Source organism: Natator depressus, chromosome 12, assembly GCF_965152275.1.
Source record: "Natator depressus isolate rNatDep1 chromosome 12, rNatDep2.hap1, whole genome shotgun sequence".
Taxonomy (NCBI): Eukaryota; Metazoa; Chordata; order Testudines; family Cheloniidae; genus Natator; species Natator depressus.
Window position 1 is genome coordinate 32,462,597 of NC_134245.1, and position 144,179 is coordinate 32,606,775.

Consider the following 144,179-nt stretch of genomic DNA (forward strand, 5'->3'; position numbering starts at 1 on the left):
CAAATAGAATATTCTACCCCTGCCAGTTCAATATGCCATACATAAAATAATGGTAAAACCTGAGGGCATAAGTACCTCCTCATACCAGAATATTCATTTTCTCTGAAATCTCAATGAGAAGACTTGCTTCTTAATGGAGAAAAAGAAGAGGGAACATATCCCCAACACATTTTTCAAGCTCAACTCATTCCGAAAAAAAATAAAGTCTTTAAAAAAAAACAAAAAACAAAAACCCATGGTTTCCTACCAAGAAACTCCTACTTTCCAGCTAAAATTGGTATTCAGTCATGACAATTTTATCCTAGTCCTCAAGGATGGAGCAAGCCCATATAACAACTAATCACGGACTATCCTTTATTCATGAAGTCTGGTTTCCCATTACTGCTATTTTCCAACAATGGTGGTTTAAAAAACACAATATTGAACATTTTACTTAACTTTTCTGCTATAGAAATAATGAAAAATAGGTCTGTCAGTTACAATAAGAACAATCTATGGAAAGCTGAGTTTCTGTCAGATGCTGCCACACTCCACTCTGTTACATTGGTGCAAACCCAATGACTTCAAGAGGTGGCTTTATTGGCAACAAAAAATGGAACTGCAGCTGCAGTTTCACCATAGACAATTTTTGAATGAAAAGGCAGAATTTATTTGACTATAAGCAACAGTATGAGGAACATGTAATTACATTTTAAAGCTGAGCTATAACTCAAAATACTTATTAATATAACTCTTGAATATATTAACATCACTAAAGAGGCATTAAACCATCTTGCAAGTTCTGTTAACATAAAGATCACTCTATTAGCAGCATAAAGTACCCTACTGCACTTTGGAGTACTTCAGTGTTTGTAACGGATGCTAGAAGACAGGCCAGCTTTCTTTTAACACTTTTTACCAAAAATTAAATTAGAATATCATTCAAGTAAAAACATTCCAAGCACATTTAGCTTTCTCCGTATAAGAAATGCTGGTAAGCGTGTGTAATGACGGTCTCATTGCTATTCTCTTTAAAAAATGGTTTATAACTGACAGCTGACACTGAAACATTGCACTGAGCAATTATGAAAGCCTAGAGAGTAAAAAAGGAGTTTTTACCATGCTCATTGCAGCTGTGTGGACTCAACCTCTAACAGGTGAGGTCTACCTGTCTGAAAAGGCCAACTTTAGTGAACAGAGCTGGTGGCAAAGTAATATTTTTCTCCTGTGAAAAATGTTAATGAAAATGTTTCTGTCAAAAACCAAAAAAAAAGTTGGTTGCCAAAAATTGTTACATTTTCATTTTTTGGATGAAAACCCTGATATTGTTGACAAAAAAATCAAATTTTTTGGCCACGAAAATTTCTCTTTATTCAAAAAGCCATTTTTTGTCAAACTAAAGTTTTGGCAGAAAATTTCTGAGCAACTGTATGAGGGAGTTTTACTTTTCTAATTAAGGACCTAGGAGCTACTGACCTTGGTAAGTTCACCAGAAGTAGTGGTATAGTGCTGTCAGCTTCCTGCTAATTCCACTCCATTGAGAGGGCCCAGAAGCAGCCTAGTCAGCCCCAAAGTGGATGGTATTGGCTCAGGAGGAACATGACCTACCCAGGTGGAAGAGGCACTGATTAAGCATTTGTCATTAAAATCACCACTGAAACACACACACCCCATCCCCCAAACCATGATAAGGGGTTGAAGGGGTTCTTTCACTCTAGTCCCTATGGTCCTGGCTCTGCAGCTTCTGTGTCCCAACCCTCCAGCCAGCTCACATTTCACATTCAGTCCCCTTCCAGGGCAGGGGAAAAAGTCAGACAGAAAAACTCCAAAGTCTAATAACCTTTATGACAGGCCTTCAGGTCCCATACAGTACTCATCAATCTTGGCCTCTTAGTCCTGAGACTTGCACTTCCTCTCTGGCTGGGGGAAAGGGATGAGAACCCAGGTCTACCCTCTCCTTTCCTCTGGGTTCCAGCCCAGGGTCCCTGTGTGTTAGGCAGCTAAGGGATGTTCCTTACAATCCTTTGCCACTTCTCTGGGCTGCTCCTACCTTTTCCCATTTACTGGCATCTCTCAAAGGGACTGCAACCACCACTACGCCTACTGTTCTTGTGCAGCTTCTTCCCGACTCTCTGTTGAAGAGAGTTCTCAAGGCTACTCCCAGCCTCTCTAGCAGTCCCCACCTCCAGAGTCTCTTCTGCTAGTTCACTTCAGATCTGCCTGTATAGTGCCCCATCCTCCTCCTCAGCTGGCCCTAATACTAAATTGGGCCTGCCCTTCTTCCCTCCCTCAGGTGTAGCCTGATGGGCTACCTAGGTACTAATTCTCCTATTAACCCTTTATTTACCAGTGTGGGACACACAACCGGTCACAGCATCTCTCAGGCAACCTTCACTGAAGGGCTCCTAAAGAACCTCTGCTGGACTTCAGTACTGCCCATTCCTGTAGTACTACCACCTGCACTAGGGGAATCCCCCATTCAGCACGCTTGCCACCACAGGAACAAGGAGATGCAATTTGCATTCTCCTGTGTCTGCAGAGAAAAATACAACCCAAAGCAATAAATAGGATAGTTCCTAGAGAGAGCTGGGGGGAAGGGGGAACTAAACGGTTTTGCATTCAAACGTGACTCTAATTCAATGTATACTGTATCTTTCCCCAGTTTTGGTATCCTTTTTCCAGGGGGAATTCTGCAAGTTTTTGCATCAATAAAAGGTTTATGTGTCAGTAGAGAACCTCTCTCCGTGCAGTAGAGCAGGAAAATTCAGTTCAGTGCATCACCACTCTGGATCTGAAAAATCATAAAATGTACCTTTTTATATATTGCACCCTTTATCTTAAAGGCTCACAAAGCACTCCTCAAATAAATTGATGAACAAACATCTCCTATTTCTTAGGAGTTAAACAACTGCACTGTGCTTGTGAACTGTGAATTTAATTGCTACAGAACAGACTTGGATCAACAGTCATTCACATTAGCCAGCTCATGATTCATTTTCATGTATGTGGCTTACCCAAATCTTTGCTCATCAGAACCCCCTGAAAGTCAGAACATAAATATTTTTCTCCCTGGTTTATCCTTTCAAAGTCTGGAATTATTTTTAAAACTTTAACATTATTGCCTTTAGTGACCTCTATATTTACATTGCCTACCGTTTTCCATTATAGAAGATTCTGCAAATAGTTTTGTTTGTTATAAACCTCACAAATCTCCATAGTTTGCAGCAGGCCCTTGAAATTCAGTAGGGAGAAAGCACTCTGGCTAGAGAAGTGCCTTTTCTTTTGCATTCAGGTTTCGCTGATTTATAGACTGTTAAAAATGACTGTTTCCCCTGTCTTGCTTGCATTGCTCAGGAAAAATTTAGGATCATGCCAAAATAAGAGTTGAACATGAACTCTCGAAAAAGCCAGCTGCATACTGCTACCCAAGCAGCAGCAGTAGCGCAAGCTATATTGGGAAGGACTATGAGCTGTTGGAGCAGTGGTGGGTACGGAGCTGAGCCAAGCCCAGGCTCTTCCATTCCAAATGATATCCCCCAGACGTGGCACATAGCTTCAGCACCCCTTCCCCTACCACATGGATCAAGAGTTCCTTCTACTGCTGGAAGTGTGGGGGAGAGAGAGATTAGGAAGAATAGTGAGAGACATTGTGGGAGGGAAAGTGGTAATAAAGGGGATGGAGAGAGGGGAGGATTTCCACACAATCTAAGAAAGAGAAAGAAGAAATGTTGCAGATACACTCATCTATGGAATGATGAGCAGCATGAAACCAGCACTGTTAGGGACAGTGCAAGACCCAAATCTTTTCATAGGTATTCAAAGCAGACAGGCCCTGAGGTATTTGGTGTAGGAGTAAAACCAGCAATCTGATCTCACAAAGATGGTTTCTTAAAGGCCTGATCCTAATCCCACTGAAATTAATGGGAGCTTTCCTATTGATCTCAAAGGTCTTTAGATCCTAAAGGGGAGGGGAGTGGAGAGTTTAGTTCCAAATCCTAGCAAAATATTACATATCTCTTATGTTTGGCACTGGAACACAGTCCCTGGATAACACAGCAATGAACACAATAGAAATATATGTAGGGAGAGAAATGGGCAAAAATGAAGAACCAGTCAAAAAAGAGAAAATGCCTAGGAGGGGATGTCATCACTTTGAGTGGGCAAATAACATGTAAATAAGGATAATGGCATGAAATGGGACCATTGTCTGAGCATCAGGAAAGGCTTCTTAATGGTGAGATCTAGTAGAGTGTGGAACTGATGAAGACCTCCTTCCTTGGGACAACTGAAAGTAGATGGACCAAGCATTGGAAGAACAATTGCATACTGGCCAGGGAGAGATATCTACAGTAATAAATCTTTTCCATCTCTTATTTCTTGGAATATTTTTATATATTCACCCCAATATGGTCCTTGAACTTTCCTGAGAGAGATTTGGAGCAAGACGTCTGACAGCAGTAACATCTCCTCCTGCTCATTTCATTCCTTGGGGGCAGGGAGGAGAGGCTCAGCTCTGTCCCACCTCTTCTCTTCTAGTTCCTCTGCTGAGAAGTGTGTGAAAGAAAAGCAAAGGTGTGAAAAGGGGCAGCAGTGTTTCCTCCCTGGAAGGTGAACATTGAACAGTGGCATTTATAAATGATTTAGTATTCAGGGTGTACTTGACACTGTTCTTCAATCATCTATCACAGACACACAAAGACACGGAAGTTCGAAAATTAGCACCTTAAAAATAAATTTACCAATTGTAATGTGGTATTCTTGTTCAGTCTGGCTTCATGAACTACATCACTCAGATACCACTACACAATACCAGAGCAGAAGCTTATTATTATTAAGGTTGTTGAGCCCTCAGGCTAGAGAAGTACCTTTTTCTTTATCCTGTGAAATCACACATTCAGGCATATCTGAGTGATGAACTGTTAAAAATTACCATTTCCCCTGTAAGCTGGCATTTTACAACCCCTTGGAACAGACCCAGACATCAGAGTGATACTGCCTCTCCAGAGATGACACTGCCCCCTTCACATGCATATTCTGTCCCTCATGTCCTAACACAGGATCAGGCTCTTCCCTGGATGGCTGAATAAGCGTCCGCTAAGGAAAGATTTGAACATGGCCATAGCCAGACATTTGGAGCTCTCCCATTCTGATAGCTCCCTGCCTGTAGTCAGTAATAAAAAAGAAGGACAGAAGTAGCTGTGTGGCCCATACAGGCCTGAAGGTAGGAAGCCCCTCAGAATTCTCCTATATTAGCAAAGACCCCCAAACACAACAATTAGAGTAGTGAGGCTGGACTTGTTCATCACTGAAGGAACAGAATCCCCATTAGAAAGAGGGGGCCCTCAGGAGCCTAATCTCATTCGCATTGATTTTGTTGTTGTTATTGTTTACATTCAGCATATAAACTGGACCCAATCATCCGCTGTCCCTAAAATGAGGCTACGCAGAGAAGTTAATCCCAAAGGTTGCTAAGCAGCAAGTGGGCATATAGACTGTGCTGAGGGGGTGATGTTATCTTACCACTCATTGGTACAATCTCTCTTTCTCTTGGGCAGCTCTGTAATTTCATAGATTCATAGATATTAAGATCAGAAGGGAACATTATGATCATCTAGTCTGACCTCCTGCACAAGGCAGGCCACAGAATCTCACCCACCCACTCCTGCCACCAAGAAACTGGCTTATTATGTGGGGGAAAAGTAAGACTTCTACTGCAGAATAAACTGTGCCCCGATAGAGTGACCCATGAAGCTTTTGGAGCTTACACAGACCTGGGGTGATAAAGAAGTTCTGTTTCTATGTCCATTCAATCCCTGGCCTGTCTTCTAACACTGCCTCCAAAAGATTTACTCGTTTTTGTGAACTGGAAAACATCCAGTACAAATGGAACTGAGGCCCCCAAACTCACTTCATGTAGGTCACCAAACAGCTATCTTTGGGTCACTATTGACCTGAAATGGATTTGAACTGCTGATCTTTCAGAAAATTTCAAGAAGTGGATTTAGGAATAGCTTTACACCTAAAAAGTAAGGTATAGATGTGAACAGCACCTTGATTGATCAGCCTTCACAGAGTGCTGATCACAACACATCGTTCATGTTGTTCTAAACAGTCCTTCAACCACTCGCTGGCCAGGCTGTCAGTGGCACCAGACACCCAATCAGCATAGCACACCACAACCCAGAACCCTTGAACTCAAACAATCCGCTAGCCGCAGCCTCCCAAGTAGCTGGGATTACAGACGCGCGCCACCGCAGATGTGAACATACAGCTGCACAATTCAGAGACTGGCCACTTACAAATTCTGAATGCCCAATTACAGGTTTGCTTTATTAGCAGAGGATCTGCAATCACACATTTTATTAGTCTGTGAGCAACACAGTCGTATCATAATAAACACAGGCAACTCATGCAGAGCACTCTCATGATTATCTGGCAGCTTTACCTACTCCCTTCCTCTTTTCTTTAAAGTTGCACTAGTATGTTGTACAAAATGCAGTGAAGGAAGACAGTAGAACAATGTGGATAGCAGCTGCTCTAGTAAAGGGTACATTCTGCCACCACCCCATTTAATTACTATTTGCTGTTCAAAGCTGTGTAGATTATCTCCACCCACACAAGATAATTTGATCGCTGTATTTCGTATACCCGTGTACTAACATTACATTAAAAATTTCAAAAAGTAAAAACCTTATGACTGCAGTTAAGGATCCTGCAAAAAATCTCAGAGCCTTTCCTAATTATTTTATCTCCTGTAACACAACATGCAGACCTAACGCAGTGTTTTGCAGACAGAAGGATTAAACCTTGTCTCTAAGAAGCATATTGACAACTGGGGTGAAATCCTGGCCCCACTCAAGTCAATTGGAAAACTCCCATTGACTTCAATGGTGGAGAGCAGAAGGGCAGGATTTCACCTCAGGTGTTCGCCTTCATGACAGATGTTAAAGGTGAAATCCAGACAAAGGAAAAGAGGAGGTAGGGAGTCGGTGTCAAAGATTGTTCCATCATGGAGGAAGAGATAGTATAAAAAACAATAGCGGAATTGGAAGCCATTTACATTGCGACTTTGAGTTGGTACATAGATGCTCTTTAAGTCAATGTGCTCAGAGTGTGGAGTAAGACTTGGTGATGGAAACTCAGCTGGTAAAAGCTCTCTCCTTGATGCCTGCCAGCACACATGATTATCTCCAGATGAAGACTCTGAGCCAGATTCTCAGATGATGTAAATAGGTGTAGCTTGACTGAAGTCACCAATTTACAACCTTTTGAGAATCATAGAATATCACGGTTGGAAGGGACCTCAGGAGGTCATATAGTCCAACCCACTGCTCAAAGCAGGACCAATCCCCAACTAAATCAAGCTGTTAAGCTGTTTCAAGCTGTTAAGATGTCCCAACTTGTATTTAAAGACCTTAGTTGTGTTGGAAGCCTGCTTTCGTGCTTAAAGATTTGGGCCTGATTTTCTTCTTACTCTGGTTTTACACCAATGTAACTTCATTGACTTCTACAGAGTTACTCCTGATTTACACTAGTGGAAATGGGAGGAGAATCAGGATCTCAATTTTAATTAGGCTTATTAGTAAGCTTATTCCTTTTAACTCAGGCTCCAAGAAGTCATTTCATCGTTACCCCAGAAAGCCACCTTATTAAGTGTGTGGGCTAGCCAATATCCATCACAGACAGAGATAGTTGGCCACACTCTCATATAACCTCCATTAAAAACAAGGTAAATTAGATTGGTTTCTATTTGTAAATCACTTTTAACATGGAAAGGGTCAAGTTCTATGGATGAATTTCAAATTTATTGAATTTAAGTCATTCTGGGTGGAAAAATTATAAAAATAAAGGGTGGGATCCACAAGGGAGTTGGCAATGCTGTGTCAGGGCACCTAGCTTTTAAGCACTTAAAACAGTGGTGGGCAACCTGCAGCCTGTCAGAGTAATCCGCTGGCGGGCTGTGAGACAGTTTGTTTACATTGACCGTCCGCAGGCCTGGCTGCCCGCAGCTCCCAGTGGCCGCAGGGACGTGGTTGCCGCCGCTTCCCGCAGCTCCCATTGGCCGGGAATGGTGAACCGCAGCCACTGGAAGCTGTGGGTAGCTGTGCCTGCGGACGGTCAATGTAAACCGTCTCGTGGCCCGCCAGCGGATTACTCTGACAGGCCGCAGGTTGCCCACCACTGACTTAGAAAAATCACAGGAACAACTCCGCCATCCATAAAGCCTGAGTTAGGTGCCTAGGTTTCTATTCAATTAATAGGGAGTAATCAGCACCTCAGAATGTGTTCCACAAGGCTAGCACAATAGGTGAAGAGAGGCCTAAACTAGGCAATGGGAGATAGAGAGGAGAGGGGTGTGTCCTAAGCCCCACCCATCTCACAAAGATAGGCACCTAAATCTGGGCTCCAGGGAGGCACCTATCTCTGCTTGCAATCCATGAGCCAGGGAAGACAGGTGACCGAAGACCTAAGACACATGCAGGCCCTGAAACAAAGCAGTCAGGGGGAAGAGGAGGACACTGTCCCTTATAACCTTTAGTCGAGTGGATAGGCTGCTGTGACAGGGTGGCACTCTGCCCCTGCTCTGTGGTATCACAGAATCCTGCTCAGACCCAAGTGGTGAGATATCCATACCGTGCTGTTTATTTCAGATTCCTCTGCCAACATCTTTACAGCTTAATGCAGCAACACTATGTACAATGTCCCTTGTATCCTCAGACCTTTTCTCAGGGCCAAAGAGGAGAAGACGCCTCCCTTCCTTCAGATCTCTCTGACTCCACGCTCAGCTTGCCATGCTCCTCCCTCTTTCACATTGTTCCTGTGCCTTTTTATCAGTCTTCCACTGATAGGCTAATTAATCCTTTAGTTCACCTAGCCTACTATCATTACTTTTCATCCCCCCAATCAGCCCTCTTTGGGGCAGCCAATTAATGCCAGAGTGATCAGCGTGCACGCTCACCTGTTAATTCCCAGCACTGTCACAGATGCTCAAGGATGTGGGAGACCCCAATTCAAGTCCCTGCTCCTCCTGAGCGGGAGAAGGGCCTGGACAGGGAGCAGCCATCTCAGGTGAATGCCCTAATCACTTGGCTATGAAATATTGCAATGTGGCTCTCCCTCAATCTCTGCCATTGTTGTTGTTCCACTTTAAATATTAACTGGGCCATATAAAGCATTGAATAACTCTACAGCCTAGCGGTTAGAGCACTCACCTGATCTCTATTCAAATCCTGTCTCCCACTCAGGAGTGGGGGATGGGACTTGAACCAGGGGTTTCCCACATCCTGGAAGAGTACCCTATACACCAGGCTAAAGGCAATGAGGGAGCTCTGCCTCTTCCTCCCTACATTTTGTGCGGTGTTACACAGCCTTTAAGCACAGCTACTGGATTGGCCCTGCACAAGCAACTTAGGGCACTGAATGCCTATCTTCCCAAGTTTGTGACTTGCTCTGGGGCTTAGATGGGAGACAGGTGCCCGGGCACCTAGAGGGAGGCAGCAGTGCACATGCTCAGAGTCAGAAACATAGGTTCCTAGGGAGCTTTTATTACAAAAGCTTTGGCACTGGGTGAATTTAGGCACCTGCAGGGTTAGATGGCAGCCAAGCAAGCGTTTTTTGCTTTGCAGTGGTGTATAACAATGGAACTTACATGTCTAGGTACCTTTGTGGAGCCCACCTGAAATTCCCAACATTTTGAAGTTTACAGCTGAATTTAATTTCACAGACTACACATCCCAGTATATAAATAAAGCAGTATCTACCTAATATCTGAGAACAGGACCAACAGGATATCTGCTTTTTTGAAGATTCTCTTTCATAAAAACCACATGAAAATGGTTTTCAGGCTATTTTACTCCATTTTCATGGCCCAGTCTTCTAATCCTTACTCTCAATAATAGACCTGAGGATTGGTCCCATGAACAAGCATACTTAAGTATGCACCATAACAGTGAATAGTCACTTACAGTGGTCACACTTAAATATATAATTCCTGTTGTATGGCTACTATCAATTCCAGCAGTACTCCCTATATATAAATGGAGAGTTCCACTAGCTGGTAATATTTTAGTGCACCCACTCTAATAATAAGTAATTAACATATATAATAAATTACTATTTTTAAAGAACAATATGGGTCTGACTAAAATATAGAGCACCATATACAGTCTACTGTCTAAAAACAGATGGTATATTCAATAAAATAAAAGGGACAAGCACTTATTTCTGCCTTTGGTAATCTCCAATCTCCCAAACAAACTTCTCATAAATACACACAAGGCCAACAAGGTAGCTGAAGCCTCCATCTACATAACTAATCACAGGATAAATCTCAGAATAGACTTCATATAAACTCAAGGCTCTCCATTTCCTCTTGCCTAGCCTAAAGAATCTTTTTTTTACTGTTTGGGAATATCCAACAGACCTTTGCTTCATGCTCCTAGATAAGAGGAGATTATTCCTGTCCAGTTCACAAGTAACAGTAATATTTTGAGCCACTATTGTGATCCTTACCAACCACTCTTTTTTCCCCATGTATTTTGAGGATCCAATGCACGTGTTTTTCCTAAAAGCAATCAAAGTGAAATCCATGGTAATTCTCCAATGTCCAGGACCTCTTTAACTGCAAAAGAGGTTTCTTCAAAATAAAAATAAAATAAAATAATCATCTTAAATAGTTATCCAGGAAGCACAATTAATTCAGAGTTAGGAGACCTGGGTTCCATTCCTGTCTTTGCAACTCTTCATGAGCTTGGGAAAATCATTTAGCTTTGCTGTGCTTGAACTTTCCCATCAGTAAGTTGGGGATAATACATCCATACATTTGGAAAGTACTTTGAGATTCTCAGATGAAAGAAACTGCACATGTGCAAATAGTTAATATTAAATATAGTAATGAATACAACAAAATAATTTTTTGCATTATTTTTTGTGTGTACTGCCCATTAGTAATGAAATTGCATCAATATGTCTTTAGCAGTTCTTTTTTCTGAAATGATGTGTCCTGGCCTGGCTTCAGAGCCACTGGCATATTTAAACACACAGATTTCTTACTATTCTGCCACTGTAACAAATACTATGTGTGCAGCGGAATTTTTGTGGGTTGCAATTAAAAACACAGAGCCCTAATTTGAATCCATGACTGAAAAATGAACAAAGAAGAAACATACTCTGGGTTAACATATAAAATGTTATTATCCCTGAAATATGAACATAATTTGAAATATCTACATATTAGTAGATATTGGCAGCTTGTTGGTACTATATTGTTTTAGAACCAAATGTCAGGGGGAGGGGGAAGCTATCAACGTATTTCTGTGCTTTATTATATCAAGAGCTATTGGTACCTAGGGTGAAGATGGCAGATGTTTTCTCAGGAAGTGACTCTTATTTAGTTCAGGTAGTTCTACTGGTGTTTTCCAACTTGTCTGTTTACAGATGTCTCCTTCTTAATGATACTAATATATCTCGCTGTGGGTGACCCTAAATCTCTGACTGCCAGAAGCTGGGTCTGAACTACAGGGGATGGATTGATCACTCAGTAAATTGCCCTGTTCTGTTCATTCCTTCTGAAGCATCTGGCACTGGTCACTGTTGGAAGGATGCAGTGCTAAATGAGCCATTGGTCTGACCCAGTATGGCTGTTCTTATGTCCAGACAGCATGTTAACTCTTAACATTTTCTCTATTTGGCATGGCGTAAGTTACAATTTCTTTATTCCATTATAACTTCTGCAATTCTAAGCTGTTTATATTATTTCATGCACCACTTACTAGCACACTTACTAGCAGACACGACCTGTGCGTGCCGAGAGTGTGGGTGCAGAGTGAGGGCAGCTGGCTTCAGCAGTGTTACTGAGCAAGCTCACTCCATGTGACCATGCTCAGTACAAGATAAGCAGCAAATCAGGGTGGGGGAGGAACGTGACTCCCCATGCCCCCCCCCACATATGCGTCGCTTCTGCTTGATAGAATAGACCACCATAGCCATCCATTTCAGACTAGCAAATTTCTACTCCTATAAAAGTTAGGCAGTTAACAGTTGTCTCTGACCATGGTCTCTCGTTATATGTTTAGGACATACTATAGAATTAAAAAAGAATGCTTCTCATCTGCCCCTTCTTTGTGTCATCTGAGCATTTCCTTACTCTTGCAAAAATTCAGACATTGAACTGTCATTTTTAAAAGCTTTTTGTAGTATAGTACAGTAATTTTCCATATGACACTGACATCCACCTGATCTAGGTGTTTTACTGTTTTCTCTCTTTATTAGGTATTTTGTCTATGGAGCAAGCCTCCTGTCTGCTTAAACAAGAATGTTTTGGCATCTGTCTATTATCTATCATGACATGTGAGTAAATACAACTGCACTTGCAAACAAGATGGAGCAGAATCTGAAAAGATGTATTCTTGGTGTCACAGGGAGCAACCTGAAAAAGAACATATGCGTTCAGGTGAAAAGCAAGGTAAGAGATCTCTCAATAGCGGAGAAGACACTAAAGTGGTTATTTTCTGGCATTAGTTCAAGAAGGTGGCCTACACTTCTAAAGTAAGATTGTAGGTGGTACAATGAATGGTAAATACAGCTAAGGGAATCAAAAAAGAAGAGGGATTAACTAGATTAACTAGTAACCTGGGTAGAATCCATTCTTGAATCCAAAGCCCACAGAACTCAGAGGAAAAAATCCCATTAGTTTCAATGGGGTTTGGATAGGTCCTTCATGATCATACTTGTCCTAGACAAAGGATACCTGCTGGTAACGCATCTTCTGCAGTGGCTGTAATGTTGTTGTGATGATAATGAATCAGCAATGTACTTTCCACTGACTCACATCAGAAACTAATCATGAGTTATAGTCCTACCCACTACCATGTTTTCTTCTTATTCTTTTCAGTGACTGCCGTTACAGAATGGTACTTTCATTTGTTCCGGAAAACACTGTTTTGACAGTGATGTCTCTTTCTCTAGTGATGTCTCTAGGGTAATTTCTGTCCTTTCTTTTTCTATATGGCATAGCAATGGCATATAGTATCTCTGCTTTATTTTCTTATGGTCCATCACTCCATGCCCTATTTTTTTTAAATCACTGCAGCCTTCTCTGAGTCTTTTCCTGATTTTTCCTATACAGTTCCAGTCCATCAAACTGATCCATATAGTAATACCAGAGAAACTCCATTTTGTGTCCCTGGCTTCCATTTTAAATAAGCAAGCATCACTCCACCATTAAATGGAGGCTAAAGGTCACATAGCACTAAAAACCAAGTTGGCAAGAAAAGGTGATAAACAGATCATAACACTGTGAGCTATTTAGAATATAGGCTAAAGTTTACATAGTAGAATTAGTAGGGAAAAGAAGGTGGTAAACAATTATTGACAAATAGAAATAGTAGTCAAATGGTATTGTGTTGTCTAAAAATATAATTGAAATGGCATAAAGGTCAGGGTGTCAGTTGACTGCTGACAGTTGAGACCTGACAGGCTGAGAAGAGGTTGAGAAAGCAGCTGAGCAGAGAGCTAAGAAGGCAGAGAAAGGTGTGAAGGTGGTGAGGATGAGATGAAGGAGAAGAAGACGCAAGCAGAATGACAAGAGAAGGATGCAGTGGAGGAGTGAAGGAGAGAAATAACAGGAGAAGATATTGTGCAATCAGCTGAGGAAGTTTGTCAAAGTAATAGTTATAGTTATAACATAGTATAGTATGATAATGTATATAAGTGTGGGAGTGATGGTTAATAAAGATGTATGTATGTGTGTTGGTTGTGAAAGGGATTTATATATGCAAAACCTAATGAACATCTCAACTACATGTGAATGACTGATCACCGTAAGCAGGGACCAGCCACTTAGCATCATTTCAAACTATAAGGCAATATAGTTTGAACTACTTTAAATTGTTATAAGGGATTTGTGTTTAGATTGTTATTTTGTCAAGGAATGTTATTTGTATCAATAAAAGGCATCTTATTTTGGAAAGAATGCTGCATGTGTCAATCATTTATCAGAAGGCTGTATCCGTGTTCTCCAAGTATTCCCTTAGCCACCTTGGAGACCCATACCTAATGAAAACAGATTAGTTATAACAAGTAATTATCAATTCTGGGGGTATGCAGATTCTGTTTTTGGGATAACAACTGATAGGTCCTTATGCTGGACAGGGATCCATTAAAGTCAATAGATCAATGGATTAGTCAATGGATTAACTTGCAATATCAGGGCTATGGGCTGTCTCTGACCTGACACATTTGCAAAGTAGATAACTGTCCAATGGGGTCTATCTTCCTCTATAATTCCTTTTGTCTTTCATTTCTATCTTTAACCTCTCAAACTAATCCCAAATTGAATGAAAGTATTAGAAAAAAGTATCTCCAGCATTTCCTTGTCACATATCTAGAATTGTAAACAAATGGATCTCCAGTCTTTGGTAGTCAGGCCTCCTCCCTCTTACATCCTAAGTCTATATGGATGGCAATAAGAATACATAACATTGGCTTATTAGATTCTGATTCAGGGTCTGGCTTGTTATGACAGACATCTCAGTGTGGTTTACTAGATATTTTTCTTAGCATTCTTTTTCTCACACATCCTGGGTCAAAGTATTGAATTATTCCCACAAAACAGAAAGACAAAATAGTATTAAGCCATACCATAATTTTTGAAAAAAGCAGCAAGCATACTCTAATGGAACAGGGTTGTACAAATTAAAGTGGCTCTTAACAACAATTGCAATTAAAGTATACTTTCAATGCTGGAAGAGCTCCATTCAGTTGCATATGAAAATCATTGGATTCACTCTGTCCTTAAGTTCTATACAAAGTTGTTAAGAGTAATAATACCTAAAAAGATAGATGGAATCCTGTCCATTTTCTCAAATGATATTTGTATTACTTATTCTTACCTTATAGTTGCTTTAAATATGCTGTGATATGTTGGGTAACCTTTTAAAATGTTTCTTTATTTATAAAGATTTGCATTGTACACAATTTAGTGAACATCTTTTGAATTTAGAATCAGAACCAAATGATTACAACCATTTGTTTACCTTTGAAATTACGACTCTTCTGCATTTCCTTGAGTACAAAGAAGACTCCTTTTTCCAAATCCATTTTCTCCCTCTACAAAATGTACAAATTAGTGACTCAAAACTTGATCACCTCCTATTTTGCCTTCATACTCACCTACCCGTGCACTTTTAGCTACCATCTCCAAGTTGATGATTCCCATATCTTGCTGTTCAGACTCTTTTTGGTCTCATGCCTTTGACAGTGTTTTTGAAATCTTTCCTCACCAGTTCAAAATCAACATGTGAACACCCACTGCATTTCTCCAGCTGTGTCAAAACTTCCATTGTCCTGCTCATCACCAAGTGCAAAACAGTGGTGTCACAATAAACGTTGCTCTCTCCTACTCTAGACAATTGCCATATCCTGTCAATTCTTCCTTTACAAGATCTCTAAAACTCATTCCTTCCTCTTCACCCCCACTGCTAAGACACCTGTTCATGCTTTGGTCACCTCTAACTTTTCATCCTGAAACCTCCATGTTTATGGACTCCTGTTCCTCACTTCATTCCTCTACTGTATTTCCAAACTGCTGCTGCTGCTAAAACACTCTCACATTCCACTTGGATCACGTCACTCCCTTCTACAGATCCTTTCAAGGGCTTTCCTCCTCCTTTTTGCATCATTATCAAATTTCTCATCTTCAAGGTTTAGCACAGCTCTGTCCTTGCCTACATCTTTGGTCTCTTGTCCCCCTAGTCCCATTCCATTAACTTCTGCTCATCCCAACCCGCCTTCCTGAATGCCCTCTTCTGTATCCTTCTCCCATCTCATCTTCATGCCTTTTTTCCTTCTTGGCCCAGATTATAACTCACTCACTCCCTCTCCTTCTTCACCTAATGTATTTCCTCTTTTCATTCTCATTGGTCTTTAAAACACAATTCAGTCATTTATGGTGCTCTTCTATGATAACCTGACAAATGCCCCACCATCCACCCCATATATCTTATATGTTAAAACTGTATTACCTGTCTCTAATTTAAAGCCTGACCCTGCTAAACTTACTATTTACTGCCAGTTGCAGACACACTGAAGTCTATGGGACTAATCACAGTAGAAAGCATTTTGCTCAATAGTGATTAAATGCATGGTTTAGGCCCTTATGCCTTGATCTTGCACTGGGTTCCAGGATCTTCCACACAGAGTTCATTGCAAGATTGGGGATTAGACTGTAACATCCTTGGGGCAGGAACTATATTGTTGGTTATACGGTATTTACACAGCATTGCGCGTACTATGACAAATCAATAAATCAATATCACAGACATGCTACTATCTTTATTTTTAAACTAAAAATAGTACAATGGTTTCACTTAACAAGTTTCGTCCATTTTGAAAGATTCTGCCAGTTTGAGAGATATTGAATGTACTTAAAATGGAGAGTACTGCTGGAACCCAAAATATCTAATCAAACCAGAAACACTGTGTGATCCCTTTGCGTCATCCTCAGAATCTCTCTGCCTTCCTTCCACTGTCTCTTAGGATGGGGAATGGAAAGGAGTGGGGAATAATTACGAGGATGAATAAGTGCATATTTTGCAATGAATGTTCAGTCTAATGTTTGTAATAGTGTCCAAAAATGTGATTTTTACAACACAACTGTAATTTTGCAGTAACTTCACTTCAGAATAAAAATGTATATTCTTAAATTTAAAAACAATTGTTAAGATTTAAAAAAAATTACTCCCTGTAAAAACTGTCCGCAGAAACTGAAACACAGTTTAATAATAAATTTCCATTGTTGTCAGACATTCTTTCTGGTTTATTCAGAAAGACTCAAATGGATATTACTCATACAAACTGATTTGTTAAAAACAAGTGTGTGTTTCACTAAAGAGATAAACATCTCTTGCATTTTTTTTTTGCCAAACTTACTTATAGGAGGAAAAAAACCACTGAGACCATAATCAACTTTTCATGGGTTAGATATTCATAAAAGTCCTCTTCCTACTCCTTATTATTGACTCACACTTTACTGCATACCCAAGGGACTGCATATTCTAAAAACAAGGAATGAGTAATCAGGAAAAAGATGTTTCCCCTCTTCAAAGTATTCACTAAAGCATTCCTCTTTTTAAAGTATTCAACACGTAATGCTTGCCTGCCTTGTAATCCAACTTGTACTATAACATCTTCTATAGCAATTTTACCGACAATGTTCACTTAACCTAAACATGGTGTAATATTCCTGCAGGCACATTTAAAACATAAACCACCCCCCAGAAGTTTTTCCAAGAGTGACTAGAGGGTGGTTGTTCTAATTCTCATTGGTTTAATAACAATATGACATGGAAGACTAGAGATATCTTTTTTGAGTATCAAGATGTACCATAAGGTATCAATGCATGTTCTTCAACAACTAGAGAAGGGTCATTTTTAAGACATCTTTGAAATTAATTCTTAGAAAAAAATATGAAAAGGAAGCCGTAGGACTCACTTGAGAAGTGACTCACTTGTTTTGACTGCCATTTTGTTTTGTTTTTTTGCTGTGGAAAGGAGCACAATGGCAGGCATGTGTCCTGCAAACTAGAATCTTAAGGGCAATGAATTAAATGTATCTACATCTAAGGAGCATTCTGCTCAGTGAGCATTCTAAAGGGCTGAGTTGCTATTGTAAACTACCAATCTCAGTTTACTTTAGCACAAAATAATGTGTTTGTTTTCTAACAAAGGAGTTCTACAACAACATTAAGGCAAAACCACTGGGTGCGATTATCAAGTAATCCATTTCTTGGGCATAAAGGCATTTCTACTGTGACAATTACTAATTATGCTCCAGTCATGGGTAGTTTATGATATTTCTTAATCCTTTCAACATGTTACTACTTAAATATCAGACCTCAAAAAATTCAAATATTGCTGGCAAATTGATAAGCCTAAAACAGAGCTCCAGTTACTCACTTGTACAAAACTATTAGCTTTTCGGTAAACAATCTAGCTTTGTTCTTAGGAATTTAAAATTGATCATATCATCCAGTAGACCACATGAACCATAAATGGCTTTAAGCTCCAAAATACTATACTATATAGTTTTTATTGACCCATATGTCAATACTAAACTGGTTAGCTGGCAAGTTCATAATCACCAGATGTAATATTCACAATTCAGGATACTGGTAGGTTGAATAGTCAGTCAAGATATACATAAATATTTCCTATCGTCATGGTAAAAGAGAATACAAAATTGAAAAAAAATCAATTGTAAGTACTGAGCATTGGTAAATTTCTGTTACGTACAACAGTATGTAGTTATACTATATTGGTACTTATTCTATTTGAATCCTTCATTGTAAATGAAAATTCAGAAGACAATGCAATGCCCAAAATAACCATATTTACTAGTAACAAAGTAGAATGACTATATAATATTTAATCACTGACTTCCACCTTCTATTCAAAGCTGTCTCTATTAACAAATCTTACATTCATATGTATTACAGAAGCATTCAAAAGGATGAGATCGTACAACCAAAATGATAAATACCAATCAAGTGAGGGCAAATAGAAAACAGGGCCAAAACATAGCCACACCTGACAGCATCCAGTGTCATCTATCAAGGCACTGTGACAAGGATCATGCTATTTACAGGTCAATGGCGCCTTGTAGAGAGGTGAAAACATCAAATCTGAAACCAGGTAACACGGAGCTCGATGACAACAGGGTCTCTATGAAGTCAAGATGCAATGGTTCTACCAAAGCAGAATCTACTTGCTTTCTTCTCCATTGTCAAGAAAGCTGTTATTGAGAAGATGATCACTTTTCACCTGTGGGGATAAGTCCCTCGGGTTGGGTAGATCTGGGGTTGTGAAGTCTGAGGCGAATCATTTATGTTACTGTAATGGCACCCAACTGCAAAAGAGTCTTTTGCCACCTCGAACATTTTAATCAAAATGTTTCTCCAAAATGTAGCCTATTTCCAGATGGTTTCCTTGCACACAAAAAATGCAGCTCCTATCCCATCCTGTGGAAAGCAGAGGCTGCATGTGTGTTCAGGACATTCCTGGGGCATGGTGGCTAAACAGATCTAGGGGAAGAATCCTAGTCTGGGCATTCTGGAGTATGTCCCATCAGGATGCATTCAGCTGGACTCCCCAGTTGCTTTTTTCCTGGACAACCTTGCCCAAGGGCAAAGCTGATCCATCCTAGTCTGCTAGCACCTAATAAAATGGTATCAGGCTGACATTAAGCATGGACCTATAAGACTCCTTCATCCAGTGGACTCCCCTCATCCTCTGCACAGTCTCCAAAGCCTAATGGGTTTCCCAAACATTTCAGATTAGAGGCAAAGCAGAGGTGGAACACAAGGTACCTAGCAAGCTTCCTCTTCTGAGAAATTTCTCTGAACGACACCTCACCTCTGTTGCAGATAAAGGTGGGTGTGAGGTGGGAAGAAGGGGGTAAATGCCTTTCAGGGCAAGTTGGTGAGCCTTCCCATGCTCCAAGAAAGGAGCAAAGTGGAGCAAAGAAACTGTTCCATATTGCACTCTCCATAAAGACATTGTTTCATGAAGTTGACTACCTGTCCATATCTACTGGAGGAGGGTCTTGAAGCCAGTCATGGGCAGCTCCATTGATGGTGGCCACTCCAACTGTGGGATGGCTGAAAGAAGCCATGAGAAACCCTCCATTTTCCTGGTGGTGGCCGTTGATGGAGTGGGACTTGGAGGAAGTCAACAGCCAGTGGAGCAGGAGAAAAGGGGGCAGGGTGTTTGAAGGGTGCCATTGCCTCCTCATCGTTCCCTACGGGTGGCCATTGGGGGTTGTCAGGAAGCACCTCCCACCTCCATGTCCTTGACGGCAGTCCTTGGGTGGATGGGCTTTGAAGTAAGCCCTGGCCACCTTGGGTTCCTTCACGGTGGCCATCCTGTCCCTGAGAGAGATGGCAGGCACCCCCTCCCGCAGGCTCCCAGAAATCCCTGACACTCAACTACCACCCTGTGAGCCCCACAGCCTGCCTCGCCCTTGGGCTGGAGGCCAGCCTGTCACCCGTCTCCCTCCCCTGCCCTGGCTGTGCCACCACAGGTCCGGGCTCCCCCCTTCTTGGCCGTGGAAAGAGTTTGAAGCGCACCCGGCTGTCCGGGGAGGCGGCACGTCGGAGGGCCCGGGGACTTTCCCTGCGGCGTGTGGCGGGGACAGCCCTCGCCCTCCCCTAGGCTGGAGCGGGGACGGGGCGGGCTGAGGCCAGCGCGAGAGAGAAGCCAGAGCGCGCAGCGCCCTGCTCCACAGTGGGTTACGCCAGCCAGCCCCGCCGCCTGCCTGCCTCTCTCGCCGTCTCTCCTCGCCTCTGATTCTGCGCACAGCCGGCCCCAGCGCCTGTCATTCTGCACAGCACAGTTTACTCCACGGCGAGCGGGGGAGACAGAGGGAGAGGTGGCGAGGAGGCAGCCGAGACGCCAAGTCCCGCAGCCCAGCATGGCTTCGGGGGACCTTTACGAGGTACGAGGCGGGGGGCGGGGGGCAGCTGCACGCCGCAGCCGGGCGGGCAGGGAGGGGAGGCGGCAGCGGCGGCAGCAGCGGCGGCGGGGGGTTTGTTTCGGAAACGCTTAGCGGAGCCTGGTTAGTTCCTGAAGAAGGGAGGAAATCGCCCAGGCGGGGGTGGGGGGAGCCGGGCTGGCGTGTGCGCTGGGGCCGGAGGGGTGGCGGGGGTGGACACCGGGATGGAGCGCTCCCCTCCCTTCCCCTGCCTCGCTCCCTCTGTCTCCCTCGCTCCCTACTTTCCGTGGGGCTGGAGCGCAGCAGGCCTCGCAGGAGGGAGAAGGAGGAAGGAGTGAGCGCGGAGCCGGAGTTAGCGGTAGGATGGGAGGTGTCCGCCGCCCGGAGAGTGGAGAAAGTCCAGGTAAAGTCGGCGGCGGCGCTGGACGTGCTGAATCTGCAGATTAGTGCGGAGGAGCGGGGGGGAAATGCGCCGCGGCGCTGCCGGGGAGGAAGGCGCAGGGATGGAGGCGGCTCCGCGCCTGGCCGTGCAAAGTGCAGGAGCAGGCGCCCGGTTGCTTCACCTTGCGCCTGGGGGCGGCTGGAGGTGGAGGCTGCGGGGGGATCAGGGGCTTTGCGGGGCGGGGATCGGGGCAGCAGGGGGTGACTGTCAAAGTTTGGCAGGTCCCCGGTGGCTGGTTGGACCAGAGCGGCCAAGGGAGCAAGGGAAAAGCTGGAGCTCGGTGCATCCTGCCCGTCTTTGGTTCCAGGCTCCCAATTTGTACCATGCACAAGTCGGGCTGCTCCTACTGCGCCAATAAATAAATAAATAAAATGAAGAAGAAGAAGAGGAAGCTGGACCTCCGACTAAATAACCAAATCTGGCCGTAGAGTCTTGCTGGATCCAGCCAAATTTTGACCCTGCGCACCCAATTTTAAAGGTTCAAAGCAAGAACAAGTCTAGTCCCTCCTGCTGGTCCACAAGAGAATTTGGACCCAGGCACTGCAAATAACCGGGTCCAGTGAGTGGATCCAGCTGAATCTTGGCAAAATGTGGTCCAAGTCCCAAATTCTATCAGATATTTTTTTTAAAAAGATCATATCTGGTCCTATATCTGCTACTGGGTCAGGATGCATCAAGGTCCACCTTTTGTCAGGGAAGTTGGAATGGCTAGACTTCTTCTTTGTTTAAACTGTACAATTTGAGACTTGCAACCAAAAATTGTCATGTTCCAGTTCCAGCCAAGTGTCAGGGTTTTTACAGTGCTCATGTACCAGGATGCGCCTGGATCTGGTGCAGTAAGAGTAGCTAGGCGTGTTCTCTATTTTGATCGTAGAATTTGGGGGCTTGTATCCAAAACTCACAGGATCTTTGATCAACTTTTCCCTTTTACCATGGCCATTGCCTTTGAAATCCCCTAACAAAGGGTGTAATTAATGTCTGATATTGATCAGTTGCGTCTTTCTTGTGCTGAATTGGACTTTAAGTTTCCTTGAAGTAAGTAGAACTTGGACTCTCATAGGTGAGCTTAAATGCTCAGAGACATGTGCTGATCTAAATTAATATTGTCAACTTGTTTTCCGTGGTTCTTCATAGATTTTGTAGGGTCAGTTTGTAATTAGTTATTAATGGCATTGTGTCAAGTTTATCTGTGCTCTCCATTGTAATCGATAGGAGATCTGTCAAGGATGACTTTGGTCCATAACTTTCAATGAAGTAAAGGTTTGGTTAGGCCCTTCATTTACTGCCTATTTGTAACTTCTGTGGAGCATGCAGAAGTTTTAGATAATCTTGCACCCTAGAGATATTTCATTACATGTTTAGATTGGTTCTGGAAGGAAACAAACACATACCGCTAACATTGACACTGGCTGTGTTATTACAGCTCCTATTCATTAATTAAAATCTATGCTCTTTTATGAGCCCTGTGTTACTCTAAATGAGCAGATGGCCTGTAGGAATGGGAGGTGGGCTCTGCATTTAATATCGTGTATTGTGTGGAAATTTTGTAAGTAACAACATGCCATGAAAATGCTCTGTGAAATCCAGACTTGTAACCTAGGAAGCGCATTGAAGCATGATCATTTTAAAGGCACTAGTCTAGGCTGTGAAGCCGTCTTTGACTGTACCATGAATTGCACTTAGGCAATGCTAAATGCTCTAGTTTGCAGCCTGTGGATTATTCTTTATCATTCCTTTTGGGCTGTTTTTGCCTATCAATATATAATAAAGATGAGTTGTATCCATCAGGACAGGTAAGTGAAAGAATGGATCTCCACCTCTACTTTGTTGATATGTCTAGAACATGACCTTCTGAGATGGTACATGGTGTTAGATCATTGCATTTCTGTCAAGCTGCTGGGAAAAGTATGTACGGTACTTAAGTTAGCAGTTCAGTCTATGCCATGTAAAAACCTTTCCACTGTGAAGGTGCTTGTGATTGGGGTGAGAGAGAACCACAGGAAAGCTGAATAGTTTATATTCTGATATGCTGCAAGTTGGCAGTTGTTAGGCTCTGGTTAAATGACTGCTAAACCTCCCCACACACGCACACACAAAACTCCCACATCTAAAGATCTTTTTGGGTTTTCTAGAGTTGTTAGAAAGAGGCTTATAACCGTTGTGTAGGTAGTGATGTCAAATATCAGTTAGATAGCATGAGAGATGATGTTATCACCATGAACATGTGGTGTGTTTGGAGTCCATACCTTAATTTCTGGTTGTATGTGGCATTATTTTTTTGCTTTTTTGGACAGGTAAAATGTTCTGATGTCAAGATGCATATTAAATAGCTTATGATAGTCACCTTTAACAGGTTGCACTTCTGAATGATATAGGGCTTAAAGCACCCTGCATAACATTTTTAATTGGAGATACACCTTATGAATCTACTAAGTATATGTAGAACTGCCTTAAGAATATCTTCAGTCCTTCAAAGATTTTTACTGAAGTTCAATGAATCAGGCAAGAGCAGTTACCTCTGTAACAGTAAGCAATTCGTATTGGATAAAAAATGATTTTACTACAGCTGATTACGGTTACAGTAGTCATGACTAAAAAGAGAATATTGCATTATTACCCATCTAACCCATTTTAAAAATTTTCCTTGCTTGTGTAACATATGAGATACGTAATTCAGTTCAAACCCTTAAATTCTGAAAACGAGATATGATATATATATATATATATAACAATTCATCCATTTTGTATTGTTAAATTATTTTTAAAACAGACTTTTTCAACGCAGTGTTGACTTGAAGAGGTTGTGTCGAGGTTAACGGATATGTAAGATTACAGCCAAAACAACTACAATATTTTATGTTGTCCTGCTATACTTTTCAATATCAAATAGCTTCTAGTCATCTCTGCTTGAAATATATTCTAATTCTATAGGATTATAAATTAATTTTAATATATGCTACAAAATGAAGAGCATCCCTAGAGATTTCTATGCTTACTGATAATAGGGTTCTAGGTTTGTGTATCTTAGAACCAAGATTGTTACATTTGAGGATAATATCTTGCAGCAAATATTATTAGACAGTAGGTGCTAATTTTGAAGACAACAGAAACAAATATTCCTTTTTGTGCAGAAATGCAGTTAAGATTTTCCCTTTAAGAAATTTTAGATTAAATTGAAGCGTGGAGGGGCACTCAGACATTACAATGATGAGCACTGCGTAAGAACCGGAATAGAATAGAATATAATCTCAAGCACAGCTATGCATTCACAGGTTGAACAAAAGGCCAGGGTTGGTTTGCTTGTTTTGACGGAATTATGACTCTGAGCTTCTTCAGGTGGGTGAGAAGGTTCTTTATTATGTCTATATTTTCTCAGGAGATGAAATCTTTTAAAATATTTAAGAAATATATAGCACAGTATTTAGAACAATAACAATTTAAATAAAAGCTTTGGCAACATATCCACAGTGACCTTCAGTAGCATAGCACTGTTGAGCTTTCCAATTTAGATAACTTGTTGAATGTATTGATATAATGTCTTTATTAATCTCAGTAACAGAGAATAGGTAAAATAATCAAGAGTAAATTTCAATATTTTTCATTGGTGCTATGAATTTTGCTGTCATTGCCTTGGTATATCCTTTTGTATTCTCCACCTTGAGTTCAGTTCCAACACTTAAGACCCTCTCTTAACAGAATTCGGTCTCTTAAAAAGGCTAGGTTTCAGAGTAACAGCCGTGTTAGTCTGTATTCGCAAAAAGAAAAGGAGTACTTGTGGCACCTTAGAGACTAACCAATTTATTTGAGCATAAGCTTTCGTGAGCTACAGCTCACTTCATCGGATGCATCCGATGAAGTGAGCTGTAGCTCACGAAAGCTTATGCTCAAATAAATTGGTTAGTCTCTAAGGTGCCACAAGTACTCCTTTTCTTTTTTAAAAAGGCTATTGCACTGGTATTAAATATGAGTTGAAAGTATAGGAAACAAAACTTTTACTTCAAACCGCCGCACGCAAGTTTTTTCTAGCAAAGAGAAAGCAATTCAGTGCAATAAAACATAAGCTCTGGTTTATGATGATGAATATCTGATATCATGTATCAATAACATGCAGAAGCTTTTGAAGCTCATTTGGGCATTTTTGTTTTGAAGTGTAGTTTTTGTTTTGAGCTGAAATTTTCTGTATTTTCTCATTATTTATAATAAACCAACATAATCAGAGTTTTTGGAACAACGAGATTAAAATGTAAACATTTTCTCGTAGTTCTTTAAAACTACTGGAAATCCCAATTATGGTATCTTATTTAACAAAATCTTAATTCAGCAATCTAAGGAACTAGCAGATAAGTCTCTTGAGAGGAATGTGGCAGGTAGATATCTCTGGACCACAGTAATTTCATCATTATTTAAAACTATTAGTGGCTAATGGACATTTTTCATTAAAGCGCTGTTTTACTTGGAAAAGTGACTTTTTAAAAATGGAACTGTCTTAATTAAGAGATACAATGCCTATGTGTATTCATGTCTACTTACATCAGTGACAAAAATAAGATTTAACTACATTTTACTCCTGTTAATATGGCTATGTGAGAGTGAGCTGCAGTCTATTCCCGCTCACATCATCAACAGGATTGTTAATTAAGCTCCAACTGAGTTGCAGTGTCAAATTCTTCTCCTCAATTATACCTGTGCTCACTGCACAGCTATCAGTGAGGGCAGAATCTGAAAACAGTGGTGCTGCACAGATGTATATGAGGACAGAATATGGCCCAGAGAATATTTGTAACCTGTCTTGGTGTGTGAATCAGAAAGAATACAACTTGAATTTCACATTCCTGTTTGAGTTTACAGAACTAGGGTTTAGAAATTGACTTTTGGCATGTAAACTGAGCTAATGTGATTACCAGTCCATAATAAAGATGGAAGCACACAATGCTCTTTTCAAGGAGTCACTTTCCAGTATAGAGCCACACTTTAAACTGCTATTATCTTATGGAAAACATTTGGGAAGGGGGAATCTATTTTAAAACTATTTCATGCCCTCCTCTTTCATTACAGAGGCGATTTACTTGAAAACAGACTGTTTGTTTAAGAAGTAAATATATTTATTTCCAAACTGAAGTCACCCTCTTTATTGACATAACAGTTGGTTGTTGTGGGAATATGTGTGATGTCACAAGCAGAGAATGATGACTTCAGGTGGAACATAAGGAGCATATGATTTTATAAATAATGAAAATACTATTGGAGTGAGGGCAGAAAAATATAGTATATCAAGCCAGATTCTCAGCTGGTGTAAATTTGTATACCTCTATTGACTGTAATGTGGATTGCAATAGAAATAAACCTATTTACACTGGCTGCTGATCTGGCCTTATTACATTTAAGCAAAACTGCTGCTAAAGAGAATGCTTTATCAAGTCTCTTTATGAAGAATCAGCTATTTAACTGACCAGAAACTTACTTCTGTATCATTGTGTCACTGAAGGATTATCACAACCAATAGTATTTGGGAGACTTAATTTTACTTAAATTAAGATAACTTGTGCAAATACTACTCTAGTTCAGTTGGTAGAAGTCTCACAGTGGAGTGAAGCTTTCTGGATACAAATCCACATTAAATTTGATCTTGTACCCAGTGGTGACACTGTTATGTAGCTCTAGAGTGGGTAATCTGCTGGATGAGAGGTTAAATTTAGTTCTCAACCTTTCAGTAAGAAGTTAAATTGAGGTTTCTTATGCTCACGCCTTGTAGTTCTGCATATTAAAGAAAAAGTTTCATAATACTCTCAGAAAAGAGTAGGGGATAACTCTGCCAATATTCCCTCTCAAGACATGTCTTCATAATTGCTGCTACAGTGGCACTGCAGCTGTGTCACTATAGTGCTGTAGTGTAGATGCTTCCTACATTAACAGAAGGGGTTTTTCTATCAATGTAGTTCATCCATCTCTCCAAGAGGGGGAAAATGTCAACAGAATTCTTCTGTCGACCAAGCCACATCTACACCAGGGGTTAGGCCAACCTAACTATAGTACAGTATTCAGGGCAGAACATTTTTCACAGCCCTGAGAGATGTTGTTGGGTCGATCTAATTTTTAAGTGTTGACCAGGCTTAGTAAGAGACTCTAGTGTCAAAAGCTATGTAAAACATTACTGTGCACACAACGGCGGTCATGTTTACCTACATTGTCACTATGTTACCGGTATCCAGCTTCCTCATTGCATTGGAAATTTCTTTGGGACATTTTGAGTATGAAAAAACCTATTGTAAACCAAATGATTTTCTATCTCGTTAGTGTTTTATGACCAGTTTGATGAAGTTCTTTCATCCAGAGCATGATATATTTCCTCCAAATGTAGGTTACCTTAGGAATGTGCATGCAATAACCAGGTTCCTAATTGGATAAACTATTGGAAATATGCTTTCTATTATAGTAAAACCACCATTAAATATACAAGATGAAGTACATTTCTCAAAAGAAATTAAACTAAGTATATTTCCCTTCACTGTCTAGGTATATAAGCACATCATAACTTTTCTGATAGCATTTGGTGAACTACAAAAATGTAAAAATAAAAAATGTATTGTACTTAGATTTGTGTTTTATTCAAAATTGTCATGTAATTATGTAATTATTTGTGTTTGTAAGTTAAAATATATTTAGAACAAACCTAATACAAATAATTGTGAAATTCAAATGTGATCTGATATTGAGGAAAATTAGCTGATCTTTTTTTCATCAAAGGCGTAATTGTAATGGTTAACTACTCAGTGAATAATGTTTCTTTGTCCATTCATTTGACTTTTAGCAGTGTTGCATTTTCTTGGCTTTGTATGTTTTCATCAGTGTAGATTATTTGTTGTCCCTCTTACCCATATATTTTGGGAAATAATTTTATAATATATTTTATGCCATAAGCATCTTGGTATTGTCAACAAGCTGGATGAAAGACTTAACTATTCTTTTTATTTAAGTGAGTCTGAATCATGTAAAGTTTGTATCAAACCATTTAAATGTGTCATATTGACAGCGGTAGAAATGATGATTGAACTGTATGAGCCCCAACCTGTTTTACATAAATAAAAATAAGATTATTCTTCTGTTTCATAGAGAAAGAAAACTGGTCTTTTGATTTGTTTAACAATAGTGCCACAATAGCTTTGTTTATTCCAAAGCCCTTATCCTGTAGATTGCTAGTGTTGTAAGGCTGTGCGGGAAATATGGTGTGTCTATTTTCTTTTATCACACACCAATTGTAATGTTGTCATCAATAGATACAGTGTAGAATTCAGTCTTCTGTCGTTATCAGTTATAATTTAAACAGTGGTCTATATATTGCAGGGTATATTTAAGGTTTCTCATGTCCTTCTTGACATTGTTTAGGTTGATACAGATGGACAGTGTAGGAGCCAGTGATTCTTGTTGTAACTTAGCCAAGCAGGGGAAATAGATCACCTGTTAAAGTACATCCTGATACGTGAATAGCATGGGGTTACTTAGTGATAGACAATGACAATGAAAATAGCGCTGAAAAAATCTCTGCCAAAAATACCCTTTTCTTTGCAAACTGCTGTTACGTCACTTAGGATGTGATTTTTGCTGTGCCTCTTGGAAGTCCAGCACAAAACTTTCAGGCCAGAGGGAGTGGGAACTAAAGCTACCTTTGTATGAACCTGTTGCTGGGTTATTCCAGAGGCTAGTGCAACCCCTAGCACAACGTAGGTAGCCCATCCCCCACTGCCTATAGGTGGCAGTGTCACCCAGAATCTCCACATGCTGTGGCATGTGCAAATATGTTATGCTTAATAAACAGTAGTAATAAACTTGACTGACCAGTTCTGGTTGAAAATCATTGCAAAAGAAATGACGATAAGTTAAAAGGCATGTTAGTGATATGTGTAGAATGAGTTAACCTGTAAAATCAATGTTGTTGTAAATATATATTAATGAAAGGTGTTTCTAATGACCTAAAATAGCTTTCTCCTTTTTTATAATTTTGCTTTGAGCAGATATATCATTTCAAGATCTGTGCTGAGAGGATTTATTCCAGGGCTTTCAGTTAATTTAGATTTTGGGGTGCATCTTCAGAGGTATCATGCTCCATAGAATTTTATGTTTTCTTCCCATTAATCTGAAATGGCCTAGTTTGAATACACTACCACTTGCACACAACAGCAAACTTTTATTTTAGTAACATTTCACAGAAACCTAATTAAATGGCTACATAACTTTTTCCTTATTACCCTTCTTATAAATGCTGATTATCAATATATTTTAATGTAAACAGCTACCTCTTGTCCAGCAAATCTGCTCCACTTTCAGTGAGGCCAAAATGCATTTTTTACAGCATCACATTCTGATTCACTGTGATGAACAGTGATGTTATGAGCTATGCTCTGACATCACTGAGTATAACAGGCTGATTGTAAAGGAGATAGCTTCTGTTAACATAGCTTGTTAGTCATCCATGATAGGGGAGGGAGGACAAAAAAGAACATGACTGTATGATAAGGTTTGGTAAAATATTACCTTTTTTAAATGTTTAATGCTGTTTAAATTATAACTGATAACTACAGATGACTGAATTCTATACTGTAGCTATTGAAGATTACCTTTTTTTAATGTTTCATATTGGGAGATGTCAGTGGATCTTCCCCTAAAATGTTGTGTGCTTGGAGTTTCCTAAACTAATAACAGAATTAAATTATTAAAACCTCATTAATTTATAGGATTGATTAAGTAGTAATATGATGTTGTATAAAATCATTACATTTAACAAATGAATATACTGGATTAATTCCTCTTTCAAAAACCTCATTGTGACAGGACAGCAGGTGTTTCAGTGTCAGAAATGTGACAAGAAAGGTGGAGCAGATCCTGAATACTGCTGGGGAATTCCTGCTGAGTGTAGTTCATGTAGAAACAAAGTGCACAAATGGAGTTTTGCTAGAATCAAGAATGACTTCTGGAACTTTTGAAGAGGGAGTCAAGGCAGGTGATCTTCTCAGAAAATTTTCTGATGACAAGTGTGAGTAAAGAGAAAATATTGGAGGTTAACGGATAGAAGCATGGATGGAGGAGAGTTTGGTGTTCATGGATCATCCAAATGCCTTCTGTGATGAGAAGAGACTGTATTTGATGGTTTCCACTTAAGCAAGGATGTAATAAATTCCCAGTTTCAAAAATGGCAGGTATTGTTAAGGCAGCTCTAAATGAAGCAGTCACATGTGAGAACGGATGCTTTAGCATAACTCCAATAATCAAGCATGTACTTTATTACTCTTCTGTCTTATGGTGGATGATGAAAGTCTGCGTCACAAGTGAAGTACTGTAATCAGAATGACAGGAATTCTAGAAAAAGGTGCATTCATATACTAGTGTCTCCACGCAAATACAAGGAGAATGGGAAATAACCCAGAAGTTCCTGAAGTAATACTAAATTATGGAGATTATGACAAAGAGAACAGAACTGAAACTTTGTGGGTTGAGTCCAATAACTGAAAACTGGAGCATAACAATCTCAGTTGTGCCATGATCATTTACTTCCATTTTGGAATGTCAGATGCACGCTGTAGAAAAGGAAGTGGCAATGGGGAGTAGGAAGTACAATATTTACCAAGTCAGTGAAATACACTTCAGTGGCAAAAATGGTAGAGAAATACTTAGAGATACAGGAAGAGAAAGACAAAAGAAAATACAATAGGCATTTGTTGCAAATCCTCAGGATTGGAGAAGAGCAAGAGTGAAAATTTCTTGGCACAAATTTCAGTGAACTCAGTACTGCAGAATACCTTTCACAGGAGACAAGTTAGTTACCCAGATAGCTATTGGGTAGCCAGTATGGCTAAATGTGCATCAACGTTCAAGAGGCCCTTACTCCCAGCTTACATAGGACAGCACTGTGATTCAAGGAGTCAAGAAGTGGAGATTCCAACCCTGTGAAAAACCATCCTGAATCTACATCTTGCTGGTGAGAACAAAAGAAAAGGAACTTTTTGAGAACACAAGGATAACAAGGAAGTTCTTCAAAAATGAGGAGTCCGTTGGCACCTGAAAGACTAACAGATTTGTTTAGGCATAACCTTTCGTGGGTAAAAAAACCCACTTCTTCAGATGAATGGAGTGAAAATTACAGATACGGGCATAAATATATTGACACATGAAGAGAAGGGAGTTACCTTACAAGTGGAGAACCAGTGATGACAAGGCCAATTCAATCACAGTGAATGTGGTCCACTCCCAAAAATTGATGAGGAGGTGTCAATACCAAGACAGGGAAAATTGCTTTTGTAGTGAGCCAGCCACTCCCAGTCCCTATTCAAGCCCAAATTAATGGTGTTAAGTTTGCAAATGAATTGTAGCTCTGCAGTTTCTCTTTTAATCTGTTTTTGAAGTTTTTTTTGTTGAAGAATGGCTACTTTTAAACCTGTTATTGAATGTCCAGGGAGATTGAAGTGTTCTCCCACTGGCTTTTGTGTGTTACCATTCCTGATGTCTGATTTGTGTCCATTTATTCTTTTATGTAGAGACTGTCCAGTTTGACCAATGTACATGGCAGAGGGGCATTGCTGGCACATGATGTCATATCACATTAGTAGATGTGCAGGTGAATGAGCCCCTGATTGTGTGGCTGATGTGGTTGGGTCCTCTGATGGTGTTGCTGGAGTAGATATGGGGACAGAGTAGGCAACAGGGTTTGTTACAGGGTTTGGGTCCTGGGTTAGTGTTTCTGTGGTGTGGTGTGGTGTGTAGTTGCTGGTGAGTATTTGCTTCAGGTTGGGGGGCTGTCTGTAAGTAAGGACTGAGCTGCCTCCCAAAGTCTGTGAGAGTGAGGGATCGTTTTCCAGGATAGGCTGTAGATCGTTGATGATGTGCTGGAGAGGTTTTAGCTGGGGGCTGTACGTGATGGCCAGTGGTGTTCTATTATTTTCCTTGTTGGGCCTGTCCTGTAGTAGGTGACTTCTGGGTACCCGTCTTGCTCTGTCAATCTGTTTCCTCACGTCCCCAGGTGGGTATTGTAGTTTTAAGAATGCTTGATAAAGATCTTGTAGGTGTTTGTCTCTGTCTGAGGGATTGGAGCAAATGCGGATGTATCTTAGGGCTTGGCTGTAGACAATGGATTGTGTGATGTGTCCTGGATGGAAGCTGGAGGCATAGAATCATAGAATATCAGGGTTGGAAGGGACCTCAGGAGGTCATCTAGTCCAACCCCCTGCTCAAAGCAGGACCAATCCCCGACTAAATCATCCCAGCCAGGGCTTTGTCAAGCCTGACCTTAAAAACTTCTAGGGAAGGAGATTCCACCACCTCCCTAGGTAACGCATTCCAGTGTTTCACCACCCTCATAGTGAAAAAGTTTTTCCTAATATCCAACCTAAATCTCCCCCACTGCAACTTGAGACCATTACTCCTTGTTCTGTCATCTGCTACCACTGAGAACAGTCTAGATCCATCCTCTTTAGAACCCCCTTTCAGGTAGTTGAAAGCAGCTATGAAATCCCCCCTCATTCTTCTCTTCTGAAGACTAAACATCCCCAGTTCCCTCAGCCTCTCCTCATGAGTCATGTGTTCCAGTCCCCTAATCATTTTTATTGTCCTCCGCTGGACTCTTTCCAATTTTTCCACATCCTTCTTGTAGTGTGGGGCCCAAAACTGGACACAGTACTCCAGACAAGGCCTCACCAATGTCGAATAGAGGGGAACGATCAGTAGGCAATGCCCCTACTTATACATCCCAAAATGCCATTGGCCTTCTTGGCAACAAGGGCACACTGTTGACTCAGATCCAACTTCTTGTCCACTACAACCGCTAGGTCCTTTTCTGCAGAACTGCTGCCGAGCCATTCGGTCCCTAGTCTGTAGCGGTGCCTTGGATTCTTCCGTCCTAAGTGCAGGACTCTGCACTTGTCCTTGTTGAACCTCATCAGATTTCTTTTGGCCCAATCCTCCAATTTGTCTAGGTCCCTCTGTATCCTATTCCTACCCTCCAGCGTATCTACCACTCCTCCCAGTTTAGTGTCATCTGCAAACTTGCTGAGGGTGCAATCCACACCATCCTCCAGATCATTTATGAAGATATTGAACAAAACCGGCCCCAGGACCGACCCCTGGAGCACTCCACTTGATACCGGCTGCCAACTAGACATGGAGCCATTGATCACTACCCGTTGAGCCCGACAATCTAGCCAGCTTTCTATCCACCTTATAGTCCATTCATCCAGCCCATACTACTTTAACTTGCTGGCAAGAATACTGTGGGAGACCGTGTCAAAAGCTTTGCTAAAGTCAAGGAACAACACGTCCACTGCTTTCCCTTCATCCACAGAGCCAGTTATCTCGTCATAGAAGGCAATTAGATTAGTCAGGCATGACTTGCCTTTGGTGAATCCATGCTGACTGTTCCTGATCACTTTCCTCTCCTCTAAGTGCTTCAGAATTAATTCCTTGAGGACCTGCTCCATGATTTTTCCAGGGACTAAGGTGCCGCTGACTGGCCTGTAGTTCCCAGTATCCTCCTTCTTCCCTTTTTAAAAGATGGGCACTACATTAGCCTTTTTCCAGTCATCTGGGACCTCCCCCGATCGCCATGAGTTTTCAAAGATAATGGCCAATGGCTCTGCAATCACATCCGCCAACTCCTTTAGCACTCTCGGATGCAACGCATCCGGCCCCATGGACTTGTGCTCGTCCAGCTTTTCTAAATAGTCCCGAACCACTTCTTTCTCCACAGAGGGCTGGTCACCTTCTCCCCATGCTGTGCTGCCCAGTGCAGTAGTCTGGGAGCTGACCTTGTTCGTGAAGACAGAGGCAAAAAAAGCATTGAGTACATTAGCTTTTTCCACATCCTCTGTCACTAGGTTGCCTCCCTCATTCAGTAAGGGGCCCACACTTTCCTTGACTTTCTTCTTGTTGCTAACATACCTGAAGAAACCCTTCTTGTTACTCTTAACATCTCTTGCTAGCTGCAACTCCAGGTGTGATTTAGCCTTCCTGATTTCACTCCTGCAAGCCCGAGCAATATTTTTATACTCATCCCTGGTCATTTGTCCAATCTTCCACTTCTTGTAAGCTTCTTTTTTGTGATCAAGATCAGCAAGGATTTCACTGTTAAGCCAAGCTGGTCGCCTGCCATATTTACTGTTCTTTCTACACATCGGGATGGTTTGTCCCTGTAACCTCAATAAGGATTCTTTAAAATACAGCCAGCTCTCCTGGACTCCTTTCCCCCTCATGTTATTCTCCCAGGGAATCCTGCCCATCAGTTCCCTGAGGGAGTCAAAGTCTGCTTTTCTGAAGTCCACGGTCTCTAATCTGCTGCTCTCCTTTCTTCCTTGTGTTAGGATCCTGAACTCGACCATTTCATGGTCACTGCCTCCCAGGTTCCCATCCACTTTTGCTTCCCCTACTAATTCTTCCCGGTTTGTGAGCAGCAGGTCAAGAAGAGCTCTGCCCCTAGTTGGTTCCTCCAGCACTTGCACCAGGAAATTGTCCCCTACATTTTCCAAAAACTTCCTGGATTGCCTGTGCACCGCTGTATTGCTCTCCCAGCAGATATCAGGGTGATTGAAGTCTCCCATGAGAACCAGGGCCTGCGATCTAGTAACTTCTGCAAGTTGCCGGAAGAAAGCCTCGTCCACCTCATCCCCCTGGTCTGGTGGTCTATAGTAGACTCCCACCACGACATCACTCTTGTTGCTCACACTTCTAAACTTAATCCAGAGACTCTCAGGTTTTTCTACAGTTTCATACTTGAGCTCTGAGCAGTCATACTGCTCTCTTACATACAGTGCAACTCACCCACCTTTTCTGCCCTTCCTGAACAGCTTATATCCATCCATGACAGTACTCCAGTCATGTGAGTTATCCCACCAAGTCTCTGTTATTCCAATCACATCATAATTCCTTGACTGTGCCAGGACTTCCAGTTCTCCCTGCTTGTTTCCCAGGCTTCGTGCATTTGTGTATAGGCACTTGAGGTAACCTGCTGATCGCCCCTCTTTCTCAGTATGAGGCAGGAGCCCTCCCCTCTCACGCGTTCCTGCTCGTGCCTCCTCCTGGTATCCCACTTCCCCATTTACCTCAGGGCTTTGGTCTCCTTCCCCTGGTGAACCTAGTTTAAAGCCCTCCTCACTAGGTTAGCCAGCCTGCTTGCGAAGATGCTCTTCCCTCTCTTCGTTAGGTGGAGCCCATCTCTGCCTAGCACTCCTTCTTGGAACACCATCCCATGGTCAAAGAATCCAAAGCCTTCTCTCCAAGACCATCTACATAGCCATTCGTTGACTTCCACGATTCAGTGGTCTCTACCAGGCCTTTTCCTTCCACGGGGAGGATGGACGAGAACACCACTTGCACCTCAAACTCCTTTATCCTTCTTCCCAGAGCCACGTAGTCCGCAGTGATCCGCTCAAGGTCATTCTTGGCAGTATCACTGGTGCCCACGTGAAGAAGCAGGAAGGGGTAGCGATCTGAGGGCTTGATGAGTCTCGGCAGTCTCTCCGTCACATCGCGAATCTAGGTAAGTGTAGTGCTCAGTAGGTTTCTAGTATAGGGTGGTGTGACCATCACTTATTTGCATAGTAGCTGTCAAGGTTCCTCCCCCACTCTGAACTCTAGGGTACAGATGTGGGGACCTGCATGAAAAACCTCCTAAGCTTATCTTTACCAGCTTAGGTCAAAACTTCCCCAAGGTACAAAATATTCCACCCTTTTGTCCTTGGATTGGCTGCTACCACCACCAAACAAATACTGGTTACTGGGGAAGAGCTGTTTGGACACGTCTTTCCCCCCAAAATACTTCCCAAAACCTTGCACCCCACTTCCTGGACAAGGTTTGGTAAAAAGCCTCACCAATTTGCCTAGGTGACTACAGACCCAGACCCTTGGATCTTAAGAACGATGAACAATCCTCCCAACACTTGCACCCCCCCCCTTTCCAGGGAAATGTTGGATAAAAAGCCTCACCAATTTGCATAGGTGACCACAGACCTAAACCCTTGGATCTGAGAACAATGAAAAAGCATTCAGTTTTCTTACAAAAAGACTTTTAATAGAAATAGAAGTAAATAGAAATAAAAAAAATCCCCCCTGTAAAGTCAGGATGGTAGATACTTTACAGGGTAATTAGATTCAAAACATAGAGAACCCCTCTAGGCAAAAACCTTAAGTTACAAAAAAGATACACAGACAGAAATAGTTATTCTATTCAGCACAATTCTTTTCTCAGCCATTCAAAGAAATCATAATCTAACACGTACCTAGCTAGATTACTTACTAAAAGTTCTAAGACTCCATTCCTGGTCTATCCCCGGCAAAGACAAAATATAGACAGACCCACATACCCTTTGTTTCTCTCCCTCGTCCCAGCTTTTGAAAGTATCTTGTCTCCTCATTGGTCATTTTGGTCAGGTGCCAGCGAGGTTACCTTTAGCTTCTTAACCCTTTACAGGTGAGAGGAGATTTCCTCTGGCCAGGAGGGATTTTAAAGGGGTTTACCCTTCCCTTTATATTTATGACAGTAGCGTCCAGGAAGTGGATCTCTTGTGTGGACTGGTCCGGGCTGAGGTTGATGGTGGGATGGAAATTGTTGAAATTCAGGTGGAAGTTCTTGGAGCTATTGTAGGAAGTTCTTGGAGCTATTGATTACAAGCTACTTGAATGCAGCATAGTAAGGAATGCTTTACAGAGTGCACTAGAACTAGAGAATTAGAATTCAAAGCAGCAAATTTGGGAGAACTGAGAAATTTAGTGAGCAGTGGGGAAAAGTTTGAAAATCCCTGAGTGTGGAAAAAGACTGGAGAATCCTAAGAGACACCAGAGAAAAAAAATCCTGTGAAAAAAGAAGAATGCAAGGAACAAAAAGTGATCAATGTAGCTTCATAAGAGACAACTCACAAATGTGAGGGTAACAGCTTTGTTCAGGAAATGAAAAAGAAGGGAGGTAACCAAACAACAGCACACAAAGTCCATTAAGGCTTGCAGAAGGAAGTTAAGGGCAGCAGAAAATAGACTTTGTTAATGTCAGGATTCAGTGGATTAAAATCTTTTTCAAAAATATCAGAGAGTGGGGAATATGAGGAAGAAAGGAAGCCTATTAATGAATGAGAAGGGGGATGAAATCCTTGATGGCTAAAATACAAAATGGTTTTGTTTTAATCTATCTCTACAAGGAAAACTAAAGAAAAGAGGTTGAGGCAACTAGGAGGGGAAGAAAAGCTTGAAAACAATAGTTATGGGGGGTGGGAGAGGCAAAGACACATTTGGGAAAACAATTAAGTCAAAATATTCAAGTTTAAGTGCCGAAAGTAAAGCTCCTAGATCCATATTTAGGAACCTAAATAAGTAGAGATTTTTAGCAGTGTTAAGCACCATGGAGCTCCAACTAAACTACTCTTAGGTACTCAGTGCTTTTGAATATTAGGCTACCTATTTAAGTGCTTAAATATGGATTTAGGAGCCTAACTTTGGGCATCTATTTTTGAAAAATTTGGCCAGAGGCATCAACTCACAGAGCAGGTAGGTGATATTCCTTCTAAGAGTGACTCTACTGAAATCTCACATGAAATATTGCATTTATGCTGGGATTTTCAAAGGCACTCAAGGGAGTTAGGTACCCAACCGTTATTAGATTTCAATAGGGAATGTGCACCTTACTCCCTTAGGCTATTCTGAAAATCCCAGACTAGGTCCTGTGTACTAGAAAGATTTTTACAAACTGAAGGTGTTCCAGGAAAAGTGAAAGTGTTTTGTACCACACAAAGAAGTAGTGGCTGTATTGATTGATTTGTGAGAAAGGAATAAAAGTACTAAATTTGTGGCAAAACAACAAACAGTGGCCACGGCATATGATAATCATCTGCAGATTTCTGAAGGTCACCTGATAGGTGACAAATCAGCATGTTGTCAAAGGGCGTGACTAATATTAATAAAGTAAGCAATGGACAACAAGCTTTTTATTAGGAGAAACCTCCTAACAATGAATTCTGTTAATTATTATTATTATTTATTTTTATCGGACAGTGATGTCTTGTGTGCCATAAAAGGCATAAATAAAGACAGTCCCTGTACTGAGGATAGTATAGTTGAAAACTCAGACACACAAGATTACACATGCTGGATGCCCCGGACAACGTTATGACTTATAACAGTGGTCTCCAACCTTTTTACGCAAAAGATCACTTTTTGAACTTAAAATCAATTCAGGATCTACCTTGCCCCTTCCCCGAGGCCCCGCCCTGCTCACTCCATTCCCCCCTCCCTCCATCGCTCGCTCTCCCCCACCCTCACTCACTTTCACCGGGCTGGGGCAGGAGATTGGGGTGTAGGAGCGGGTGCAGGCTCTGGGAGGGAGTTTGGGTGCAGGTGTCATATGGTCACACTGCACCTAATCTCATAGAATCCACTGGACATTTCATGAGTTTTACTTTTTATTAGTGTCATTTATGGTTTATATATCCAAAATCCTTCAGGGATTGTCACAAATCAGTGTAACATTCTCAACTGTTGGGTGTGCATTGCCTGAGCCTGGGGCAGGGGGTTGGGGTGCAGGAATGAGGGGTGCAAGCTCTGGGAGGGAGTTTGGGTGCAGGAGGGGGCTCCGGGTTGGTGCAGGGGATTGAGGTGCAGAAGAGGGTGACAGGTGCAGGCTCTGGGGTGGAGTTTGGGTGCGGGAGGGGGCTCCAGGCTGGGGCAGAGTGTTGGGGTATGGGAGGGGTGAGGGCTGTGGGTGGGAGTTTGGGTGCAGGAGCGGGCTGGGGCAGGGGGTTGGGGTGGTGGGAGGGGGTGAGGGAAACAGGCTCTGGGAGGGAGTTTGAGTGCAGGAGGGGCTGGGGCAGGGGATTGGGGTGTGGCAGGAGGTGTGGTGGCTGGGAGGGAGCTCTGGGCTGGGGGTTGGGGTGCAGGAGGGTGTGCAAGGTGTAGGCTCTGGCCGGGAGGCACTTACCACAGGCAGTTCCTGGTTGGCGGAGCAGCAGGGCTCAGCCAGGCTGCCTGCCTGCCGTGGCCCCACCCTGCTCCCTGATGCGGCTGGCTGATGACACTTCTCTGCGTGCGGCCCCTAGGAGGGAGGGGGGCAGTGGGTCTCTCTGTGCTGCAAGCGCCGCCCCCACAGCTCCCATTGGCCAGGAACTAGCCAACAGGAGCTGCGGGGATGGTGGAGGGAGCGGGGGCAGCACACGTAGCTGACTCACACCTGCCTGAGCCCCTGCAATGCCAGATTTTTAGCAGCCCGGAGATCGCGATCAACTGGCTGAGGCGCTAGCATCGACCAGTCGATCACGATTGACGGGTTGGTGACCACTGACTTATCATGTTACATTTTTACTTACACTGGGAGTATTCTCTCTTGTATTACACACACAGCCACACTCTCTTGCCATCAAAGTAACAAAGGAATGGTTCTGGCTCAGCTTTTTTGAATACTGTTTGGCACTTCATATCAGGGCATGGTCGTCTGCAGTATATTGTGGAATTCATGGGTCTCCCACAGAAACGTTTGGAGAGTTAGAACAATAGAATCATAGAAGATTAGGGTTGGAAGAGACCTCAGGATGTCATCTAGTCCAACCCCCTGCTCAAAGCAGGACCAACCCCAACTAAATCATCCCAGTGAGGGCTTTGTCAAGCTGGGCCTTAAAAACCTCTAAGGAAGGAGATTCCACTACCTCCCTAGGTAACCCATTCCAGTACTTCACCACCCTCCTAGTGAACTACTTTTTCCTAATATCCAACCTAGACTTCCCCCCCTGCAACTTGAGACTACTGCTTCTTGTTCTGTCATCTGCCACCACTGAGAACAGCCAAACTCCATCCTCTCTGGAACCCCCCCTTCAGGTAGTTGAAGGCTGCTATCAAATCCCCCCTCACTCTTCTTTTCTGCAAACTAAATAAGCTCAGTTCCCTCAGCCTCTCCTCATAAGTCATGTGCCCCCGCGCCCTAATCATTTTCTTTGCCCTCTGCTGGACTCTCTCCAATTTGTCCACATCCTTTCTGTAGCGGGGAGCACAGAACTGGACACAGTACTCCAGATGTGGCCTCACCAGTGCCAAATAGAGGGGAATAATCACTTCCCTCCATCTGCTGGCAATGCTCCTACTAATGCAGCCCAATATGCCGTTAGCCTTCTTGGCAACAAGGGCACATTGCTGACTCATATCCAGCTTCTCATCCACTGTAACCCCCAGGTCCTTTTCTGCAGAACTGCCCCTTAGCCAGTCGGTCCCCAGCCTGTAGCAGTGATTGGGATTCCTCCATCCTAAGTGCAGGACTCTGCACTTGTCCTTGTTGAACCTCTCAGATTTCTTTTGGCCCAATCTTCCAATTTGTCCAGGTCCCTCTGTATCCTATCCCTACCCTCCAGCATATCTACTTCCCCGCCCAGCTTAGTGTCATCTGCGAACTTGCTGAGGGTGCAATCCATCCCATCATCCAGATCATTAATGAGGATGTTGAACAAAACCAGCCCCAGGACTGACCCCTAGGGCACTCTGCTTGATACCGGCTGGCAACTAGACATCGAGCCATTGATCAGTACCCATTGAGCCCAACGATGTAACCAGCTTTCTATCCACCTTATAGTCCATTCATCCAATCCATACTTTTATAACTTGCTGGCAAGAATACTGCGGGAGACCGTATCAAAAACTTTTCTAAAGTCAAGATATATCACGTCCACCGCTTTCCCCATATCTACAGAGCCAGTTATCTCATCATAGAAGGCAATCAGGTTGGTTAGGCATGATTTTCCCTTGGTGAATCCATGTTGACTGTTCCTGATCACCTTCCTCTCCTCCAAGTGCTACAAAATGGATTCCTTGAGGACCTGCTCCATGATTTTTCCAGGGACGGAGGTGAGGCTGACTGGTCTGTAGTTCCCTGGATTCTCCTTCTTCCCTTTTTTAAAGATGGGCACTGTATTTTCCTTTTTCCAGTCTTCTGTGACCTCCCCTGATTGCCATGAGTTTTCAAAGATAATGACCAATGGCTCTGCAATCACATCAGCCAACTCCCTCAGCACCCTCCGATGCATTAGACCTGGACCCATGGACTTGTGTATGTCCAGCTTTTCTAAATAGTCCTTAACCTGTTCTTTCACCACTGAGGGCTGCTCACCTCCTCCCCATACAATGCTGCCCAGTGCAGCAGTCTGGGAGCTGACCTTGTCTGTGACGACCGAGGCAAAAAAAGCATTGAGAACTTCAGCTTTTTCCTCATCATCTGTCACTAGGTTGCCTCCCCCATTCAGTAAGGGTCCCACACTTTCCCTGACCTTCTTCTTGTTGCTAACATACCCAACCCTTCTTGTTACCTTTCACATTCCTTGCCAGCTGCAACTCCAGTTGTGCTTTGGCCTTCCTGATTACACTCCTGCACGCTCGAGCAATATTTTTATACTCCTCCCTAGTCATATGTCCAAATTTCCATTTCTTGTAAGCTTCCTTTTTGTGTTTAAACTCGCTGAAGATTTCTTTGTTAAGCCAAGCTGGTTGCCTGCCGTATTTGCTATTCTTTCTACACATCGGGATGGTTTGTTCCTGCGCTTTTAATAAGGCTTCTTTAAAATACAGCCTGCACTCCTTTTTCCCCTCATATTAGCCTCCGAAGGGATCCTGCCCTTCAGTTCCCTGAGGGAGTCAAAGTCTGCTTTTTTGAAGCCTAGGGTCTGTATTATGCTGCTTTCCTTTCTTCCTTTGGTCAGGATCCTGAACTCTAGTATCTCATGGTCACTGCTGCCCAGGTTGCCACCCACTTCTACTTCCCCTACTAATTCTTCCCTGTTTGTGAGCAGCAGGTCAAGAGGAGCATGGCCCCTAGTTGGTTACTCCAGCACTTGCACCAGGAAGTTGTCCCCAATACTCTCCAAAAACTTTGTGGATTGTCTGTGCCCTGCTGTATTGCTCTCCCAGCAGATGTCCGGATGATTGAAGTACCCCATGAGAACCAGGGCCTGTTTCTCATAGTGGCAAAGACCTCAGTAATTTGCTTAGTATAGGTGCTTTGCACCAGGTTTCTCCCCTTATCAGTTTTTCAAAATTTACTCCAGACCTTATTGAACCCATTAGTGGTCTGTTAGTAATTTGGGGGGGGACTAAGGGAATAAATAATGCCCTCAGATTCAGTACTAGGGATACTGCTTTGTGACCTGACAGTAAGAGGAGGGACAGTAGAAAAATCTGCCCCTCCCATGTCCTCAGTTAGCCCTGGTCTACACTAGGACTTTAGGTCGAATTTAGCAGCGTTAAATCGATGTAAACCTGCACCCGTCCATACGATGAAGCCCTTTATTTCAACTTAAAGGGCTCTTAAAATCGATTTCCTTACTCCACCCCTGACAAGTGGATTAGCGCTTAAATCGGCCTTGCCGGGTCGAATTTGGGGTACTGTGGACACAATTCGACGGTATTGGCCTCCGGGAGCTATCCCAGAGTGCTCCATTGTGACCGCTCTGGACAGCACTCTCAACTCAGATGCACGATTGTTTGCCGTTGCTCTGACACAGGGAGGGGCGACTGACGACACGGCTTACAGGGTTGGCTTACAGGGAGTTAAAATCAACAAAGGGGGTGGCTTTACATCAAGGAGTATTTCAGGCAGGACTTCACGGAGGGTTCCAATAAGAAATGGTGCACCTAAGTTATTGTTCTTATTGCAACAAGGAGGTTAGTCTGGCCTCTGATTGATACATGGCTAGATTTACCTCGCTGCACCTTCTCTGTGAGTGACTGCAGTGTGACCTAGAGGAATGAGTCCTCTAGACGGGGGGCGGGAGGGGGTTGCAAATGAGTACAAAACAAATCTGGTCTATTTCTTGTTTTGATACACTCATCTATCTTTTACATCTTTGGCTGGCAGCAGACGGTGCAGGGACTGCATGCCATCCGCATCTCATGGCTGCTCGGCAGAAAATGGTACAATAGGACTGCTAGCCATCCTCATCTCTTGCCTGCCCGGCAGAAGATGATGCAATAGGACTGCTAGCAATCCGTATCACCTGCCTGCTCACCATAAGATGGTTCAATAGGACAAACTGCAGGACTAAAGAGAATGACCTGATCAAGTCACTCCAAATTTAGTCCCTGCGCCCATGTCTGCCCAGGCGCTCCTGATCGACATCACACAGGCGACCAGGAGCACCTCGGACATGACGATGATGGCTACCAGTCCTATTGCACTGTCTGCTGCCACAAGGCAATGGGTTGCTGCTGTTTTGTAGCAATGCAGTACCGCGTCTGCCAGCACCCAGGAGACATATGGTGACAGTGAGCTGAGCGGGCTCCATGCTTGCCTTGGTATGGCGTCTGCACAGGTAACTCAGGAAAAAAGGCGCGAAACGATTGTCTGCCCTTGCTTTCATGGAGGGAGGGAGGGAACGGGGGCCTGATGATATGTACCCAGAACCACCCGCGACAAAGTTTTAGCCCCATCAGGCACTGGGATCTCAACCCAGAATTCCAATGGGCAGCGGAGACTGCGGGAACTGTGGGATAGCTACCCCCAGTGCAACGCTCCGGAAGTCTACTCTAGCCTCGGTACTGTGGAAGCACTCCGCCGAGTTAATGCACTTAATGCACTTAGAGCATTTTCTGTGGGGACACACACACTCGAATATATAAAACCGATTTCTAAAAAAACGACTTCTATAAATTCGACCTAATTTCGTAGTGTAGACATACCCTTAGTAAAGAATGTTCTGATGTAACTGCAAGAAGACTCATCATTCTCCTCCCTGCCTGTTCTTCTCCTGCCGTGTCCTCTCCAGCAATAAATGACTTCTGGTGTCTTTCCCGTGCACTGGCATGCACTTGCATCAGATGACAGATTAAAGGAGGGGTGCCAACATGGCCTTGCTATCTCTCCTTGCTGACTAAGGCTTTACAAACAGCATGTTGCACCACATTTATCAAGTGGATCACTGTCGAAATTACAAGTTAATAAAGGAGGCAACGTTGTTGTTTTTTTTCACATGTAACAGATGTGAATTTTTGTTCTTGTCAACCTTTTGCTTGAACATCAGCAGGACACACTTCCGTCAATAAACATCACTGCTCACCATATGGATTGGGTCAGTCCTGGTTCACAGTCTTGTATGAACTATGGATTTTGTTGCCCCTTCAAGGAATTCTTAGCAGAAGTGGAGTAAGACAGTCTCTCCTGGATGACAGGTTTCAGAGTAACAGCCGTGTTAGTCTGTATTCGCAAAAAGAAAAGGAGTACTTGTGGCACCTTAGAGACTAACCAATTTATTTGAGCATAAGCTTTCGTGAGCTACAGCTCACTCCTGGATGAGTAACTTGTCTGTGTTTTCCCAGCTTTGTCACAAGCAGGATCCTTTTCCCCATCAATATTCTCTGACCCTGCAACAACATACTCGCTTTCTGACACCAAAGATAAGTATTTGCAGTGATTGTCTATGCTACAATAATGAGAGCTGTACGACGTGGTATCAAATATCGCAGTACGTGTGTAGTTACCAGTTGTTGACAATCCAGTGTGGGCTGTGTTTTAAATTTTTCCACAGCTGTGCCACTGTTATTATCTCTGTAATTTCACTGTTATTTTCATCTATTCTATTCAAATGTCACTGACAACCTGCCATGTTTAGAAAACAAAGGCTTCTTTTGCTTGTGAATTGGACTTGCTGTTTGCACACTTAACTGTGCAAATTTTCTCCAGGGCTGTGAAAAACTGTTCTGGTAGCCTGTGTAGGGCACAGAGAAGAGGGACATTGCATAATGAACAATAAAAATATTTGTGCTACCCAACTGCTTTTGGACTATCCTCTCCTTCAGTGTTAGAATGTTCACACCCCAATTCTTCACAATCCGTTTCAGGATTTGTGACTAAATCACAGTCTACAGGCTAAGGAGAAAATTCTCGGTAGCTGCTTTCATTCTCAGGCTACAACCAAAATTCCTTCAGTAACAGCTACCACTTTTGGCTCAGCATTACATTTTCTGGTGAAATTCTAGATTCCCAAATTAAACTGATTTCTTGTGTATCTCAGTCATTATCTGACAGCATCTATCCACATTCAACCCCATTCTCCCCCAAGTGTGCTTTTCCACTTGCTATTGCTCCTGTTGTCTTCAGCAGATGACCATTCCAAAATTTTGCAACATCTCTGCTATTTATGGGCTGAAATAGGATAGCAGTTGATCTGATGAGATCTTAATCTGCATGTATACCAGAATATCGTACCTGAAAGTTTAAGACCTAGGGTTATTTAAGACCTAAAGCCAGAACTCTAGGGATGTATTGAATGTGTATTTGAACACATGCACCCCTAAATGCAATGGCATTTGATTAAGGATGTGTCCCACCAGATTTGTAATATTTGGTGTATTACCTTCCCAAGATTAGGTACTTATTTGATTGCTAAGCCTCACATCTGTTAGAGGAACTAATAGTAAGGCCTTACTTTTCATTTCCTCTCCAACTGATTCTTCTTTACTAGAATAGTAATAATAATACTCTAACAGGTAGCTTGGAGGGCCGGACGGCCTAATGATTAGAGCATGTGGCTCTCAGTCCCCTGCTTGGTTGAGGAGCCTCAGTCTTTAAGGCATAGATGGACCCAGGCCCTCCCTCTCCACTGGGTCCCAGTCCAGGGACCTGTGTATGTCTACCCCTGAATGGGGGTGGGGGAAGCTCCCTCCTAGCAGAGAGTCAAAATCCACTGCCTTAGGATAACTCCTATCAGTCTGTTCAGTTTGGGATATGACCCCTCTAGTCCAATTTACTGGGTGGCTTGCTTCCCATAGGGTCCCCCTTGGGTCTTGGGCAGCACCTTACCATGGTCCCAGGCTCCTTCAGGCACGGCAGCCGCAAGTTGGTGATGGCGAGCTCCACAATATCTGTGGGGTTCACTCACTCAGTTAGCTCAGGTGCTGGAGGCTCCTAGGTCCCTTTCACAGTTTCCCTTGGCTGGGGAATCAGTCCTTATTCCCTGTTGGCTGCCTTGGCTGCCTAGCACTCCTTCCCCTCAAGTAGGGGGTCAGGTAGCTCCTGCCTCTTTACCAGTCAGCCCCAAACTGAGCCTCTCTCTCTTCTTTTCTCCCCACCTCCAGCCTGGCATTGGCTGCAGGTAGAGTGGGGCAGGGCTAGCTGGGCCCAAAGGCTCTCTTTAATCCCTGGCAGTTTCCCTGCTTCATCACACGCTCATGTCTACTAATATCAAAAGCTGGAAAGCATAGTAAATGGAACAAATAAAAAGCCTTATAGCTAAGTATAGTAAAAATTCCATAAAAAAACCCCTTCAGTTGAACATGGTTGACCTTATATTTCTAGGTGCTAGAGGGATTTGGTTCTGTGTAGTTATGAACTTAGCATAGTTTAAATGATGCATCAAAAGCTAATAATGGTGTAATGTCAATGCTTTTTGACTTCTACTAAGGCATCATCCACGGCCTTCGGCACAGATGATTAGGGAAAGATCTGATATAAAAGATTCTAGTGTTTCTTCGGGGAATATGTCATTTACATATTTTAAAACAGAAACTGCTAATGCTATAGTCTGATCTTTCCTTTTTTCCTCTTTACGAAGGCCCTTTAGAGGGGTTTTCAAACAGACCGCGAAAACAAGACAGTACTACCTCAGGGCCCAACCAAGAGAAAACTTCCTAACCTGTGTAAGCCCCAAAAGGCCATGTGGATACCAGCTGAATGGCAGCCTGATCTATTCAAGAAAAAGGATGCTACTTGCCATAGAACATGTGAAAAAAAAACAAACAGCTCGATAGCAGGGAATTGGAGAATTACTTTGGGGGAGTGAAGAAGAAGAAAAGTGTTCATGTTAATGCGCTCCCGTTTCCCTTCCACTACACAGTTCCTTGTGCCTGATCTGGGCTGCTGCTTTTCCCTTCACTTTAGTGTTCACAAGCCAAGGAAGTAATAACCCTCCAGTGCAGCATAAGGTTGGGAGATAGGTGGATCCCAGCCATCTTCCTGACCAATAGGGACAGGCAATTTAGGGTTTCCTGTTCCTGATCACCAGAGCTGACATGAGGGGGGACTCCTTCCAAGTTATCAAAATCCCTTCCTCCTCCCTTTTGCCGGGAGTTGGGGGAGAGAAATCTTCAACCCAGTGTCTTTGCCTTAAGTGAGTTCTAAAATAGATTTGTCAGCTCAGGACACTTCCACGGGCCCAACTTTACTAAAATTCTTCCCGGGCTGATTGAATGTCAGAAGACAACTTGTGCCTCATTGTGGGTCACACTGAAAATGCTGGTACTCCGCACCCACCTGCAACATCATCCCTATGAGTACAGTGGCCATATTTTGCAATTAGCTGGGGAAGAGTCACATACTTTGTCCATGAGACGGGGATAATAGTAGGCTACTGTATGAAGATTGAGGCATTTGCAATGAGGACGTGTCTTCATGGCTGTAGACCCAGGGAAACTTTTTACAGTCAAGCAGGGAAGCTTTTATAGGCAGGTAGCCTACTTTCTGTTAGATAAGTGTTCAGAATGCCAACAAGTGCTGGTCCAGCTCTGTTGGAACAACATTTGTTGGTCACAGATCTCTTTTACTTTAGTGAAAGTATCAAAGTTGTATTCCTTCATCTTATTCTGCAACCTGTATCATCCTGTCTTTGGAACTTCAATTGGACTTCACAGGAGTTTTGTTTGCAGATCAATGGCAGGACATGCTCTTTGCTTTTAGAGTGTATTTGACAAAAAATACTGATGTTTTAACCAATTAGACAAAAATACTTACTACAAACAGACATATTTTCTCAAAATAGTGACTCAGAGAAAATGGCTAGAAATTGGAAAGGTATGGTATCGACCCATGTTGTAAGTATAGCTAACTGATGAAAATTATATACCCTCTGTGATGTTTACAAACTGTTTTAGTAAGTACAGATATATGCACATTTTTCTTTGTAGATTACCACCGTGAACATTTCCATCAAGCCTTAATTTTAGACTTGGCTTGAAGACATGAAGTCTCTTAAGTATTCATTCAAACAATTAATGTGTAATAACCTAGGACATGCTTTTAAGGACATTAAAATGGTATCAATAAAACTGGCTACATTATTTGCAGCTTCTATAAACTACAAAATTCCTAGGAAGTATTAGAAAACAGTTTTTCAGATAGCCATTTCAAGTCCCTTCTTGGCACTCAGTTTGACAACTACACCTCTGAGGGATTGTTTTAAGTTGTGAACTAAGGTATTTTATCAGACATATAAAGCTGGCCAGGACCAGTGAACTCATGTACCAACAAGGCAAGGCTACTTGAGTTATTTTGCCCTGTGGTGTTCACTGATCTCTGAAATGCAGAGACCTGGCTCGTTTCAGTGGAAACTCACTAGTGGTGAATTTCAGTGGAAAAAATTACTAAATTTTTGTTTCTTCATTCACAATCTGCTCTAGGTGTTAAACAACAATATTTCCAAAGGTGTCTTTACGTGTATCCAAGTGCTATAGTCTCACCAAGACATCTTTTAAAAGTGACCGTGATAAGTCTTTCTAATTCCAGAAGAAAATCTTCCTTCATTCAGCGTAAAACTCAGTGCAGGAAATGATTTCTGCCTTGTGAAAACTTTTCAGGGGTCAGCCTTAACCACGCCTCTCCTATTTTAAGGTATATTGGAGGGATACCGATCTTGATAGTGCTGTAAAGGTGTAAAGACCAACTCAGCTCAAGCTCTTCCAATGAGTTCTGCACCACACTTTGAAAATTTGAATAAAACAGACATCTAGAATACAAAATACATTTGATCTCCTTCCCTACATATTGATTATCACATTATGTGTATCCTTTCAAAACTAGTGCATGTCAAAATATTCTTTACAACCACCTATGTTCTGAACAGATTCCTATATACACCACATGTGTTTTACAAAAATTCAACACATAGAAAACTGTTGATTTTTAAAAAGGCAGATTATTAAACTCTTACAGAATTTGTTACTCAGATACATGACATGTTTTTTTTAGTGACTCAGACATGCATAATGCAGTAAGTTTTTAAATACATTCAAAGAAACAATAAGCACTTGGATTTTTAAATGCAAATGAGGAAGGTGTGTGTTGTCATCCCACTTTAGAAAGAAAGGTTAAAGATTTATGCAGATATAAAGCAGAATGTGGGCAAGTCTATAGGTATGTGCAGTGATCCAATATGGCAGAGGTTCTCAACTTTTTTCTTTCTGAGGCCCCCCCAACATGCTATAAACACTTCATGGCCCAGCTGTGCCACAATAACTGTTTTTCTGCATACAAAAGCCAGTGCCAGCGTTGGGGGGAGCAAGGAGGGCAATTGCCCGGAGCCCCACACCACAGGATGCACTATGAAGATAAGTTGCTCAGGCTTCAGCTTCAGCCCGGGTGGTGGAGCTCGGGGCCCCGGGCTGCAATCCTGCACGGTGAGGCCTCAGCTTTCTACCCTGGGCCCCAGCAAGTCTAATGCCAGCCATGCTTGACAGACCCCCTGAAACCTGCTCGCAGCCCCTCAGGGGGCCTCGAACCTCTGGTTGATATGGGACATGGAGAAACTATTCCTTTAGCCAATAGGACTGAACACATGGTTCCAGATGCAATTGAGATAGCTTCCAGCCAACTGTGTTTTCACAGTATTAAACATCTTCCTTGCAGGGTGGATGAAAATCAGTGATTTAAAAAGAAACTCTATTTTTTAATTTAAAATGTTTTTTTAATTATTTTTTAATTTTAAATACAAGTGTGTGGGTTTTTAAAAAAAATAATTTCAGATTTAATTTTAAATATGTTTATGACAACCTATATTAAGGCCTAAACTCACTATAATCTATTAAAATTATTTAAATTACATTAAATAATATTAAGTGGACATTTGCTGCCAAGTTTTAAAGAAAGTCAAACCACCACACTAGGGGAAGTCACTGACTAAGCTCCTGGAGCCAGAGTTTGCTGAAGGGCTAAACCAGCTTTCAACAGCAATAGCCTCTTCTGCAGGTGCAGAGAGAATATTTTCTTCGTTTCAGTTTATTCAATTAGTGAAGTTCAACAACTAGTTCATTCAAAGTTAAGAAACCAGTAGTAGTTGAAAAAAGCAGGAAAACTTGCTGACCTTTTCCAAAATGTTGAAGGACATAGTGACCAGAAACAACGTTGCATGCACTAACTACAGCTAATACTTCCTTTATTTAATAAATCAGTTAGTTTTAAATGCAAAACATGTTTTGATATACTTCCTGATAAACTTTTTTCTTATGTATCCAGCCTATTGAAAATAGTGTTATTTAACAAATAAAAACACATTTTAAAATACTGTTTATGCATTATTTATTGAATTTCCATCCAAATAGAGTTTGACACAATTCACAAGTAAAAAATTAATTATTTAGTAGATAAGAAATGCATTGTTCACCATTTTCTACATAATTTTCTACATAATTCTACATAAAAATTTAGATTCTGAATAAATGTAAATTAAGCTATATAATTGCTTAAATAAATGTATACAGATATAGTGTATCCTCCTGGTTAGTAAAGAGAAGTACTAAATTTAATGTAAAGGTTATATTTAGTTGCAAATCAACATGCTTTAATGGCTACCAGCCAATGAGAATCAACCTTTAGAAAAATAACTAAAAAGTACAAATGCAAAACAAGATTAAAATCAATTATTTAAATCAAGGTTTCCTGATTGTTGATTTAAATCATGACTAGAAGCGGTGATTGCTTCAATTTAAATCAGTCCACCCTGCTTCCTTATACTCAGAATTTTCTTTTCTCTGTAACTGGAATTCATCACTTTCTAAAAAGAATTTAATATTTTAAAAAATAATAGACGACAGAGACAAAATAAGTAACTTGAACTGAGCTAACTTTTTAAAGAAAATGGTGCAGCCAGTACATTTATTGGAAACGGCTCTTTCTCCTAAAATGATATAAAAAGTATCTGATTTTTTTTAAAATGTACATTGACCCCTCAAACCTGGGATATAGTGTTTTGGAAGTTGGCTGATACAGTTTCATTACAGAAGATACAATATTTTAGACTACACCATCATATTACTTCTGAGATTCTAAGGCATTTACAGAAATATGGAGACCATCTATTTAACTTACTTTAAACGACCTGGATCATCATTACAGGGGAATTTTCATCAAATGTGGGGGTTTTAGAGGCATCCTGTAGGGATCTGTTCTTGGCCTCATAACAATATCTTTCAGAATATCTGTTAAAAAGTCAATACCTTTATCAAGGAGGGGAGCAAAAGGATTTTTGTTTGTTTATGCAAGGTCTTTGAAGAATCATCTCCTGAAAAATGTTGTTGAAAGGTTTCTTCAATAATACATATAAAATAATTGCTTGTAAACTTTGACACATAGACTGATGACACAAAGATTGATGAGGGATAAGATGCTGCGGCTGAGATCGCTAACGTAATTGTTGGATATATAGGGGAATATCGAGTAAGAGTAAGAAAGTGGTGCTCTCTTTATGACATTGATGAGACCATCACTGGATGTCAGCGATCTCTCAGAATTCGAGGATGGTTGTCTTTCATAAAATGGTAGCCAGTTATTGCTGGTGGATCCGCAGGTGGCTAACGAGACCGGTCTGGGATCCACAGATCTTGTCACAATTGGGGCAGACATTTCCCAATGCAAGGGGCAGATCTGGATTGTTGAGTCAGACTGAGTCCTTTCCCATTTCTCCATTTCCAGTTGTTTCCCAAAATACTGGGATCCTTGCCACATGGTTCTTTTTCATTTTGGTCAGTCGAGGGCTTGGTTTTCCAATTAGTTTATGTCAATATTGCACTTTTTCATGTTGGCTTTGAGGGCGTCTTTGAAGTGCTTTTTTTACCCACTCCTTGTCCATGTGCCATGGCTCAGTTGTGAGAACATGACCTGCCTCAGGAGTCGATTTTCTGGCATTTGAAGGACATGACCATCCCAACAGAGTTGGTGGTGGATGATAATAGCTTCAGTCCTGGAGGTTTTGGCTTGGGACAGAACACTGATGTTGGTATATCAGTCATTCCACTTGATTCGGAAGATCTTGCAGATGCACCATTGATGGTATTGTTCAAAAACCTTCAGGTGTCTATTGTACTTGACCCAGGTTTCAACACCATACAAGAGAGCAGGGATAACAATGGCTTGGTACACAAGAAGGTTGGTCTAATTCTTGATGTCACAATCTTCAAAGACATGTTTTCTCAAATGTCCAAAAGCGTCACTGGCGCATTGAAGGTGGTGTTGAATTTCTTCATCAATGTCAGCTTTCTGTAGCAGATGACTGCTGAGGTAAAGGAAGTGCTCAGTATTCTCCAGTGTCTCTTTATTGATCTGAATTATGAGAGCAAGATCCTGATGATCTGGAGTATGTTGTTGGGCTTCTTTAGTTTTCTTGATGTTGAGTGTGAGGCCGAGTTGGTTGTAGGCCTCAGAGAACATGTTGACTATTTTTTGAAGATTTTCTTCCGAGTGGCACACAGGGCACAGTCATCTGCATATTGCAGTTCAATGATTGATTTAGTAATAGTCTTTGTCTGGGATCAGAGGTGAATGAGGTTGAAGAGCTTGCTATCCATTCTGTATTGAATGTCAAGTCAGGAGAAGAGCTTGTCAGAGCTTGGAGTTCCAAAGAGGATGGATCTAGACTGTTCTCAGTGGTAGCAGATGACAGAACAAGGAGTAATGGTCTCAAGTTGCAGTGGGGGAGGTTTAGGTTGGATATTAGGAAAAAAATTTTCACTAGGAGGGTGGTGAAGCACTGGAATGGGTTACCTAAGGAGGTGGTGGAATCTCCTTACTTAGAAGTTTTTAAGGCCTGGCTTGACAAAGCCCTTGCTGGGATGATTTATTTGGGGATTGGTCCTGCTTTGAGCAGGGGGTTGGAGTAGATGACCTCCTGAGGTCCCTTCCAACCCTGATATTCTATGATTCTATGATGAGGATGAACTGAATGCCTTGTTGTCAAGGTTCCTCCCCCACTCTGAACTCTAGGGTACAGATGTGGGGACCTGCATGAAAACCTCCTAAGCTTACTTTTACCAGCTTAGGTTAAAACTTCCCCAAGGTACAAATTAATTTTATCCTTTGTCCTTGGAATATCCACTGCCACCACCAAACTCTAACTGGGTTTACTGGGAAACGTAGTTTGGACACGTCTTTCCCCCCAAAATCCTCCCAACCCTTGCACCCCACTTCCTGGGAAAGGTTTGGTAAAAATCCTCACCAATTTGCATAGGTGACCACAGACCCAAACCCTTGGATCTGAGAACAATGAAAAAGCATTCAGTTTTCTTACAAGAAGACTTTTAATAGAAGTAGAAGTAAATAGAAATAAAGAAATCACCTCTGTAAAATCAGGATGGTAGATACCTTACAGGGTAATTAGATTCAAAACATAGAGAATCCCTCTAGGCAAAACCTTAAGTTACAAAAAAGACACACAGACAGAAATAGTCATTCTATTCAGCACAATTCTTTTCTCAGCCATTTAAAGAAATCATAATCTAACGCATACCTAGCTAGAGAGGTGGTTCCAAAGAGGATGGTTCTAGACTATTCTCAGTGGTAGAAGATGACAGGACAAGGAGTAATGGTCTCAAGTTGCAGTGGGGGAGGTTTAGGTTGGATATTAGGAAAAACTTTTTCACTAGGAGGGTGGTGAAACACTGGAATGCATTACCTAGGGAGGTGGTAGAATCTCCTTCCTTAGAAGTTTTTAAGGTCAGGCTTGACAAAGCCCTGGCTGGGATGATTTAATTGGGGATTGGTCCTGCTTTGAGCAGGGGGTTGGACTAGATGACCTCCTGAGGTCCCTTCCAACCCTGATATTCTATGATTCTATGATTCTAGATTACTTACTAAAGTTCTAAGACTCCATTCCTGGTCTATCCCCGGCAAAAGCAGCTTACCGACAGACACAGACCCTTTGTTTCTCTCCCTCCTCCCAGCTTTTGAAAGTATCTTGTCTCCTCATTGGTCATTTTGGTCAGGTGCTAGCGAGGTTACCTTTAGCTTCTTAACCCTTTACAGGTGAGAGGATTTTTCCTCTGGCCAGGAGGGATTTTAAAGGGGTTTACCCTTCCCTTTATATTTATGACATTGTATTTGCCCCTGCACTGCATATTGTATATTTTGAACATTGCACATGACATTCAACAGCCCCGGGGGAAGGTCTTTGTCAGAGCAGTAAAGAATCTGACATCTTTTGTGCTCACCAGTACTACTACAATCCAAAAGCCAGTTCACTACTGGATTTTGTCATCCGTTTGTCCTGACCGTTCAGCCAAATATACATGTTGGATCCCTGTGGCACACAATATATTACATCATGAAGTGCTCATTGACCCTAGTTACAGCTCTACTATTATTAATATCTATTATTATTCTTCATAGAGTACTATAGTTTTGTATAGTGCTTTACAAGCAATAAAAATTAAGTGTCAAAGATCAATAATTTGGGAACGCTAAGCTTTGTCGTGAAGTTCTCTATTAAAAGACAGTTGTTCAAATGGTCAACCTCACTACAGATCATTTTTTCATGATCTACAAATGTAAAGTGGATTCTTAATTCCTCTTCAAACAGCACAGAAATAACACTCTTAGACATGTGCACATACTCGTAAAATCCTTAGTAAATCCATGTAAAATACATTTTGCCTTATTCTTATCTGGAAGGCTAGCTAATAGTCCTATAAAGATTCCAACTTGATTGAGGTTTAAGTTCTTCATATTAGTCTGCACCTGACAACAATAATATGGGCAATGCTTTCCCCAATATTTACCTTGCTTATTGTAGTAGCTCTGTTGCAGTAATAGCATAGGATATCCCTTCACCTTGTACATTATCACTTATTTCTGCATTATTTTTCCTATATGTGCCTTTGTAACCCATGTACTCTTTGGAGGAGAGGACAAGCTGATATAGGATCATAAATTCTGCACATAATTGCATCATCATCTTATCCTGGATGGTACATTTTTGCTCTCAGCAAAGAAAAACTTGCATTCATCATATGAACCTGCTGTTACCTCCTAGCATCCTTGGATCCTCCTGGTCTTTTCAGGACACTGCATTGCATAAGCTACTCACATAATGCTAAATGCAGGTATCAGCTGGCATAAATGCTAAATACTGAGAGACAACATAAATTAATGATCTTTCTTTTCTTCCATTTTACGCTGTTTCCTAGGCTTCCAAAGAAATAGCTTCACACATTCTCTTCATCATAATTTTCAACTTGCAAATGGATTTAGATAGACATTTATTTAACAGTACCTTCCCAACCTCTGGTAATACCACCTAACTATCATAGTAATTTTCATCTCTAGATCTCAAATAACTTAAAAAGAAGGCAAGTGTCATTTTACAGATGAGGAAACTGAGGCACAGATAGGTGAACTGACTTGTCCAAGGTCACCCAGTAGGTCAGTGGCAGAGCTGGGACTAAAACCTCAGTCTTCTAAGCTCCAGTCCAGTGGTCTATCTACTGGACAAAACTGCTTCTAGGCTAAACATCCAAGCAAACACTAAAAATAGACTACTCCTTCTGTTTCCTTTAATGAGAGACTTTAGCACCAATAACTACTTCACAGTGTAGCCCATTTAATATCACAAATTGCCCATTTAGTGATTAAGAATGCACCCTATATAAGACCCTGCAACAAACCAGCCCAGTCCTATCTTGCCCTAAAATGTCTGAGAGAATAGATGATTCTCGCAGTGTGACCTGAAAGTCAACAAATCAAGGAAGGAAGGAAGTTCCAGAGTTGCTCATGGGAGATCCCCTGCCAGCAGCTTCCTAAGCCTGGCATCTGTTAGCTCAATCACATTAACTAATTACAAATACCATAGAAAACTTGGCCAAACTTTATATTAAAGTTCCATTGATAAATAGTTTATACAGCGTTAGTAAATGATGATATTATAAACATGTTACAAACATGAGTAATATATGTTATAGAGGATTATAAGCTCATCAGTAGAAAGTAGGATAGATGGTTATAAGCCATGTTTATAAGCAACCTAATTAATTGCTGGGCTCTGACAGTCTCTAATAATTAGTCATTTATTAAAACACCTTTTAATAACAAATCATTTATAAATGGAACCTTAATGCAAAGTGTGACTCAAAACTTTGTAAGTCAAAACCAAAATCTGAAATTCCACCCAGAAACTAACTGGAAGGCAATGTAGATCTCAGAGCACCGATATAAGTGTTCTCTGCATGAACCTTCACTTAATAAGGAAGCAACTGCAACCTTTACCAACTTAAGTTTGTGAATGGTAATAGTGCCATGGAGAACAAACTGCAGTAGCCTAATCCAAAGTGACGAAGGCAGGGATAACTAAAAAAAGTCCCACATCAGAAAGTCCTGTGTCCTCATCTGGCTAACAAATGGCAGAAAAACTCCCTCAGTTAAGGAGACTGATATAAATTGCTATTTCTTCTGGTTGCTTTCCCCAGCACAATCATACCCCAGCCATGCCCGGATGGAGCCAGAGCTTCATCTGAGCTCCAGTTTCACCCTGACGCTGGAGAAGTCTCTGTTCACCAAAAGGGTCAGGAGACACAGACATTAGCATAAAGACATTGTAGCTCAGGCCTCCTCATTAACCTGCCTAGTAGCCTCATATGCATGTTAAACAGGATGGACAACAGCACAGAACCCTGTAGTACTCTGCATGGGAGAGCCCACAGGATAGATGAGCAATTCTTAATACCACCCTTTCAGACTTCTCAGAAAGAAAGAATGGATCCATTCCACAGCAGCGCTGTCTATACCTGGGAGGTTCTGCAGACATGTCACTGAAACCCCATGATCAAGAATAATGAAGGAGGCTGGCAGGTCTGAAAGAACCAGCAAGCAGAAGCTAATGGTGCTTGACTTGTGTACAATACCGAGGCTGAAACCAGATTGAGTGTGGTCAAGGAAAGCTGAAGATTCTGGATATTGCCAAAGTGGCCTCACAACGGGATCTGTTTAGCTGTCCCTGAGGAAAGCAGAAGGGAACATGTGATTGTCTGACTCTGCTGCATACCAATCTCACTCTATCCTCCCTGTGGTGTTTTACTTCACTTTCTACTGCCATCAGAGTTCTGTGACTACATAGTAACTTCTTTATTCAACACTCTAGCTCTGGTTAATGGGGGGTGATGGGAAGAACTGACTTCACTGCCTTGTTTTGGTCTTAAAAAATAGCAGAGAGTTCAGACTGATTAATGCAGAGAGCTTTTCTGAATTTATAAAGTGTTACTTTCTGCATGGTGACATAAGCGCTGCAGTTTGCCATGCAGCATGGTATAGAGTCAGAATATAGCTCATTTCACACATAACCAACTTGTACAAGCACGGTAGTGTTAAGGCTTCTCCATAGCAAGTGGTCTTTCATTCACATTGTGAGGAAACGGTCGTTCACACACACATTGCCTCTGATGACCCCAGAACATGTACTTACATCAAATCAGTTAAATATGCTTCTGCCCCATTGCTTCATGGCCTTCACAGACTGCCAGTCTCGTAATGTAGCCTTCTAATCAGCTATTCTGTGGATTCTTGGAAACACATCAGCCTGATAGCTGCTGACAGCTTTCATAACTGTCTTTAGCACTATCAGTAAGGTAGTAGTTTGTTCCTTCCAGGCACCCATAATATATTGATTTTACATTGGGATAGATTCTGATCTTAACTACACCAGTGCAAATCTTGAGTGACTCCACAGAAACCAATGTGATAACTGAGGTCTAGATCTTGCCCAGTGACCCTGCTCACCTGAATGCTGTTTCTGAGAGGATAGTAGTCTATCATTCTTCCTTCTTGGTAGTTATTCTTATGCTGATCAGTATCATCTTGTTATCTTGCGCTTCCCCTCACCTATCTTTTGTATCAACCTGTTAGATCTCATCTTATAACTAGAGCATAAGTTCTCCACAGCCAAGAAACTGCCCCTGAAGAATACCTACTCAATGTCCCACTGCAAGAAGCTGGAAGAGAAGAGCCTCTCTGAATAGATAAAGTTCCTATTGACTTCTTTGGAGTTGTGGGTGCTCAGTACCTCTGAATATTAGATCCATGGGCTCACCCAGTATGAGCAGACACTTCTCAAAAGTTGAGCCCTACTCTCTTTTTACTTGTGTTTACGACTCTGTTGTGCAAGACAGTTATACAAATATTTACCTGCCACACAGGAGTGAGGAGGCTTATTTTATTATTGATGCTGAAAGAGGGGGCACTACAGCACAGAAGTTCAAACAGTTATTAATATAGCATTAAAAGTGCACCTTCATTATTATCTTTCTTCACTGAATCACCACTTCTGGCTGATCTTTGGGGTAGAGGCAATAGGGCCCAACTGAAGTGACTGGTAGTATTTCTACTGGATTCAGTAGGTATTAATCAGGTCCATAGGGAGAAGGAAAAGACTGGAAGAAATTTACAAGAACAGGAGACCTAAATAACTTGCAGTGGGGAAATAGAAGCACATGAAAGACAACAGACAGAGCTAATTAACTCTAATGGTTTCAGGTACAGCATTTACGTAAACTAGTAATTGCTTCCTGTACTTCTGGACATTGTAAAATAACCCCCTAGCATTTTGTTTAATGCTCGTGAAAAGTGTCTTTCATGGCACTCGAGTTAAAAATATAACTGCTTCTAATATGTTCCTGTACCTGTTTAAAAACATGACTAATGTTAACATCTTTCCAGCATATTCCATAGTTAGAGCTGTGCTACTGTCACAGAAATACCAACCCTCGTAAGGTCTTCACATCCTGCCTGCATCCTACTAACCTTTTCTTACTCAAATTATTATCATTGCCATGAGTAGTACTCCTGAAGCTGGGCCAAATCTGCTTCTGTGGAGGCAGTGGGAATTTTATCATTGATTTCCAAAGAAGCAGGATCCGGCCCTTAGCAGAAAGAAAATATAGCCAAATCCTATAAAAGCAGTTAGTATTTTTATGTAATACTGAGTTTGAAATTGCCTCTTTAAATTTCAGAATCTTCGGTTGATAGGGATTTTCTTTTCAGGTAAATTGGCTTTAACAGATAAAACTAAGATTCTCAAACAAAATACAATGGGTCAGAGCCTCGGTTGGCTTCAGTATAGCTTCACTGATTTCAATAGGTCTATGCCAATGTACATGTCTATGTACAATGTACATGTCTATGCCAATGTCTGTCCCTACATGCTTTTCTGGTCAGCGGGAGTGCAGTGAAGAGGATAGAGCAGTGGGTAGAACTGGGCAGTAAAGTGGTAGAATCTATAGATATTTAATTCTTTGCAGACTTTGTCAACTTTTTTAATTAAACAAATGTTCTCAATTAAAGATAGATTTGTACATTTTCAGTGAAATACTCCAGTAATAATAGTGTATGTTTTTACTATCATGGTATCTCAGCAGGCAACCAGTGAGTGTTTTGCACAAGACTTCAGCTGTGAAGTTTAAAAAGCAAAAAACAAACAAAAAAAACCAACCACCACCACTCTCAAGTTCCCTAATTTTAAAACCAAGAGAAATAAAAATAATTCCAGTCTCGCACCTGTGTAAATTAGCAGTAACTCCATTGATGCTAATGGAGTTATGGCACTGGAAAGCCAGAGTAAGTGTGTTCAGAATCAGGCCCTTACTTCTTAATGCTTATCAAAGTTGTAATTAACTTTGCATCCTCATGCACCTGCATCCTGTTTCATGTTTCACTCCCTCAATACATATGAGTAAACTCAGATAGGCCAGATTATCAACTGGTCCAACACTCCATAGCTATGCTGAACTCAAAGGGAGCTATGCCAATTTACACCACTTGGGTATCTGGCCCACAAAAGCTGAAAGCCGAATTTGCATCTCCTATGGTAGGCAAGCATTGTAGTGCTTTACAAAATATAAAGTCTAATTCCCCGTTGAAAATCTGTATTCCTCATTCCGCTTGTATTCATCAATATTAGTCACAAAAATAAACCATATAAACATAGCTCTACAAACATAGCAATAAAACAAAGGTTATCCACTTCTCAAATCTTTTGCATTAACACAATGTACAGGCTTTATTTTTAAATCTCACTTATAGCAGTAAATAGGAACCTGTACTTTTTTCCCCCTTTGTTAGCATGTACACTGAAAACACATCTATTGTTTCTATATTTAAACTTTGCACTACACCATTACAAAACAAATTTAGTTGCACAGTAAAAATTACCAGCTTTAGCTTAGTAGTGAACTAAAAATAAGTATTCGTCACCAAACTCAAATGTCTTGGGTGGAATTCTAACAGCTTCATTTTGAAATAAGGTATACTAGCAGGATTGTGGAGTGTGCAAGTAAAGCCAAATTCTAATTTTTAGCCCAACAGAAGCTGAGACATTGGGAAGCTTAGCTTCTTATTTTGTGCTTTTTGGGAAAAAAACCAAAAAAAAACTCTGAAGAACATTCAGTGGCTTACTTCCTGTACAAGGGAACAGTTTACCCCTGCCTTAGAAAATGGTGATAAGGCAATGTAATTGCATCATTATTCTTTAAAATAAGTGGGAAACCCGTCTTCATTATCTTTCCACATGTTGTGCTTTGATGTAAGTGAGAGAGTTTTGAACTATTTAGACAGCCATTTTCCCGTTTTTGTTATGAGAGAAGGAAATGTGATTATTTTGATGGGAACTTACTGCATTCAATATTATTTTTGAACAGACTAGATTACGTCACAGAACTACTTTGAAAATTCTAAGATTCTAACTACTCTTTGATTAACCTAAAGAAGCCACATTAACTGTTATGCATCCTAGTTCTTTTGATGTAATGGTGCAAGGGTGTGGTCTGTGTTTTAATCTTTTTATGTACAAAGAATATTGTCTATGTAAATTAAACCTATCCAAAACCAAGAAATTTTCCTAACGACACGGCTCTTAATTCTGAAAATCTTACCAGTTTTCCAAAATTATTTTCCAAAAATAATTAAATGTAAGAGTTTCCAATTGTTCTTCTAAGCAACCTATCAAGAAAACACCCAGGGCACTGTGTGTGTGCGCGTGCATGTGTGTATAACACAAACACGTGCATGTCCTGTCATCCCTCTACTCCCCTTTTCTGGCTCTGTTCTTGAGGGTAGTCACAATATTGAATTACACAAAAATTCCCTTCTTCCAGAGTAGGATTCTTGTATTTTTCATTACCCTGATTGCTCATATGAATAATCAGCAAACACAGCACTTTGACCATAGGTGGTGTTACAGTATGTACACCCACAAGTAAAAGCTTGGGAGGTCTCTTTTTTTGCTATCTGCAGGCTGGGCAGTGTTCCTTTTAATAATTTAAATGTTAGTACTTACACTACAATGGCAGATGGAATTTCAAAATCCACACATTGCATTAAGAATCTGCCTTTCATTTGAATGTACATTGGAACCCTCGATGTAGGCTTTTAGATGAGAGTCCAGCTAGCAAGACACCCTCAAAAGCTACAAGTTGATGACAAAATTAAAATCCACAAAAGCTAGGAAGGGGGGATGTGGCATTTTATTTGCATTGGAAATTAAATGGACCTTCCCAATGGGAAAGGCACCATAGCACTGTGGACTTTCCTGAAGGATGCTAATGTATTTTGTATGTACTAATGCAGTCAAGTGGTTTAGAAAATCCCCTGAAGGTTAGGGTGGGAGAGGAATATGGTTTGAACACAGGCATTATTTTGACAAATTGGAGTAGGGAGAAGGGAAAGGCAATTAGATTAAAGCAGGAGAAAGTTGCAGTAATCAAGGTGAGAGAAGACAATGAAAATAGGTTTTGGTAGCAGAGACAGCAAGGAAAAGCTATTAAAGAGGAAGAAGCATTGGACCTTGTAAGTAAGAGACTGGAAATGGTTGGAAAAGGAGAAAAAGAGAGAGAGAGAGATGATTACATTGAGACTGTGGGAATGAAGGCAAGAAACATAATGGCAGTTGTCAAAAAGAAGTAGTGAAAATAGGCAGAGGAGAGCAAAAATTGGAAGGCAAGATGAGAAGTTCAATTTTAAAGAGACTGAATTTCAGATAGTGGCAGGAGTTCTAAGAAAAGATGCCAGGAGGGAGCCAGAGATGTGAGCATGGATGGAAGAGCCATAGTTGTGGTCTGTTTGGTTTTTTCAAACACAACAGGCTGTGGGCTGTAGCCTCCTTTGGTGTAAACTGGTATAAAGAGGAGCTGGCCAGCTGTACTCCCAGGTTTCAGCCTCAGAAAATCAGAATATTTCTGATACAAAGAAAGGGAGAAAACTGTATTACCTAGTTTCACAGTGTCAGGTTTACGCTTCATTTTCTTTAACAGAGTTGGACGCTATGCTCATGAAGGAAAGAGAACAGAGTGTACCTAAAGTAGGCAAAACATGAAGCCCTGATAATATGGGGGTGCGTGTGTGTACTGTACAGTACATCCCTCTAATGTATACACTCCTTGTCAGAACCAGAGGTCCAGATGCACCATAAAAGTGTAGACTGCCTCTGAAAAATCTTTGCTTATGAAAACTCCTCCTGGCCCCGATATGTCAACCTCTAGTCCTGATGCAATTATTAAAATAATGGACCCCTCCTGTGCCCGCCCTCCACTCTCCTCCTGGGCATTTGCATCCACCCAATTCATAGCAATACACATATAGAAACATTTCAAGTATTTCCAAATACTATTTTGAAATTTCATTGTTTCACTTTTATATTCTGAGTATTCTTTGTAGTCTAAGACATCACAGCAGGCAAACTAGTGAACATTTAATGGACCTTTTTAACAGTTCACTCACTTCAGCAGAGATTCCAGAGGATTAGAAATTGGTAAGTCTAAAAACAGAAGCTAGTAAGGGCAAGAAGTAGAGCCTTGTTAGCACCAGAGCTTTGTCTGTTGCACTGCTTCCCTGAAGATGTCTGTTGAAGTTCTGTCTGTGGGTGATTTAGAACAAGTATATTTTCCTTTTATATATTTGTAACTATTTAGCTTTTCCTCTTTCCTTCACTATGCAGGTTCAATAGGGAGGGTTTTTTGCAGTTGGGTCAGTGGATCTCTTCTAGTTTTTAAGCTTTGTGTTGAATTTTGAAAAGAGGCCCAGCACCCAGATGTTCCCATTGCTTTCAATGTGAGGGCTGTGCACTGCTGAAAAACTGGTCTTGTATTTTTACCACATATTGCCTTGGTGTTTGGACAATCAGCTTTCTGTAAATTAAATCCAAAGGTCAGAAATATGTGAATGAGTTACAGAGGAAGGTGATGGAAGCGAAATTCGTGAGGCACCTAAGGTTATTTCTGAAGGAGAGAGGACTGTAAGTGATCGAGTGGAAAAAGCAGGAAGTTAGTACAATAATGAATTTTTAAAAGGCAAACATGTTGGATTGGATGGTCTTTGTCTGTTTCCTTACTTTGCCACCTTCTTCACAAGCCCTTTCTATCTCTCATACCATACTGGGGCCCAACGTGGGACAAAAACTCAAAATGAAGGAGACACACAAAAGTAGTGCAAGTACTATAACTCACAGTAATGAAAGGCAGTTCTTCCAGTCCATGCCAGGAAGTCAGTGTGTTCCTCCACATTGCACATTGACAGAGGCTGTTTTGGTGTCACAGATTACTATTTACAGCATCTGTCCACATAAAAATATATGTGGTCAAAAAAGAGGTGATTTCTTCTGCCCATTCTGGAAATCAGGATTTCGGTATGTAATCTTCCAACCATATCCTGTTGGAAAGGTGATTCGTTTCCATGATTAGGCAGGCTGAATTATGTGTGGTCTTGCTGAAAATGTGAAGAGTTTTATATATGCTGTGTAAACCTGATTATCTGAATTGTAACAGCATGCACATTGCTTTAATTATATACCAATGCCTGTTGAAGTCATTGAACAGATAAAATTAATTTTTAAGGGTTGAACCTACAATTTCTTTGAGATTTGATCTACTACTTCTATACACAAATGATTTGTATGTTGTATTTTTTATGAATGAGCAAAATGTGCATGCTTTGTACGCAGTATGTATCATCTCTGTTCAGCAGTCCATGCTATACAAATTTTGGAAACCACTGATATAGAAGTTCAAGGGCTAATTCAAGAACATGTATAGACATGACTTGTGCAATTTCACTAATTACATTTAACTGGTTATTTGCTCATGCAATCACTAATTGCATGCACAAATTCTGCATTCACATTTTAGTTTACAAAGTTCTACAGATCTGTACCATTGTTTCATGATCTAATACTAATGCTGTGTCCCCATATATGTGTTTAATCAAAAAGGATGGTATTTCATTTATGTCATTCCTCCTAACCTATATAGGTGAGAATACTGCTAAGATTACGAATCATCCACACCTGAAAGTTGAAAAGTAGTGTTAAAAATGCATTTCCACAGATGTCATGGTTTCACTGCATTTCTTCTCTTAAAACGTATTTAGTAACATTTCAATTCACTCAGAATTAGCTTGTATGCCTATCGTATAGTCAAAGGAGGTAATGACACGTAAAATTCTAACACTCTTAACTATGATTCTTCTACAATGTACTTGTGCTTATAAAAGACAGGACAGCAACGTAATTAGGTCATGTCATTTTTATTAGATTAAATATCTAGTTTCCCAAACCAAATACTGTATAATAAATTCAAGGGGCCAAATACAAGACTACCAAGACTGCTTTTTGCAGATGTTATACATTGTTCATTGAGGACTGAACTGATGGTAAATATGGAAAATTAAGAAGTGGAAGTAACAGAGATCTTTCTGTACAATCTACTTAAACAGAAATTGTGTATTCTGGGAGAAAAACTAAAATATCATTTCCATTAATCACTAGTTGTCAGAATTATTTCTTAAAGAAAAATTCCTGAGAATTTCTGAAAGTTTATAGTAAATGCAAGAAGATTATTACATAGCATTTTTCAGCTGACATAGTAGAAATTAAAACCAATCATTCTGGAAAAAAATATATGGCCAATCATGCTGTTGGTGTTCACTGCACGTTGAAGGAAAATGGTGGAAGTTGTAGCATGTGATGGGGAACAAATATGAAATTCATATCCAAACTGAAACACTGATGTGCTTCTGCTGAATGCATTTAGACGACAGAGCAGCATAAATGAAGGACATAAAGCTACAGGGAAAAGGGGGCCATGTTGAAAGGCCCAGTAATTTTGCTTGGTGCTATAACTATATTCAACAGTGCACAAAGGGACAGCAGTGAGGGGTAGGTAGGTACCTAGTCATATGTATTGTTCATCATTTGGTGCCTTTTTTCGCTCTCTTGTTGCACGTGTAGATTCATGGTACTCTTGTCTGTCTGTCTCTCGGCTCCTATGTTGTACTAGAAGAAATTGTGTGTTGTGTGGACCACTTCTCATATTCTCCATTGCTAGTGTGCTATTCCTTAGGAATAGAGTCTTCTGATTCTCCCTTCTTGTCTATGTAGACATTTACAGTGCTCTATTGGTGAAGTATCTGAATACTTCCCAAACGTTAAAAAGAAGAAACAAAATGACCTCTTTCCTTCTCAGAGGTAGGATTATACTTGAGTGGTTAGTAGAAATGATGTGTGAGAGTTTATTATGGGAAAGCTAGGTTGAAAAGATATTTTGTATGTAATTGTGAAAATTGTGAGGTCCTTTGTCATCTATGTCTCCTATGAGAGTGAGGCCCACAGTTACATTCAGCTCCTGTTAACGATCTGTCTTTTGTAATCAATAACCCTTCCTCATGGTTATTGTTCTGGTGTAACATAGCTGCTGCAGAGGTCATGGTAGCAAAGGGAGAGGTGATCTCCCAGGTCAGTAGAGTCAGCGTGGTAAATATTTTTGTGTTTCAAGACAGATCTAGAATTGGACTTTGTACACAGGGGGAAGATTACCAGTGTGATGTGATGTGTCCACAGCAACTTTGTTACTTAGCAAATGGTCTTCTCAATTTTGTACCAATTGGTGCTTGTCCAGGACACATGACTTCTTTTCTTGATACAGTGTGCTGCAATAATCAAGGTCATGAATGTGTGGATGACTATGGTCAGGAATGCATTCCATAATTTGATATTAAATTTTCTACCAAGCCACAGACAGAAATGGTAGGGTTTTTTGCAGCTAGTGTCATGTGGACATCTGATAACATTAAATTCAACAGGATCACAATGCTTCAAAGCAATTTAACAATCTGAGGACAGATGTCCTTAAGATTGGACTTCATGGAAGAGGCTAGTTCTTCTAAGTGCTTTTTCTCTCCCTACAAGTCACCTCCACCTTGCCTAGATCCAGCTTTAGCCAGCTGCTCTTCATCATTGTACTTATTTCAGGATGAGAAAGCCGGAAGAGGGTGCTGTTATATTCAGTGTGAAGGAGATGTTGATTCACCTATTTCCCCAGTGTCTTTCTGTAGATATTAAATAAGATAGAAGATTGGAATGAGCCATGATGGATTCCACAGGTGAGTGCAGTAGAGATGGAGGAACAATTTCCCATCACAGCCCTCTCAGCCTCAAGGTATCATGAGGTGCCTCCTACAATCTTACTGCCTGTTGGAGGTGGGACTGTAGTGTTTGGGGATCAGTACTAATAGATGCTGTTGCAAGGTCCAACAGGATGACTACGGATGTACTGCCCCAGTCTATAGCCAGGCAGAAGTCAATTACCTCTACCATTCTCTGGCCTGAAGCCAGTGCAGTAGGGATACTGACAGCTGACATAGGAGATTGTGTTTTTGCTAGTGCTGTGATATCATGTGGAGGAAAAAAAGAAAAGAATCTAATGTGTCTTTTAAAAATCAATTTAAGCTAACCTGGACCTCAAACAGTAAAATTGCTTAATCCTAACCATATGCTTATTGCTTGGTAATGCAGAGTTAAGGTTGTTTGTGTATCCTAACTGTACATTTCCATAACTTAAGATGTTTAGATTTCTCTCCACCCCCACCCCCCAGTTTAACCTTGAATCTGGATTGCGTGGGTTTATAATGCTTAGTTTGGGGAAACCTACAATAACCATGTAATGTATTTGAACATAAATTACTAATACGTACTCTTGACCTTTACTACATTTCAACATAATTTTGAGCTGGGAATGGATAAAAATATGTGGGATTGGTTTTATATCTAATCTGGAAAAGCATTGGACACTTTTGTTTTATACCTTTTAAGAAACAGACCACAGTCACTGATAATGGGTTTTGCACTGTAGTTGTAATCTTTTTAACTCTAATGCATTATTTTATATTTTCCAAATGGATCTCTTTCCTTCAGGATTCTATTGATGCTGCACTAAATGGATTGATTTAAAACTCTGAAAATTCAAAGATAAACATACAGACTCAAATTCTTTGGATAGTCCTACACTTAATCTGTATTCTCTTTCCCATAGTTGCCCATTAAAATGTGTAAATACCAGCTTTCCCCTGTCTAATCACCGTCTCCTTTTGATGCTCAGTTCCTTCAATGATTTCATACACCCTATCATATAAGTCAGGGATCAGCAACCTTTGGCATGCAGCCCACCAGGGTAAGCCCCCTGGCGGGCCGGGGCGGTTTGTTTACCTGGCATGTCCGCAGGTTCGGCCGATTGGAGCGCCCACTGGCTGCGGTTCGCTGTTGGCCTGAAATGGCAAACCGCAGCCAGTGGGTGCTGCAATTGGCCGAACCTGCGGATACACCAGGTAAACAAACCAGCCCAGCCCGCCAGGGGTCTTACACTGGCGTGCCACGTGCCAAAGGTTGCTGATCCCTGATATAAGTAATTGTGATGCCTAAAATATTAAACTGAAGCATCACTGAAGGATGCAGGTAGAAGTAGCCGGCTGCTTATATTATTTTATTATTCACTGACGGCCACAAGTGTGCTCAGGGTGGCACAAATATAAATGAAGACACAGTCACTGCGCAAGAACGGAAACGGGTTTCTTGGAATTTATTACTGACAAGTATTTTGGTCAGCAGTTTTTCCAGCATGCTTTTTTAAATCATGCCTTCAGAATTTGAGGGCACCAATTTTATGCATGCAAAAAAATTTAATTGTGCAAACAGATCAATATATGCATGTGCAAAATGAATTCAGTTGGACAATTTTGTGGTCTAAAGGGTAGTTAAGGAACTAATAGTAGATATGTCCAGAAAGGAATGGGAGATAACTGTTAAACAGGTATTTACTTTTGGCGGGGGGAAGTGAAAATAAGCTGAGGGAAGTGGCACAGTGCATGTAAACATGTTGACTTTTCACCTCTGGGGACCAATAGAAGTTGTTGCACTAACCCATCTAATTTTTTCTTTGTCTGTACCAGTGCTGTTAACTTCGCTTTATACATCTGGAGAACTGAATTAAGTTTGGTGTCAGATGCAAATCAGTTTCAGTTTAGTGTCAGTCGTCAGAGGCCAGATTTTCAAAAATAAATGTGCTAAGTTCACGTACACTATGTGTGTGCACAAATTTCAGTGCAAACACTGCATCCATAGAGAATTCTGAGTTGGGGAGAGCTGGCAAATATAAAAGTACACACACAATGTTGCAAATGTGGCCCTCAATGTACAGGATGACCACACAATTTAGCACAATTTCTTTGCGAGACAGTTTCAGAGATGAAGTAGCAGGGGTTCATACAGTTCAGGTAATAAGAGAACCGTCACTATCAGAGCATACATACACACAGAATAGAGTGTTCAATGTGTAAAGAGTGCAGCAAAAGACACTTTAGCTTTTTTCAGTGGGAGGCAGCTGAGGAGGATGACAATATGGTCTCATTTTAGAAATGCAGTGTCAATGGTAACACACATTTTTTACTGATCCTAAGCCGCATATATTCCTAGAGTTAGCCATACTCAGAAAACACAGTTGTACATGATTACAGTTAAGATTCCTTTACAGGAAAAACAGGTGAGTGCCTGCAAATGGGATTGCTATTAACATACCAAATGGGCCAGCTAAGTCCCTCCATATATACAGCCAGATCTGCTTGTGAGCATTCTTTGATAAATGAGGACATTTAGCTGTGATACATAAATGGAATATCAAGCAGTATATACAGAAGCCAGGTAGGCCACATCAACAGTCAGCCAGGGTCTGCTGAGATTCTGATGGGACTACAAGTGTGGGGAGGGGATCGGAGAGGTTTCTAAAAAACAAGAACATGTTTGATCTGTTTGGCAAAATTTCTGGTTAGCCTGCTTAGACAGTACACAGCGTTCAATGCCAGAATGCAATATCAGTTTATATTCACATTAGGGACCTGATTCTCATTTACACGAAGGTCCTGGTACACAGCCTCTGGCAGTGTAAAGGCACCTTGGTGTAACTGAGGATCAGGCCCTAAATGTTTTTCATGACTGAATTGTTTTTCTTTCTAACAGCTAATGGTATCTCCTCTTTTTCTATTAGGTTGAGAGGATTGTTGACAAAAGGAAGAACAAAAAGGGCAAATGGGAATATCTTATCAGATGGAAAGGCTATGGAAGCAATGAGGACACCTGGGAACCTGAGCATCACCTATTGCATTGCGAGGAATTTATTGATGAGTTCAACGGACTACATGTCACTAGAGAAAAGCGAGCAAAACATGGGAAACAGACCAGTGCACCAAAATTTTTACGAGAAAGCCGAGGGTCATCTGTTGAGAAAATATCACACAGACCTTCTGAATCTGGGAAGGCCAAAGGGTCAACACATAAAAGAAAGCGAATTAACCCATCTCTTCAAAAACAGAAAAGAGGGTACACAGCAAAGCCAGCACCTGCTGGCGACAGAGCCGCTAAAACCGTGACTTACCGAACTACGCCCAGTGGTTTACAGATCATGCCATTGAAAAAGCCTCACAATGGCCTGCAGAATGGAGATTCCGGTCACGAGAAAGATTCTAGACATTTTGGGAATGGCTCACAACAGCAAAACATGGATTTAAATGGCCACGAAGGAGAACATGATTTGCCCAGCATGTTGGAGGTTAATAATGATGTGCCTGTTGTGAATGGAATCGGTATGTGATTTAAACAGCAACAGTCTTTTCTGTTGGGTTTTAATTGTGGCAATTGATAACAAAGAGCCCCATTCATGGAAAAGTTATTGTCATGCTGCATGAGTAATAAGCACATGAAAAAGGTCCAGACTCTTTGCAATTTGTACAATTTTCCATCGATCCACTTCTTCACCTCCCTCCCTTTTCCCACTGAGTCATGTGAGGCAATGTGGACTGTGTCACACACCTCTCTGGTGTGTTTTATTTACGGGTATTTGTGGGGGAGGGATACCAAGGAATGGTGTGGGGGCGACAGTTGAGGTATGTACAACACTGAAATTCTGGCTATACCTCCTACCAACTCACTAATAATTGCTTCTCAATTCCACAAGTACTGGCCCAGCACTCCAGAAAAGGCAGGATCTTGGAAACAATCTTAGTATTAATTTGTTGCCTAAAGTTTGTGATAAATGTGCCTGGATAATCTTAAGGTACTTATTACTGCCACTAGTAACATTTGTGAGGTATTTATTCAGGATTGCCATTCCAGAGCCCAGAAGTCAGTATCTCTGACAGTGACTTGATTCATAGGAAGGTGCAAGGCAAAGACTTCATTGGAAGGTACAAGGAATCCTGTAGTAGACGATTTATAATAACCTGCCCAGAGGGGACGTTTATTCCTTACCGCAGTAGTTAGTGGTTGGCTTATGCCCTGGAGAATGGCGTTCATACCTCTTATAAAAAAAATCATCCTGTTTAACATAATTGTGGAGTTTCTTATTGCCCACAGAACTGTCAAATCCTTTTTAAATCATACTAAGCACTTGGCATCAATGATACCTTGTATAATTTCCATGGATTAATTATATGTTGTGTATTTCATTTTATAGGTTTCTCCCTTTCAATTTAATTGAATATCCACTTGTTCCTATATTCTGTGAAAAGGTAAACAGGAGCAACCAATTTACCATGCATCGCCTCAATAAGCCAGGTCTTTTCAATCTCTCCCCATATAGCAGTCTTTCCATGCATCTAATTATTTTCATTGCCCTTCTCTGGCCCCTTCTGTTTCTGCTGTATATTTCTGGAGACAGTGTGAGCAGACCTGAACGCAGTATTCCAGGTGAGGGTGCACTGCCGAGTGATGGTATAGCACTAGACGGTTTTCAGTATTGTTTTCGATTCCTTTCCTTATACTCCCTAACATTTTGTTTGCTTTTTTGACTGCTGCTGCACAGCAAGCAGAGGGTTTCACTGCGGTGTTCACAATGACCCACCAACCTTTTTTTCTGAGTGATTACAGGTAATTTAGAATCCAGCAACATGTATGAGTAGTTCAGATTCCTTCCATTGTGCATTTTCATCTGCTATCATGTTGCCAATTCACATATCTTTGTTAGGATATCTCTCACATATCTCTCTAGTGCCTCACAATCTCTTCTAATCTTCACTAACCAAATTTTGTTCACTAAAAATGTTTCTATCACTTCACTTCCCTTTCAGATCATTTATATGTATATTAAACAAACCTGTCTTACTACAGGTCCTCAGCGCAGCCCGCTGTTAATCATTTACCATGATGGAACAAATGGTTTCTTTTCCACTCTTTATTTTTATTAGCCAATTTCTAGTCCATGATAGTATTAGTTTCCTTAATAGCCTCTTGTGAATGACTGTCAAAGCCTTTTTGAAAATCCACATAAATCATATCATATCACCCAGTTTTCCATTATCCACTACATTGTGGACACACACTCAAAGAACTCTAGTAGGTTAGAGAGGCACAGTATTCTTTTACAGGAGCCATACTGGGTTGCCCCATCATGGCCATCAAGATGTTTTTAATTCCTTAATTACCGTTTTGGTATTGTTTCCGTGACACAAAAGTATGCAGTATATTTCGTTGCTAATCTCATAACCTTGATTATTATAGTTACCCCAGCAATTGCCACACTAGACAACCATTGCTGTTATTTGGGTATTACAGAAGAAGTTCACACCTGCATTTTGTGAATTTAAAGCCTCACAAGTGAGACGCACCCTAATGTCCATTAATTTGAACCCTTTCAAGTGCGCATGCAGGCATTAATAGCACTATACTGTGCATGTTAGCCAGTGGAGGCCTGAGGCTGAAAATAAGGCACCTGTGTTCCAATCTGAGCATCCAAATGTCCTGTCCGGTCCAGAGAAAGCTCATCTTTAAGCATATGAATAATCCCAATGGCTTCAGTGAGGCAACTCTCATGCTTAAAGCTGAGAGCCTGGGCTTCTGTGCTTTGCTGGGTTTGAGTGAAGGAGTCTATTTGAAAATTGAGCTTCAGCTGTGTTGTGTGTATAACATTTACATTATTTTTCTTTTCTGCAGTTATAGGTTTTAATGAGTGAAGGTTTTTCATGCCTAGTGCTCTTAATTAGTTTTTATTTTTCAGTACACAATATATTTATTCAGAATGCAGTGGTTTTACCACATACCTTCCTTTTATATTTTAAGATCATTTTGTTAAAAGGGGACAATAAAACAAGAACTCGAGGGGCAAAAAAAATGTCATTTGTCCTCACAGGGGGAAAAAAATGGTTTCTCCCATTCCTTCTTTGAATAATACCCTGGACAGGTCTGTCCTGAAAAAAAGTCCTTCCTTGCCCTGAGCTCCCAGGTGTCCAGACACTTATGGATGGCTTATGGCAAAACAGCAGATGGCCCGAACTATTTGAGAACATTTCTTTATAATGATTTTTACATCGTATCTCCCCAACTCCTTTACTTCTATTCTTGTGCTTTGCACTCTTGTCTTGCTCCCTTCACTCCATTCTGTTCTTCCTGCAGCCAGAAGCAAAGTGAAGCTGAATTTTGATCACTACATCTTGAGCTTATATGCATCTCCTCCAAAAGTTCTGCAGCACTCCTGAGTTCACGATTCCATCCAGTCTCACTTTGCAGTTGCCAACATGCACAATGGAGAAAAGAAAAAGGGGACAAACTATGTAACCAAAATAAGAGGGGAAGGGATAGAAAACGGGAGAGAGGAGGAGCAGGCAAGACAGATTAAAAGTAATGCTTTTGAAGTTTTTACCATAGGCTTTTGAAATTTTTTCCATTCCCTGGCAGGAAGAAATTAGAGTGTGTGACAGAAACTGCAGGTAAACCAAAGAAATCTGCATCACTGTTCATTTCCAGCCGAGACTAATACGTTCTCCCCTCAGTTTGCACACTTATAGGAAGGCTTATTAGCATTAATACAGATGCCAGTTGTGATGAGGGCATATGTCTACTTAGTATTGGACTGACATCACCAACTCCTTTTACATAGGACAGCAGCTAAGTCTTCAGTCATCCCCAATCTTGGCTATAGTCCAACCCAGAGCCTAGAAGTGAAAGGCCCCATATCCCATCACCCTGAACCAAAAGTGCCTTTCAGACTATAGCAATAATGAATAATTGAATTAACCTGATGATTATAATTATGCCATAAGATGAGTAACCCTATAATTAAATAACCTGTATTTTGTCTAGAAAATACCACACATACTAATAATGCTGTAGAAATAAAATAATTATGTTCGGGGACTGAGTTTCAGTGGCTCCCTAAAGTGGCCTCCACTAATGCATGCCCAGCTTTGTATGCACATACACTTGGATGGGCTAATACCTGCACATCCCACTGATACAATTTTCACCAACAAACCCATAATGTACTTGTAGATGTGTGTGTGCGCATGCACGCACATACCTGCATGCACATTACTGGAGGTTTGGACCACTGCGCAGCCATGTCAGACTCAGCAGAGCATTTGGGATAGCCACAAACACAGCTTTTGCCTCTACAAACCATGGACTTTCTTCCCAGGATCTGCCGCATTGGGAGACTACACCTTTTGCCCACAATCTGCACCCTCCTGACTGAGGAGATAATTTCCTGGAAAAATACTGCCTCTTCCATAGACTTCTCTGCCAAAGGGGAGAATGCAGCCCCGATCTTGAAAGCCCAGATCAAACAGTGCTTACCATCTTCTCTTATTATCTTTTAAGGGAATCAACAGCTGGTGATAAAAGCTTCAAGCACCTCACAATGTACATTAATAGCTATATCTTTAAAATTCTAATGATCAACCCCACCTTTTAATACATTTACCAAAATAAAAAGAAATCTCCATTCTGCATTCCTCCACTTACTCTTAATAGTCCTTAATCACAAGAATACTGTATTTTATTAGTTCTGTTACCTAGAGCGGCGGAACAGAACCATGTAACAAATGACTATATGAATACTTACATCTGCCTCCATTAGGGTAAAAGCTTTTTGCCTGGTGGACATTAGAGGACAACATAATCAAAATGCCCTGAGCCGCACTGGTTCTGTCCACTACGGGGCTGCACTTGCTGTACACGCTAGCTAGTCCATTTCAACACACAGCATTATAATTACCGTGAAATAGCCACACCCTCTCAGCTCTTTACTGTCAGTAAGGATAAGGGTGTGATGTAGGTTAATGTATGCTGCTCTTGTTTCCTTTGCATCTGGCCTTAAACTAGGAACACCTATTGTCTTGACATTGCTAAGGAGATGCATGCTGTTAGCCTTGCAGGTCTGGACTCTTTTGCCATTGTGAATGGCAATAATAGGCCAGGCCATGAGGAAAACAAACACTAGGTAAACTCTGGAACATCTGTTGAAACTTTCTGTAGTTTGCAGCAGTATTCTGATGACATTTGTTGTCTTCTGTTATCGCATTGCTCTCTGCTTTTTCATGATACTGCAATTGAGAGTGATTGTTGTGTCAAATTCCTTGACAACATCAAATGTTTCCCTTTAAATAGTCGTCTTCCTGCTCTGCTCTAGTTCTGCACACCATCTGCTGAAGAATTCCTGCTTGTTATGTATCACTAACCACTGTATCTTTCCATTATGAAAACCTTCATAGTGTCATGGTGTCCATAATTTAAATATTCTCTATCACCCAATCTCCTGCTTCCTTTTTTCCCCCTTGTTCTGTTAATTATAGGAAACAGTAAAATGCAACCAAAAATATTCACTCTCTCTGTGTTGTTGTAGCCAAGTTGATCCCAGGATATTAGAGAGGCAAGGTGGGTGAGGTAATATCTTTTTTTGGACCAGCTTCTGTTGGTAAGCAAGACAAGCTTTTGAGCTTCCAGGCGTCTCTTTCAGGCAGTGGTGCTGCCTTCAGAGCTGGGCAGCTGGAGAGCGGTGGTTGCTGGCTGGGAACCCAGCTCTGAAGGCAGGGCCGCTGCCAGCAGTAGCACAGAAGTAAGGGCGCTAATACCATACCCTGCCACCCTTACTTCTGCGCTGCTGCCTGCAGAGCTGGGCCCTTAGTCAGCAGCTGCCACTCTCCAGCTGCCCAGCTCTAAAGGCAGGGAGAAGTAAAGGTGACAAATTGTGACCCCCTAAAATAACCTTGTGACTCCCCTGCAGCTCCCTTTTGGGTCAGGACCTCCAATTTGGGGAATGCTGGTCTCCCCCATGAAATCTGTATAGTATAGGGTAAAAGCAAACAAAAGATCAGATTTCACAGGAGGAGACCAGATTTTCACAGTCCATGACATGTTTTTTGTGGCCATGAATTTGGTAGGGCCCTACTCATCAATTCTTAGCTAACATGGTGGCTGGAGAGACAGTGTGGTCTAGTGCATAGGGCACTTGACTGGGTTGTTCCTGGCTCAGCACTGAACTGCTGTATGACCTTAAGCATGTCACTTCTCTGTTTCCTTTCCCACCCTTTGTTTCATCTTTTTAGACAGTACATCTATCTGGATGAGTTTTGTATAGCACCTAGTATCATGTGGTCCTGAAGTCCTAATATAAATTTTGTTCCCTTGATGACTTTTACCAACTCTTCCTCCCAATCTTTACAGGGTTCTTTCTACACACCTTCACAAGTTGTACTGCAGATTATTTATAACCCAGTATTTAATTTATAGACCTAGCTAAATTAAGGAAACATTGTCTTGTGCTCTCTTTCACATATAAACTGAGAGCATCAAAAAGCTGAACTAAATTTTTCATCTCTGTGCTTAGGCTGGGAAACCAAGTTCAGAGGTACCTAAAGCTTCCTGGGTTTCTTTATGACATCTCTAATTTATTTCACATACATTATTCATTGTTTGGGGGATGGTTAGCTTTACTCCATGCCACAGTCATTTTTCATCTTGACATATTAAGGTGTTAACTGTTACCCTACCATGTACTAACCAGGTGATAAAAGTTAGGCACCATTTTGTCTTAGGCTGAATGTTCAGTAGGAAGACACATTAATTATAGCTGCAGAGGTTGATATTCACTATCTTGGCACATCTTAAAGTAGATAACTAAATTATGTTTAGGTTCCAACAACTAGAGATGAGCGTCTGCGATCCATGTTGGTGTACTGATATTGACAGACAGGCAACATGGGTCAGAATTTTGATACAGAATTTCGCTATCATGGGACTATCAGACATTCCTCCCATAGATAATCCATGGATAGTTATTTGTATTTGTATCAGTTTTAGGTTTCAAGCAAAAAACAACCAGACTGATTTTAGTTGCATTGGTGTAAATCTTTGCATGAAACCTAAAACAATTATAGGCAAAGTGTGTGTCAGCTGACACAATTTTAACCAACAGAAGGTCTGTATGCAATCTACCGTGTCATTTGAGGAAAGCATAAATTAGAAAACATAGGAGCCATTGAAGATTGCATATAGACCTTCTGTTGGTTAAAATCCTGTCAGCTGACACACGCTTTGCCTATAATAATTGCTGTGATGTTAACAGCTTCTTTTGTCATATCTTTAACTTCCCCACTTGGTGCACTATTTGAACAAAATGAGATGCAACAAATAATGATGATAAACTGATTGACGAGAGACTTTTTGTTGTGCTGGATTTCCCTTAAGAATTAAACCCCCACCCTTCCCTTACCATCTGTATTTAGAACAGCTGTTGCTTATTCCTTAATAGTATGCAGATTACCAATGCAGTTAGCCTGAGGCTGCTTCCATCTCATGTCCATTCTCGCATCTAATTTCCTAAGTTCTTTAGACTTTATTGCAAAATCTCCCTCTCCTGCAGGCTTGCAGATGGATCAAACAACGTAGTGAGCACAAAGCAGAGCAAATAGTGCACAAAAGTGGTATTGGAATCTTTGGTCCAAAAAGATGAATTATTCACAACCCCAATTGTTCATTTCACATGAACATTTATACAAGAAATTTTGTTTATAAGAATGTTTGTGAAAAATGAAATTGATGAATACCTGTCTAAGTATATGTTTGCTTAAAGATACATACCAGAAGTTGTTCATAGATTTAGAGGTCAGAAGGAACAACTATGATTGTCATGTCTGACTTCTTTCCTAACAAAGTCAACTATTCAAGTAGCCATCTTGAAATTTCTTTGCTTTCCCATTAGGGTTGCCAACTTTCTATTCACACAAAACCAAACACCCTTGCCCTGCCTCCTGCCCTGCTCCTTTTCCAAGGCCCCGCCCCTGCTCACTCCATCCCCCCCATGTCACTCACTCTCCTCACCCTCACTCACTCATTTTCATTGGGCTGGCTCAGAGGGTTGGGGTGTCGGAGGGGTGAGGGCTCTGGCTGGGGATGTGGGCTCTTGGGGGGGCCAGGAATGAGGGATTTGGGGTGCAGGTGGGGGCTTCAAGCTGGGGGCGGGGAGCTGAGGGGTTCGGAGTATGGGAGGGTCTCCGGGCTGAGGCAGGTGTTTGGGAGGGGCTATGGGTTCTGGGCTGGAGGTGTGGGTTCCAGAGTGGGACCAGAAATGAGGGGTTCAAGGTGTGGGAGGGGGCTCTGACAGGGTGTCGGGGTACAGGGCTCTGGGCTGGGGCTGATGGATTTGCGGTACAGGAGGGGGTTCTGGGCTGGGGCTGAGGGGTTTGGAGGGTGGGAGGGGGTCAGCGGTGCAGGCTCCGGGCGGCGCTTACCTCAAGCAGCTCCCAGAAGCAGCAGCATGTCCCTCCTCCGGCTCCTACACAGAGGCCCGCCAGGTGGCTCTGAGCGCTGCCCTGTCCGCAGGCGCTGCCCCCGCAGCTCCCATTGGCCGTGGTTCCTGGCCAATGGGAGCTGCAGAACCGGTGCTTGTGGTGGGGCAGCTTGCGGAGCCCCCTTGCTGCTCCTACTCATAGGAGCCAGAGAGGGGACATGCCACTGCTTCTGGAAGCCACGACAGCCAAAGAGCCTGCTTTAGCCCCTCTGCACCGCTGACCGGACTTTTAACGGCTCAGTCAGTGGTGTTGACCGGAGCCACCAGGGTCCCTTTTCGATCAGGTATTCCAATCGAAAACTGGACACCTGGCAACCCTATTTCCCATCTATTGTTTGTAAAAAAGCTCCAGTCTGGCACAAGAAACACTACCATGCATCCTAGATGACATATACTGTTAGTGAACAGAAAATAGAAGACCACCTAGATAAAGGAAGTTGGTTTCAAACAATGACAGGCTGAAATGCTTTCAGAAAGTATTTGCAGAACAATTCTGAATGCCGAACAAATCTGTAAAAAAGTCAGTCAGTCTCCAGTGCTGCAGATACTTCTACACTGCTTATCATTAAGCACATTAATACTCCCACTGACTTCCATGGAACTCCTCCTGAGTTTAAAGTTAAGCACATATGTGTTTGCAAGATTGAGACTGCAGTTTGCAAATAATTCATGGACAAAAAAAAAAAAAGGAATAAACTACTAGATAAGTCATTGTGCTCTAGTAATGAATCACTATAAACAAGGAAGAAGCCAAAAATGTACAAGTTGTAATTTGTAAAATTTCAAGCATTAAATGACATGTGTTGTTGGTTTGGGATTTTTACAATTGAAACTAATTCTTGTCAAAAAAAACCCAACCCCTAAATGCTTCAAATATTCTTTCTAAACTAAGGAACTAATTTAAATTTAATGTTTCAATTAATAAACCATTATTTAATTGAATATATCTGCTAGAGCTCTACTGGAGAGTGTTTATAATTTAACTGTAAAAAGAGAGAATGCTATTAGACATTTAATGTAGTTTAGTACTAAATATAATAATTGCAGGGTATAAACGGATATTTTACAGGATGTGAACATTTGCAGAGTCCAGGGTTTAGTGACAGCTAGTCATGTAGTTGAATTAGCTACTCAGATATCAAGTAATGGAAATATTAAGTCTATCGAAGGAAGATGGCTGGCTCCTCTATTATGGAATCATTCACTATAAATTCATCATTACAGTCATTGTAACAATGCGTTTTTAGTTGGACAAAGATGATCTAAACTACAAAATTTAAATCCATGTCCTAATTTTCATCCCTCCTCCTCAAAAAAAACAAAACAAAACAAAAAAAACATTCTTAGCTTTTTAATACCAAAACCAGGAGGTTGGTTTACTCTGCTCTAGAGGTAAGAACAAACAATTAAATATAGATTCAGATTTGGACACAGACTGCACTACTCTTTTTTCCTTCCTGTATGTTTGGAGTATTTTGGGCCCATCTCTTTCTCTTTTTTTTTTTCAAACGGCCATTATATCAAGTAAATTGAGCAACTTTAACTTCTGCTTTTGCACAGTCTATATAAGAACATAAGAATGGTCTGACCCAGTATGGCCAATGGTCCATCTAGCCCAGTACCCTGTCTTCCGACAGTGGCCAGTGCCAGGTGCTTCAGAGGGAGTGAACAGAACAGGGAAATGTATCAAGTCATCTACCCCGTCATCCAGTCTCAATTTCTAGCAGTCAGAGGTTTAGGGACACTCCGAGCATGGGGTTACATATATGACCATCATAACTAATAGCCATTGATGGACCTAGCCTCCATGAATTTATCTAATTATTTTATTTACCCAAATGGTAATGACATTTAAAATATCTCTAACTGCAAAAAGGAGATGACTTACAGAAAGCATGTGTTTAGGATATTTTTATGACTCCATAACACAGCCTTTGGGCTACTTGTGTATTGTTACTAATGACAACATATTTCCTGAATATCCCATAGAAATTATAAATATAAACAAAGCAGGAGTTACAATTTGCTGCAAGCAGAACTCAGGATAAACTGAATGTTTCTCAGTAAGATGCCGTTTTGTTGTGGTGGTTTTGTTTTTGAAGAGTAAGCATGTATTCCTTGTCATTGATTTGGTGTTTTCCTATCAATATGTGTTCTGCAAAATGGCACCGGCAGAAATACGTTTTGGGTTTTTTTGCACAGTTTAATGTTAAAAGTACAGGTGATTAAAAAGTCAGTATTTATCTACTGTTACTACACAGTGGTATATGAGACACCACAGTTGTGTACTAGTCCCCCTTTTGTGGGGATGGGACTTTTATGTAAAGTTATAATAAGACATTAACATAATAAGTAATATATAATGAAGTACGGATCAGATAAATATTCAAAGAACCTGGCTAAAGATTCTGGCTTCCTAGCTGGAGAGCCCTCATCCTCTGAGTATGCTAAAAAGGGTGACCAAATTTCTAAATGGCTATCCTCTTTTTGGCACTTCTCTTGTGTATATACTTGGTAAATATGTTTGCCTTTCCTTGCAGCCTCTCCAATGGAGTGCCTCGTATCAAGTTGTATCCTATTTTGAGCATAATCTCAGATACCACAGTGGGATACCAATGAGTAAAATACTACCTTTAATGGTGACCGCTGGAATTATAAGGAAGAGGAGTGAGATAGTGGAGTCAGCTTAGCTGTAAATGTTTGATAAGAACTGCTCTGTCTTGCTCTGAGTCCCTGTAGAGACGTACAATTGAGGATCCTGTTCCTACATTAAAATTGCCAAATGGAGTTGATAATGGCTTTAGCTCTGTAGACAAGGAACAACATGTAGCTTAGGAAGAGATGATATGGACTAAGTCAATCATGCCCAGCTTTGCCAAAGAAAACTGAATTAGAATTTTCCGATGAACTTGAGGGTCACCCCAAATTCACATAAAAGAGCAGGGTACAGCTGCTCTCATTTTCCACTACAGGCACATCTGTTGAGACTACTAGTCCCAAAATGCAATGATTGATCTTGATCTGAGTGGTCTTCTACTCAGATCATGATAGAGCATTTCATGCTGGGATACGCAGGCGGAACCGCTGCAGTAAAAATGAGCGGTCAGGGGACACGCTAGAATTCGTGGGCCATATTTGGTTGCTGGACACATTTTTGCCCACCCTTGGAACAGGATGATCTAGACATCCAGAGAAATTCAAGGTAATAATACACTACACTGTTTTCTTTGGAGGTATAGACGTGATCACATGTATCCATTTTGGTTGTTTGCATTTGAAAGGTTCCTCTCTGGCCAACGGAGGCCTGAATCTGCACAGCACTGTGAAAAGGAAACTGGATGGGGAGAAAGATTATGTCTTTGATAAGAGACTAAGGTACAGCGTGCGTCAAAATGAAAGTAACTGTCGGTTCAGAGACATTGTGGTCCGGAAAGAAGATGGTTTCACACACATTCTGCTCTCCAGCCAGACTTCAGATAACAATGCACTGACCCCAGAGGTAAGCATGCAGCCATAAAAGCAAAAGAAAGCTACCTTAATAGATGGGAATGTGGTCAATCTGAAAATTAAGGCAACTCTCTTCTCTGTATTTTTGGAGGTTGGGGTTCCCTATTGAATATCTTTTTAAAATGTATGGCGCTCAGATATTCCACCTTTCCATGCTTGGAATTTTATCCAGATGGATCTAATTATTATATGCAATGGAAATTATTTTTTCAAATAATCTCTCCCCAAATAAAAAAGTAAGAAGAGGAAAGATGTGATCACTAATCCCTGCCTGCAGTTTTAAGAAGTAGTTGTTCAAATGTTAAAATTACCACCCTTAGTGGAAATCTGACCTCTCACACAATGTGTTTGATTACTACTGCAAGGATTTGTACATATGTACATCTCAAATCATGTATCTCAGGATAAAAATTCAAAAAATTAAAAGTCATTTTAATCCTTCACTGCTTTTATTTAATTGTCCATTTGACATTTTCATGCACTGTATTCTTTATAAACTGAGGTCCCAACCCTGCACTCAAATTCACAGGGCTTCAGGATGTCTCTGTATAAGTGATGTTATTGATTTCCATTGAGTCAGTGATTCTACATCTAGGATTTAGGATTGTTTTGTATTGTGTATTCTATTATTAAGTAACAAATGTGTCATTTTGAAATTAATTCCCAATAATTGAACACCGCTAAAATCATTGCCAAGCACATCAGGCCTTAAATTTTACCTTTTTTTTTTTTTCCAAATAGTTAAGATCCAGTGGGGAATGTTCTCTCAGTCTTCCATATTGGGAGACACACACACACATGTACGTAAACACTCTTGGTACCATACAAAACTAGACACTTACCACCCACAGTTTTTGCAATATTTATAAATAGAGCCTTACCAAATTCATGGTCCATTTTGGTCAATTTCATGGTCATAGGAATTTAAAATCGTAAATTTCATGATTGCAGCTATTTTAATCGGAAATTTCAGGTGGGGTAACTGTAGGGATCCTGGATTTGTGGGGTGGGGGGGTTGCAAGGTTATTATAGGGGGGGTTACAGTAATGCTATACTTAACTTTGCACTTCAGAGAAGGGCAGCTGGAGAGCGGCGGCTGCAGGCGAGGAGCCCAGGTCTGAAAGCAGAGCCGTTGCCAACAGCAGCGCAGATCTAAGGATAATATGCTTTGGTATTGCCACCCTTACTTCTGCACTGCTGCTTGCAGAGCTTGGCCCTCAGTCAGCGGCTGCCCAGCTCTGAAGGCACCAGTGTAGAAGAAAGGGTGGCATGTTATGGTATTGTCACCCTTACTTCCTTGCTGCTGCTGGCGGGGTGCTGCCTTCAGAGGTGGGTGCCCGGCCAACAGCCAGCGATCCCCAGCCACCCAGCTCTGAAGTCAGCACAGAAGTAAGGGTGGCAATACTGCGACCCCCCTAAAATAACCTGGTGACCCCCCCGCAATTCCCTTTTGGGTCTGGACCCTAATTTGAGAAACAATGGCCTCAGCCGTGAAATCTGTATAGGACAGCGTAAAAGCACACAAGAGATCAGATTTCACGGTCCATGATGCGTTTTTCATGGCCATGAATTTGGTAGGGCCCAAATTATAAGGAATAACGTAGTAAAGGTAAATCCTATAGTGCACCAAATATCCATTTTAACGATAGTTACCACACATAAAAAAATTACATTCAATCCATCATTCATATAGAATCCAACTTTCTGTATAAGTATGAGACTGCTGTACTATAACTAAATGGCTGCTGACTGAAGCAAACCAAAGATTTGCCGTGTTAACTTTAAACAGACATCGCTTTGTGTTGCTGGCCCTGAGAGCTTATCCCCAGACTGCCAAGAGGAGTTCAAGTTCATTGAGCAGTGTGGTTAGAGCCCAAAATTCTCCTGACAAGGCATACATGGCCTACGCCTTTGAATTTTTTCTGAAACCCAACAGCCCACCTCTATGAATGAACCACACAAACAAATATGGTGGGCTCCTTCTCTCAGATCTGCAGCACTGACAGTATTCTTGGTGTTGGGCAGAGATCATTGCTGAAGCTGGAAACAGAGAAATAAATAGCCTTTTTTCTTTCTAAAGCTACATTAATATCTAGGGTCTGGATGGTCAGGGCATCTAGCTATTCACATCTAGCTTGCCGGTTTAAAACCCACAATTTCAGCAAAGAGACCAAGGGCCATGCAGTATGGAGCAAATCCTGGTCCCTAGCATGTGGTTTCTCCTAGGCAGGGTTGAGACAATATTCTGTGGGTGAACACAGAGCTTCAGGCCCCAGGGCTATCAGTTTGACACCTTTTACCAGCACTAACCACACACATGCAGAACACTTACAGAGAGTGGGGAAGAGAGTTTGGTTGTGTTAAAAGTTACTCTGTTCACTTCAGACTCTATTAGAAACATAGGAAAAAACAGTGTTTGCTCAAATCTGCTCAGAGCAGGTCCAGCTGACATGGAAGTTAAAACCTGAGTGGTCTGGCTACATTGGAGCTCCCTTGGTCGCTACCACCAGTACAGTAAGTAGACAAGGCAGCAAGGCTTGTGAAGCCCAGAATCATAATAAATTATACATTACACAAAGGCCCACTCTCCCCAAAGTTTCTCTGCTTTCCATTTGAGCATAAGCTTTCGTGAGCTACAGCTCACTTCAAAGCTTATGCTCAAATAAATTTGTTAGTCTCTAAGGTGCCACAAGTACTCCTTTTCTTTTTGCGAATACAGACTAACACGACTGCTACTCTGAAACCTGCTTTCCATTGTGATTCCTCCTGACCCAGCCACAGCTGGACATCCTTTGGGCTTTAGCTGTTTTGTTAAACTAGTGATTTATGCTATTTATCCCCACTTAATTAAAGATGTCTAAAAACCCAAAGGTTATATTATAGAGTTCTCTGCGTGTGTCAAAGGAGAGCCAAGCAAACAGTTGCCTGACAAAAGATTAATCTCAACTATAGTATGCAATTCAAGTTATTATCACTAGGCTTGTTGATATCAAGAGTGAAGGGAGTAAGCTAAGACTAAATGGAACATCACAATTCATTGCTAGTAACTACATCACAGTTAGAAAAGGAGTACTTGTGGCACCTTAGAGACTAACCAGTTTATTTGAGCATAAGCTTTTGTGAGCTACAGCTCACTTCATCGGATGCATACATGCTCAAATAAATTGGTTAGTCTCTAAGGTGCCACAAGTACTCCTTTTCTTTTTGCGAATACAGACTAACATGGCTGTTACTCTGAAATACATCACAGTTGAAGTTCATGCAGGTGATTTTAGCATAAAACGTGCCTGTGTTCCTTTCTTTTAGGATTTGCATTGACTGAAATTGGCTCAGTGCCATTGTGGTTTTTGAAAAAAAAGATTCAGATTACTAATGGGATTATTTCCTTTTATCTTTAACTAGATATTATAATTTTTCAAAATGAGCAATTTTGCTTTGGTATTTTATTTCATTTTTTAAAGAGAGTCATGCAAATTTTCAACATAAATTCCACCAATGGGTTATTTAACTTCGCAGGTCATTTGCTAATTTTGAAGATTTGATTCCAATGTTTTTGAAAATCTATTACTTAAATATATAGAAAACTTCTGTTATTGTTTTTTAAACTCAATAGCTTTTGGTAATCCAAAATCTGTTTCAAACCCAGGAACATGGTTAATCCATTGTTTTTATTCTTCCTAGTTAGGGTACCAATACTTCTGGGATTAATAATTTACTGAGTTAAAAAGCAGAAGAATAGATGAGAAAATATATTCTAGATTGCTAATGGCTTTGGTAAAGATTGACAAAACTACTCCGTATGCATTATGAGTCAAAAACTGGAAGTGGAGGTACACATATGAAGTATCAACGGTCATTCTTCTAGCCATGAAAAAAATGCAGTGCTTGCAGTGTTATGGATGTGTGTCACATCACTGGTTTACTTGCACGCTTCTTCTCATGAAATATCTATATTATTCTCCTAGCAGACAGATTGCTTCTTATGGCAGACTTCAATCACAAGTATCGCCCTATCACTCCAGTAGGATTTATCATCCCCATATAATTTATCGGATATCCTTGTACTGGAAAGGACTCAATGTGCTTACAGGGGTGCTGAAGTATCAATAAATAATAGAAATAAATGTATAATTAACAAGGTCACCAAAGGTAATCACTGCAGAATAGTTATAAAAATGATAGCAAGGATTTAGAATGTTTTGCTCATTGTAACATTTTTAAAGAATGTTTCTCTTTTTAAATAAATAAAGCAAGCAAGCAAGCAAGCAAATGGACCGTTACAGTTTCAAATAAATACCTGAAATTTAATTTTTTAAACCAGGTACTTCTATTGATTTATAGAAGTCATGTGCAGACGCGTTTAGGGATAAATTCCCAGTTCACTGAGTCTTCCTGAATATAAGCAAAGTTTAGAGAGAAGTCTTTAAAAACTCCCATTTGTAAGAAGGGGGTAGGGAGGGAATAACCCAACTAAGCTCTTAGAAAGATAGTAGTCTTTTTTTTAATTTTTTTATTTTTTATTATTTGCAATTTAAGTACATTTTCTATAGGTTTATGAAAGGGAAATCTTGCCAGACAAACCTGATTGATAATTTTGTAGTAAAAAAAAAACCCACAATCTAGAGAAAGCAGTAGTTTTAATATATTTGGATTTCATCAAAGCAATAGATGCAGGACCGAGGCTCAGCTGGCTTAAATTGGTGATTTGGCTGATTTACACCAGCTGAGGATCTGGATCTGATCTTGTGAAGTTTTGCTCATAACATTAAATCATTAATTCAAATAGGACTTGGGTAGGAATAATTTCCTGTCAAATGAAAACTGGTTGAAGGGCCATAAAAGAAAAGTTAATGATAAACAGCAGTGTATTGAGTTGGGGAAGATATCTACGGGGCCACTACAGGAATCAGTGCTGGATTTGATCAGGAAGACCAAATAAACTACATTTTAATGAATTTCACAAATTATATTAAAAAGAAAAGGAATACTTGTGGCACCTTAGAGACTAACCAATTTATTTGAGCATAAGCTTTCGTGAGCTACAGCTCACTTCATCGGATGCATAAAGTGGAAAATACAGTGAGGAGATTTATATACACACAGACCATGAAAAAATGGGTGTTTATCATACACATTGTAAGGAGAGTGATCACTTAAGATGAGCTATTACCAGCAGGAGAGTGGGGTGGGGGGAGAGAAAACCTTTTGAAGTGGTAGAAAGTTGAAAATACCAGAGAAATAGTACATGGGACCCTACAGAGATTCTGGAAACAGACAGAAAGTAATAAAAGAATATATTATACTGAGTTCAGTGGGGACTTCTGCTTAAAAAACAATGCCATGAACTGGACCAAAATGATATTCATTTTGGAATATTGCTAGAAAATACACAGTTGTGTAGCCCAAGAAGCAGATTTTGTGCTCGTCCTGTGTGATTATCAATAAGTATGCTACGTCTATTTATGCATGTTTAAACATCTGTAGGAAAACAATCTAGAACACAGATATTCAATGAGAAGTGTGAAAAACTATAATGCCAAAAGAGACTTAAGAGTCTGATAGCGAACTACAAATTAGAGACAAATGTGCACCATGGAATAGTAGAAAAGCCAATAAAATTTTAGGCTGCACAGGCATCATATCAGAGAACCAAAGAATTCTGTTAATCTAATCAGCTTCCGAGCACATCTTTACAAAAGAAGTATTGACAAATTTAGAGAGGAGCAACAAAAATTATCAGGAGACTGGAAGGGCTGACCTAGGGATAGGCTTTCCGTTTTTGTTTTTTTTTTCTAATTTTGGGTGTTTATATTAATATGAATTATGTCCCATTTGAAGGGGGTGAAAATAAGTTCTCATTTATATTTTTAAAATGTTTTCCCTGAATGTCAGAAATTTGGCCTCCTCTGATTCAACTTGATCTCAGGGATCAGTTCCCAGGAACTGACCTTTAAAGTCCTTCGGTTCCCTCTGCAAACACACAATCTTCAGCACTGGGGGGGGAGGGGAGGGGAAGAGAGAGAAAATTGGGATGGGGGAAGTGTTGTGTACATTTAATAAAACCTTTTCTCAAATTGCTGCTTCTGTGTGGTTTTACACATCAAAACAGATATTTGTTCTGAGGTCTAGAAGGATGTGGGAGGCAGACCAGTTGAGAGTCTCTGGGTAAAAAGATAAAAGGGGTAAAAAATAGGGTGACATCATAGTAGAGGTCTACTGTAGCCCACCAAATAAGGATGAGGAGGAGGTGGATAAGGCATTTCTAGAACAAATAACAGAAATATCCAAAACACAAGGCCTGGTAGTAATGGGGGACTTGAACTATCCAGACATCTGTTGAAAAAGTAATTTGGCAAAACACAAAATTTCCATTAAGTTCTTGGAATGTGTAGGGGACAACTTTTTGTCCCAGAAAGTGGAGGAAGTAACCTGGGGTAACAACCATCTTAGACTTGATTCTGACCAACACGGTGGAATTGGAAGTGAATCTGAAGGTGGAAGGCATTTTGGGTGAAAGTGAGCATGAAATGATGATTTCATGGTTTTAAGGGAAGGAAGGAGTGAGAGCAACAGAATAAGGATAATGGACTTCAACAAACTCGTAGAACTAGTAGGTAAGGTCCCATGTGAAGAAAAATCTAAGGAAAAAAGGAGTTCAGGAGAACTGTCAGTTTCTCAAGGAAACAATATTAAAAGCACAATTGCAAACTATCCTGAGGTGAAGGAAAGATAGGAAACATAGTAAGAGGCCAATATGGCTCTAACAGGAGCTTTTTAATGACCTGAAAAATCAAAAAGAAATCCTACAAAAAGTGGAAATGAGAACAAATTGCTTAGAAGGTGTATAAAAGAATAGCACAATCATGTAGAAATAAAATAAGAAAGACTAAGGCACAAAATAAGATACACCTAGCAAGGGACATAAAAGGCAATAAGAAGAGGTTCTTTAAACACATTAGGAGCCAGAGAAAGACGAAGGAAAGTGTAGGTCCTCTGCTTAGCAGAGAAAAAGAGCTAATAACTGATGACATCAACAAGGCGGAGGTGTTTATTGCCTATTTTGCTTCAGTCTTCACCAAGAAAGGTTAACTGGTGACCAGATACTCAACACAATTAATATTAACAACAAGGGGGAAACAATGCAAGCCAAAATAGGGAAAGATCGGGTTAAAGATGATTTAAGTAAGTTAGATGTTTTCAGTTTGGCAGGACCAGATGAAATTCATTATAGGGTACTTAAGGAACTAGCTGAAGCAATCTCAGAACCATTAACAATTATCTTTGAGAACTTCTGGAGGACAGGTGAGGTCCCCAAAGACTGGAGAAGGGCAAATATATCTTTGAAAGGGAGAATAAAGAGTTCCCAGGGAATTATATACCAGTCAGTCAACCTAATTTCAACACCTGGAAAGATAGTGGAACAAATTATTAAACAATCAATTGGCAAGCACGTGGAGGATAATAGGGTTATAAAGGAATAGCCAGCATGGATTTATCAAGAACAAATCATGCCAAACCAACCTAATTTCCTTTGACAGAGTTACTGGCCTAGTGGATAAGGGAAAGCAGCAGATGTGTTATACCCTGACTTTAGTAAGACTTTTCAAACAGTCCCACATGACATTCACATAATGAAACTACGGAAATGTGGTCTAAATGAAATTACTATAAGGCAGCTGCACAAATGTTAAAAGACCTTACTCAAAAAGTAGTTTTCAATGATTCACTGTCAAACTATCAGGGAAATTTGTGGGGTCACCAGGGGTCAATCCCTAATACTATTCAATATTTTTATTAACGACTTGAATAATGGAGTGGAGAGTATGCTTATAAAATCTGCAGATGACACCATGCTGGGAGGGGTTGCAAGTAGTTTGGAGAACAGGATTAGAATTCAAAATGACTTTGACAAACTGGAGAATTGGTCTGAATACAACAAGATGTGAAATTCAGTAAATCCAAGAGCAAAGTATTTCACTTAGGAAGGAAAGATCTGCACAACTACAAAATGGGGAATAAATTGGCTAGGCACTAGTACTGCTGGAAAGGATCTGGGCGTTATAGTGGATAACAAGTTGAATGAGTCAACAATGTGATGCAGCTGCAAAAAGGGCTAATATTCTGCAGTGTATAAACAGGAGAGTCGTATGTAAGACACAGGAGGTAACTGTCCTACTCTGCTTGGCACTGGTGAGGTCTCAGCTTGGGTACTGTGTCCAATTCTGGGCACTACACTTTAGGAGAGATGTGAACAAATTGGAGAGAGTCCAGAGGAGAGCAACAAAAATGATTAAAGGTATAGAAAAGCTGACCTATGAGGAAAGGTTAAAAAAAACTGAGCATGTTTAGACTTGAGAAAAGGAGACTGAGGGGGGACCTGATAAGAGTCTTCAGATGTTAAGGGCTGCTATGAAGGTGACTGTGATCAATTGTTCACTGAAGGTCAGACAAGAAGTAATGGGCTTAATCTGTAGCAAGGGCGATTTAGCTCAGATATTAGAGGAAAATTTCAAACTATAAGGGTAGTTAAGCTTCCAAAGAAGGCTGTGGATTCCCCATCTCTGGAGGTTTTTAAAACAGTTTGGACAAACACCTGTCAGGGCCAGTCTAGGTTTATCTGGTCCTGCCACAGCACAGGGGCTGGACTTGACTTCTCAAAGTCCCTTCAAGCCCTTCATTTCTATGATTCTGTCCATTTAAACCCAAATCTAGAAATGTTTATGTGGGAAAATGAAGAGAACCAGATATACATATGGGCTAAGAGTGAAACAAGTATTTGAAGGATGACAGAGGAAGAGAGAAATTGTAGATGTGCATATAAACATATGGGGATGGGAACATTACAGTTGAATATCAGGAGGAACTAACTGACAGGAGAGTCATACCCTATGATCACATTTGAAGCAAAACTCCCCATTATGATCCACAGGAAGTTTTGCTTCTAATTTGGCCACACAATATTGCCCAAAGATGTTGACTACATTATAGAATCTGCCAAGGAAACAGTGGAAGTCCCAGTGTTGAGGACACGTAAAACATTAGAAAATAGACTGACGAGAACAATCCTATAATAGCAGGGAGTTGGACCAGTCAATCCAATAGATCTCTACCTTACACGGTTCTATATCTTCTGAAATAAATGTTTAGCTTTGATCAGGTCTAAAATCACATGCAAAACTTTGAGTAGATTGTAGCTGTGAAGGGAGAACAACAAAATTTACAAATGCCATTCTACCCAGCTGCATTTTTGCATGAGTGTGGGTTAACAGACTCAAGAGGACTGAGGCTCTGCCTCCGTGATTTGGGTGTAAACTGCCCTCACAAAATTAGTGCTGCCATTTTTGTACATGAATTCTAGCTACAGAGCTGAGAACTTCTGCCTCTAACTACCTGGTTTTCACCCACAGTCATGATTGTAAGCATTCGAATGTGCACCTACAAAAGGGAGTTTTTACCTTCTGAAAACTTACCCTGCCATTTCTCATGTCCAAGTTTAATACATACTAGAATTCAGATCTTTGTGTTTGCCCATGCAGATCAGGTAGATAGACACCACGCTACATGATTTTCACAAGCAAATGCAAGTTTGTTCCCATAAGTCATAGAATGTGTGTGTGCAAAGCCTGCCCAGAAAAAGTGGCATGCATAAAATTGCACCTGTACATTTAGTGACATTTGTTCAAATAGATCTAGAGTCTGTACAGCGCTTCAGAGATGTAAAGCACTTTGCAAGCTTAAATAGTGAAAAGAAGTAGTTGCCACCTGAATGTCTTATTTCTCTACATCTGTAACTCATCAGGGCAAATTTTGCGGTCTCTGAAAATTTACCTGTACATCCAAATCTTTCAGCATAAATTAGAGCAGAATTTGGCCCATCATGGTGAGGGTCCTGAATTGGTAAGGCACTTAAATATGTACAAAAGTTTAAGGATATGCGTAGTCTCACTAAATGAAATCATAGGCTCACTGGAGTCGATAAGAAAACTGCCATTGATTTAAATCGGCAGGATTTCACACGTAGAAGTCAATAAGAGTAGTCAGTCAACAGGGCTACTCACATGCTTAAAGTTATATATGTGCTTACATGCCTTGCTCAATCAGGGCCGTAATGAAAACTACCTGCAGAAATTTATGAAATATTGTTCCCCTTTTTAAAATGATTAGGAAAGATGTTGTTCTTGCAATAATAATAGCCTCTTATTTCAACACCATTGTGTCAAGGTCTTAAAGATTTTGACTAGTGTTTATGAATAATTTGATCTAATAGTAAATCAAGCGGTAAATTAGTCATCTTTCTAGTGGCTTTTATTACTATAGCATTTGTAGACTTTAAAAATGTCACTGACCATAGTACTACAAACAATAAATTAGCCATAAATCTACGCATTTAAAGTTGTATTGTTCCACCTGACTGATACAGACTGCCCTAACTGAACTGGTGGAAGAACTGAAGGCCAGGGTTTATATATTTCACTCAAACACACAGAGCTTACCATGCTATTGCTGTGGTAACAACTTTTGATGGTACAATGATGTACATCAGTTTATTTTTTTTTAAAGTCATAGGAGCAGAACAAGAGCCATTTGAAATCTGTTAAATATCAATAGAATAACATAATTTAGGTAACCAGAATTTCCCACACAGGATAAGCAAAGAAATACCACCTTGTCAAAAATGGATCTGAATTACTGCATGTCCATAAAGCACTTCAAAGATGTAAGGGCTTTGTAAACACTATTATAATTCAAAGTACTTAAGTTACAATGGCCAAAATATACATCTCTAACAACAAGTACAGTTTTATACAGCAAGAGAAATTATCTTGCAAAGGCATGCATGTCGAACTGTTTACTTTTCTTTATCCACAGATCATGAAGGAAGTTCGGAGAGCATTGTGCAATGCATCAGCTGATGACAGTAAACTCTTACTTCTCAGCGCAGTGGGAAGTGTATTCTGTAGTGGCCTAGATTACTCCTATTTAATTGGCAGGTTATCCAATGACAGAAGAAAAGAAAGCACTAGGATTGCAGAAGCTATAAGGTGACCCAAGCTCACATGTGATCTCTAAATTATGAAATGCAGTGTGTGATTCTAAAGAATATTTGTCAGGTCCAAGAGTGTTGTATATTTAAGTGTTGATTGTATGCTAATTTCAGTCCTACAAATTCATTTAACAAGAAAAAGGAATGGGTTTGCTGTAGCTTTTTCTTATGAGACAGAACTCCTTTATTTCTAGTATGTGTTAAAATTTATTTAGTTCCACTACCTCAGTGTATTTCAAAATTCTTTCTCTAGTCTCAAATTCAAATTGAGATGTAACTTTGTTTTTTAAATTAGCTGTAGCTTCATGTTTTAACATTGTTCCTCGAAGCCAGATATTTTACTTGTTTCAGTTTTCATCATTTTAATGAGTTTCAGTACAAATGGGGATCTATGACTTAGTAGTGTTATATTAATATAGCAGGCTTCTAATGTATTTCAGAGCCTCATTAGAAAGGTTTCTGATATTTTTCTTACATTTAAATCATGTAATTTATACGTAAATGTAGTTCTATGTTCAAAACTAAAACATTGTTTTGCTTAACATATCAGATTATTTTAATAGAAACACAGGGTTTATGAAGTACTGTCTATAAATCAGTCTACATTACAAACCATCAGGGGTTCCCATTATCCACAAAGGTATAAATATAGGACCAGATCTTCAGCTGGTGTATAACAGTGTTACTCCATTAGAGTCACTAGAACTACATCTTTTTACACCAGCTGAGGACCTGGCTTAGACTTACTATTTCCTACAAATAGGTATTCCTCTTTTGAGAGCTTTCAAATTTTATGCAGTACATTCTGACATTATTATGAAGGAATCCAACTAGAGGGGATGGTTTGCTATAGATCTGGACTTCAGCTATATTAGGACAACTTGTTTAATTGTTTCATGATATAAATTAACAGAATTATCTAACAGAAGCCAAGCCATTTTAGTAATGACCTCAGTCTGTTGATTACCAGTGTCTTGGTTACTGCTGTGACTATTGTCAGTTTCAGGGCAGTTGCAGTCTTGGGCAGAGACCCGCATCTCACTCCATGCTGACTGGGGGTTCTTTAAGGCTACACAGTTCCCTGCCTACACTGTAATCTCCCCAGCAAGCTAGACTGCCAAAAAGGCCAGTGTTGGTGCTTTTCTTTCTCCCCGCGGGCTGCCACCTGTGTATTTCCCTCAGTTATAAGTTATCACACAGCTCATTCTAAGTAAGCACATGTATTCTTATGATAAAAGCATTACAGGGAAAACACATGTATGCTAAAAAGCTGACCAGAGCTCACCCCAACCCAAACTTGAGCTCTGGTCAGTCCTTCAAAACCCACAACTGGGTTTTCCCTATGGTAATAAGTTCATAACTGTCTCAGATTCAGAAGCAGAATCCCAACTGCAGTACAGCTATTTCTTTATACAGCTTGGACATGTGATCTGCAGTCTCCAGGAACAGATAATCAGCCGACAATTACCCATTCCTCAGGGCACAGCTTCAAAAGGCGGAGTTTTTGCATAACTGGAAGTGGGGAATTAACCTCTCCCTAAGTAGATTTCCTGGGGAATACCTCACATTTAATGTCCCAAAGTCCATTCTTGCCTGGCACATTTTCAATGTAGACCTTTGAACTCCTGGGCCTCACATCACATCTGCCTCCTGGACGTTACATACAATCCCAGCTCACCAGAATATATAAGATTTGCATTGAATACAAAGGACCCCAAAAACACTTCAACTTAATTCATAAGGTCTCCCAAGAATACACAGGAAATTGCCATATCGGTCACAACTATTGCAGTACAATTTGGATACTTCTATTAGATATTTCTGAAACTCAAAGTAGAGATTAGATTTTATGAGCATGGAAATACGATATTCTTAAACTTTTAACTTAACAGTCAATGCTTTTCTGTTGCTCGATCATTCCTTGAAAAGGGAGAAGAGTTAATTGACTGACACAAAATAACACTGTAGTGAGAGAGAAAACATTGCTTTGTCAGTGGTTAGGGTGCTCAAATGTATAGTAAGTTACCCATGCCCATTCTCTGTATCAGCTGAGAGTGGAATGTGTTCATATCAATATTATGAGAGGAAAAGAAGAATTCTCACAGTGTATTCCTTCTGTCTGTGGTACAGCTTTCATATGTTGATCACAGCCTAAAACAACGGGATTACACTTTATTTGTTTCACAGGCCTTTTGACGGACTACAAGCCCTGATCCTGCAATGAGAGCACTGTGTCCATGCCAAGCTCATTGCAAGATTCAAAAGTGCACATGAAGACCATATTTTCACATCTCCTCTTAGTAAAAACAAAAGCCTTCCAAACATAACATTTTCCCCTCTCACTGTAATAAGTTCCACTGTGCAGCAGTGTTTACAACTTCCAGTGCAATTCTAAGAATATCCCCTCACATTCTGCTCTCCTCTCCTAGGGTCCCCACTTTCTCCTTGTAAGACTGTCTTGTTTCTGCCAGGCTGCAGACTGTCTCCCCATGCAGAACATTTAGCTGCCTCTGATCTATGAAGGCAGCCACAGGGGCAAAGGGAGATTCCTCTGCCTTCTGCACTTAGCAGTCTGGGAGTCTTGATTTTCCTCTGCGTTAGGCTTTTCCAGTTTCTGATCTGTACCAAAAATCAATAGGCTTGTGCCCATTGGTGCCCAGAATACTCTGAAATTTTGGAATTGATCAAGGTTGTCACATTACAGGCAGAGAAATGCATTTGAATTAATCATTGGGCCTTGCTTTGCTCAGCCAAGTGTGAACTATAATTTCCCTTAATCCCCTCCTTTTCCAGTAATATGTCTTTGCCTTCTGAACCCATCGATAGAGTACTCCTTACTCTACTTGCCTTGCCTGATAACCTGTTCCTAAGTTTTATTGTCCATTGTATGAGGTGGAGCTCCTGAACTCCATCTTCACTCCTTATTTTCTCAAGAACTCTTAATATTGATCGTGCTGTACCTCTGAAAAACATATCACTGTTACTGTCAGTCCCTTTCATACATTGTAAACGCTAATGTTGGGTCATCTCAAAGTCTCCTCTCTTTTTTTATTTTGTTGTTGTTTAAACTAAACCCATTTCTCTTATATCCCAATCCAGCATAGTACCTAAGGCCATGCTTAACTTTAAGCCTGTATGTAGTCACATTGACTTCAACGGGGCTAGTCACATGGTTAAAGTTAAGCATACGCCTGTGCTTTGCTAAAATCAGGGCCTTAATCCTTCCGTGAGATCTGCTATCATCTCCAGCATCCAAATCCTGCTCTCAGATGCACAAGTATAGGTCTCCTTGAGCTCAACAGGAAATCTGCAAGCACATCCAAGGGCAAATGTCTTTAAAGGAATCGTGTTCTTCCACAACATACTCCATATGAGACTTGGCCAGTAACAGTATCACCTCTTGCTTTGCATTTTCCTTCTGCTAATATAATTCAGTATTTTCTTTGCCTTCTCTCTTGCTGTGCACTGGTTTGATGGAACCCATAATTTGTCCACAATTACACCCACGCTTTTTCCTGATCAATGTACAGACTGTTCTGTTTTGCACTGATTCCATACCCTTGTTCCTAGAAGGCAGGTGACTTATTTCTAATCTCTTATTGCACTAAATTTACTTTGTTCTAGCCCTCTCACCTAAATGAGCGAACCCATTTTGCATTCGACTGCATTATTTCCTCTTCCCCCCCTTCACTTCAAAATTGCCGTTAAGAGGCGGGACATGGAGATCTTTGTTATACTTTAATCTAAATCACTTCTAACAAAGATCCATCAAGTGACCTCTGGATACCACTCTTATAGTCTCATTTCAATGTAGTTTTTTCCAGTTTATGGTTCCCCTTTGTGTCTCTCTCTTTCAGCTTGTGTGTACTCTTTAGATCACCCTGTTTTTATCTCTATTCCATGGCTCAATATGATACCTTACCATTAATCTTTGATGCAGAGCCTTGGGTTCTTTAACATAAGTATACAACACTGCACCCATTGAGTTTTCCTCCTCTTTCATTCTGCAATATATTTAAAGGACTCCATCAAGTTAGCTAAGCAAGACCACCTGAATCCATGCTGACCTTCCTTGAATAGAGTGAGAGCCACTAAATATACAATCCATCCCTTACTGGTCCAGAAATAATACTAGCCCTAACCATACTGCAAAAAGTTACCATGTTCCAGGCATTCCAGTTACTCCACACAAACCAAATCCAATTTAAGAGAAATCATTTGATATTCCATGGTATTCTTATAAATTAATTACAGACAAATCAGCTGAACTGTTCATCTGGGGAAAAGCCCAGTTGGAAAATAGAAGGCATAAAAACTGAGCAAGGCATTTGACATTCAAATCTGTTTTTTGATAAGTAGTTTAAACTCAAGAACTAATTTAAGTGTTTCCCTATTCAAGAACTTCCTTTTTTTTATTTTAGGGATTTTGTAAAAGCTTTTATTCAATTTAAGAAGCCAATTGTAGTTGCTATCAATGGCCCAGCTCTTGGGTTGGGAGCTTCTATCTTACCACTGTGTGATATCGTTTGGGCAAGCGAGAAGGCTTGGTTTCAGACCCCATATGCGACGATCCGACTCACTCCAGCTGGCTGCTCATCGTATACATTCCCACAAATACTTGGTGTTGCTCTGGTAAGGCACTTTTCTCCTAGAATTGCTCAGCAGACTTGGTTAATTCCATACTGTTTTGCACTGTTTTTATGACTGTCACAGAACTTGACACATTTTACAGTCTCTGGTGAAGAGAGGCTCAAGGGACATGAGAAGAGGGGCCATTTTCAAGGATGTGTCAGGAAAGGGACAAAGTGCTTTGGCAAAGCTAATCTGGGAGGTTTCAAAGTATCTTTCTGCACCATGCTAGACTCGTGCAATGGCTAGTAGTTAATAAGGTACACTGGGGCTTGACACTGTGCTGTCAGCTTCACAAGTGTAAATCTGGAGTAATTCCATTAGTCACTTAGTTTACCCCAGTGTAAAAAAAAGATCAGAATTTGACCCCCATTATAGCTTATACTTGCTGTCATGGATCAGTGCCATAGAATTGCCTATATACTGACAGTTACTCTTGTAAAATCACTGACATCAATATGCTGATATGAACAGCTAATGTATTTTTTTTAATTTGCCCATACCATGCTTAGATGTCACTGCCAAAAGCACTTTGTAAGTACTTCTCTCTAAGGAGAAGGATGAAAATATTTGCAGGTCTTATTTGACCATAGCATCAGGCATATGTGCTGTAGGAATGAAGGAAATCACCCTCCAAGATCTTGAGTGAGCCTTTTCTTTTGCAGGCAAATGAAATGTTGTTCTGCGGGAGAAAGCTAACGGCACAGGAAGCCTGCAGCAGAGGACTTGTGTCACAAGTATTTTGGCCAACAACATTCAGTCAAGAAGTGATGCTGCGAGTAAAGGAAATGGCATCTTGCAGTGCAGTGGTAGGAAATCTATCGGTTTTTGTTTCTATCAGCTAGATTACAATTTGTATTAAGGAATTAAATAGAAACGTGTTCAGGTATAGGCAAAAGGAATATATCGCTATAACTTCACCCTCACAGGGAAGGTGTGCTACAAAGGCTGATCATGTACTAGAGGGAACTCAATTCTCAACTCCTGTAGTAAAACCTCTGGAGAGGGGGGCTAATGGAAGGAAGTCTGTGCAAGGATTGCTCATGGATTTCTTCCCCAATTGTTTCATTGGGAGGCAGGTTGTTTCACTTCCCCCTTCCCAATATGGAATGGATTGTAGGGCTCATTGATGAACCTGGGGGATCCACACACAGAGCCAGGGAGTCAGCAGGAGACCTGTACCTCCATGCTGACTCTCTGTCCCCCCCTGAAGCTTCTCCTCTGCTCCCTGCGGCATGCCTCCGATGGAGTTGCATTGCCACAGCCTTTAAAAGAGACCCCTCCCACAGTGAAGGGGAGCCAGTTGCGGGGGAGGGGAAATGTGTCCCTCCAGCTCCTGCTTTCATCCATCACCAGGCTACTAACTCCCTACCTCCCTCCCCCCACGCAGTTTCTGACCCCACAGAGCATTTTCTTGAAGTCTATGCAAGGATCTTGGGAGCAAAATCTGGTCCAAGGGGTCATTACTTCCCTGTTTTCTGATTGCAGCTTAGTGGCTGTTAAAACCTCTGCATAGCCCTCACTTTCCAAGGCCCTTTTCCTTGAGGCATGTATATTCCTGCACCAGCCCCATCTAAGCTTTTAAAAGAAATGTAACGTAAACCGAAACAATGAAAACCACAGCCTCCCTAGAAAAGCACTAATAAAATGAAAGCAACTGGTAGCCATTTGTACTTAATTCCTTAGTTATACTGCATGTCCCTGGCAGTCTTAGCATTCCTTGACTTCACTTAAAAGACCTGTGGTTCAAGAGACAGTAGAGGCAGACGATTTTTAATTAAATCAAGTGTAGATTACATCTCAGAAAACACACTCAGAACTAAATCCACCATGAATTGGTCTTTGGAAATGCAGCGTAAGCTTATCGGATCAGGCTGATATGTCTTATATTATATGAGCTGGGACGCCGGGGCAGCGAGTTGTATCGGCCCGTGGTGCCCAGGCTCTAGCAATATTCAGGGCCCTGGGGCCCAGCTCCACCAATGTTTGGGAACGGGTCTCTGCCCTGGCCCCACCTGCCACCCCACGCACCTCCCCCCGAGTGTCTCCCGGCTCCCACGCACTTCTCCCGCCCCCCCCCCCCCCCGGAGTATCCCTGCCTCTCCCCTGCAGCTCCACGCTGCCGCCACTCTTCTGGCTCCCGGCATCAACTGCTGCCGCAGGGTCCTAGTGCCCCCACCCACTAGTGGCAGGGCAGGCTGCCCTTACCCTGCCCTTCTGCCTTGGACCCTTCCCTTTTCCAGCAGGACCCTCCACCAGCACAGGGGGCCCCCCGCCCGCAGTCACCACTCCTGCCCCACGTTGGGCAAGGGGCAGCCCCATCCTTCACCCCCAGTGAGGCTGCAGTGAGGGGCAGCAGCCAGGGCCGTCCGTAGCTGTTTTGTTGCCCTACGCAGCCCCAGGCTTCCATAGAAGAGAGCGGGGGGGGGGGGGGGCTGGCCACAGGTCTCCACAGGGGGGCTGTGTGGGACCCCCCCAGCCCTCTGGGGGGGGGGGGCTGGCCCCAGGCCTCTGTGGGGGACAGGGCCTGGCCACTTCCTGTGGGAAGTGGAGTGACCCAGCCCCAGCCTGCTCCTCTCCCCTGGCTCCCAGCCACACCGCCACCGAGTGCTGGGTGGGGGCGGTTCCCCCCTCCCCCCAAGCCTGGGAGCCAGAGGAGCAGAGCAGGCTGGGGCTGGGTCACTCCACTTCCCACAGGAAGTGGCCAGCTCCTGTCCCCTACGCAGGCCTGGGGCCAGCCCACCCCACCTCCCACCCCCCATGGAGGCCTGGGGCCCCACACAACACCCCCTCCCCCTCCCGCCCGGGGGTGGGGTTTCTGGGCACCAACAAAATTTCTACGAACCTGCCACCTCTGGTAAGCACTCTGAATCTCATCCTGCATTCTCCATTCCCCCCCCACACACGGATCAAATGTACAATAGCATCTTCTACTGAGGTCTGTTAGATTGAAGGAAGGTGTTAAGATATGACCAAACATGAGGCTACCTATCAAAAGGGTTAAAAATTATAAAGGAGTTAGGAGTCTAGATTGAGCTCAAAAGTAGAATATAATGGTCTCCTTCGAGTTCATTGTGGACAATTGTGCATAAAAATACAAAACAAAAATCAACACCACCGAAAAAAAATCCCAACAACCCTGCTGCTTATAATTGACCCGTTTACAGTCTATTGAGAAGAAACACAGTTCTGGAATAGCAATGAGTTACAGTGCAAATCTGACAGGATATCTTAGTCTAGGACTCAGTTGTTTGGTAGAGCTTGCTCCCTTTTGTCTCCCTTTTCTACAAACACTAATACCTTGTATTAACCCCCTGCCCTTGGAACATAGTGAAGCATGGAACATATCCCAATTTTGTTTAATAGAGTTCCTTTTGGGTTTTGTATGTAAAAATAAGTAAAGGAGACAACCTAATTTGGCTTAAAACACTTTCTAAATTAAGGTGGCCTAAGTAAGGCCCCTTAAATCACTCTTTACTTTTGAAAATCTTCGTGCTAGTGCATAAATAAAAATGCCTGTGCTGAGTATCAGCAGCTTCCACCGACTTCAGGTGGAGTGGTGGCTGTTTAATACCTCTGAAAAATCAGGTCCAACTTCTCTACACCACAGAGATAATTATTGAAGTGGTAAAACACTGTTAATACTGCTGTCCATAATAAGTTGACCAGATCAAAAAAAAAAATCTTTGCTAATATTTTCACTTTAGGTATTAGAAGAGTCTAAATGCCTGGTGCGGAGCTTCCTGAAATCTGGACTTGAAGATGTGAATGAAAAAGAGTGTCAGATGTTAAAACAGCTGTGGAGTTCTTCCAAAGGACTGGATTCATTATTCAGCTACTTGCAAGACAAAATTTATGAAGTCTGAAGTCACAGTTTCACTTCAAGAAAAAACATTCCAAGTGTAAACAGAGTTCAAACATTACTTGTGTTTGAAAAGCAGAGGGAACGCATCCTTGAGATGAATTTGTGACAGTGTATCTTAATACAGATGGTTGTGTCAATTTCCTTGTGAGCTAAATTGAGAAGTTACACAGCTATTTTGTGTAATCAAGATGGAGGCAGGCTTGGTCAGTGCACATAAATTCTACTGAGTGCATCATTCACATGCTCATCCAGTTAGAAGTGTACATTCCACGTGCTGAAAAGCACTACTATGGCCCAGTAAGGCACACCATCTGTAATGATTTATTTTGTCTGTTCTTTTTTTAAACTTATTCTTGCTTTGCAACAAATGTCTGTGCTGACACTGAGGGCTCAATCTGAAAATCAGGTCACAGTAACACTCTGCAGACCGAGATTACTATACTTCAGAAATATTTTAATTATTTTTTTAAGTTCTAACAATGTAATGGAAAAACCTGATAATTTATATGTATAATATGTAAAGTTAGTTGTTGGTTTTTTTTTTTTGGGGGGGGGGGGGGGGGCAACTAGGATTTTTTTCTTTCATTGAATTTATTTAACTTATTTATTTTGTGTTTGTATGCAACTGTTTGTTGATCATGCAGATATTATTTTCATACTTCCCTTGACTGGATTAATGGTTTCACATGAGAATGCAAGTGCCCCAGTGCATTTTTAACAGTGAGGTGTGTATATAATAAAGAACATACAGAAATCACCAAATGTCTGGGCACTAATAGTGACAGCCATGTACGTATGTGTTCCTTTATGTGTGAAATTGTACAAAGATGTATTGAAGTCGAGTTCTAGTTTGTTAAACTTATTAAGGAAAATCAGTGGAAGCTGCAATTGTGAGTCCCACACAAGTCTCTCTTCACTTCCTGCCTTCTTGAAGAGCATTGAAGGGCTTGCCAACAAAATGCTTTAAGTTTACTATTTTCCTATTAGCTGGACATTAATAACAGGGTGTGTGGTGCCCTTATGTGGCATTATATTGTTCTTCAGGTTTAAACATCTCCTTTTGGTCTGAAGTCTACAAACAAACCCTTGTGAGCCTTAGTCTAACTGCCTGCTCAATTGTGGGATAATTAATACTCTGGAGGCGTCTGGGTCTGAGATAGGAGTTTTATAAAATGGTGCTAGGTTTTGAACTGGGTGGAGACAGAGTTTTTGTTTTGCTTTTCCAATACTCCATGGCTGGCCACCCCATGATCTAGTTATGAACAATTAATTAATTAATTAATTAATTAAAAGTCTATGGCTATCCATAAAAACAGTCCATAAGTGACCAAAAAATATATCTAATTTGCTGTTTGTTTTGCTAATATTTTTCAGTGATACTGACTTTTGAACCTTAGATTCAAAAGTCTAGCAGGCAGTTAGGGAGGAAATAATATGAACACATTCAGTGAATCGAACTGCCATGTTAGTATGCCCAAATCAAAATCTCTCTAAGCAGAAAATTTGCACCTTTGTTTCTTTAGTGATTTGTGCACTTGTTCTCCATCCTTGAGCTCACTGACCAGATTACAGTTTAAAAGAACCACAAGTGAGCTGAGGGGTTTGTTCATTTTTTCCTTACAATCTTTCAAAAAAAGAGTCTCAATAAAGTCTTTGTCAATTCTAGTGAGCGGTAGGTTTCCACAAAGTCCATCCATTTTTTCCTTTCTCATAGTTAAATGTAAAGTACCTTCCATTTACATTCTATATATGTTCGTAGGGCCAAATTGTGCCATTGATTTTTTATTATTTTTTATTTATTTTTTTTAAGAAGAGCACTATGTTGAAGTCAGAACTCCTCCTCCCTTCCCCTGCCCCCAAGTTCTGCTTAAAGTAAAAAAAAAAAAAAAGGCAGAATCTGACCCTTAGTTAGAATTTGTTTAAATGTCTTCAAAAATGCAACATTGTACATGATTATGAAGTGATTTATTTTTCAGTGGTCTAAAACAAAGGGTAATTCTTTCAGTAAAAATACGAAATGGTTGATACAGCACTTGTTATATGTTAAGGGTTGCTTACTTCTTAGGCCCCCTAGCAAAATTGAAATGTGTGTTCAGGTTACGCACATGCTTAAAGGCTTTGCTGGATCAGGGCCATAGAACCCAATCTCATAAGCACGCACACAAGTCACTCACTTCAGTAGTCCCACTGACTTCAATGGGATTAGTCACGTGCGTAAGTGTTTGTACAATCAGGCTTTCAGTATGGGACTTTAGAAAAATCAGGAAAAGTATCATGATGCCCCAACTTCCATTTTTTCTTATACTGGTCCAGAGAGGTACAACTCCAGGTCATGTAAAATGTGTCAATAAAATACTAGAAAGTTTATTTCAATAGTGTGCTTGTTATATGTTGATATATCTAGGAAAATTGCTCTCAGCAGTATGAAGATGTGTTTTACCACAGAAGGTTTTAGAACAAAAAAGAATCATAATGCAATCAACTTTTTAAATGCATCATTTCAACTGCATTTTCAAATATTCACGTTAATATTTTGTTTGACAGAGGAATGGTTGAAATGTGTTTTTTCATAAAAACCGCTAATCATATTTAATGTTTAATTATTCATGTTTAAACAGTTACAATCTAGTTTCCATAAATTTGTTTTTCTTTCAGAAAAAGGCTAATAATTTCAAAATCTTCCTTTTCGAGTATTTAAGGCTCAGAATTGATTTTCTCTTCTATTTCGGTCTTTACTTGCTATTCAGATACATAGATATACTGTACATATTAGTCTGGGTACCTTTACTAATATTCACAGTATTTAAAAATATAAATGCAATTTGTTGTTAAGTATGTTATTTTATTCTTGTGTAAATTGTTTTGTACAACCTTTAAAAATCTGCAGTTTTGCATTTGTAGATATTCAAGGTAAGCAATTTATTTTGTGTTGTCTTGCATGTATATTTTTTGCTGTAGATAAGTGTTGTTTAGTTTACTACTTCAGTACATTTCTGTTTAAATGAATAAGCTTACAAACTTTAATACAGTATATATTTTCAGAATATAAACTTTTATATTTCTGTGGTAGATTAGGGTATGCGTTTTAGGCAATCTTTTTCACTACTATTAATTCTTATTTTAATCTATAGTATACTGGTTTTGTGCCAATAGTTTTTCACTAGAATAAAATGCTCTTTTAATATTAGGGATATACAGACAGGTTTGCTGGTGGTGGTGGGCAGGTTTTCTGTTTTGTTTTTTGCCAGCCTTGAAGTAACTGAGTTTAAAGTGTAATTTGTAAATTTATTGCATTTGTGAATAAGCCTTACCATTAGGTACAACAAATCTTAAAACCTCGCAACTGCATATGTAATATTAAGGACTTCCCCAAATAATCTAAAACAGTTGGCAAAATCAGAGTACAGGGCCTTAAGTTTTTCTTGTGAAAAGGATAATACGGGTTGTTGTTTTTTGTTTTTGTTTTTTTAAAACAACATAGTTAGAGACTTGTCAGTTTGGGCTTTGTTCTATATAAACTGTGCATATTGTTCTCCCAACCACAGTAGTTAATCTCAGGCTTTTTGTGGCTGGGTCTATAAAAGTCAAATCTGGCTAAAGCCAGCACTCTTTAGGAGGACACTAAAGAAGTTTACATAAGAGACTTATAGACAATCTTAATCATAGTACATTTAAGTATTCACTATCCTGGATGTGTTATCTGTGTCTACCCAGTTAACCGTATGTTTTAAGCCATATTAAATCTCTTTACCACTACTTTAAATACTACACTGAAAGTCATTCCCTAACTTACCAACAGGTTGACAGGCTTGTGATTTCTAGTGAATAAAAATATGCCTTCCATAAAAACAAAGGACCAAAGAACTACATTATTCTAACAGAGCATTAGTTACTTAGCAAGTGAACTAGTCTGACATTTATAGTGATGATCAAATGGTCTCTTCCTGCTATGAACATTTCATTCTCATTCATTTTGAGCATAAGGGGGGAAATGTATCCACTAGACTTATTGGAAAATGAGCAATGTTCTGCTAAGCTGGCATGTCTATTGGTAAGGCTTATTACCAAACCTCTGAGATGAAGCAAAGAACCAAAAATTCACAAAATCTGTCTATGTACATTTATTTGATTTCAAACTTGTAACTTGCACAAGAAATTAAAGGTAGAAGTTTGCAAATTAGGCCCTTAAGTTATTTTGTCAGAATGTCATGGAACAGACTAAAACCGTTTCTAATATTTGTAATGAGTACATAATATAATATTATAAGGGTACAGGCACCCCTTTATCACAGTGTTGTAAATATTTTCTGAAACTGGTATAGTACGGAGGGACTTGTATCTTGATATATCAAATATTGACTGTCTACATCAAATTGTACACAATATATTTGTTGATGGTCCTGTAACTAGTGTATGGACACATTTCTGGGTGCCTTAGAAGTTGTATTTTTCATGTGTGTTAATATGCAGTATTTATACATTGTGAGAAGCTGCTTTGAATAAAAACATTGAAACTTCATTGCAATTTAGTGATTTTCAATTTTACAGGAATCAAAATGAATTTGGTAAATAGATGCCATACAGAAAAGGGGGTATTATAAAGTGATCTGGTAAAAACATTGAATAGACTCCTACGTTTTAAAAGAAATTAGGCATACAGAGGTTTTTCTTATGAGAGGACATTAAATTTAAAACTGATCATCCATCCAAAAATTGCAAAGATCGCAGCAACAAGAAGTGCTGTTAGTAATGTAATGAGTCTGACTTCATTCCACCTAACCTTCTGTTCACATCCAAGAAAATGAGCAAAGAATCGTCTTCAGTATAATTTTCTAAGACTACTTCTACTCCTCCATTGCTACCACCCTTGCTTTGACATATGCGAGTCATACAAAGTATGACACTATATAGCTCACGCTGCTCTAGAGCCCAGGACTGCCAGCCATGATGCAGTTCTAAATACAGGAGTGGCTGTGCTAAGTGATATCTGGCTTTGGAAGGGTGATTCTGCACACAGGACTGCATTGTGCAAGTGGCACAGAGACCTGTGTTGCAGCCAGTGTGGAGCGGCACCATCCCAGTGGAATTGCAAAAGGGGCACAATCCTGTAGATCCGTCTATGCATAGGGCTGATGTGTAGGCTGTGCCATGCTCAGTGTCTCCTCTCTGACGCACTTAAAAAAGTAGAACACCTCAAGGTCATAGAAAGGGAGCAGTCACTTAGCTCCCCCTGAGCAGAACAGCAATATGAGAAACCTTGTGATGAGGCCTGGCTTACCGGTGGTGCTGTGTAGTGGTAAGGTCACTGGGTCCCAACTCTCCTCCTTCTCTAGCGTCCCTCACCAGCAATCGCTCCAACATTGTGGTGGTCCACCTTTTGGTAGAGAGTGACTCGGCCCTCTGGCTGGGTAGACGGTTGAGTTCATCCCCTTCCAGGGTAACAGAGTCCAACAAAACATATAGAGGCCTATATCCTCACAAAAGAAAGGGTCTTCGGCCTACTTCTGGGCCCCTGTATGTGGCATGCCCTTGACCCAGAGCTTACAAAGTCTCTATCCTCTCCTCTGCCAGGGGTGGGGGAGAGGGAGGGATTTATGCCCCCTCCACAAGTTCCCAGCCCTCCCTCTCCATCAGTCTCTATCCGAGGGCACTAAGACACCCTGGAGTGCTTCAGAGCTGCCTCCCTGTGCTGCTTCCCACCACTGGCTTCCCCACAAGGCCTCAAAGTCTTTCACTTGAAGTCCAACCAAAAATAGCACAAACAACTGAATCTTCAGCCCAGCTGGGCTCAGCTGCTTGCTGTCTTCTTTCCAAGCTCGCTCAGCTTCACACTAGCCCAAAGTGCCCGGATTTCACTCCCACTACCCGAGGCTGTCACACTCTCCCTCTGCCCATGGCTTCAGGCAGGCTGCAGTCCCTGATCAGCCTCTATCTCCAGTCAGGCTTCCAGCTCAGGACTCTGCCTCCCAGGCTTCTCTCAGCCCAAGAGAGAAAACTCCCAGCTACCTCACACTTGGGTCTCCTCTGTGGCCCCTCCTCCAGGGCTTAGAGTAGCTGCCATTTGCAGGCCTCACCCTTCCTCAGGCACTCCCAAGATAGGTTTCTCCTCCTCTGCCATTTCATCTCCCTCTCCGTTTCCCCCAAGCTGCTCCTCTGGCTCCTTGTTAATCTCCTCCATCAGCTGCAGTAGGCTCTACAGGTGTGGTGGGGTGGAGTCACCTAAACCCAGAATCACTTCTTAACTCCTTCTTGACCAGTGTGGGGTTTATATACTCCATCACACCCCTTGGCGTGGGGCATACAAAGGAGGGAGTTTTTGCATAAGGACCATGAACAATATGGAGCCAACCCTAAAAGCAAATCTCTCCACCCACACAAAGCCCCCTTAACTCTTGATGTACTTGGAGATGTGCAGTATCAGGGCCTTGGTCGTTACTATTCTTTATTTAACTGCACACATTATCTAGCTTCCACAATCTGTGCAGCACTAACTTACCTCACAGACTGGCAACTCTTGGGCTGAAAGGGATGAAACATACACGGCCCTTCCAAACCTGGAAAACCCTTTTTTTTTTCCCCCTACAAACACCTAGAAAAAAGTCCCTAAAAGTGCAAATGTAATGATAGAGATTTTCCTCAGGGGAAGGGGGAAACAGTTTCTAGCCTTCATGGTTCTGGAGAAAAGTTTGAAAACATGACCCAAAAGCAACCTGAAGGCGAATAAAAAGAACCCAAATATTAATTTAAAAAAAGCCTCATGTTTTTAAAGCCAATTTCATTTCATTATTTTTGAAGAGTTGGGGTTGGCAATACTGGTTTTTATATTTATAATTTATTTTGTATAAATGCATGGAAGCATGTACTGTACACTAGTATCAGAGAAACAAGCATTATTTAATCAGAGGCAACAGTAACAGCATAAAGAAAAGACTGAAAATGCTGAAATTCCCTTTAATGGAAAGCTGCATGGGATAAATTATGTGTACAGTTCCAAAGGCATCCAAACGCTTTTTTACATGAGCGCTTACATCCATTAAATTATCATTTTAACACAGAAGCTAAATTTAAACAAAAGAACTAGAAAACAGTCATATGCTATCACCAAAAAAATGTCCTTAGCTTTACAGTTGTAGACACTGTGGGTAGGAAGTGGGGTCAGCCATCAATAGCAAGGGACTGGGAGCCAGGCTGCTTGGGTTCTATTCCTGGCTTTGATTGGACTTGCTACATGACTTCATGCCAGCCACTTAAATTTTTATACCTCAGTCTAACCAGCTTTAGGAAAATGAAATAATACTTGTCTCCTTCACAGGAGTGTTATGAGACCTAATCAATGCCTCAGAGGCCTAATTGATGTCTGTAATGCTCTGAGGTTGCATTTATATAGAACTTTTCCTCTGAGGCCACGTATAATATCATCCTCGGAGGACTTGAACACACATGTAAATTAATCTTGTTTAACCAGCACCATAGGCCAACAATTATTGATTTATATTTAGTAGCGAAATACTGTACTCTCATCATGGGTTAACACATTGCAGTTTCCCTTGAAAGACAATAATTTCCACACGGTCCGCAAGCTATTTCCTAAATATGGTGTTTATGTAGTGTTAATGACACTGTCAACTTAAAAAAACTTATGTTGTACACAAACACGGTCCTTCATTAACAATACTAAAAACCCCTTAGATTATTAAAGGTAAACAATCTAGTTTACATAGCACTACTTATTTTCCTTGTTTCCTTTCAGTATTTCTCCCACCGGGAACAACGGAAATCAATAAAGTCAATTTTACTTCTGTTTTCACTCAGGGGCTACCTACACTACATCTGTGCTGCTGTACTGTAGATACTTCCTACATGGGTGGAAGCGGGTTTCCCTTAGATGTAGATAATCCAACTCTCCGAGAAGTGGTACCTAGATTGATGGAAGAAGTCTTCTGTGGACCTAGCTGCACCTATAGTGGGGCTTAGGTCGACCTAACATAACTATGTCACACAAGGCATAACATTTTTCACAGTCCTGAGCAACATAGCTAGGTCCACCTAAGTTTTAGGTGTAGACCATGCTTCAGTTTGACATCTCAGCTCTCTGTGCTGCAATTTATATATTGTGAGCAGTTGCTTTGGATAAAAAACACTGACACTTCATTTCCATGAACTTTCAAAAACTGCAAAGAAGTGTTTATTACTTTAACAACTCCCTTTTTAATTGGAATTGTTTTTAATTGGGTACCAATCCTTTTGAGCTTTCGCTTATAATAACTTCCCTTTACAAAATTTAACATTGCATCCAAATTATCTGGATAGTGCCCTATAATATATACAGGGAAGGAAGAAAGGAAGAGATTATTATTTTCATTTTTAAATATTTGTGAAATGCTCATATATTATGGTGATAGAAATATCAGGTAAAATTTTCAAAAGTGCCTAAATGTCATGACTAAGATGTGGGCAAACTGATCTAGTGGCTGGAGAAGGACGCGGAGCCAGGCCAGGTCAGTTTGGATACCAGTAGATCAAAGTCTGAGATATGCCAGAGGGTAAACAAAGAGTCAGGTGCCAGGGTTCAAAAAAGAACTAGATAAATTCATGGCAAATAGCTCCATCCATGGCTATTAGCCAGGATGGACTGGGATGGTGTCCCTAGTCTCTGTTTGCCAGAAGCTGGGAGTTGGCAACAGGGATGGATCACTTGATGATTGCCTGTTCTGTTCATTCCCTCTGAAGCACCTTGCATTGGCCACTGTCAGAAGACAGGATCCTGGGCTGGATGGACCTTTGATTTGACCCAGTATTGCTGTTCATATGTTCTTATGTAGGAAGCAGGCAGGGTCAGGCTACCAGCAGATCAGAGACAGGAAGTAGGAGCAGGAAACACAAGGAAGGCTGTCCTAAGCAAGGGAAACCCAGTTGCATGGACATCTTCCTGTTCCTGTGGTCAGTTTAAATACAAGCAGGGAACCAGTCAAGACAAGGGTTTGAGACCTGCAGTTCATGACATCACCCTCTCACTAAGGGGTACCCTAGGGTGAAGTGGGACTTTCGGGGGTATTTCTGTGGAACACTTGTGCAGGTGAGGTGTATATTTTCCACCGGCTCCCAGGTACTCTCCTCAGGAACATGCCCCTCCCACTCAATAAGATACCAGAGCCTGCCATGTTTACATTTAGAGTCCAGGATCTGGTGAACCATGTATTGCTTGTGGTCTTGTACCTGTACTGCTGGAGAAGGTGGCTGGCTTCTGTGAGAGAAAGGGTTTTCCATGTAGGATTTCAAAAGTGATATGTGCACAGCTGAACCTTCAGAGAGCAGGGTAGTTGAAGTTCACAAGTGATTGGATTAACCTGTCACAGGATCTTAAAAGGGCCAAGGAACCACAAGTTGTCAGCAGGTCTGTCTGTGTGGAGATGCTCCGTGGAGAGCTATACTTTTTCTCCCACCAGGTAGGTGCAGCCTTGCTGTCAGTGCTGGTCTGAATACCATTTATAGTATGGTCTTGCTTTTTCCAGGTGATCCTTCACTTCTTCCTGGGCCTGATGAATCCACTTCACTAAGCCGTAGGCAGCTGGCTTGGGAGAGGATGCAGGTAATTGCAGGTGGAATCGGGGTTGATGCCAAAAACTGGCATGAAAAGGGCTTTGACCTGTAGACACATGGTCTTCGTTATATGCAAACTCCATGTAAGAGAGACATGAGGACCAATTATCCTGGTGATATTTTCTTAAGAATTTGGTTGGCCCTTTTGGTTTGGGATGATAAGTGGAGGAAAGCTATGTGCAGACCCTCAGCAGGCACATGGCCTTGTGCCAAAACAGGGCCATGAGCTGAGACTCCTTATTGAAGGTGATGCCCTCTAGGAGGTCGTGGAGGCAGACTACATGGTTAATCCATATCTGGGGTGTCTCTTCAGCACAGGGGAGGCCTGTACAGGCAACGAAGTAGGCCATCTTGATAAAGTGGTCCACTAATGTCAAAATTGTTGTAAATTTGTTGGACTTTTGAAATTCTACAATAAAGTGCATGGTGATGGCTGCCCAGGGTTGAGATGGGGTGTCCAAAGGCTGGGGGAGACTGCAGGGCTTGTGCATGGTGTCTTGGTGCAGGCACAAACATCACAGGAGGCAATGAATGAATGTGTCATGGAGCGAATCCAGGACCACCAAACAATAGCAAGATATTAGTCATTGTGTCTTGAAGTGCCCCAAGTGTCCTGCGAGGGGAAAATAGGGCATAGCTGAAGGACTGGAACTCTTGTGGGTCCTGGGGGAACAAGAACATAGATGCAGTCCCTTAAGTACTTGATCCCTTCCTGGGAATCATGCGATTGCTTGTTGATAATAGCCTGTTTGTCAGGTGGAATTCCTAAGATAGAGTTGTCTCCTTGTTATTGGGCCAGAAGACAAAGGGGAACCATCAACAGTCTCTATGAGGTTGGGAATGGCCTTGCCTATCAGGGGAATGTACAGGGTCTGGGCTGCTGCTGAACCCAAGTCAATGAGACCTGCTAGGATAGGAGTTTACAGGAGCGCCCCCGGTCTGTGCAACTGGACTGGCACCTGTAAGTGAGGAGCCCTCGGGTGGAGCGCAGGATGTGTTCCAGTCAAGACCGAAGTGTGGGGCAGCAATTTTCTCTGATTCCTTGGAGTCTGTACAGGGCAGGCAGAGATGGAGGGATCTAACTCACCATGGCAGAAGCAGAGATGGTGCTGGCAGGGCCGTCCTAAGGCATATGCCGCATACGCGGATGCATAGGGCACCACTAAATTTGGGGCACCATCGCCGGGATGGGTCAGCAAGCAGGTAAGAGGAGGGTCGGGTCGTAGAGGTTAATGTACTAGCAAGTTCAAGTTACGAGGAAGAGGAACTTACCAAACCCAATGCCTGTAAAGATCCTCCCTTTAGAGAAAAGTAGACAAAAGAACATACTTTGTTTGAGACACCAGAGAAAAAAGACGCAGGCAATAAATCAATGTTTTCAAACAAAGGCAGCATTAAAATAACAACCCAAAGCACCATCTCACTATGACAAACCCTTTCTGGTTTTGAGCCCTAGTCTCTAGACTGGGACAATACTACATGTGGGAGGAGCAAGGAGAGGCTTTGAAGAAAACGAAGGAACAGCATTTTCGCACGCAAATTGGGTGATCATCTACATGACCTGAGACTCCATAATGTGGAAGAATGGGAGGTTAAAACAATAAGGAGGAGAGCACCAGGGTGAAATTGGGTTCCATTGAAAAGTTGATGGCAAAACTCCCACTGAGTTCAATGGGGCCAGGATTTCACCCATCCATAGCCCCCAACCTGCCCCCCAAGTGTCTTGCTACTGCTGAGAAGACTCTCAGAGGGTCGACTGAGCTTAAGAAAGTGTGACACAGTTCTGAGTATGACTCTCAAGTCTGATTTATCCAGCTTAAAAGTCAAAAAGCCCTGCAATCGTAGCCTGGAGAGGGTTTCAAGTTACCGGTAAAGCTGGAGACAGAACCAACTCTAGCATTCATACCATTTGCACTGTGCTTGGAACATTTTGCTTTAATTCATACTGTTCTTTCTTTTGGTTTTACAAACTCGCTCATTACTGATTTATCACAAAAATAGAATATTTCAGAGCTGTGTTGGATTCCAATTATTGTGTCCGTCTGGCCTGACATGGTAATTTTCACCTGGAGCAGTCGAAGTGTATTTTGTGAGTAAGAATGGAATTTCTCATATAAATAAAAAGAAAGAAGCAGTTTGTCATTTAGCAGGAAATAAATTAATTACCAGACAAGGACTGGGAGGGAAAGACATAGGGATATAGAAGAAAAGAGGAAATAATTTTTGTAAAGGAAACTCTGTATTGATGAGGATAAGCACTGAAGATGGGTGTGCTAGAATATCTACATAAATACATACAACAGCTCTCTTTCTCCTATAAACAATTTTGAATTTACACTTTATCATAAGCGAGGCTCAATTGTTTGAATGATCTTAAACTGGACACATCATTTTTGTGTAGGAAGTCATTTGCAGGATGTGATTTTACTGGTTTCTGTGAAGCTCCCAGCACAAAAATAATAAACAACAATTATGCTGCTTACTATAGTAGGTACAACCCTGGTGGGGCTATAATTCTACCTGTCCTGCAGGCAACTTCCATGGAATAACATGAAGTTCCTGTAAAGCAAACACTCCCTTTCCTGCAGGACAGGAAGGATGTTAACGCTCCAGGATTATACACGGTACGTACACTACCTCCAGTGTCTCCTCATGCCTCAAGTACATCAACAATGGAGTGCCAGGATTCCAGTGCAAAACTTACTTACTTTCCCCCTCCCTGGCTCTATAGACCATGGAGATCCTTGGCTGCTCTCACAATTTGCCTCTACCTCTCTGTCAATAGCATGTTTTCCCCACTAATGGTAATTCACCCTAAAAGCTCTTAGGTCTTGTTCCATATTATCCTGTCATCTTCTCTGAACTCCACTGCACCACCCTCTAGCAAACTATAGCAGAGGCCAGCAATGAAGAGGGTGACTTGAAAATTTTTGAGCCAAACAATACAGTATTTTCTACTGCACTCAGTTTTTATTCACTCCTCACTCAGGTAAAAATATCATTTGTTTCAGTGGGAGTTTTGCAGAGTAAAGACAGCAGAATTTAGCCCCCTGACTCTTGTCAGTTTAAGTCAGCCTTTTAGTATTTATTAAATCAGTATTGTGATTTTTGTTGTGCTCAGCCCCCAGAATAATACTTCCCAAAATTCTCAAAGCCGAGCTTCAAAAAATGACTTTCAAGGGCTCAGCTGTGGTTTTGCCACATACCCTGAGTAAGAGGCAGTGTGTAGCTGCTCTGCTGTTAGAACCAGACCAGGAACCATCTCTTGGAGAGAGATGTCTGGTCTCTGGTTGCCCCCTTGCTCCATGGGAGAAATAATCTGCACCATCCCTATATATGGATCAGCGGAGCTGGCTGGTATATTGTGGGGGAGAGAGCTAACGCTTCACTTTTTCATCGTAACACTGACTGCCCATCCATGTGCACAAGAGGGGAAATAGTGGCTTTATAGAGCCTGCCCTCCTCCCACCATGCTGCTACTCATAATATGTCCCCTTACTCCCATGCACAGGCACATAACCAGGGCATAATCTGCCCCTACATTTGCACCTGCCACACTTTGCAATCAATTGTTTGTGTTTGCAAAGCTCAGAATCCACGGGCCAAATTTTCAGAAAGCTAGAATCCCAGGAATTTAAGCAAAAGAACATGATGATACAGTACATCTGTATTTGTACATGCAATGAATAATTACACATACAAATGGCACCGACCTGCCATCTGCATTCACAAACACCTCACTCTGTATGCAATTACCACGACTGCACAAGTAAAGCAAAATTAGGTGCAAAACTGCCCACAGTTTCTCCACACAAACTGGGACCTCTCAATTTTTCTGTAAATTTGATCCTACCTGTGAGAATTGGCTATTTGTGTAAACAAATCCTGTTCTATCCTTATCCTCATCACCACTGTACCTGAGCTCCTCCACACAGTGCCTTAAGTGACAGGACTAACATCTGGCAGACGTGGTTCATTCTCTCTCTTATCCGCTCCACAGGAGAGGATTGTGTGTGAGATGAAATTTTTGGTCTGGTTTAGGGGGAGGGGGGATTTTGTTCATTTTTAAATGCACACACTGCTTTTTGTTTGTTAGAGAAGGCAGGCTGAAGAAGTGCACCTTGCAGGAGCTGCAGAAGGTGGGGAGGTTTGTGATGGTCCTTACTTCCCATGGGAGTTTGTTCCATAGTCTTGCATTGGCTCCTGCAAAAGTTCTGTCTCCTGCACCGACAAATCTTACCCTTATGTTAGAGAAGCGGTCAACCATGGTCCTCATCCCAGAGCTTTAGGCAAACTTTTACATATCCCAGAGCTTTGAGCCCCTTGAAGATAAGGACTGAAACCTTGAACTTGAGTCAATGTTGTATGAGGAGTGGAAGACAGGTTTGATATGCTCGCAATAGCCCATGTTGCTGAGGAGGCACACTACAGTGCTCTGTACCAGTTGAAGTTTGATGGCAAAATTAATGTCTGCTTCAAAGCAAGAAGGATCTTTTGCAGTCACACAAGTAACATTGTAGATGCACACACTGAGGCCCATTTTTATATTGTCCCAAAGATCTTCAACTATCAGCCACATTTTGATAATGAGCTTGGAGTTCTCTTCAGGATGACATTGGCATCAACTGTGGGATGAATCAAAGCCCATGGAGGTCTTTCCTCTGATGTTGGTGGCTTTTAGATCAAGCACATGACGTAGGCTATAGTATCTTCTTTCCACACGGCATGTATGGCATGTAGTGAATGGAAAGCAGTCTGATTGTTAGAAAGATCACATGGTGCTGACTAATAACACTAAGCTTATGGAGAAGGGATGCTCCATATTTAAGGAGTGTGGATTTAGCCACAGAGGCTGAAGCACTGAGACTAGGGGCTAAATTTGCAAAGGGGACTTAGGCGTTGCTCCATTCAGCATTGCAATGCCTAACTTATAGACCGCCTAGTGGAATTCACAACTCTGATTTAGGTGTCCATGCCCCTTGTACAATAAAAGGGGGTGTAGTCTAAGCCCCACCCTCAAAGGGAATTAGGCACCCAGCTCCAATCAGGATTCACAGCCATGCACCCTTTCCTGGAGTTAGGCACCTAAAGACAAACCAAGGAGAAGGAATTGGAACCCAGGCCTCCTCCTTCCCAGATGAGTGTGCTAAAGATCAGGCTATTCTCACTCTGGCCAAATGAATATATACGTATTTATACAAGTGGAACAGCTTCAACAGAAAACACACACATACACACACACACACACACACTCCTCCCCCTGGAATGCATAAGAGCACACTGCTAGGAGGTAGAACACCTGAGTTCAAGTCCCTGCTCTACATCAGGCAGAGTGGGGATTGGAAGCTAGGTTTCCCATATACTGAGCAAGTGTTCTTAGCCACTGGGATACTGGTTCAAAGGGGACCATGCCTTCCCCCTTTGTGTGGGGTTAGGTATGCTCTCAGCGTGCATAACAGAGTAGGGTCCTCAGTCAAGGTAGGTGGGAGAACCCACCAGGGCTTAAACATCAGTTTAGGCACCAAGCTGCTCAATGGTGTCAGGACTGAGGCAGCAGTGTGCATGCCAAGTGGAAGAAATGTAGGCACCTAGGAAGCTTTAGAATAGGAACATAGGCACCCAGGGACTTTAGGCACTTCCAATGTTAGGTAGCAGCTGAGTGGCGGTTTTGTGAATGCCAGTGATGCCTAAATTTTGGACTTAGGCACCTAAAGGGGCAGCTAGACACCTACATTTCTCTTGTGAATCTAACCCCAGGTTTCATGACAGTTAGAATAGAATTCTGAATGTCTCATCCTCCCTTGTGAGCAAAGAAATGCTGTGCTCTGTTTAAAGCGTTCTCAGCTTCTCAGTCACATTTCCCATTATGGACTTTACTCTTCTTCTCCAATACAGGCACCTAGCAGGACTGGGCCCTTTGTTTTGCTCAGTGTGTCCTGCTGATAATTCAGCTGAAGACTCAGGTACGGAAACAGAAAAGAAAATGTCCTTTGCAGCTAAGGGATAACAGCAAAAAAAAATTAAGTACATCAGGTTCAGGAAGCCTGCTAAACACGATTGAGATGCTAAAGGAGCACTCAAGGACGATAAGGCGGAGAAACTCTGTCAAACTCTGACATTGCGGAGAAACTAAAATGAATTCTTTGCATCAGTCTTCGTGGCTGAGGATGTGATGGAGATGTCCAAACCTGAGCCATTCTTTTTAGGTGACTGAGGAACTGTCCCAGATCGAAGTGTTATTAGAGGAGGTTTTGGAACAAACTGATAAACTAAACAGTAATAAGTCACCGGGACCAGATGGTATTCACACAAGAGTTCTGAAGGAACTCAAACGTGAAATTGCAGAACTATTAACTGTGGTTTGTAACCTATAATTTAAATCAGCTTCTGTACCAAATGACTGGAGGATAGCTAATGTAACGCCAATTTTTAAAAAGGGCTCCAGAGGTGAACCTAGTAATTACTGGCCAGTAAGCCTGACTTTAGTACCAGGCAAACTGGTTGAAACTATAGTAAAGAACAGAATTGTCAGACACATCGATGAACATAATTTGCTGGGGAAGAGTCAACATGGTTTTTGTAAAGGGAAATCTTACCTCACCAATCTACTAGAATTCTTTGAGGGGGTCAATAAGCATGTGGACACGTGGGATCCAGTGGATATAATGTTCTTAGATTTTCAGAAAGCCTTTGACAAGGTCCCTCACCAAAGGCTCTTAAGCAAAGTAAGCTGGAAGGTCTTCTCATGGATTGGTAACTAGTTAAAAGATAGGAAACAAAGGGTAGGAATAAATGGTGAGTTTTCCAGATGGAGAGAGGTAAATAGTGGTGTTCCCCAGGGGTCTATACTGGGCCCAGTACTATTCAACATATTCATGAATAATCTGGAAAAAGGGGTAAACAGTGAGGTGGCAAAATTTGCAGATGATACAAAACTACTCAAGATAGTTAAGTCCAAAGCAGACTGCAAAGAGTTACAAAGGGATCTCACAAAACTGGGTGACTGGGCAACAAAATGGCAGATGAAATACAATGTTGATAAATGTAAAGTAATGCACATTGGAAAACATAATCCCATAATGTACATATAAAATGATGGGGTCTAAATTAGCTGTGACCACTCAAGAGAAAGATCTTAGAGTCATTGTGGCTAGTTCTCTGAAAACATCCACTCAATGTGCAGCAGCAGTCAAAAAAGCTAATAGAATGTTGGGAATCACTAAGAAAGGGATAGATGATAAAACAGAAAATATCATGTTGCCTCTATATAAATCCATGGTAGGCCCACATCTTGAATAATGCAAGCAGATGTGGTCGTCCCCGCTCAAAAAAGATATATTGGAATTGGAAAAGGTTCAGAAAAGGGCAACAAAAATTATTAGGAGTATGGAACAGCTTCCATATGAGGAGAGATTAATAAGATTGGGACTTTTCAGCTTGGAAAAGAGACGACTAAGAGGGGATATGATAGAGGTCTATAAAATCATGACTGGTGTGGAGAAAGTAAATAAGGAAGTGTTATTTACTCCTTCTCATAACACAAGAACTAGGGGTCACCAAATGAAATGAATACGCAGCAGGTTTAAAACAAATGAAAGGAAGTATTTCTTCACACAAAGCAGAGTCAACCTGTGGAACTCTTTGCCAGAGGATGTTGTGAAGGCCAAGACTATAACAGGGTTCAAAAAAGAAGTAGATAAATTCCCAGAGGATAGGTCCATCAATGGCTATTAGCCAAGATGGGCAGGGATGGTGTCCCTAGCCTGGTGGTCCTGCTTTGAGCAGGGGGTTGGACTAGATGACCTCCTGAGGTCTCTTCCAACCCTAATCTTCTATGATTCTAGCCTTTGTTTTCCAGAAGCTGGGAATGGGCGAGAGGGGATGGATCACTTGATGATTACCTGTTCTGTTTGTTCCCTCTGGGGCACCTGGCACTGGCCACAGTTGGAAGACAGGATACTGGGCTAGATGGACCTTTGGTCTGACCCAGCATGGCATTCTCATGTTCTTATGTAAGGGATGTACTTGGAATGAGGCTATTGAGCTAACTTTACCTATCTGAGATGTTAGATAAACAGCAGCATCTAGCATAAGAGTTTCTATCATGAAACAAATTATTTGAGCACTATGAACCAGCGATCTTGATGTGTTAGAATTAAGTTAATTACCATCTTCTAAAAGTAAGTTATTCACAGACAACCAGACGTGATTTTGATGTGTCTCTAAGTAAGGGATATATTCTCAGCTACACCAAAAAGATTTGATACGGCTGTGTCTTTCTAGCCTTCTGGTTAGTGATTACATATGCTGCCTACCAACCTCTAGGGTATTCACTTTCTACAAGAGGTTCATTAAATGGATAAAGGCATTCATGTAAAGCTCTTCCCAGGCCTAATTATTCAAGATCTGTATTATCTTAGCCCCACATTTGTTTATTTTGTATGCAGCTACAGGAAGCTGCTTGTCAGGGATTCAGATTCTGGCAAACAATCCCATTCAAGTCCACTGTTTGGTCATTAGGCTCATAACGAGCAACTCAAAAATCTTGCCAACTGAGCCATGAGGGGATTTCCCCACTGCTTCAAGGTTAGGGTCAAATGAACATGCTCCCTTGAGAGACAGCAATGTTTACTTGTCAGAGGGCAGGAGTTGGAATCAGCAACTCCTCAGTTCTAATCCCAGCTTTATCGCTGAAAGCAAAGCTGCTATAATGCCCAGCGTCCAGCCTAATGTAATGACCCTATATCTCTTCCTTAGTCTCAAGCACAGGGACTGTTCCCAGGAATAGCTACTGAGAAGTATGAGCAGCCAGATGTAAATCAAAGCAGTCTTCAGGTTGCTCCAACTTATGCCAGGAGCCAGGCAGGTCCTAAGCTTGAGAAGTGCAAAGGTAGCTTAAAGCACCTATCCTAACTCTGCCCGAACAATGCCCTGTTCAGTCAAACCAGAAAATAGTTTATATATTTAGATATCAAATGACCGAAATAAATAAATGAAATAAATAAAAGGCATTTCTTCTGGGGCCTAATCCAAAGGAAAGGCTCACACTGACTTCAGAGGGCTTGGGATCAGGCCCCTAAGATCTATGTACCTTTGGCAATTAACATAAAATCAAACCCAGCAATCTTTTCTTTATATGGTAGTAATTAGTCATAACACAGGAAAGACAAAGAGAAACAAATCCTCCCTCTCTAAATATTGCCCATTAAGCAACAGCTCCCTCTCCCAAAAGCCCCCATAAAAAACTTTATAGGAACAGCAGGCCACACTGTAGCTGATTTAAGGTTAAAACTTCCCCAACCTATTTTAAGAAGTAAACCCACCAACACTCCATTAGGGTCTAAAATATTTATTAAATACACTCCACAACTGTATGATGGCTTCGTACCAACAAAACGAGCCAGCATTTTGCGAGGGGAGACTCAAGTGTCAGGAATGCATTTAATCGTCACTCTAGAGCAGTGCTACTCAAAGTGGTGGTCCGCGGACCGGCATCGGCTGCCGGTCTGCGCGCACATTGAAAAAAAAAATGCCGGTCCCCCACATCAGATAGCTTGAGAAGCACTGCTCTAGAGAACAGTTTTCTGGAGAGTAAGTCAGAAACACGCCAAAGCAAAAGAAATAATTTAGTGGAATTTTTTTCCAGTGTACAGACATGCGCTGAGTTTTCACATGACTCGCAGCTGCTCTCCAAACTTAAAAGAGGAGAAATGCTAAAAATAATAATTATAATAATAAAAAAATAGCAGAATAACAGAAACATACATGCAGACATACAAGAGGGTCCAGCCCTGCAGTCCTTACTCAGGCCAAACTCCACTGACTTCACCGCAAAGCTGAGCACAGAGTGGTTTCACAACAACGGTTTCATTAGGAGCTATCGCACTGCACACTGCCCATACACACAGAAGGGTTCACATGTTAATGGGGAATATATCACTCAAATGGTCTGCGATACTGCCAGTACAAAGAGGGGTTTCTATATGAGTGGCTTTACTTCGTAGGTTTCCCTATGTGTTTTATACATATGATGGAGTCACAAGATTTGAAAAAGGAACATTAACACTGAATCCCTTTTAAAACATGCTGCACTGCTGGGTGTTTCTTGTAAAGCTCTGTTTCTCGGAGGTTTTTCTATTGTGACAGGAAAAACTAGAAGGGCCCAATTCTCCACTCCCTCACCCCTTGCTCAGCCTTTTACACCACTGCAAAGTGGGTGTAAAACATTGCCAGATCAGTGGGGCAGCATTTTATGTCTCTTTGTACTCACTCTTCACTGGTTTAAATGATGGTGCCAGGTGCAAGTCAGTGGACAATGGGGACTGTGTTGTTACTTACACTCCCAGTGTTACTTAAAGATAATTACAGAAAGATTAAGAAAATAAGAATGGCCATAATGGGTCAGTCCAATGGTCCATCTAGCCCATGCCCTGTCTCTGACAATGTACCAGAGCTTCAGGGGAAGCGTACAGAAAAGGAAAGTTAAAGTGATCCACCCCTATCTTTCCCTTCTAGTTCTGGCAGTCAGAGATTTAGGGTCACCTCAAGCATAGGATTGCATCCCTGACCATCTTTGCTAATAGCCTTGATGGACCTCCCCTCCATTAATTTATCTAGTTCTTTTTTTGAACCCAGTTATACTTTTGGCCATCACAACATCCAATGGCAATGAGTTCCTGAAGCTAACTTTGTTGTGTGAAAAAGTACTTCCTCTTATTTGTATTAAACCTGCTGCCGATTAATTTCATCAGGTGATCCCGCATTTTTGTAGCATGAGAAAGGGCAAATAACACTTCTCTATTCACTTTTTCCACACCATTCATGATTTCATAGACCTCTACCCTATCTCCCCCTTAGTCATCTCTTTTCCAAGCTGAACAGGCCTAATCATTTTTGTCTCCCTTCATATGGAAGCCGTTCTATACCCTTGATCGTCTTTGTTGCCCCCTCTATGAACCTTTTCCAGTTCCACTATATCCTTTTTGAGATGGGGTGCCAGAACTGGACACCCTATGGGAGTATAATGGATTTATACCATGGCATTATGATATGTTCTGTCTTATTTTCTATCCCTTTCCTAACAATTCCTAATATCCTGAGAGGGTTTCTTTTTTTTGACTGCTGCTGCACACTGAGCTGAAGTTTTCAGAGTACTGTCCACAGTGACTCCAAGATTTCTTTCTTGAATGGTAACAGATAATTTAGAACTCATCATTATATATTTGTAGTTTGGATTATTTATTTCTGATGTGCATTATTTTGCACATATCAACATGGAATTTCATCTACCATTTTGTTGCCCAGTTGCCCCATTGTGTGAAATCCCCCATAACTCATCATAGTCGGCTTTGGACTTAACTATCTTGAATAATTTTGTATCATTTGCAAATTTTGCCGCCTCACTGTTCACTTCCTTTTCCAGATCATTAAGGAATACGTTCAATAGCACAGGTCCCAGTACAGATCCTTGGGGGACCCCACTGTTCCATTTATTCCTACCGTTTATTTCCCATCTTTTAATCAGTTACTGATCCATGAGAGGATCTTCCCTCTTATCCCATGACTACTTGGTTTCCTTAAGAGCCTTTGAAAAAGGACCTTGTCAAAGGCTTTTTGAAAATCCAAGTATGCTATCAACTGGATCACCATAACCCACATATGTGTTGACACCCTCAAAGAATTCTAATAGATTGGTGAGGCATGATTTCCCATTTCAAAATACGTGTTGACTTTTTTCCAACAAGTCATGTTTATCTATAATATAGTGTCCAATCATGCTTTTCTTTATTCTAGTATCTATCAATTTGTCCAGTACTGAAGCTAGGCAAATTGGCCTGTAATTGCCAGGATCATCTCTGGAGCCCTTTTTAAAAATCCATGCTACATTAACTACCTTCCAGTCATCTGCTGCTTAGGCTTGCTTTAGCAATAGGTTACATACAACAGTTGTGAACTTGGAGGTGACTCTGCTCATGAGTGGAGATGAATTTCTAGCAAACAACAGAAGAACAAGTTCTATCTTAGTGCTCAGTCCTGCAAACACATCCACATGTGAGTAACTTTACTCACACATGCTGTCCCAATGAAGTCAATGGCCTGTACTGCCTCTTATTGCAAGACAACCCATGGATGAGGGACTGTAAGGGAGGAAACCCCCCCATGTTACTGCATTGGGAGTTAGGGTTTGTCCCCCTATGGAATAGATCTGGAGCCTGCCTAAAATCTAGAGGGATGAACAAGTGGCCAGGGACATATGTATGGAGGTCCTTAACCCCCTATTGGCTCTCATCACTATTGGGCCCCCATCCCTCTCTGCAGCTAGCTCTAGGACTCCCCTGATCTGCTCATTCCTCTGCCAAAGTCTCCACTATCGTGCACCAGTAGGGGGTAAGGGATGGGGCTGAGCAGGCTACAACATATCTGAGGTTTCCTTTATATGGCCTGATCCTGCAATCCTTGTGCATCCTATTGCAATTGAGGAGTTTGGATTGTGTAAGGAATAAGTGCTTAGTTGGCTAAGGAAATGTATTAAATTATGTTAACATGACCAGGGATCCGTTTTGATTGGCCTTGTGTGTACGGTGGGCCAGGGAATGGGTGGCCTGGTCTAGAGGTTTGTGTTGAGCACAGGGTGTGGGACCTCAAGCCAGTTACTGGGAATCAGACTGGGTTTGAACACCAGGAGATCAGAATCAAGACACAAGTTGGAGGGCAGGGACTGAGTCAGTTACCAGGACTCAGGCCAAGTCAGGATACAAGGAGGTCAGGTTTGGATGACAGAATCAGAAGGCAGGAACCAGGGGGCAGAACCAGGTTCAGGCTGAGTCAGGATACCAAGAGGTCAGGATCAGGAGGCAGGAACAGGTAAACACCAGACAAGCAGTCCATGGCAGAGTGAAGCTCATTTATGGACAACTTCCTGTTTCTTCTTCTGGCTTAAATAGGGGCTGCAGCCCAGTCAGGAGCATTGGAGCTCTCCCAATCTGAGCATAGGGGTGGGAGTTGTGCCCCAGTTGGGCTTCTTGGACCCTGGTCCCAGCAACTGCCTGGGTTTGAGATCTGCAGCGCCTGATAGATATATAGATATAAGATTTTAGTTTATGTATTGTATGTCCAGGGTGTTTGCACCATTGAGAGAGCTGATATGATTCACAGGGCCCAATTCTCCTCTTATTTACATGAGCAACTCCACTGACTTCAGTGGAGTGAGTCCTGAGAGCAGAATCAGGCCCTATAAGTCTTTATAATTTCTGTTTCAAACAGAGATTTTCCACGTACACTTGTTAACTACTCAACTGGAAACAGATTCCTCTTTTGCACATGGAAAATGGTTTTCAACTTACATCAATGAGACTGCAATTTATACAAGGAAATTGTGGCACACATTTTTTCTGCATGTAGAGGGCTCTTTCTCATGATTTTATTTTCTAACTTTTCCTCATAAGAACATAAGAACGGCCACACTGGGTCAGACCAAAGGTCCATCTAGCCCAGTATCCTGTTTTCCGACAGTGGCCAATGCCAGGTGCCCCAGAGGGAATGAACAGAATAGGTAATCATCAAGTGATCCATCCCCTGTCTCTCATTCCCAGCTTCTGGCAAACAGAGGCTAGGGACACCTTACCTGCCCATCCTGGCTAATAGGCATTGATGCACCTATCCTTCATCCATTTCTTTTTTGAACCCTGTTATAGTCTTGGCCTTCACAACATCCTCTGACAAAGAGTTCCACAGGTTGATTGTGTGTTGTGTGAAGAAATACTTCCTTTTGTTTGTTTTAAACCTGCCTCCTATTAATTTCATTTGGTGACCCCTCTGACGTAATCAGCCCTGATCCCAGTCTCTCAAAAGGTGAGACAACTTTCATTAGGAGGGTCATGTGACAGTGGTAACCAAATGTAACCAAAGGCCGAATTTTGTCCACAGAATCTTTATTACTGGTGAGGAAAAATTAGAAAGAAAGAACCCAGTTTGACTCCCTCATACTAGGATGAGTGTGCAGGCTGGCAGTTAGAAAAGATATCTTTGTATTTGTAAGCTGAGTTCTTTGAGGTGAAAATTGCTAAGGGACAATAAACATGGAGCCCCAACAAGCCTTTTTTACAGAGTCAATTTTCAGAGGAGCCATATTTTAAAATACATTGTTGCTTAACACTTGCGACCAAATGTACCAAGGAACTTGACCTCTGTTGCCCCTCTAACCTCTGTTTCTCCTCTAGCCCTTTGTACGTCTTGTCTATTTAGACTGTAAGCTCCTAGGAGCCGGGACTGTCTATCACTATATGTACATACAGCACCCAGCATAATGGGCTGCCAATTTTGGTTGGAGCCACCTGCCACTGCCATAATACAAAATAATAAATATAATAACTAACAGTCACACATCAAAGATCCTGTGTACTCATAAAAAAACTAAAAGAGACTGGGAGGGAGAGAACAAGACAATGTTTAACTAACCAAAACAACTTGTACATTAGTGTCACCACAACATTCCCTTTATGAAACACTTACAGGATCAGACAATGGAGCGAGGATGGGATCAGCAACATCCACAGAGGTTACAGCGATATACTGTACTTGCAACATATTGAACACATCAGAAGAGGAAGAGATCAAACAAAAATGCTAGAGACTTGTACCTGACACTCATGTTAATTTAGCAACACAGTTATGGCAAAGGGTCTGTTTTGATGGCTTTATATCCTGGCTGTTTTAATTCCCCTGGGCCTGAAGTTTGGCACACAGGTTTCCAGCCCAGATGGAAATGTTAATTATTGTATAAAATTTGATTTGAATGAGTTCAGCTGTTTTTATGCAGAGAGCATCGGAAGAGAATATTTTAGATGATTTGCTAAGTAAGTGGTTTAGTTTAAAATGTTACAATACCACCATATATTCTGATGAACCGGTATGCATTTAATCAGGATGGCTGCTTTCTTGGAAACCAGTCTCAGTTTGATGATGGTAAATGGCAATGACTGTTGCTTAAATGGTAAAGAATTAGCGAAAAAAATATTCTAATGAGGATGCATTTGGCCACTGCCAGTGTTGAGTAGGGGTTAAATCCAATCCGAGTAAAAAAACTGACCTTGATCCTTAGTTGCATCCATCTATCCCCAGTAACATCAATGGTTTACACTAATCTAAATGAGGGCAAAATGGACTCTAGCATCCATCATGCACATGCACTGCAGGGTAGGATTAGCACAGATATACTTTTATGGGGAGGGGTTATCACCCTTCAGGTAAATTTTTCCCATTGCGAGTTAGAGAAGTAGAAGAGAATTAGAGGATTTAAATATCCCATACCAATGATTTGTAAACTGAACTATTTGAGGTGGAAATTGCTAAGGGACAATAAACGTGGAGCCCCACCAAGCCTTTTTTACAAAGTCAATAGACAAACACCTGTCAGGAATGGTCTAGTTATTACTTAGTTCTGCCTTGAGTGCAGCAGACTGGACTAGATGACCTACTGAGGTCCCTTCCAGTCCTACACTTCTGTGTTTTTATTATTCTATTATAAGGATTATTTGCAATTATCAGTGTTGAGTGTTCCCTCTCAGATGGATCAAACTTCCAATACTACTGAAAATATCCATTCTGTTGATACTCCCAATGCACAAACAATGAGCAGATAGAGTAGCAATGGAGCCAGCAGCATCTTCAACAGGAGTCCTAAGGAATACTAATAAACACCTGTTGGAAAAAAGGAAGGGAGTGCCAAGGCATGCACATTCTATGCTACTCAGAGCAGTGAAAGATGCAGCAGAAAATAAACCTCCAAATATTACACTGGGAAAGGCAATGTTTCCTAGCCAAAAGATAAAGAAATCCCATTTCCCATTTTCGGTTGACAAAAAATATATGTACAGAATACTGCAGGAGAGGGTGATGCTAGCTAGCTTCATTGGGAAAACCAAGAAAGAGCGGCACATAACAAACTAGCACGTGGCAGGTGTTGGAAAGGCTCAGCCAACTTTCAAGTAAGAAAACATGTCACACCATAAATACAGAAGCTGGAAAACTCACATCCCAACAGAAAATTGAAAAACTGAATAAGGAAAGAAAAAAATATATATATATATATATATTCAGCAAAAGAAATGACATCATGAGAATATCTGTATTTGGCACCGCTGCGACCACTGCTGCTATACTGCGTTCAGTTCTGGTGTCCACAATTAAAGAAGAATATTGATAAATTGGAGAGGGTTCAGAGAAGAGCTATGAGAATGATTAAAGGAAGATTGGAAATCTTGACAAAATAATGACAGACTCATGGAGTTCAATAATCTTGGAAAATAATGACAGACTCATGGAGTTCAATCTATCTGAGGGAATTATAGGCCATCAGCTTGACTTCGGAACCTAGAAAGATAATGGAGCAAATAATCAAACAACCAATTTGTAAGCACCTAGAAGAAAATAATGCGATAAGTAACAGTCAACATGGATTTGTCAAGAAAAATCATGTCAAACCAACCTAATATCCTCCTTTGACAGTATAACAAGACTTTTGGATGGAGGGAAACAGCAGATGAGATATATCTTGACGTTAGTAAAGCTTCTGATACTGTCTCCCTTGGCCTTCTCATAAACAAACTAGAGAAATAGAGCCTAGACAAACCTACTATAAGATGGGTGCACAGCTGGTTGGAAAAGTTACTTAGGTAATTTGTTCACAGAAAAAGGGCTAAAAAGAGCGTGGAAATTCCCCTCATTTTTGCCATAGAGAGATGCAGGTCAGGTTCTAGGATGCCTGGCGCGACATCACTATTTGGCTCGCCAAAGATCTTGCCATGGACAGGGAAATAAGGACCTGAGACGTCTAATATAAAAATCAAGTAAGGAAAAAAACCTTTTTTTTAAAGGGAGACAGGCTTTCCACATTGTTAAGAGTTAGCAAAGGGAGAAACCAAATTTCTTTCACCGTATAGTTCACCTTTAAATACTATAGTGTTCTGTTAATAATCAGATGACAACTGCTTGGATACTAAAATGGTTGACATTGTGAGTAAGGGGTTTACTAGACTACCATTAATAATAAATAATACTTAGCTCCTACTAAACATATGTGTTTGTGTATGAGATATACGGTAGATACATTTAGTGTGCAATATGTATGTATAAGAGCAAATGAAAATATCTTAAAATGCACCCATTAATCTTGTTAACAATTAATATTTCATAAACAGGACTTTGTGATTAATGTTAACATTTTCCAATTTCCTCGTCTCCTCCTAGAATCTGTTTTACAGGATATTGCCTGCGCTTACAAAATAGGAATTGGTTTATTAATATTAAATTGGAGCTGTGCCAGGAGTGAAATATGCACTTTTACCCATTGGGTAATAGACAACTATCTGCCTTCCATTAGAGTTAAGTAGTAGGATTCACCAGCAGTGCACAAATAATGTCTGATCTGAAACTATCTAGAGGCATGTGTAACATCTTTTCATTTTTTAAGTTATGGGGTTTTTTTTTAATTAATTTTGTAACAAATGTATTATCAGAATGGTTCCTCGTTGCAACACTCTGTGACCGAGTGAAAATGTTGATTTATTGCTCAGTTCACATCACAAAGTGTCTGATCCTGCAAGGTGCAGAGTGCCCTCAACACTCATTGAAATTACCACCCATTGAACTGAGTGGACCAGACCCTCGATGGCTTAACTTGGCAGACCATATTGACCGCAGTGGAGCCTCTCTGATTTATACTAGGTCAGGATCCAGCTCAATACAAGTTAAGATTTCTCAGCGTCTTCCAGGATCAGGTCTAATGCCCTGATCCTGCCCCACTGAAGTCAATGAGAGCTTCATCACTGATCTCAGTGGACATAGGATCAGGCCCCAGAAGGAGGATTGTAGTCTCTAGTCATGTGATAAATGTTACAGATGATATCCTTGATTAATGTAATTGTTCAATATTATGGGCCAGTTGCTCAAGAGTCACTTCTTTGTTTTGCACTTGCAAAACTGCGTGGCTGGGAATTTGACTGTTTTCATAGGTGGGTGGGTGATAAATGTAGTCATACATCTAATCGTAGTAGTAGTATTTGTATTACCATAACGCCTGTGAGACCTAGTCATGAACCACGCTCCCATTGTGCTTGGCACTGTACAAATGCAGAATACAAGGTGGTCCCTGCCCATATATAGCCCCTATCACAATTGTATCTGAGAACTTCAAAATCTTTAATGTATTTATCCTCATAACACCTCTGTGGGGTAGGGCCATGCTGTTATCTCCATTGTACAGATGGGGAACCAAGGCACAGAAAGAGTACGGGCTTCACTACATACACACAGGGATGCACAGGAAAGTTAATCCAAATCAATTTTTAAAGTGGACTAATTAAACTGCATTAAACCCCAAAATGAATTAAGATAAATCGAATTAAGGCCACTTTAATTCTGAATAAGACCATCTACACCAGGATGTAATTCAGTTTAGGGATCCACTTTAAATTCACACCTTTAGTTAATTCAGATTAATTTTCCTCAGTGCTCTTGGGTAGGCAAGCCTTTAAGTGACTTGACAAGGTCATAGAGGGAGTTGGTGCTGGGTCTTCTGTGGACAAGGCAAGTGCCCTAACCATTGGACCATCCTTCCTCTCTGCCCACTGGTGTCCAGATACTATGGTGTTGGGAGTCTAGAAATGTATATGTGACAAAAAGGAAAAAAACATACTTTAGGCTGCAGCTATCATATTCCAAGATAACATGCTGTAACAGATTACATCCACTGTGCTGGGACTGATTTCAGCTGGATCATTTGGGAATAAAGACTTTTTTCATACTAATATGACTTTTTAAATGGAGCAAAGCTTCTGATAATGTTCTGCTAAATAACTGGTAATGTGCCAAAAGTTCTCAGCTATTCCACCACTGCAAACCATTCTGCATTCCACCAGTCCTTGAGGCTTTTAAATCACCCTTTGTCTATCCTCAGGTCACCAGGTGGCCTCATATTTGGATGGATCTGAATTTGGATGAACTTTCTGGCTCATGATCTCGAATTGCATTTGCTTCAATGTCAGTCCCAATGCAACATTCTTCTATTTTCCCAGTATATTTTACATATTGAATGCTGTTTATAACATTAACCCTGAACATCTATCTATCCAGATGTTCTAACACCAATCAAATGTTTCTTTGCAGGTTAATAGCATCATTCATTCTACGGTTCATTTTCTCAGTGTACTTACAGCTCTGCTATTACATTAGCAATTATTGTTTTAAATTCAGTAAACATTTTGTAAATTAATCAGTTTGTACTGCACCTTTGACACCCCTCCATGGTCTGTTCAAGGAATGTCTTCTCAATGTCTCTGGCCTTTAACTGTCCCCTCTCCCTGGGCAGGAAGCCCTATCCCTTCTGATTGGAAATTTAGGCTGCAGCCGCCCTGCAATTGGTATCCCAGCAGGTGTGACTAGTTATGGGTAATGCCTGCTGTTTTAAAAAGGGAACCAGGATTCTCTTCTATGTTTAAAAGCCTATGGATCTATATCACTCTTGGGCTTAATTCATGGCTTTACCATTGACTCACTGTGTGACCATGGGCAAATCACTTAGATTTTCCATTCCTCAGTTTACCCATCAAAGCGATAAAATCAGTGATGTTATAATACGTATTTCAAGGGGGTCTTGCAATTCTGACTGAATTAATTAATGGACCCAATCCTGTATTCAGTAGGAACATGCCCAGTGTTTTTAGAGTGCTCTGAAAACCTTGGATTAAAATTGCTGTTATGGTAATTAAATATTATTAATATTGTTTATGAAAGTTATATGTGCCTGGTAAAGGGGAATTAGATCTGTTTGTTTCTATTCTCCAGTAAATCCCGAAATGAGGAAGGGTATTTTTTATACCTCTTTTTATTATCTGCCAAAAATATCACGTACCCTTCTCTTCACTTTGACCCTGAAGGTATTGGAGGTGCATCTTTGATTACATTTGTTGTTGCACTCCATAGAAAACACGGAAAACAAACTGCCATTCACATTGCATAATATGTAGGGGAAGCAGGGGATGGAACATGGTGACTGAGGAAATAGTGTTGAGCAAAACCAAGATGCAGAATTAGATTGCTTCTGCTGCTGCCCTTGTTTCATGGCAATTACCATTGCTCAGCAATCTCCAGGGTCTTCGACATGGTAAAATTGGCTCTCTGAATCCAAAGAAAAAAGAAGGCACCTGGTTTGTATCACAAGGGAAGATTCTTTCTTGGTCATGCTATCAAAAAGTAGAATGTTTAACCTGTTGGAGATAATAGTCATGTGGTACAAATATGTCCTTTCTTTAGCCAGGCCAACGCTGCATTCCTTGTATAACCAAAACTCCAAGGGAATAGGTTTTGCTGGCAGCTTAGAAAAACCCATCATTCTAATGGTTAAAGATTAGAAATTGACTAGCTTCAGAGTATTAGCTGAACTTATAGCAAACTTATAGCTGGTGAAAATGGGGGCAGCTTCGTTGACTTCATTAGACCTCTGCCCTTCTGCAGCAACTCAGGATCCGGCCCATTTTTAACTCCCAAATATGATCTCAATCTAAGGTTGCTCCTTTTTCAGTAACATGACTCCAGCCCTTTAGAGTATTTAAGAATCAGATATTTTATAAAACATTCTGGATAATTAACATTTGCAGAGCCAGATGACTCAATACCTTCATAATGCTCTCATAATTCACATATTGGTATCAACAGCATGGTGACTGATAAAACACAGCTGAAAAGGCTCCTTAAAAGGTGTTGCATGCACAATTATAAGGGCACACAGAAACCATGTAAACACTGGGAGAAAAATTCCCATGAAGACACAGATGCTTTTAAAAAAATCCCACTATGAGTTAATAGGGTTACTTTAAACCTGGGAGGATTCCTTTATTGCAACCAAATGTGGTCCCATTAGTCCACAGGTCTCCTTCCTACAAGCAGCTGAAAATATGGGTGTAAGATGTATGAGAGAGCTATGGTGCAGAAAGCTAATGCATTTGCCTTTCAGCAGTAAATATCTGGGTTTAAATTTGGTATAGGACAGAAGTGGAAAGCAGTTTGTTTGCTTCAGTCTGTTATTACATGCATTTATAAAATGTCTATCCTAGTCCTTGGGTGCACTTTATATAGATTTGATTTAAGAGCAAACAGTGTTTTCCTGGAAATAGGGAATGTACTCTCTCTGACCGAGCACATCACCAAATTAACTCACCTTACATAACAGTGACTAGCTCCTAGAGCAGTGGTTCTCAAACTTTTGTACTGGTGACCCCTTTCACATAGAAAGCCTCTGATTGCAACCCCTCCTTATAAATTAAAAAAAACTGTTTATATATTTAACACCATTATAAATGCTGGAGGCAAAGCAGGGTTTGGGGTGGAGGCTGACAGCTCACGACCTCCCATGTAAGAACCCTGTGACCCCCTGAGGGGTCCTGACCCCCAGTTTGAGAACCCCTGTCCTAGAGGATGTTGTGTATTGCAGACTTCACCGCAGTTTGGCATGGTGGGGTGTCTCTGGGCAGTGTTGCCAACTCTTGTGATTTTATCACTAGTCGAGGAATATTTGGTGTTTTTCGTAGAGCCCCGAATCCTGAAGTCAAGTGCTTATGTGAAAATCTTGACTTCTTTTTTTTAAAGTTTCTATCTTTCATAATTGTGGGAAACCGCATAAAACATGACCCAAGCTAGAGCAGAATGGGAAAACAGAACGCAAATAGAAAGACCCCCAAATGTATTAGTTTGTTTAAAAAAAAAGTCATGATTTTTAAGCCAATTTCATTATTTTGGAGGGGCTGAGTCATGGTTTTTGAATGCATGGGGTTGGCAAAGCTGGGAGAGGTTAAGGTCAGCACTTTGGTTGGTAAGGGTTAAAGCGTGTTGGCAGAGCTGACAATGGGTATGTCTGTATTTCAGTCACGGGGTGTAATTGTAGCTTGAGCTAGCATACCTGAGCTAGCCTTTAATCTTATTAGCTCAGATCCCAGGACACTGAGCCCTGGCCGTGTGAGCTTCAGCAAGGGCTAGAACCCTCAAGGAATTACCTGGGGTTCCAGGTGGGTTTGTACGGGCTGTGCTGTAGCTGGCTGCCAGCTCCAGCAGCAATCTAGACATACCCAGGAGGGGAGTGTTCACAATGCTAGTCTTCACCTTCCATCACTTCGATCCTGCCGTCAGCCCTTCACTTGAAACAGCAATTTTTCTGTGTCAAAAAACATGCAGGATGATGCTTATGATGCTGGTAAGAGCAGCCCTTCCTTCCTATATACTTTAGAACTTCCTTGGTGTTTAGAGATGTAGAGGCATCTAAATGCATATGGTCTCTTCCCTTGGTAATTCATACCTAAAATTGCATCCCTTTTAAAGTGTATGTCTGTTTGCTTGGACCTGCTGGTACTGACTTGTGATTGTGCCTCCGCTTACCGACCAGATTTGCAGCTGCACCCAGGAATGCTAGGGTTTGGTCTCTCTGGTTTAAGTGCCCCTGAGGCTTAATGTGTTGAGGAAGCAGCACTCCTGGGTCGCTCGTTTTACATCACGTTTGGTTTACGCCACAAGTAAAGTACTACTGTCACTACTAAAGGGAACTCTTACACTAGCATAACACCAAGTCATACTACGCTGGTTGTTTCAGGGCTGTTCAGGGCTTGTGTAGTGTGCATTCTAGGTTTCTCTCTCTTCGGTGTGCTTTGTTTTATGCAATTCTGTGGGGACTGGGGGAGGGAATTTTTGCTTCATTCTGGTATTTTCCTATTCTATGTCTTTGCTATCTTCTTCATTTCAAATTCTTTGCTATGTTCTTACAGTAGAAAGATTCGTAGATTCATAGATTCCAAGGCCAACAGGGACCATTGTGATAGTCTAACCTCCTGTATAACACAGGCCATAAAACTGTCCCAAAATAATTCCTAGGTTGTATCTTTTAGAAAAACATCCAATATTGATTTCAAAATTGCCAGTAATGAAGAATCCACCACGACCCTTGGTAAGTTGTTCCTCTGGTTTGATGCTGCATTTCCAGTCTGAATTTGTCTTGCTTCAACTTCCAGCCATTGGACTGTGTTATACCTTTCTCTGCTAGACTGAAGAGCCCATTATCAATTATTTGTCCCCCTTATAGACTGTAATCAAATCACCCGTTAACCTTCTCTTCGTTAAGGAGCTCTCTAAACCTTAGAAATCTGTAGGATTGTAAAATGTAGGATTGAAAGGGACCCCCACAGGTCATCTAGTCCAGTCCCTTGAACTGAGGAAGGACTAAGTATTATCTTAACTACCTCTGACAGGTGCTGGTCTAACTTATTCTTAAAAACCTCCATTGATGGTGATTCCACAACCTTCACAGGTAATTTGTATGAAAAAGGGACCCCACTGGGGAAGAGCTAGGAGGGCAGGGACAAAAGGGAGACACAGATTAGAGGAATGGAGTAAAGAGATGGGGGTGTTTGCAGAGGGAATGTCAGAAGACATGGGGTTTGAATGTGTCCCTACTGAATATGAAAAACATTCTGCAACTGTGAATTGGATTCAGGGTAGATAAGAAGCTTTGCATAATTTCAGAAAGGTAAACTGATTTTGCGGAAAATTTAAACACAATCATTCTTCCAAGCTTGAAAATTCTCAGTCAAATAGGAAAAAATTTTCTTAGCATACGAGAAGAGGGGGTTATAATGCTAGCTAGTCTCAGCATAACCATAACTGTACTATTTGCTACCCAGAAGACTTTATACTGTAGGACATATCGTACCCTGAAAAAGTTTCTTCTAAAAGGAACAACTTAGTTCATCCAGACTGCAGTGTGAAGCATCAAGGTTTTGCTTTTTTCCCCCCCTCCATCAGGCTATTTTCAATGATGTTTTGAAAATCCAGATTGGTTATGACATGAGCTACTGTTAAAGTAGCACTTAAGCAGAAGACACGTGAGAGTGCCAACAGCATGAATTAAACCCTTTGATTATCTCTAAACCTATTTCCAACACTCAAGGTGCTCCTTTGTTTATTGAGCAGTGTCTCTTCCATCACTGTGCATGTTCAAGAATGGTAAGGTTGGGGGTGTTTTAATGGCAGCTAGTGTAATAGTCAGTGTGAAGATTCACAATGCTAGCTTGTAAAACAAGGGATGAACATTTGTAACAGGGTGCGTGCTAGAATAGCTTTGAACTTCAAGTCTACTGCACAGCAGCTGAGATCACTATGAACAATCCCAGTGGATACCTGCACTTGCAAGACCACATTTTCTCCAGGCTTCAAACCTCTGATTTTTGTCACTTATAAAACGGTGCACACAAATGTTTGCACCTGCAGAATTGCATGAATATCTGCATAACGGTGCCTGTGAACCAGCTGGTAGGAGTGGTCAATTCCCCAGTTCACATGCAACAAGAGGAATGCCCATGAAGAAAATGAGTCAATGGGTGATTCTGCAAGCTCAAAAGATTGTACATCTTGCACATTTTTGCAGGTGTACAGATGAAGGCCACAGCTGGAAGTCTGCCCCAGAAATGGGAAGTGTGAACAATCAACTATAACATGACAGCTGAGGTTAACATGCCATAACTAAAAACACTGAACCCTATAAGCGGAAATATATTGGAGCTGGTCACTTCTAACATGTCCTTTACACTCTCTCTTATGCACGCCAAATTTTTGCCACTGTGGGACGCTTGTCAGTGAATAACAATGGCTCATACAACCCCCTCCCACATACACACAAGTGAACTCAGTTGTATTATTGTCCAATAAAGACATCTGTCCACTTAGTCCTTCCTCTCTGTGGATCCAATGCAAATGTCATAGATCATAACTATTAACAGTATAATATAAATTGTTTTAGTGTAACTAAAGGTTAATATAGAAAAGATTGACAATATGCTGTTTGTATAGACATCAAATATTGTCTCTAAACAAACTGTCCCATTTCTTTGAGTATCTGGAAAAATATATAATCCCTGAGTAGCTGAGGCTTACAATTTATTTCCACCTGCTCACATCAGCTGCTTTAGAAATTCAAAACCAGCAGCAATCAGCTCCCACTGTCATGTGTAAAAGCTTCCTCAGGTCCGCTTGTCATCTAAATGCACATTCTTAGAAATACCCGTGTCACTGCTTTGAACACCTTTCTCTGGGGGAGCGTCAGGAGGCGACGAGAGTCGTGTCAGAGATTTAACTGAACAACAGCTCAGGCTTTAAAGTTGTGTCCACAGTATAGAGGCTATGCCAGCAGACACCTGTGGTCCAGACGCAGCCTACAACGGCAGAAGGGATTTTTCCATCCATGTAAGAACTCCATCTCTCCGCAGTTAGTTACAGCTGCCTCTACACTTGGGGTTAGGTCGGCATAGCTACATTGGTCAGGGATGTGATTTTTTATTTTATTTTATTGTAACTTTTTATTAAGGTAAAGTTACAATAAAACTCTCACATATTACATTGTACAGACCAAGCCTAAGTAACCTCCTGGCTACAGCTGGCAAGATCAAAATGTTGTGTATGCAGGTACATATATGATTAACCTTCTTTTCCATCTTGAATCATAGTCCCATGCTTTCTACAACATAAAACTGACACCGTCTCATAGTCATGCAATACATCACCATCTGAGGAGAGATTTGGGATAACAAGTTACTGAATACAGACAACTCCTGAAAAGCCTGGTGCTCCTTCAAGGTTCCTGTGAGGCACTGAGAGCCCTCAGTCGTGACTGGGAGCTGAGGGCGCCTAGCATCTTGCAGGATCAGGTACTAACTTTAAATTAACCTCCCTTTCCCCCATTCCCTTCCCTAGAGAAGTACCTAATTAACGTTTGGCTGCCATTCTAAACACACGGAAGTTCAGAAATGGACAGCTTATATTTTATTCCTCTCTCTCTTTATCTTACCTCTACAGAATTTATTAAGCCCAATATAATTTGCCAGATTAAACAAGCTTTATGCCCGCGACTAAATATGCCTTTGGGATGCATGGCAAATGAACACTCTGCATTAGAACAACCACAGCCATGTTCTGGCAAACATTAAAGATTTAATATTTTATTAAACCTTAATTAAACCATCAGAATTTGGTTTGTGTCTCTTTCCCCATCTTTGCTAATCACCTAGGTACTTCTGTGTAAACAGACACTCTCCTATCTGACTTCAGCCTGCCTTACTGAGTGATCCAGTACACTTCACAGCTGTTTTCATGATAATGAATTATGATGTCACAAATTATGGACGGTGACATCGCTGAACAAATCCAGGAAGGTGGAGTTAGCTGGTGAGAAGAGAAATGCAGAAATAGAACCCAAGAGGTAAATGGAGTTATTAAAAAAAAATGTTTATTTTGCATGTGACTGAGGGTGTCCCTAAAGGGCTACACCTAAGCCTGTATAAAACAAGCTATGGCGGTGCACAGCATCTTAGTTCTCAGAAAGGATAGAAATGTGGACTTCTTGCACAAAAAATAAGAGGTCTCTACTACTTGAGCTAAAAAGAGAACTCCTTTAGCTCTGAGTAAGTAGCTGGCTGTTCTAATAGCAAAGCCAGGCACCAGAATGAGATATGATCTCACATAGTAAGCCAGTGTATTACACACATACTATCACATAAAAAATAATATGGGCTACATTAGGTTACACCACTTGCTCTCACAAAAAGCACCCAGGCTGGGAGTTTACATAATACTTCTAGTCAATAAAGCTTTAAAGGTCTAACTAAGCATCCCTTACAAAAACTACAATATTTTATGGCAAATGCCCAATAAACCAGAGAAATGATAATTTGTAACCGGCATTGTTTTGGACCATTATTATAATATATTTATATAAGGGATCTTGCGCTCCACAAACATCAGAGTCAGCAACACAAACAGCACAGAAGCAACTTCAAAATAAGGACTTCAGCTTTCCAAGGACAAGTACATAAATATGGATCCGCAGAGAACAAACTAGGGATCCAACTTTTCCACCTACTGCAAGAAGGGGGCTGAAGTTGAACATTTAGTTGTATTGGCAGCAACCTTCCCCTTCCTTCTGAGATATATTTTTATATGGATTTTTCAGGAGAACAGCTTTTTATGGTCACTTCATTTGGCTGTACGTTGGGCGAAAGCTAAAGAAGGGCTCTTTCTGCTTCAGGGAAAAGGCTTGGCACAGGCAAAAGCTTGTTTCCTTCCCTCCCCCATTCTTTAAAGGTATTGAAACCCTAGCAACTGCTTTTTAATAAATTCAGACTATAAATGCCCTAAAGGTCATTGATCCTACCAACACACAGCACTAGCTTAGTGAGAGCAGATTCACTGTCACAAGCTATATAGCTTCCTCGCGGGCACACACAGTTTTGTTGCACATGTAGAACGAGCACCTGAAATAAGTGTTTTTGCCCTGAAAGGAGGAGGGAGGAGCACAGTATACAATGGAAAGAGAGAATGTGTAAGTGTGTGTGCTAAACAGAAGCCCAGAATGCATTTTTTCTTTCTTTTACACACACACACACACACACAACTATAGCAAGGCCTACAACTGTCAGTAAAATGAGTCTGGATTTTGTTTGTTTGTTTGCCTTCATTAGTGCTCATCTAATCATGTTTTTACTTTCACTTTGGCACGGAAAATACCCTAGATTCTAGAACTTCCTGTATTCTGATCACTAGACTCCTGCTGTAGTCCCAGATTGAAACCCAAAGCCCCATTGCTACACTCACTGCATTCTATCTAGTAAAATGCTCTAATATAATATCTGGAATAGAAACACTGACAAGTATCTGGATTGCAGTTGTGGCATTTACGTAATGATATTCAGATTCAACTCAACAGACACATTTCATTCCATTTTTCTTTCCGCATCAGAAAATGGGAGAGGGGGTGGTGGGAAAGAGGGCAACTGAAAAGATCACTCCTTTGAGAGTAAGTACAATAGTTTGTCAAGATAACGTGTTTTAATACAAGGAAAGGAGGTGGTGGAATCTCCTTCCTTAGAAGTTTTTAAGGTAAGGCTTGACAAAGCCCTGGCTGGGATGATTTAGTTGGGGATCGGTCCTGCTTTGAGCAGGGGGTTGGACTAGATGACCTCCTGAGGTCCCTTCCAACCCTGATATTCTATGATTCTATGAAAGGAAAATGCACTGCCTATTTCCAAATGGATAAATGAAATAAATCCTTCCAAACCAATTTCTTGTTGTTTACTGATATGAGGAAAACTATGCTACATTTTTACCAGTCTGTATCATCTACTATAAACAGCACTAATCTACCCAAACATATTGAGAGTCAATATCCATTTCCAGTTGTGAATGAACACAGCAGGAAGCTGATAAAACATCAATGATTCAAACTGTGTCTCAGTTTTAAAATGGGATACATGATCTGGGCTATGTCTTCTGTGATTTTCATAGGGAGTACAATGTGCGAAGGTCAAATATTATGCCTGGATATGCTATTACTCCTTTTACATGCTGTTCAAATAGAATTTTTCTGTTAATAAAAATAACAATAAAAAAAGATTTAGGCCATTTGTTGGTTTCCTAATTTCTTCTAGCATCATTATTCTTGGAGACTGAGAAAAGTCCTCATTGCCTCAAATATGTAAACAACATTTGGGGCCAGATCCTCAGCTGGTGTAAAGTCACCTTTGCTCCAGTGAAGTCAATGGAGCTACACCAATTTACACCTGCTGAGAATCTGGCCTACTATCTGCTTGTATTAAAGCACCTTTTCTTTTTTTCCAGGGGGTGATTCAACAACTAATTCTATCACCTTTTCATTTCACAGATTTCTCTGGTGTGTGTAGAAGTTACTGAACCTTGACAAAACAGAACAGCCAGAAGAAATCATGCAGCTAATTTCACAACATGTAACTGATTTTTATCAGATTTTAATAACTATTCTACTCTCTGATCATAAAATATCAACGTGCTTTCAGAAATGCTTGCAAGAAATCCTCCAACACCAAGTAGTGTGATCAACGCTGCTTTAGGAGAAGATATTTTCCTCTATCTCATTCTTTTATTTTTTGGATGCATTGGTTTCTGCTGTACTAGAAAATCATTTATCCAAGACTTTCCAATCTCTGTGCTACTGGCATTTTACAGTAGCTTTTCTGGAAGAAGATGATCTAAGAAAATGTTAATCTTTCACCTGGTTTATATTGGTCTTCAGTTGCAAAGCTTGGATTAACACTGAGCACTGCCAAAATGCTTTTTATGTGCTGTGTGTACTAAACTGTAGTAATGACACTTTACAAATCGTAGGCACTTTCATTTAAGATTGTGCCACTGTATGGGAGGTGGGTATAACACGTGAGGGAAGGCTCTGCCTTCCCTGGCTGCAGCCGCTGCTGTGGGACACTGGGCTGGGGCTGCTCTGGCCCTGGGCAGGACAGCACAGCTGGGACTGCTTTGGCCCTGGGCCCGCTGGCCGGAGCGGCTGTGGCTGCTCGGCCCGGGGCTCAGGTCAGTCGGCTCCCTGGGGCTGGTACCGGGCTCCTCTGGCGGCAGGAGGGGAAACAGGGGCCTCAGGGCTCTGGCCGCGGGGGGCAGGGTCTCGTGCACAAGGGGCAGGGCCACGGGGTTAGCCTCCTCAAATGGGCGGGAGGGGGTGTCCACCATCCGCCCATGTGTCACTGGCTTGTTTCCTAACACGAACAAGAATTCAAAGTTTAAAAAGTAGATAATATGCTTCTTCAGTTGATGCCAGAAAACAAAACAAACTCCAACTACATCTCTTTAAAAAGCTTGGACCAAATCTCAGCAAACGGAGCAAGCAGCTTTGCCTGGTGGTGTGAAAAAGTCATGGTGCTCACCAGGGTATCCATAATGATGGCAAACCCCTACTGCTCAGTAGAAGGGAGTAGCAGAGACAGTAAAATTTTGCCCGAGTGGATCCGTGCTGTCGACAGACTCACTAGCGACAGCCCTGGCCAATCCACCATCTCTCCAATCCCTGCCATGAGCTGCAGGCACCTCTTGCAGAGATCTTCACAGTGTACAAGAAGTTGTAGAGTTCCTCTCTGCAGTGGTTCTACCCCTCGCACAGCTGACACACACTTTGTACACTGCTTTTGCAGTTTACAGACCCGCACAGGAGTGGCCCAGGGATTAGCCTATTTTGAATTTCAAACATCAAAAATAATTAATTGGGATCTAATTGGTAGTAGCTGATCCTCACAGGTGGAACCACAGGGGCAGAGAGAGTATACGGGGCAACCGTCAAAAAGTTTCAGTTCAGTAAGAAAATAAAAGTTCCAAAGGTCATTCCAACTGGTAGAACTTTGGAAATAGCCAGAAATTTCCTGTTGAACTGATTTTCTCACGAAAATGCAGTTTCTGAAAAATCAAAAACTTCTGGGAGAAAATCTTCACTTTACCTAAAAAAAAGATCGGTTTTCCATTGAGAAAATCAAAATCATATGTTTTTGTTTTGGCTTGGTTTCACCCCAATCTGAATATTTCATTTTGATGAACTGACCTGAAATGTTTTCTTGTCAATCAGATCAATCAAACGTTAAACGGCAGTTCCTTCTTAGGCACATTGTCTTATGGGAGTTGTAGTTCGAGCCCCCATTCTCTCCTATGGGCGAACTTCCTGGAGTACTACACCTCCCGTAAGGCAATACTGAATTCCTTCTGACCAAGCTCTGCATGGTGCATCATGGGAGGCACAATTCTGGGTGCAGCAGGGAGCCTGGTTGTTAGGGGAAAACAGGGGCATCTATCGTCTGAATTACAACTCCCATTAGGGAATGCACCACAATGGGAGAATGCAATTTAAAGTTTAACTGAGTTGAAATGAAGCATTTCAGGTTATATCAACAAATCGAAATGAAACATTTATATTTTGGGAATCGTTGTGGAAAAACTGCTTGAAAACACTGAAACAAAACGTTTTGACATTTCTGAACCCTCATTTTTTGGAATTTCCATTCGATGAAGTGAGCTGTAGCTCACGAAAGCTTATGCTCAAATAAATGTGTTAGTCTCTAAGGTGCCACAAATACTCCTTTTCTTTTTGCGAATACAGACTAACACGGCTGCTACTCTGAAACCTGTCATTCCATGAAAGAAATTGAAATTTAAAATTTTCCTCCCAATTTGGGCCAAAAACAAATGTTGAAATGGCAGAATTTCCCACAGGATGGAAATTCCAAATTGCACTCAGCTCTACAGAGCTTCTTGTTTCTCCTAGACTGCAAGCTCGTTGGGGCAACAACTGTTGTTTATTATATTTGTGTACAGGCTCTAGTTGCTACTATATTATAAATAAATAGTAATATTAAATAATATCTGCAAAAAAATTGCTGGAAAACTTGTGACAATGGGCTTTCTCCTCTTAGAACAGTTTCCCTCATGGCATATTGGTATAAGCAGGTTCTGATCTTGGCCACAAAATGGACATGAATTGACACTTAACTAAACATTTCAGAACCTCAACAAGAATTGATTCTAAAACAGGGCAAAGGTTCAGGTTTGTGGGATTTTATTTTCTCTGAAATGGCTTTCTGATTCAGAAATCTAACCTAATAGTTTTTAGCCAACTAGCCTCAAATACAAGACTGCTGTTTCTCTGATCTCTAGAGTCTCAGAAACTGTTCCCAACAAGTTTAAATGAAGAACTTGGTAAAAGAGATGTCCCAAAGGATTTTAAATGCGCATACTCAAAGCCTTACGTATTGGCTGGTGAAGACTAATTACAGCTGGAGATGCTTTTTCTTTTCCCTTCCCACTTTGCAGAGATGTGATTTTAGCTGATACACAATATTGTACAAGGAAATATTAGTTTAGTCAAAATATGTAAAGAGCAGGTAATGCACAGAGCAGACTGAGCTACCTCAGATAGTTATGCACCCTGGCATTAAACTAACATTTCCCATTTGGAAAAGTAAGTTTACTAGTCCCAACCCTTCTCTTATTAGCTTAATAAGAAATAATCCAAGCTTCTGTCCAGGGAATAAAAAGTGGTAAATTAAGAAAAGGAAAATTTTAGATTTAGATAATTAGATATTTCGATACTAGTTGACAGAGACTTTCCATCTACCCCAGGTCATCCTCTCTTTCACAATGAAAGATGACCTGGGGTAGATGGAAAGTCACCGTCAACTAGACCAAACTAGACCAATGCACGGGATTGGATTCAATTTGTTTTATTTTACATTCTCCAAACCCAAAACACCAGACCAAATGATTATAACAGCGGTGACCCCTTGCTATTCGTTTTAGAATCCTCCAGGGCAAGCTGTTTATTTCTTGCTTCCAAAGCTAAAAGCTATTTTTCCCTTCCTCAGAAGCAGCTTAGAAAACGGTAGGGTGTTATCAAGAAATATTTGCACTAAAGAATAAAAATAAAGACTTTATTATAGGCAGGTGCTGAGATCTCTTTTTTTCCCCCTTGCCTCTTTTCTTTTTTCATAAGGAAGACAAATCACTTAAGTTTAGATATAAAAAAAAAAAACCAACAGATGCATCAATTTGGGGGCAATATATATTGCAGCAGATAGTCCATCAGTCAGTTTGCTTTACTGAATCTAGGAAATGATGTTTTAAGTTTTAGTATTGCTTCTGTCAGCATAGAAAAGATGCAGTTTCTCAGCTCTGGAGTACAACAGATAATACCGTCATGTTCAAAATTACACTTATTGCCCGTGCTGTGCCTATGTTAACCACAATTTGTCCCACTCTTACTACTCTGCCTGTGTTCTAGTTTTTTTTTTTTTTTTTTTTTTAACACACACATATCATGAGTAAAGAACAGTAAAACCTGTGCAAATTTTGGGGAAGCTAGTTCAAAAACTTGCTATAATGGAATCCTAAAAGCTGATTATGCTGTAGAAATTGCAACTGCACTTCTGTGATACAATGGCAACAAGCTCAGACCAAAACCTTCAGAGCTCTTCAATTTCCTCTTGTCCGCTGCTTGGATAACAATCGCAGCTGAGTGGAAGTCACCTTTGTTCCTAGTATTAATAGATGGTTTAATGCATTCTGGGAAAGTCCTGAGATGAGGAATTTAACCCATTCCAGCAAAGACTCCCTCAGGCTGAGGAAACCCAGCACACACTTTTCTCACACGATGTCAAGCCGGAAAGTATGGCCTTTGTAACAAGGGGAGGCAGTATCAGGTTTGACACACTTAGCACAAATGTGAATCCCAGCAAGGTCCTTCATCAAGCTGAGGTAGATACTGTACATGAGGGCAGATACTCTGGTGGTGCAAATTGCTATAGCTTCCTTTTGGAGCTCTGACAATTCACCAGCTGAGGGACTGACCCCTGGAGTTCCATCATACAATACCACAGGAGCTGGAGCACCCAGGGAAAAAAATTAGTGGGTGCTTAGCACCCATTGGCAGCCAGCTCCTACCCCTCCTCCTGCCCCAGTGCCTCCTGCTCTCCGGCGGCACCGCTGATCAACTCCTCGCCCTCCCTCCCTCCCAGCGCCTCCGGTCTGCCATGGATCAGCTGTTCCGCAGCATGCAGGAGGCGCTGGGGTGGAGGAAGAAGAGTGGGGATGGGGCACTCAGGGGAGGGGGAGGAACTGGGCGGGAAGAGGGGAGGTGGGGCAGAGCAGGGACAGAAAGAGGTGGGGTGGGGGTGGAGGTTTGGAGGAAGGGGTGGAGTGGGGGTGGGGCCTGGGCCAGAGTGGAGGTTAAGCATGCCCAAAGCAAGGAGGAAGTCGGCGCCTCCCCACAGTACACTGTGTGCGCGTGAATGTAGTAGGGGTAGGATGGTCCTTCAGCTTAGACCCTAAAAACCAAGCTCCTGACAGTTCTAGATGGACT

General features: G+C 41.2%; 1 protein-coding gene across 1 annotated transcript; it reads left to right on the plus strand.

Moving 5' to 3' along the window:
* The first annotated feature begins 20,244 nt into the window (after window positions 1-20,244).
* Window positions 20,245-101,331, plus strand: CDYL2 (chromodomain Y like 2). Its single transcript, XM_074969179.1, has 7 exons — window positions 20,245-20,470; window positions 69,216-69,810; window positions 81,068-81,285; window positions 92,163-92,335; window positions 96,759-96,969; window positions 97,632-97,775; window positions 100,674-101,331. Exons 1-7 carry the CDS (start codon window positions 20,447-20,449, stop codon window positions 100,830-100,832), a joined length of 1,524 nt encoding a protein of 507 aa, XP_074825280.1. The 5' UTR covers window positions 20,245-20,446; the 3' UTR covers window positions 100,833-101,331.
* Window positions 101,332-144,179: the final 42,848 nt, after the last annotated feature.

Bases quoted from the DNA above. Each gene is read 5' to 3' on its own strand.
- CDYL2 (XM_074969179.1), top strand. From the start codon at position 20,447: ATGGCTTCGGGGGACCTTTACGAG. The intron at 92,336-96,758 runs GTGACCCAAGCT...TTTTTATTTTAG, and splicing joins AGGATTGCAGAAGCTATAAG to GGATTTTGTAAAAGCTTTTA. The intron at 97,776-100,673 runs GTAGGAAATCTA...TTTTCACTTTAG, and splicing joins TGGCATCTTGCAGTGCAGTG to GTATTAGAAGAGTCTAAATG.